Source organism: Micromys minutus (genome assembly GCF_963924665.1).
Source record: "Micromys minutus genome assembly, chromosome: 3".
In the NCBI taxonomy this organism is placed as follows: Eukaryota; Metazoa; Chordata; class Mammalia; order Rodentia; family Muridae; genus Micromys; species Micromys minutus.
The window spans coordinates 54,100,908-54,243,762 of record NC_137972.1 but is presented as its reverse complement, the minus strand read 5'-3'; the positions used below and the strand labels follow the sequence as shown (position 1 = coordinate 54,243,762).

The 142,855-nt window shown below is 49.7% G+C and overlaps 1 protein-coding gene across 2 annotated transcripts; it reads left to right on the top strand.

Annotated features, from left to right (window-relative positions):
- Positions 1-28,091: 28,091 nt before the first annotated feature.
- Positions 28,092-89,952, top strand: FBLN2 (fibulin 2). Of its 2 annotated transcripts, XM_080914990.1 has the most exons (18): positions 28,092-28,175; positions 46,399-47,687; positions 68,055-68,166; positions 69,620-69,749; positions 72,218-72,398; positions 74,413-74,622; positions 75,107-75,220; positions 75,741-75,842; positions 77,688-77,828; positions 81,346-81,480; positions 82,318-82,455; positions 83,318-83,461; positions 83,575-83,703; positions 83,942-84,067; positions 85,809-85,925; positions 86,332-86,460; positions 87,470-87,593; positions 89,046-89,952. In XM_080914990.1, exons 2-18 carry the CDS (start codon positions 46,412-46,414, stop codon positions 89,401-89,403), a joined length of 3,666 nt encoding a protein of 1,221 aa, XP_080771116.1. In that variant the 5' UTR covers positions 28,092-28,175; positions 46,399-46,411; the 3' UTR covers positions 89,404-89,952. The 2 variants fall into 2 exon arrangements, with proteins under 2 accessions (XP_080771116.1, XP_080771117.1); XM_080914991.1 differs by lacking the exon at positions 77,688-77,828.
- The last annotated feature ends 52,903 nt before the right edge of the window (positions 89,953-142,855 follow it).

The following is a 142,855-nucleotide window of genomic DNA, read 5'->3' as shown; positions in this document are numbered from 1 at the left end:
CTATTTCTCTGGCATTAACCATACTTGAGGGACCCTAGGAGGATCAGGTTGGCAAGGAAACAGTCTGGTGCACTGCAGTACTTAACAAGACCATTTGTCACCAGCATGACCCCTAAGAGCCCAGAGCTTGCTGAGATGCTGAATGCCAGGGTTTGACTCTGTGTACCTTGCTGAGCTCCCGTGGAGGCTGAAGCTCCCTGAGACTTGGCTTCATCTGTCCAGAGCAGATTTCTGGGGTGTTGGAAACAAGCACATTTCAATTACTACTGGCTTCACTGTTTCTTCCTGCCAGATGTAAACAGCAGGCCCAGAGTCATTGACATGGTTCTAGAACAAAGCAGCAGGCACTCGGCAGGTGCTTAGTAAACACCCTGTTATCCATTTGTTGGGAAAGAAATTAGCTGGTGCATTTTGGAGCTCCCTACCTTCTTGACTGTGGGGCTAGAGGCCAGCAGCAGCCAGAGCCAGAAACCTGCTCAAGTCTCACCCTGCTTCTGGGGGAGGTGTCTTCTCAAGATCCATGTGGCCACTCATACAGGCCTCCCACCCTTCTCTTCCCTCCCAGGATTATCAGCCAGGCCTGGCACTGCAGGACATGGAGAAAAAGACCCAGGTCTTCCAGCCATTCCAGCCCAGCCAACACCACAATTGTTTTTCCACCTGCAGTGTCCAAGGAACCATTGGCAGGCAGGAGAGAGCTCAGCCTGAGACGCCAGTGGGTGCAGAAGGAATGTGACTCTCCTCCTATGTAGTGGCACTTGGACTGGGGTGACTGACCTAGTGGCTGGTTGTAACCCTTGTCCTTTGATCTTGAACTAGGGATTTAATCTCCCCTAGTCTCAAAGTTCCATCTTTAAGAATAGTGGCTATTTCTCCATCAGCTGCTCCACAAGTGACACTGGAATATGCCTCACACAGTGGATTTTTCAGGGACCAGAGGTCCTCATGATTGGTGCCTTGTAATCCCAGCATGGGAGCTGGTTTTGACCCCTAAGGATGGCAGGTAAGTGATACTGGGTCTGATCAGGGCCCTTCGTACTCCGTGAACATGCACAGATGTCATGCCCCACTCAGAAGGAGTCTAGAAGCGAGGGATGTTTCTTCCTGTTCTGTAGCCTGGGAGAGTCCCAGAGTGGCGGTCAGGACTAAATAGTGGCAAGAACTGCCTTGTTCCGTCTCCATTACACAGGAGAAAAACAGCTGGGCCAGAGTGGCCGAGTCACTGATGCAGCTGGATAGTGTAGCTAAGGTGTGGCCAGGCCAGGCTCCCTGGGGTCCTGTGGTGGGAACAAGCTGTCCTGACTTCTGCAACAGCAGCCCTCGCTGTTGTTTGTCTGAGCACTCATTTGTTCCTCAGCTCCTGCCTCGCCCTCTGAGGCGACCTGGGTGAGCCCTGAGACTCTCCAGCTGCTACCTTTTACCTCCACCTAAAAAGTTGGAGCTCTGGTTCCTTTCTTCTCAAGGTCGGCAAGAGAACAGTGGTCCAGTGTGGGGATGGAATGCTGACATAGGCTTAGAACCCACTAAACCCGCCCCCCCCCCGGGATTTTTGTGATGACCTGGGAGGGATAAATGGTTGTCATGGTTGGGTAGACACAGATACTGTAGTAGCTGGTGTGGTGCCTGGGCTGGGGGTCCTGGGTTCTATAAGCAGGTTGAGCAAAGCCATGTAAAGCAAGCTAGTAAGCAGCACCCCTCCAAGGCTTCTGCATCATCTCCTGCCTGCAGATTCCTGCCCTGATTGAGTTCCTGTCTTGGTGCCTTCAGTGATGGACTACAATTCGGAAGTTTAAACCCAATAAGCCCTTTCCTCTCCAAGTTGCCTTTTGGTCATGGTATTTCATTGCAGCAATAGTAACCCTAACTACAATGCCCTGACCATGTGACTCACCTGACAGTAGGGTGTCTCCCCCAAATTGGTGCACAGCCCACCTGCTCCATTCCAGTTTCATGCTCACCCAGAGTGGGCTGGTGGGGAAGGGGCAGAGTTAATTTGCTCCCTAGGCTGACAGAGGGCTGTGGTCTTTGGAAAGAGAGGCAGAAAGCAGAGGGCCTTGAGAAAGGAAACAGGTTTTCTAGGTTGGCTTGGCTGAAGTGGAGCCTGGCAACAGGGCGGAGGCAGGAGACCATGACAACTGTCCTCTGGAGCCTGGAGGAGCAGCAAGATTCAAGCTTCTATGCAGCAAAGGAAACCAATGTAGGAGCAACATATGTAGGACTCAAAGAGTACTGGCCATTGTGTGGACAGTGGCCCCTCCACCCCTGCATCTACCTCCAGCTCCCCCTAATGGCAGGCAGGAGGTCTGCTCACATGAGACAGTCCCTGGGTAGGGAGGGCTTAGGGATGTTGAGTCTGGGTCCTAGTTTTGTAGTCTGCCTAAGACACTTCCTGACCACAAGACTGTGAACAAGATGATTCTCCTCTCTTTCTCCACTTTCTTTCTCAAGTGGGAACTAACAATCTCAGCAGAATGCCAGAGATATGAATAATTTCAGATGCAGGACTGAAGGCTCAAATGCAGTCAGGGTTCTCACAGAGGACCTCGGAAGAGGTCCTGGGAAGTCAGACAATGCAATGACTCCCTGTCCTTAGAAGCCTCCTCCAGGCTGCTCCTGGATACCTCTGGAAAACAGTACCAGCTCAGGGGTTGACTGCATATGGGAACTTGGATCTGTTCCCAGGGATGCAGGCCAGAGGCTCAGTTAGTGCTCTCTCAAAGGGTCAGCATGAGATGGCAAGTGGGCAGAGGTCAGTGCCAGGGTGGGTGCTACACACAAAGGACTAGTTGTGGGAGGCTGGGAGCCTATTTTCCCAAAGGATGTCATGAACTAAATGAACTTAGCCAGATCCCTGTGGTGGCTGAACATGGGATGTGCTAGAGGTGGATGAGAGTGTTTAGTGGCACCTGCTTAGTGCTGGGGGATATGCAGTGGGCTGAGAGTCAGAGCTGAGAACCAGGGAGCTGAGCCCAGGTATCTGACTATAGGGCTAAATCTCCTTCCTTGGGAGAGCTGGCAAGACTCAGGCAAGCCCTGCCTGGGGTCTCCCAGCCCAGGGCTCTGGGTTTATCTCATGAGATATCCTGAACCATCACCAAAAGCTGATCTTGGAGCAGTGGCCTCTTGGGTTGGGAAGTAGTTCCCTGCCTGAAGTGTCTCTGTCCCCACTCCCTCAACAGTGACTTCTGTGCCACCCAGGGTTGATTCTTCGGAAAGTTTGTGAAGACCCAGGGGAAGAAAACAGGAGGGCAGGAGAGAGAGGAAGAAAGGAGTGCTACTGTTCCTGCACTGTAGGGAACAGCCTTCTGCCTCCCCCTCTACCACCTCTGCTGCCTCTGAGCATCACACCTCGCTTCTCTCCAGGTGCCACCTGTCATACTTCTTTGTAGCTCTCCCAACACTCTGGATGTCCCACATTTGCCTCCTCCTCCCCTCCCACTCCTGGCATTGCTCAGTGGAGACAGAGTTCTCCTCTCTTTGATACCCCCAGGAACCAGGCTGAGGTCTCCATGTCTCTGCCCACTTCTTGGCAGCTCTGGAAACATGACGGGAGAGGCAGGGGCCTGGAACTTGGCTCAGCTGCTAAGCCCCATGGGACTGCAGTCCTCTTGGCTGCAGGAATATTGGAACCAAGTCAAATCTGGGAAGAGCACACTCCCACAGGAATCCTCTGAGGCAGCCCCAGTGGGGCCAGAGCCAGAGGCTTCCCTTCTCCAAGAAAGGGCCCCCAACTAAAGAAACTCAAGCCTCACCCCACTGCTCAGCATAATCGACACGTCCACGGGACGCTATAGAAGACCCTTCTAGTCCAGGAGGGCTTCCTGAAGGAAGAGACACATGAGCCAAGCCTGGAAGGGTAAATAAAGTATTCCTGTGTTAGGAACATTGATTCTGGTAGAAGAAGCAGCATATGTAAAGTTCCACAGGTATAAAGAAGCTGGGTAGATACCTATAGCTAAGCACCGGGAATTCTGAGGACAGGAGGAAAGCTGGGGTTTTTCTAAAGTCTTTTTTCTTACTTCAGTCCCTTCTAATGGTGGCCTTTCTGTTCCTACTGTCTCAAAACTACCTTCTCTCAGGCAGCAGGTGTGGTGTGGTGTGGTGTGGTGTGGTGTGGTGTGGTGTGGGGGTCAGTAGGTCCTTCCCTAGTTCGGCTGGTCACTAGTTACTTAGCTGTAAACCAGTTAACTTTTCTGAGTCTTTGTTTTCTTAGCTTGAGACTCCTTCGTCTCATAGCTGTTGTGAGGTAAGAATAGTATGTGCTCAGTGAAACCCCTCTCTGGGCCTGACATGAAAGGTCTGAAAATGGACAATCTAGAAAAGCAATATTGTGAGCTTCCTTTTGGGGTGGCTTTGTCCCCCAGCAATTCCAGTCCTAATCAGAGTCAGGGCACAACACTTCAGGAATCTGATAGCTTTTCTATTGTAGCCTCCTTGTGTGATCTGAAAGGGATTCCACTTTCTTTTTAAACCTCAGTTTACCCATCTGTGAAATAGACATTACTGAGAAGAGTCATAAAGAAAGGGTCACACCCTCTCAAAGCCAGGCTGCTTTCAGCTGGCACCTCTAGCTGGCTGTTGTCCTGTGCCCACATAGGGATCAAATGGGGATGTTCCTCATCACTGCTATCCCAGTAAGCATGGGAGGCCCAGGGCTGGACTTGGACCTGCATCCCAGGTGGAGATTTGTATCTCAAACTCCAAGAGCCCTGTGGCTCCAGGCTGTAGAAGACAGAGGTGTATAGCTGCAGGTGCTCAGACTGGAGGCTTGTTGCCTTGGGCTTTATCTAGCCACTGGGTCAAGGCAACTGTTGTAATCCACAGCTTCTAGAGGTGGGAATTACTTGCTAGTTCCTGGTTGGGCCTTGGATGTGGGGACTCTCAGTATCTGCAAATGTTTCTGCTTTGGGGCTTTGAGTGTCTGGATGCTGGGTTCTTAAGGCTCAGAAGCACCCTGGAACTCCAAAGCCTGTCTCACATCTGGCTTCCCACGCCATCTTTCTTTAGCTTCTGCTCTTGGTGTTATCACTGGTTTCTGCAGGCCTTTGTCAGTGCCTCAAGACTCAAAACAGTCACAGGGAGCAGGGCATGACTCACATTTGTGATCTCAGCCCTCAGGAGGCAGAGGCAGGCCCATCTCTATGAGTTCTAGGTCAGCCAGGGTTACACAGCAAAACTCTAAGAACAAACAAACCAAACAAAGATTCCCAAAGCCAACATTTGCTCTTTTTATCTTGCTGACATTTGCAACGATGATAGAACGACAGGAAAAAATGTGAATCAGGCAATGTACAGTTGTACTTTTGCACGTGTGTGTGTCTCTGGGTGTGAATGTGTGCTTGTGTATGTGTGAGTCCTTCTGTCTCACACTCTGCCTATTTGAGACATGGTCCTTTTGAAACCTTTTCTTAGCGAGGCGAAAAACCAGCAAGCTCCCGTGATCTTTCTGTCTCTGGTGCCCTTGGACCTGGGGTTCCAATGATAAGATAACCAGTGTTTGAGTGAAATTAAAATATTGGAAAATCTGTGCCGGCGCAGGAGGTGATTGGTAGAGACCAGTCTGTTGGTGAAGCCAGAGGCACCATCACATTGAGGGCAAAGTGGATACTGGAGTGAGTGAGTCACCATTTGAATGATGAGCAAATGAGGATTTTCCAGATGTGACAGTCCTGTGTGGGTGAGAGCCATTTGGAGAGCAAGATCAATCTACCAGTTTTCAGTAATCGTACATGAAAATGTCTCCCCAGCTGACTGACAGAGAGGACAGGTTGGGGAAACTGCTACTCGCTGATTTGGTGACAGCAAAGGAAAGCATTCAGGATCATCCGAAAAGGCAGTGAAGGAACTCTGCCCTTTTATCACCCCACATTTGTGAAGCACCAGATTTTCTTCACATAGGTCAGCAAAAAATCAGATCTCATGATAGACTGAAGAAGCAGCTGTAAGAACCCAGCTGTTTTTAATGAAGCTAGATACTAAAGAGATTTGTAAAAATGCAAAATAACCATGCTTCTCTTTGACCTTCCTTCCTTCCTTCCTTCCTTCCTTCCTTCCTTCCTTCCTTTCTCCTTTGCGACAGGGTTTCCTGTAACCCAGGCTGGCCTCAGCCCTAATAAGTAGCCAAGGATGACCTTGAACTCTTGATTCTAATGCCTCCAACCCCCAAGTGCTAGAATTACAAGCACCAGCAACCCAGTTTTTATGCACAGCTGGAATCTAACCCAGTACTTTGTGTACACCAGACAAGCACATTACTAGCTGAGCTATATTCCCTAGCCTATCACTAAATTAAAAAAAAAAAAAAAGCACTGTGTTGGGGACTGGAGAGATGGCTAAGCAGTTACAAGCACTGGCTGCTCTTCCAGAGGACCTGGATTTGATTTCCAACATACCCATGATGGCTCATAACATCTGTACTTCCAGTTCTGGGGGATCCAACACCATTCTCTGACCTCCATAGGCACCAGACACTATTCCCAGCTAGCTCCCTCTCTGCCTTGTGCTTGTAGATCAGATGTGAGCTCTCAGCTATTGCTCCAGTTCCGTGCTTGCCTTCCGACATTTCTCTACCATGGTGGTCATGGACTCTAACCCTCTGGAATGGTAAGACCCCAATTACCCAAGTGAAATGCTTTCTTTTATAAGTTGCCTTGGTTGTGGTGCCACAGGAGTAGAATAGTAACTAAGTCAGTTTAGGAATGAAAGAGATTCATGTCTGCCCAGGGCTACAGCAATAACCTAGCGAGTCACATGGGCAGGAGTCAGGCTTGGGGGTAGATAAAGCATAAGACCTTGAGTTTGCAATGGGTTTGTGCTATTGAAGACTGTTAAGAATGACCTATCATACTAAAATCTGTTCCGGAAAGGAAATCCTCTGGAGGTTCAAGGAGTGGGCTTGGAACAGTGCAGGAATGAGCCCAGGGCTCTGCACTGGGACATGACAACAGGAGGGAGCCCACATCTGGACCTTCTAGTCTCTTCTTGTAGGACAGGACTGCTGACCTGAGGTCTGCATCAGGAGATGCTCTGCAGGAAGCTTCCTTCCTGGCAGTAAACAAGGAAAAATGGGAAAGTGGGCTGAAACCAACCAGACAAGGGCCTCTTGTGAGAGCAAGGCTTTGGGACTGGCCCTGTCTGCACATAGGATTAGGGTCACCAGTGTGGTGAGAGGCACTGCTGATCCCGGGTCCCTGCTGGGCCCAGTGGCTGGGGAGAAGAGAGCTGCTAAGCAGGCTGTGCTGTGGGAGTGGTGAACTCACAGCCCTCTGAGCCGGGAAAATGAGATAGAAGATATGGTCTTCCTGGGATGACAGGGCATACCCAAAGATGTTGGTCCTGGGAGACTTCTAACCTTCACTACCACTCAGACTCACTGGGTTTGTGTCCCAGATTGTATACAGGCAGCGTAAAGATTTGGAGTCTCTGGCTCCTGTCGGGGTAGCAGAAAAGACTACTCTTTGAGAGGCCAAAGCAACTAGTGCACTGAATGGGAGTGGACAGACATCTTCCCCAGGAGAGCCAATGAGGGTGGCTAGAGGAACCAGAGCTGAGTGGAGAACAAGAGGGCTAAACCAGGCTAAGATAAGGATCCAGCCAATCCCAAGAAATGAGTTTGCCAAAACTATCTACTACTCCCATTTTCCATAGACAAGATCTCTGTTAAAGTGACACCTACTGCTGCTGCCCCACTGCCCTGCTGCCCCACTGCCCCACTGCCCCACTGCCCTGCTTCCCTGCTGCTGCCCCACTGCCCCACTGCCCTGCTGCCCCGCTTCCCTGCTGCTGCCCCACTGCCCCACTGCCCCAGTGCCCCAGTGCCCCGCTTCCCTGCTGCTGCCCCACTGCCCCAGTGCCCCAGTGCCCCACTGCCCTGCTTCCCTGCTGCTGCCCCACTGCCCCAGTGCCCCAGTGCCCCGCTTCCCTGCTGCTGTCCTACTGCCCCACTGCCCTGCTGCTGCCCCACTGCCCCACTGCCCTGTTGCTGCCTTACTGCCCTGCTGCTGCCCCACTGCCCTGCTGCTGTCCCACTGCCCTGCTGCTGCCCCACTGCCCCACTGCCCCACTGCCCTGCTGCCCTGCTGCTGCCCCACTGCCCCACTGCCCCAGTGCCCTGCTGCTGCCCCACTGCCCCAGTGCCCTGCTGCTGCCCCACTGCCCCAGTGCCCTGCTGCTGCCCCACTGCCCTGCTGCTGCACGTGGTAACTGACTGGCCCAGCTGTACTCCATTCATACTTTTTCTGCCCTCCTCTGTCTGAACTTGAAGGCAGGGCACTATGACCTGTACCTCAGGGAAGTATAACATTGGCTGTACACCCTCTGTGACCCTCTGGTGCCTTGCTCCCTGCTCTCCCAACCGGTTTGCACCCGCTGCCTCTTTTCTAGGCCAGTCCATCCTGCCTTATGATCCTCCTTTTCCTGCCAAGACCCATGTGAATCTCAGTCTCATAGGGGCACTTCTCTTGTTCGACTCCCCAGCAGGTTCCAGCATTGCCCCTGTTAGACAGTCCTCCTGCAGCCAACCTTGAGTCTCTCTACTGGATTCTCCTCTTCCTCACTACTCTGGTTCCCCCAAGGGTGCTGCTTCTACCACCACCGCCAGTGTATCTGCTTCTCCCCAGAGCCCAGCCAGCAGCAGTGGCCCATCCTCAGTCCCCCATCCCCCATGCTACTTCAGTGTCTCTCTCCTGAGCTGGGTTTTGCAGGAAGAGTAGAAGTTTTCAGAAAGAGTGATAGGAAACGGCCTCAAGGCAGAGGAAGGAGTATGGTGTGGGTATGGGAAACCACAGAGCCAGCTCTCAAGCCTGGAAGGCCAGGCTGAGTCACCCAGACTCTGGCCTGATGACATACAGGGCATCAGGGCTTCCAGGCAGGGTGTGGCATGGCCATCTGTATGCTTGTGGGAGAGCTTTCCCTGTAGCCAGAACCAGAACCAGGCTGAACGTCAAGTTGACTGTCAAGGATAAGGACTGTGTGCTGGGTCAGCACAGCACGGTCTTGGTATACAGAACTTAGTCAACACGGAGCTTGCAGTCAGCATCTGGTTTTAAGGCTGTGGTCTCCCAAAGCTCAGCTAAAGTCAAACAGCATGTTAACATCACTCAGTGGGGGATGTGTCTTAAGACACGGAGCCTCAGGCTCTCAGCTCAGCATAGGAAACTCAGGGAACAAGGTCAGAGAGCAGTCAGGCCAGATTAGGGTCACAGCTTGGTTCTGGCTGTTGGCATCCCGCTCAGATATGCCCACTAGATTTCAAGAGAAGCCAGAATATAGACTCTCTGGGTGGCTTGACTTTAAAACTATCCTGGATAAGCACAGGCACTTGTGGCCCAGCTCTGGATTGCCGTGAGGATGATAGGCCAGCACCGGTTTCTCCTCTACATTCCTACCTCACCACACTCCCCTCCAACAAACAGCAGGTCTGCTTCTTTTGAAACTGGGGTTCTGAGGCCCCTGGATAGAGCTGAGAGTCTGTGTAGGAGAAAGCAGAGTTGTGTGCCCCCAAAGACATGATGTGGGGATGCAAAGAGCAGCTTGCACACCCATACCTGTCACATGGTAACTATCACAGCCCTATGTGTCCACAACAAACTAATGAACGCAGTATGTCTGTCAGACAGTATGAAGGGCATCCATGTCTAAAAGGAAGGGGACTGGACGCCAGCTGGAATCATGGGTGAACTCTGGTTATTTAAGTGAATAAACTGCTCATAAAAAGGCAAACTTTGGATAATTCTTTTTGTATGGCATCCCTACAACAGTTCAATTCAAGTCAGAAGGTAGCAGCATAGTGTGTGCTGGGGGCTGGGGAGTTAGCTTTTTAAAGGGGAGAGAGTTGCCACTTGGGAGATGGAAAGTTCTGGAGCATTGGCCACAAGGCTCTGTGGCCCTGCCTCCTTCTATTGAGCTGCAGTGATAGGTTACATAAACATCACAGCATGGAGCTGTTCTTAAATACTGAGGGATGTTTATGGAGGAAGCGAGAGGGAGGCGCAAAAAGTTGTTCAGGGTTTTGGCACCTATGGATCTGAGCATCCCAGAGGTTCTAGATCAAGTGGAGCCAGAGAAGTGACTGCTTGTCTAGGTAGGTCAGTTTCCAGTTCTTTCCATACCTCTTTTGTAAGAGGAGCCTGGCTTTGTGGAGCTCACTTCCCTGTCTGCATTAAGATGGCTGTGGCTTCTGCTCCTCCTCCTATTTAATATTCTGTTATTTTATGTGTATAGATGTTGCCTGCATGCAGGTCTGTGTATCACATGCATGAAGTACTCATGGAGGCTAGAAGGGGGTGCCAGGTCTCCTAGGACTGGAGTTATGGATGATTGTAAGCTGCCATGTGGGTGCTGGGAATCTGTCTTGGTTACTTTTCTATTTCTCTGACTAACGTGAGTGTATTTAGGGCTAACAGTTTAAGAGGCTTAAAGTTTGTTGTATTAACCTTTCCAACCTGAATAAGCCCGTTCAATGAAAACACAACTCAGTAAATATGAATACAAGCTGCGTGTGCTAGATTGGGCAGATCTACCACTACACTACTCTATTCCCTAGCTATGAGAGCCTTTATAACTTGCGGTTTCTCCAGGCCATGTGTTCCAGCTTCATCTTCTTCCATCTTCTCCTCCTCCTCCCTCTCTCTCCACTTTCCCTGCCCAATCACCAGTTTTTGCCTTTATTTTACAAATTAAAATGGAAAGATGGTTCTGAGTACGTACAGGGCTAAGCAGTCCTTCTTGGGGAAGTTGAATTAGCATCAAAATATAAACAGCTGCGGGACAATCCACAACAAAAGTTTATGGCCATCATGACCGAGGATGTGATGGCAGACAGGTAGGCATAGAGAGGAACAGTAGCTGAGGGCTTACATCGTAAAACAACCATGAGGCAAGAAAGCTAACTGGGAATGGTGTAAGCTTTTGAAACCTCTAATCCTAACCCCCTAGTGATACATTTTTTTCTTTCAACAAATTCACAACTCCCAATCCTTCCCAAATAGTTCCATCAACTAGGGACCTTGAAACATTCAAATACAAAAGCCTATGGGAAATACATGAGCCTATGGAGACCATTCTCATTCAGACCACTACAGAATCTTGTTTTCTGCAAAAACAGCCAATGCTCTTAACTGTAGAGCCATCTTTCTACACACACTCCCTTAAGGTTTATTTTATTTTATTTTATTTAACTGGACATGATGGTGCTTTTAATCTTATCACTAAGGAGGAAGAGGCAAAACCAGATGGATCTGAGTTTGAGGCTAGCCTGGTGTACATAATGAATTCCAGGCTAGCCAGAATTATATAGTGATCTGTCTAAAAAGGGGCGGGGGGGGGGGAGCTGGACACACCTTTAGTCCCAGCCTTGGGAAGAGGAGGCAGGCATATCTACAGAGTGAGTTACAGGACAACCAGGAATACACAGAAAAACTGTTTTAGAAAACAAAAATTTTTAATAAGTGTGTGTGTGTTGCATTGTATGTGCAGATGCCAAAGAAGCCAGAAGAGGGTATTGAATCTCTTAAGAGCTGAAGTAACAGGCAGTTGTGTGATGGGAACAGAACTGGGTTCTTTCTAAGAATAGTCTCTATTCCTAACTGCTGAGCCAGATACCTTAAGCCCTTCTGGGCTGCCTGGCTTAGAAGAAGCACTGTCTACCTGCCTGCCCTTGCTGTTTTTTACGAAGTGGCTTGATTAGTGTGTTGGTATTTGTTTAGAAGTTTTCCCATCTGTCTGGTGAAGGTGGCCTATCTTTTGCTTTTGCTAGGAGCATTCGTTGCTCAGGGGCTTCCCACACCCCTGACTGGGTTCCATTTCTCAGCCACCTGGGTTATCTCAGCTGGATGTGTCCCCAAGCCTGAGTGCCTGCCCATAAGCCAGGACAGAGCTTCGTGGGCACAAATGGGCCTGCAAGGGTTGGGCAGCCGTTCATGGTGGGTGGGGGCTGGGCCACAGCCTGACTTCTTTTCACCCCATGTCCCCAAATATCCTTTCCTGCTTTCTCTAGGCAGCAGAGGTGAAGCACATACATCATAAGCATACTGAGTGCCTGGGCTTTGCAGAGCAGAGGGGAAATCTTTCCTTTTCCATCCTGTGTTGCTTGGTGACCCATGTTTTTATCTACATCTCTGGGAATTCGCAGTGCTCAGACATAAAAAGCCCTGTATAGAGACACTGTTAATTGAGACACTCCTGCCCCTCCCCACCTGAGACCATGTGTCTTGTGAAAGGGAGAAGGAGAAGACATAGCCAGTAGGAGATTGCCACCACAGGCCAGCCGGACTCTCCTGGCCTTCCTGTGCCTCCCTGGCTGCAGTGGCTGGCTATCAGTGATGCAAATACCCTTGAATAGGCATTTCTCTAGTACATTCTTTCAGAAGGGCTTGTTGTTGGGGGAGGCCTTCTCTCACCCCTAGCATAACCCTGCAGTTTCCCCATGTTCAGGAATAGACAAAGCAGCACATGCCAGACTCCCCATAGTGCAGCCATTTGACCCAAGGAAACTTTTGCCTGACAGCCTTCCCATCCGTCCTGTAGTCTATAGGCCAGGACACAGAGCTGTGATCTCAGGACTGGATGGCACCCCAGAGAGAGGGGAGGCTGTTGCTAAATTCCTTCCTAGGGGGAAGACAGACTTCCCCCAAGGGCACTATTTTGCAAATTTGGCACTTACTCTAGGGAAGCAAGTGTTTATTGTCCTTCCATACAGAGCATAGGTAAGGGGTCACCTGTAAGAATGTGAGCATTTCTCGCTTGTATCTGGAAAGCTTTACCAACAGGGACGAAGGTTTCCCTATAGCCAGCTCCCCCCCACCTCCCCCAGCCCCACCAGTGTTTCTGCCTGTAAATACTCTAGCCCTTCCATGAGACCATATGCCACCTGTAGTGCACCAGGTCGTAAGGAGCAATTGGCCATTCAGACTCTCCTGCCTTACTCCACCGCTCTATGTGGGGACCTAGACAGTTGACAAAATCCAGCTGGGATGATCTTTTGTTAAGGGGACTGGCTAAACTCCATGGTAGAGTTTGCATAGCTTGGAAGATACTCACTTATGACAGAGGCTCATCTTCCCTCTTTTCAGGGACTTAACCTTCAAGGCCCACAGGCTGTGTCTGGTTCCTATGTGGCTCTGGCTCCCTTTAGAAAGGCCCACGGGGCAGAATGAACTGTCTGTCCCACAACATCTTGATCTGAGTGAGACCTCGTGAAGGCTGGGGACTTGCTCACAGCGCATAGTGCACCCTGTTAAGACCCAGCACTGACATCCTCCTTCTGATACCTGCATGCACGTACAAACCATGCTTCATTTCTTCCTGCCCCAACTCTGGGGGCACAGAAGCTGGGGACAGAGTTGGATGGAAACAGTTTAATGGAGAAATGATGGCAGAGAGCAGGGTGAAGCTGACACAGGATAAGGGAGATGTCATCGCTGCTAGGAGCAAAGCGCTCAATGCTGCTGGGTACAGAATGGCATTAGAATGGTAGCAGTGTGCAGAAGTATACAACAGTGTGCAACAGAGTGCAACAGTGTGCAGCAGTGTCCAGCAGTGTATTGCACTCTACAGCAATATAATACAGTGTGCAGTGGTTTACTGCAGTGTGCAGCAGTGTACTGCAGCAATGCAGTAGAATGCAGCAGTGTGCAGCAGTGTATAGCAATGTGCAGCAGTGTATAGCTGTATGCATCAGTATGCAGCAGTGTACTTAGTGTGCAGCAGTGCACAACAGTGTGTAGCAGTACACTTAGTGTGCAGCAGCGTGCAGCAGTGTGCAACAGTGTGCAGCAGTGTGCAGCAGTGTACAACAGTGTGTAGCAGTACACTTAGTGTGCAGCAGCGTGCAGCAGTTTGCAACAGTGTGCAGCAGTGTGCAGCAGTATACAGCGGTATGCATCAGTATGCGGCAGTGTACTTAGTGTGCAGCAGTGTACAGCAGTGTACAACAGTGTGTAGCAGTACACTTAGTGTGCAGCAGTGTGCAGCACCCTGGAACTTGCTAACTCTCTAGGCCCATGTCTGTAATGTGTTGCTTGCTTATGATCCAAACACCCTCCTCTACCTGACATCCTGCTGCCCACCCAAGTGCCTCTGGTGATACCCACACCAGACTGTGGAACGCAGGCCTCAAACATGCAGTCAAGGCTCCACACTGACTCCTAACAGCTCGGAACATTTTCCTGTTGCAGGATTTTACAGAATACACCCGTGTACAGTGTCATCATTCACATCTGGCTCCTTGGGGCCCGGTCCTGGTGCTGCTTTCTTTCCACGTGTGTCTCTGGGATGGAACTCAGGTTGTCAGGCTTGGTGGCAATGCCCTCACCCACTGAGCTATTTTCCCCAGCGACTGTCCCCTTTAAGCCCCCACAGTGGTGGGAGGGAACCCTCACTGCTTCCATTTAATGCCCATTTTTATCTCACCCCTGTGGCGCCAGCAGGCATGGCCTCAGCTTACATACGCACACACATGATGTGTTCCATGCCCCCTGCTGCCCCCATCTGCTTTGTGGAATTAAACCCAGAGGGTCCCTCATTGCTTTTACATGGCTGGCGGGTGGCAGTTCTGCCCCAGAGCTGGACTCTGCGGGAGGTCTTCTGCCAGCTGCCTTGCTGTAGGCCAAGGGAGCCACAGCTGGCCACTTCCTTAGCTGATCCCTGGGGACTGAGAGATGGGAGCTCAGACTCACCTCTCCCTTGAAGATGTCCCACAACTGTCAAGTGACATCTTTCCCTGTGAGACAAATCAGAGGCACTACCCCTCCTTTAGTTGTTAATCATTACGTTTTTCTTTTGTAGGTGAAGCTGGGCCGTGGTAGCACACAGCTCTAATCCCAGCACTCAGGAGGCAGAGGCAAGTGGCCTAGCCCACATCTTAGCTTATTTAAAGGAAAAATACACACTAAAATGGGGTGCTTAGAGCAGTGGCCTGCTATCTGCATTAGCAGCAGCACCCGCTATGGCTTTTTGTTTGGTTGGTTTTTTAGTTGGTTGGTTGGTTGGTTGGTTGCTTGCTTGCTTGCTTGGTTTTGTTTTTCCAGACAGTTTGTGTAGCCCTGATTGACCTGGAGCTCATTTTAGACTAGGGTAGCCACAAACTCCTAGAGATCCACTTGCTTAGTACTCGGAGGCTGCACTGTCTGTCCTCTTGGTGTCCTGGGTTGGGGGAAGAAGTAACACTTCTCCTGGTATCCAGCAAGAAGTCTGTGATTGGTGAAGAACACAGTCCTTCGTTTGCATAAAGGACTGTACTTTGAAAGGTGTAGACAATCTGACCACGCCCCTTTTTAGCTTTGTACGCTCACCTGGGCCTCAGGCAAGGGACATGAAGGGCTGAGAACAGTATAAAGCGTGTCAGAAAGTGCTGTGTACAATCAGCCAGGAAGAAAGGCGAGAGAGATAGAGATAGATAGATAGATAGATAGATAGATAGATAGATGGAGAGAGAGAGAGAGAAAGAGAGAGAGAGAGAGAGAGAGAGAGAGAGAGAGAGAGAGAGAGAGAGAGAGAGAGAGAGAGAGAGAAACAGGTCTCAGATACTCAGGACCAGAGCCTATGACATGGTGCAAACAAAGGCAGTGGGTTCCAGTGTGCAGGCCTATCTGTTTAGGAGCTGAGGGATACCACAGTCGCCCAGTGCTGGGCTGCAAGGCTTCGAGCTCAGGAAATGATCATTGCACCCTAGCAGCTAGAGCACCAAGTCCCTGGCTTCTCTGACTGGAGCAACAGGGTTCTGGCTGTCAGGGTTTGAGCTGCAGCCCCTGTGTCAACTCAGTCTCTGGGCCTTCAACAGTGACTGCCAACAAGGGATTGTCTCCTTCCTCCCCAGATCTGTATCGATGGTGTGGGTCAGAAGGAGTCCAACCAGCTGACCTTCTGGGATACGGGGCTCATGTGTGCTATCATCAGAGGAAGTCAAGGGTGAGTCTGGTGTGGGCAATAAGGTGGCACCATCTGAATGCCTCGTCAATTGGAGCTGAGCTTGTGGGCTGGTGACCGTGACCTCTAAGGTTCCCAGCTTCTCATCTGTAAAAGGGCCAGCTAGTATCACCTTCCTGGAGGCTTGGGCATGCCTTGCATAAGCCCAGAGGGAGCAGGGTTTGACAGGCTCCCCTGGCCTAGGGAAGACAGACAGAGATTCAGACAAGGGCCTGGTGCCACTGGGGCTGTGGGGAAGGGGAACTCTAGAGTCCATGGCATCTGGAGTTTCTGGCAGGGGCCCAGACCTTGAGAGGGGTCCTGGGATGCTGCCCGCCCTCTGCCTCCTCCCACATGTTGGCATCTGGTTTTGTTCAGCTGGAGCCAAGCTGGGAGGCAGGCGGGAGGGCTTGGGGGTGGGGGAGGTTCCAGCAAAGAGCTGGGGAAACAAGGCCCCTTTGTCTGCTCCAGGGTCTGCCTGTTCTCTCTGCCTAGAATTGTGGGTTGGACCTCAAGCAGGCCATTAGAGGCACTGTCTGTGATAGGAAAGAGGCCAAAAGTTCCTGAGTCAGAGGAGACACTGAGGCAGGAAGGATAAAATACCTGCCCAGAAGGATAAGTGTGTTACCAGCAGAGGAGACAGAACCAGCACTAGCCTATTGAGTCCAAACCTAGAGCTCTCCCCTTCTGTAATCTCCTCTGGGCTCCTGGTGGCTTCCAAGTCCTTCCTGAGGCCTTTGGGAACAGCTATCCCTCTCGTCAAGCCCCATGCTTTCCTGTTCCTCCCTCTGTCATGCCCATCTTTGGAGGGCTTTGGAAGGTGTAGAGGTATCCCTGTGCAGACACACATGTCCTCCAAACAGGCATGACCTTGGCTTGCAGGAAGTTTGCTGCTTATGGGGAAAGTCCGAGGAGCCTGTTGGTAGTACAACCTGCTTGGGTGTGTTGGAGAAGTGAGGACGAGAAAGCTGAGTAGAAGGCTCCCCCAAAATAAGGGACGTTCCAGCTGAGACCTAAAAACTGAGGGAGTAGCCACACGGGGTTGTGGGGTGGCTGTTCCTGGCCAGTGGCATAGTTTCATCCCCAGCATGGAGAGTGGCGGAGAGCAGGCTATGCCAGGCACATGGAGGAACCAAAAAAACCTGGAAAGGGGAGGGGAAAGGGAGAAGAAAGAGTCAGAAAGCATCTTTTACTAGGAATGGAGTCACAATGGAGCCAAACCACCACAAGGCCTTGCTGGCCAGGCTGCTGGGCGTGGGCTCTGCTTCTGGACTCAGGGGAACCATGGGAGGGCTTCAGGGCAAGGAGCCACATGGCTAGGTTGAGCTTAGGAAAGAGCAATCACAGAAAAGAAAACAGCGTTGTAAGGCAAAGGACAAAGGCATAAACTTCCACAGAGAGGAAAAGCAGACGACTGAGCTCATCTGAGAGAGTCATGTGAATGAAAACCACACAGAGACACCAGTTAACACCTACTGCATGGCCACACGTCAGCAGGGGCGGGAAGGGAGGCAGCAGCTATCGAGGCCACACTTGGGTAGGGGTATTCGGAAACAGCAGTCTGGCCTGGGTTAGTGAATTCCATCGAGTGTAAACTCCATGACTCAGCCCCTGATGTCCTGGATGGCTGCCCAAGAGGACTCCTACGGATGTCATGGGGAGATAGCAACAGAAAGTGAGGCAGGATTGCAATGGGGACCAAAAACCAAAACAACCTCATTGCTTTCAGTAAGAAACTCCTTCAGCGTGTTATAACTGGGCTGCGGAGTATTACTAGGTATTGAAAAGAGACAATACACACAGGTGTTCACATGGACACACCCTGTTTCCAGTACTGTGAGGGACATTTACATCCAATGCCTTCATATCATGAACACCCTGAAATCACATTATGAATTTGTTCACAGAGGAACTAAACAGAAGGCCACCCTAATGGCCCAGAAGAGGAGGGCTGGGTGGGACATGCCTGCCTGCCACAGGACCCCCTTCCTTTATGATCATGTAGCTTCAGTCAGCTTCCAAAGCCCAAGTCATTCTCCATCCTGCTGGCTACATTTTTTGGATGGGTGTAACATGATTGTCTATGAGTCATCAACCACAGGCAACTGGCTTTGCTACCAGACCCATCAAGTCCTGCTCTGGTCCAACCTAAGGTAGTCAATGGATGACCATGGGGAGAGTTGATCCCTGGATTTTGATTGGCTGGTTTGCTAATGAGTAAAACTCCCCTGATGGGAACCAGTCACTGAGAAGCTGGCAAAGTCCTTTTGCTTGTCGGGAATTCTAAAATGTGTGTTAAGTAATTAATAGAGAGAGTGCGGACTTCAAAGCCAGAACCTTCAGGGCCATTCATGGATTCCCGCAAAACATCTAGCATTAGGAGGCTCATTCCCACTCAGCCTCCCTCCCTGCCTTGGGTCTTTGGAAGAGCAATAATCTTGGACTGAGCTAATCAACACAGCCCATTCCCACTGCAGTAACTGGCTCAGGCCTGGGTACCTACCTTAAGCCTAGGACTATGCTTTGGTGCCACAGGCTGATTTTTGTCACCAGAAGGAATGGCCTTGGAGGAGGTGGAGTAAAGATTCAATATGAGAGATGAGAATAAAGAACGTCACCCTGGTGACACATCTGAGCACCTGGATCCAGCTGCACTTAAAGCCCAGCCCTCTATTTTCAGTACCGAAGCTCTGTGTTCCATTTTGGCATAAGTGTGTTTGAGTCAAGTACTCTGTGATATGAAGTAGGAAGTTTTAACCAGCTGTTGGGGGATGGTTTTGTGAACTGTGTGTTCAGATGCTGGTTACTGAACCCAGTGATCTGGTTGCAGTCAAGCATCTCCTGCCTCAGTGTTGTGTAACAAAAAGTATTCCATCACCTCTAATTGGTTAATAAAGAGCTGCTCATCCAATAGCCGGCTGGGAGAGAATAAGGCAGGACTTCTGATCCCAGCAAGAAGGTCTCTGGTAGAGACTCAAGGGGAGCGAGGGAGGAAAGAAGGAGGAGGAGGAGGAGGGAGGGAGGGAGAAAGGGAGGGAGGGAGAAAGGGAGGGAGGGGAGTATTTGCCACGAGGATTCGCCATGAGGTTGCGATGAGAGAGTTGCTATGAGGAGAGGAAAGATGGATTAGGAGCAGCCAGAGCAAGACTAAAAATGGCTCAGTATCTGCCCAGCTATAGTGCAAGAAACTCATAATAAATATACCAGTCCCATGTCATTATTTAAGAGCAAAGGAGGGCATAGAAAAGCTGCACACATTTACAACCAATCCCCTCCCTACTCATCAATGATGGCTCCGTTCCTGAACTGAGAGCTCTACCCCTGCTCATCCAGTTTCCAGCTCCCAACATCATCCCGCTGTGTACCACTTCTCTCATCAACATCTTCCCCATCCTTCTTCCCAGAAGCTGCCGTGGTCTGAAGTTCATAGATCAACCCTACCTGTTCCTTTGAACCAACTTCTTGCCACAGTTCCCATGATTCTCAGAAGAAACACAAACTCTACCTTCATTCTCTCATCTCGATCCTCCCTCCAATGCTTTCATCTCCCTTGCCCTGGACCTAGATACTGCTTAGGGTACTTTCCGAAGCTCTTCTATCTGACTTATGCATTCATTGTCTCAACATGGGAGGACGTGGGATCATTGCTCCTACTTCCTAGAGGGGACAAGGGGACCTGGAGAGGACAGACCTGCCTAAAGAGAGTCATTTTGTCCTCTGGGTTGCCCTACCTTGAGGCTTCCGAGTGCTTCTTATGATCTGTGTCTTCCTATTGCAGATTGAGCTCCATGAGGACAGGGATGAGTCCTGGTTATTGCTGGTACCTACAGGGCTGCACAGAGCCTGACACAGAATGGCCAAACATTGCTTGATATTGAACATTCATGAGCATTCACTATGTACAAGCTGTGTTCTTAGCAACACACACACACACACACACATACACACACACACACACACATACATACACACACAAACACACACATACATACACACACAAACTCTCTCTCTCTCTCTCTCTCTCTCTCTCTCACACACACACACACACACTCACACACACACACACACACACACACACACTCATGCACACACATAGTCTTCTGGATACAGTGTTTTCCATGGAGGATTCCCGTAGCTCTAGCAGTTCCTCCCAAAGCTCACTGAAGGAGAGACGATGTCTCCAAGGTTACAGGATGTTGAGTGCAGAGCGTGGGCTTGGACCTGCAGCCAGGCAGCCTGGCCGTGGCCTGGACTGTTTTTTCCATGCTCTCCCACCCCTATGGGGATGGATGGTGGACAGATGCTGAGGCTGTGCTGCTTTGGGGGGGTCTGGAGCAGACTGATCGAAGCCCAAGCATGCAGGAGCCTACACTGGGCTGAGGGTGATGACAGACTGAAGAACCTCACTAGGGGTCCTTGACTTTCAGGAACTGGAGCCATCTGGTCAGTGTGATGCTCTGGGTATGGGTCCTTGCCTGGTGCATAATTTGAGCTTTAGTAAGAGGCAAGGAGGAAGAAGAGGCTGAAGCAGCTTCCAGGAGGAAGCTAGTGGGAATAGACCAGAAGAAAACTTAGTACAAACAGCCAGAACAGATACGTGGACCCATATGAGTTGCCAAGCTCCTTATTGTAAGGTGAAGGAGGCCAGCATGTCTAGTGCTTTAACATGGTCTCCACAAATAACTACTACCAGTGTGGGTCCTATTACCTACATGCTAAAGTTTGCAGTGTGGAGGGACTTTATGGCTGTGTAGGCTGTACCAGAGACCTGTTCTGCTCAGTCCATGCCACAGCCCTGGGTCAGGCAGGCTAAACAGGGGTCATTGTGGCCCATCCAGGAGGAAAGAATCAGAAGAGCCCAGGCTGAGAAGGAGCAGGCAGAGGACCAGAGCACAGGTCTGACTCCTTCTGCTGGGCTTAGTTGAGTAGGGAGTCCAGCTGCCTCACCCCCACCCAGGGATGGGGTTTTGTATCTATCATGCATTCCGATATTCCCCTGATGCCAGGGTTGTCAGAGTTGAGGAGATAAATGTCACTGGGTTGACCTAAGACCAAGGAGCCTGAGATGTCAGAGGGTCCTGGGGCATAGAGCCTCAGTTTGTCATCTGTGAAGTGGGGGCATGGTGCTTAAGCTTCAGTGTGGTAAAATGAGATGTGAGATGCCTATGCAACAACATGGATTCTGTAAACTTCTGGTCCTATCACTGAGTGAGTTTGACTTGTTGTGCAGCTCGAAGAGATATGGCCATGTGAATCAGATTGCTCAGAGCATGTGAGCCTCGGGGAACCAGAGAGGTGCTGCTAGCTGCACAGCTCTAACACATGCACAGCTCTGACACATGCACCGTAGCCATGACCTACACACTGCCCTGACACATGCACTACTCTGACACATGCACTACTCTGACACACACAGCTCTGACCCATGCACTGCTCTGACACATGCACTGCTCTGACCCACATACTGCTCTGACACACCCACTGCTCTGACACACATGCAGCTCTGACACACCCACTGCTCTGACACACATGCAGCTCTGACACATGCACTGCTCTGACACATGCACTGCTCTGACACACACACACAGCTCTGACCCATGCACTGCTCTGACACACCCACTGCTCTGACACACATGCAGCTCTGACACACCCACTGCTCTGACACACATGCAGCTCTGACACACCCACTGCTCTGACACACATGCAGCTCTGACACACGTGCAGCTCTGACACACATGCAACTCTGACACATGTGCAGCTCTGACACATGCACTGATCTGACACATGTTGGGATTGGAGACAGAGGCTCAGGGAGGAAGGCTGGGAATGGAGCTCAGTTCCAAAAGCTCTGGCCAGACTACCCTGGCCCAAGGAACTTTCCTGTCATTTGCTGGTGTCCCTGTGTTTGTGCTGCTGTGCTGTAATTAGCTGGCAGCTGCTTGCAGAAGCTTTAGCACAGCTGCAAGTGTGGTGGTGGACGTGGTCTGTCACCTCCGAGGAGATGTGCTCCTGTGGCTACTACAAACCTTAGATGCTTATAACCCCAAACTCATGAATTCCCTAAGGTAGACGGGGTAGCCTGTCAGGCAGACAGAGGTTATTTGCAGAAGGATTTCTTTTCTCATATTCCTGGAGACTCCCTCCCCTCATCCTCAGACAACATGGTAAAGAACAAACACCAGCATATAGAATGGTTCTGGCAGGGCTGGGCCAGGTTTAAGGGCAACTGATGGATGAATGAATAAGGGAGGAAGCCATTCCTTTTTTTTTTTTATGTTTTTCTTGTTTTCTTTTTTAAAAAGATTTATTTATTTATTATATATAAGTACACTGTAGCTATCTTCAGACACACCAGAAGAGGGCCTCAGATCCCATTACAGATGGTTGTGAGTCACCATGTGGTTGCTGAGATTTGAACTCAGGACCTCTGGAAGAGCAGTCAGTGCTTTTAACCACTGAGCCATCTCTCCAGCCCCTGAGAAAGCCATTCTAAGCAGAACTCAGGGCCCGAAGCCTGAGAGCAGTACATAGAAAGTCCTTCCGGAGGTCAAATGACCCTCTCACAAGGGTAGTTTATCAGATACTTATGTTATGATTCTTATCAGTAGCAAAATTATAGTTATGAAGTAGCAACAAAAATAACTTTTTAAAGTTTAATTTGGGGGTGACCACAACTGGAGGAGCTGCACTAAGGGCCACAGCATTGGGAAGTTTGTTCAGAAGAAATTCTGTGCAAAGAATTTTGGAAAGACACTTTGTTGCAGATGCTGAGGCACCGTCCCCTGAGTAAAGGCAGCCTGGAGGCTGGGCATCCCATAGGAGCTCCTGGTGGAGTGGAGGAACAACCTTTAGGGGGCTGTCCACACAAGCGTGAGAGGCCTATCAACACAAGCGTCAAAAGCATCCAGAGATGCACGTGCCCTGTGCCACCGAAACTTCTTGGAGCTGGACAGGTGCCCAAATCTAAATCCAAAGTTCTCTTCAAATTATTTTTTAAATGATAAAAACATTTAGAAGTGGTTAGGGTTGGATAAATTTGCATAAAACAAAAGTGACTGGAGCAGATTCTTCTGAGAAGACGTCATCTGCTGGTTCAGTAAAAAATCTCTAATGTATTTATTAAAATCAGAGCTAACCTTTTAACATTTCACAGGTGAAAAAACTAAGGCTTGGAATAGCCAGAAGCCTGCCTGTCAGCCCCTGGGGGTTGTGTTATTTGGTCTTTGGCAGGTCTCTTCCCTCTCTGGGCTTTTCTGGAAGGTGTGTGGGGTTCTTGTATGGCTCTGGATACCCCCAGCTTGCTTTCTAACCTATGGTGAGACCTTCACTCTGAGTTCAGCATCCTACACGCTCACCCACTCCTTTCCCCAAGCCAGGAAAGCTGGCCTGAATGGCCAGGCTGGGCTAAGCCTTGTCCTGGGTGACCAGAACTTCTGAGAAGTGCCAGAAATTTCATCACACCAGACGGAGGGAAGGGTCAGATGAATCAGTAATGAGTTGGGCCACAGAGGTGGAAGCCTACCATTCCCAGACAGAGTCGTCAGGCCTTGCTGGAACATTCAGGGGGACTCATGGAAGAGTAATGGCTCCCCACCTCCCCAGGGGTTCAATGTACTTCAGACCCTCTGAGCAACTTGCCAAGGGGAACTTGGTCCCTGTTGGAAATGTGGGACCGTAGAGTGGGGGAAAGACTGAACTGTTGCATAGTTCTCTGCCACACTGCGGGGCCTCAGCCTCTTCAGCTGTAAAGCAGGAACAGAAATGAAAATCTGCACATTGGGAAGTATGGAGCGGGGCCTGGGACATGCATGGGGCGGGGAATGGGGGTTGTACATGGTAGGCCATTTTGTCTCGCTGAATCGAGTTTATCAGCCAATTCGTGTAGGAGAATTTGTGAATTAGAAACTCCTGATCAAACTGGTCAAAGTCTTAAATGAAACAATTAGTTTAAAACTGCAACTCAGGTCAGCAGAAGCTTCCAGAAGCAAGTAGGTGCCAGTCCCTATAGTGGAAGCCTGAGACTGGATGGCTCTAGGCTGAGCTTTAGCATCTGCCATCAATCAGGAGGCACTCCTGAGTTCCTGTGCTGCTCGGAGCTGCTCTCTGCTCATTCCTGGCCCATCACATGTAAGGCAGTGGCTCAGGCTCCAAAAAGCACCAGGCACAAGTGTCCTCTTTGGGATCCTTGCCAGAGTCCTTCTTAGTTACCTCCCTTCCCTGATTCAGCCATTGAAGCTGGGGATAGACTCCTCTAGCAGGCCACACCTAGAACAGGTACCCAGCCAGGAAGTGGGGGATTATCCCAGTCCAAATGTACCCTGTGGACCCAGGATAGACAGTAAGGTTCTGCAGAGGCCCTAGTACTTGGGGATGTACCTGGGCAGAAAACCGAAATGCAGTCTGCATAGGTCTTGTAGTATACACAAGCCCCACCCCTAACTCCCCCTAACCCCATGGGAGATTCCTGTGTACAGCATGGTACAACTAGGCTTCTAAGCAGAGGTACAGTTAGGTACAGGCCAGGCTGCTATAACAAAGGGGCTCATGCTTTGGTGCATTTCCAAGTGAAGGGCCAGGGAGGGTAACCACCTGTGATACCCAGCAGGGCATGACTTATGTCAAGCTACATGGAAGTGAAAGGAAAGGGCAAGCTTGTCCTTTCTTGGAGCTGGCCATATCATTCCTGCTCCTCCCCAATGGTCCAGAGTGTTTGTGGCAGTGGCAGCAGGAAATGCAGACCTTAGCCAGGTTCCAGTGCCCATCTGAGCTTCCTGTGGGTGGATTTTCACCAAACAGTAGGGAGGAGCTCTAATTCCTGCCACAGGTGGAAAGGGTTGGTTAGGTGGAACAGATCCATGGTGAGCTGGAAGGCAGAGAGGTGGGAATGTTTCCAGGAGGGCAAAAACATCATCTCACTGTTGAAGACCACAGTCCAAGCCTGGAGGATGGGTTAGAGGGCCTGGGCCTGGCCCTAACCGTTGACTGTGTTTCTCTGTATCCAGGCCTTGCTCATGTCAAACGCTAGTTCCTGCCCAGGTAACCCTGAGACCTGAGATGTGTAGGCTGGTAGTGAAGCCACTCTGGGGAAGAGGCGGGGCATGGGAAGAACATGTACAGGCAGGAAATCCAAGTGCTGGCGAACCATCATGTAGAAGGCTGGAGGAGGGAGAGGAGAGCCTTGACTATCCTCTCTTCAGGAAGGGACAGAGCTGGGAAAGCCTTTTGACCAGCACTGCTTGTACCTATCAGGTGTCTGGGATTACTAAGAATTCAGATGCTCCACTCTGCACACTGGAGAATTGGGCTTAGGCAGAATAAACATTTGTATTTCAGATAAAGATGTAAAGTACTGGAGTATTTAGTTCATTGTCATACACTGCTGTCTGGGTGTAGTGATGCCAAGCATCTTTGTGGGACAACAGGATTGGGGAGGGTCATACTACTCCTCGGTGTGTGGACTGGCCTTTAAAAGTCTCTGGACATCATCTTTGAAAGTTATTTTCATCCAGCGTCTGCTGCTGTATGAAGAAATGTCTTCCATAGCTCAAAGTCTAGGCGGGCCGAGATTACTGGGCCAGTATCCTGGGGAGGGCCCAGGACTGTACCACATCATGGTGGAAACTCTGTGAGAGGGACAGATCATATGTCGAGACAGGAAGTCAGAGAGGGTAGGGGGCAGGCAGACTGGGTCTTTACAACAACGTCTCACTGAGCATGGCCTGAGAGAGACTCATTAATCCCATCTGAGGGTGGGGCCCCCACAACCTAACCATGCTCCACCAGGCCCACTTCCTGGAGATTCTATCAGTGCACTGTTTTAACTCTCTAGATCACCCCTCCCCAGGAACCTCGGGGACACTCAGGACTCACAAGCCTGAGGGCTTTCAAAGGGTATTTAAACCCCTGCAGCCTTTTCTGGGGCACGGTGGGGGGCAGCAGGCGGGTGTTCCTGTGTGCACTGTGGCTGCAATGTTAAGGGGGTGCAGGAAAGGCACAGGCAGAGTGGGAGGGAGTGTCAAAGAGCCTACTGGGGGTTGGGAGTCACATCAGCCTCCAGAGGCAGGAGGACAGCTCTCAACAGGAGTCCTGGCTCCTGTTGCCTGCCCCAGTAAGGCAGCAAGATTTGGTCCCTGTGGTTGCTCTTTTGTCTTTAAGTTTGAGTCCTGGGGGCATTTATGACACCTCTTCTCCCGCAGATGATACAGGGTGAAGGTTTGCAACCTATATAATAACAGCAAACATGAAAGCAAGGGCTCAGTGTGTCCAGCACCTCTTCCAGCGTTGTCTGCGCAGCTCCGGTGTCTCCATGGGGACACTGGAGCTGAGACTGAAGCCACTCAGAAAGACTGTCTAGCCTCAGAGCCTGCCTTCCCAAGCCCTTAGGCGGAGAGGCTTGTGCTATTACAGTGGTCTTCCTGAAGCCACCAGGTATAGATACAATTCCCTTCCCCAAAGACTGTGAGCCTTTTTCCCCAGTCCAGTTGGCCAGGTGGTGTAAGTGAGCCCCACGCCGGCTGACTCTGGCGCCTCGGTGCCCAGGGAGACCATGAGATCGGCACTGGTGTGAATAGCACCTCTGCCCCCTATGGTACTCTGTCTGGACCTTATCAGCCTACAACTTCCTTCAACTCTATGTCAGCCAAGCCCCGGCCCCAAATTCCTGGTGGGTGATGCATACCCTGTCTTGATAAGAGTCCTGGCAGGCTCCAGGCGAGCCACAGCTCTGGCTCACATGACAGAGGTGGGAAACAGCCTCTGTGTTATCTGGTGGAAAGACAGCCAGGCCTGGGCTCCTCTCTGCAGCATAAGCCTGGAGTTTGGCTGCTTGCCTCCCTTCTCTCCCTCAACCAGGGCCTTGCCGTGGTAAAAAGGCCCAGGCTTTGCTGCAGTTCTGCTCTTGGCCACTGTGGGAAGGTTCATCTCTTCATTCTCATGTGTCACTCACTGGGCTCACCCCTCTGGGACTCTGGGACTTCTGCTCAGCCCCTGATGTAGGCTTTGATGGCCTATTGTTTAGTTTGCAGCTGAGGAAGTAAGCCAAAACTCAGAGGAAAGTGACTTGTCCAAGAACACACAGATGCATGGGGTAGAAGTCTTAGCTGCTGAGTAATTTTACAAATGATCATTTATAAACAAATCTCAAAAAGGCAGCCAGGGAGAGAACACAGCCAAGTGGCAGGATGTGGTCTCAGAGAGGGGATATTTTAGCTGTATCTCAAAGTAAGGATGAGCCAGCCCCAAGCTCATGGGAGAGAGGTGTTCAGGTAGAGGTTAACAGCACACACAAAGGACCCATGGAGGCAGGCTGGGTCAGACGTTTCCATTCAGCTCTGGTCTCCGCACCCTACCCCAGTTCCTCTATGATTTCCTGGCTCTTTCTGGCTTCAGCTATGTAACCCTAGGCAGATAGCCTCTCTTCTCTGCAGTTTGTCTGCTCTTGGCTGCCTCACACCTGTTCTGGGCCTTGGGATCTTACTCTTGGACACAGCTGCTCCTAGGATGACAGGCAGTGGCTGTAGGGCTCCCTTCTCTGGCAGGAATGGGAGGTGGTTTGTAGTCTTGGATCTCAGTGAGTGATGCTTTTTACTATGCATAGGTGCCAGGTCTGCTGAGAGCAGAGAATGGTGATCAGACACTAGGATACCTGCCTCACTGGGGAGGGGGGCAGGGAGCCAAGGGCCCAGTAATGATATGCTTTGAGTGTATATCTTACAGTGCTGAACACCCCTTTGGCACTGACTGTGGATGACAGGGCTCTCCACAACTCCCTTCCCACATGGTACAGGCAACAGAAATAGGCCAGGGGAAAAAGGAAAAAAGGACAGGGTGATCTAGACTGTGGAGAACTGAGGTGGGAGTACGCCCATGCAATTTCTGCAGGCCTGGCCCCAGGCAGCATTGAGCACCTCTGCCCATCACAGGGTACTGGGTCCAGGAGGAGAAGCTAAAGGGTGGCTCAGTACTGAGACATCTGGGTCTCAAGTGTAGCCAGAGCATAGAGAGGGGGAGTGGAAAGGGGGCTCAGAGACCAAGACAGAAGAGCCAGCCCTGCTCCTGGGCTCCTATATGGGCGGGCTGAGCCTTGGGTTGGGCGAAATCTTAGCAAAATCAGAGGCCCCGCCCCGAGGCGGGACCTGTGGGGCGGGGCCTCAAGGCCTGGCTTGTCCCCCTCTTCTCCACCCTGCGCCGCGCGGGCTCTGGATTCACCGACGGCGACCGGCGGGTGCACAGACAGACTGACGGAGGCAGAGCAGCTCAACACAGAACACCGGGTAAGTACCGAGCCCCTGGGTCTCCACGCCGCGCTCCCTCCAGGTCAGTCATTTTGTCTTGAGCTGGCTGCGTCTCTGTGGCCCTCCATATCCCAGCCCTGTCCTTCAGGGTCTCCCAGGGTCACCCCCTCCCCGCCCCGCAAGCAGGGGAGACTGGGCCTCTCGGTCTGGCACCACCCCACCCGTAGTCACAAACTGCCACACATGCACTCAAACTAGCAACAGTTACTGCAAACTCTGCAGAGAAACAGGCCACCCCAACTCCCAGTCCAGAATCTCCCATGCAGGGCTGTGTACGTTCACCTTTCCCACATCCGTCTGCACGTGCATCCTTTCACACATACTTGCCCGTTTTAGGCATCTTTCAGACATGCAAATGTGTCTGTGTTAAGCACGTGTGCATTCGAAATCCATAGAAAGTTTGGTTCAACGCCGGTTGGTTCAACCCCACGCTTATCTTCATCCGCTATTTCACACACATCCCACAGGTCCGTGTTGGACTAAGACCTGAAGACACAGAGAGTGCACAGTGTCATGGTCCCTAGCATCTGTGGTTCTCCTGCTGAGTGGGAGCTTCAGGGAGAAGGAGGTGGCTGCTGGTGTTAGTCTTGGCTCACTCCTGCAGTGGCCTGGGGGGCCCAGGAGGGGCTCAGTCTTCAGGGGTGGGCTTGGCTCCTCACTACCTCTTTCTTGTTTCTCCCTCCCCTCACCCCAGTCTCCTAGGCAAGGGTCCATCCAGTCTTCCTCAGCTGTCCTGCGATCTTGCCCATCTGTTTGTGGTGATGGGCACTTGGGCCAGTCAGAAGTTGGTCTGAGCCAGCAGGTGTTCTATGACAGGCCAAAGAAACAAAAAGAAATGTATGGTGTGGGTGCTTGTTGCTCAGAGGGTGCTGAACCCCGACATCCTCAGGAGAGCCTTGGTGATGTGGGTGGCAGCAGAGAGCTCCCTGGGCTCAGCACTGAGTTGAGCTAATGCAGATTTGTCATGGAATGACCGGAACTCTGGCCTCACCTTGCAGAGGTGCCAAGTGGTGTGTGTGTGTGTGTGTGTGTGTGTGTGTGTGTGTGTGTGCGCGTGTGTAGAAACCCCAAGAGAAAAGGCAGGATGGGAGCTGTTGCCAAGGTAGGTACCCCTTGTCTTCCTGCCCACCCCCATTCTAGTATGTAGAAAGCGTCTGACTGGAAGCACAGACCCGCCAGCCCTGGCTGTGACTAGCTCTGCATGTTTTGCTTGGCTCTTGGCGTGCTATTATTGTTTTTAAAAATTTAATTAGCTGCCAGCATTTACTAACTGGCAGCTTTCATAGAAAAGTCCGGATTTCCGTCTTTTCTTGAAAAACGCAAGCTCCGGCTGCTCAGGATTCACATGCTTTTGTGGCATTCTTCAACCAGTGCTGCTGGCCTGCCTCCCTTAGGGATGGGCTAGGGGCACCTTTGGTTGCAGTCTCTACCAGGCTTTCCTTCTGGGCTCCTGTCTGGCCTTTGGAGACCTGTTCTGGTTATGGCCCTTTACATGCTGGGCTATCTCAAGCGGGAGCCCGGGCTAACCTCTGCTATTCCTTAAGTAAGCCTTCTACTATTGAGGACCTTGGTCACTACAAAGGTGGGAATGTCCAGGATTCAGGTTTACAGGGGATCTTAGTAACAGGACAGACTTTTTGTGCTGGTTTGTGGGGGTGATGGCCTGATGTCTCCATAGGAGGAAGGTCAGAGCTCCTGGTGGACCTGAGATAGGCCTCACATAGCATTCTTCTTGTTATTCTGAGAGCCACTCTGTGAAGCTGTACTGGTTCTCCTGACTGACAGGGAGAAGGGAGGCTTGGGGAGATGTCAGCAAGCAAAGGAACATTTTCCACACCCTGGAACAAGGCTCTCTGCCCATCCAGCATTGAATCCTGAGAAAGGGAGGCCTGGATGTCAGTGACTCTAGAGTTTCCTGAGTCTTATCCACATCTGACACACAGTAGGTGCTCAATGCCATGACTAAGACATGGTGACTGCTAACCCAGAGTCCAGGAGTAAGATTACACACAGCCTGGCCCACAAGGACTTTGAAGTCGGATGAGAGTGATAGCCCCCTTTCCCATGACTCCTGTGCCCCTCAAGTAGAGATCACAAAGTCTGGGCAAATCCATGGCACCACTCGGTGTGACCTCTTGGACATCTGCTGGCCTTGTGCCTTAAGCTTAGAAACTAGGCTGTGAATAATGTTTTTTCTGTTTCCCTAGCTGGCCTTGGCAAAGGAGATGCCACACAGAAAGGGACTCAGGATACCACTTAGCCAAGCCCATGCTGCTGCAGGCAGCTAGCTGCTAGTGGCTTAAGTATGGTGGTCACTGTGTTCTTCTAAGCTGGAATTTCTGAGGTCTTCCATGCTCACTGCATATGGCTGATCATAGGTATGCTAAGCACCCCTGTGACATGTGGCTGCCTGTCCACGGCTCAGGGGACATGAGGAGGGGGCAGCAACTCACTGGCCTCTCCTTGGGGCTTCTTGGAGATGTTCTGGTAGGGAGGCAGTCTAGAGGCAGCACACTGCTCTGCTCCCAACCCCATTCCCTGGGCCTCAGTCTTTTCCTTTGCAGAGTAGAGATTTCTGGCATTTTCCAGTGTTCATGAGCTTGCAGCAAGAAGGCAGAGATGGAGATGACTGTCTAGCATTTTGACCTGGCCAGGTACAGATGCAGAGTTCATGGGAGCTGGGGGTGGGTGAAGCAGATGCTGTGCATGTTGCAAGGCAGCTGATTTTCTGACTGGAGGAGGCAGGGTGTGGTGAGATTCAGATGGGAACATATTGTGGAAAGAGGGAAAGACAGCCAGACATATGCCCAGGTGGACTTGGAGGGTGTGAATGTGTGCACATGTGCATTTTTGGTTGAAACAGAGTCTTGCTATGAAAAGGGCTGGTCTAGACCTGATCTTGTGGCTTAGGCTTAGGGATGGGGTTAAGAGGCTCCTTGAGGAGGATTTCTAAATTGAGATGTGAGCAATAGGGACAGCTAGTGCAAGGGGCCCAGGATGAGACTCTCTTTAGTGCTTGTGTGGGAGAAAAAGGGAGGAGGTGGAGCTTTTGTGGGAAGGAGGCGGTAGGAACAGAGAAGCTGTGGGGTATACAGCAGAGTGTTTGAAATTTCCTGTAAGGTTTTCATTTGCTTTATTTTATTTCTTGAGACAGAATCTTGCTATGTAGCTCTGGCTGGCCTCAGCTCACTATATAGAACAGGTTGACCTCAGACTCCCAGAGATCTCCCTTCCTCTGCCATCTTAGTGTTTCAAAGAAAGGAGTATGCCAGCATGCCCCAGAAGTTCCAAAGCATGCCAGCATGCCCCAGAAGTTCCTGGAAGTTTGGAACCAGGAAGCCTCAACATACAGGACCATATAAAGATGCCCTGGACATGTCCAGGTTCCAGAGGCTTCATGCCTCTACAGAACCATGTGGCCACTAAGCCCTTGTTAGAGCCAGGCCTGTGGTCAGGGCAGGCTTCATCTTGAAATAATACACGCAAATGGGGAGTCAGGCCTGGCAGGGGTCACTAAACTTCCTGTGACATGATCTGGTCAAAGAGAGGCCAGCATAATCTTTTGTGGCATATTATGTAGCTGTAAAAATTAAAAGGTAGCCTGTGTGGAAAGACCCAGAAGGTCTGATGGGAGAAGAAAAGGAGGAGCTTCCACTTGTGCAGCCATGATGCCTTTTGTCAGATCAGATCAGGATACACATTCCCATGGGCCTGCCCGGCAGCAGCCACTACCCCAGAGGAAAGGTGTGACGTGGGCAGGGGCAGTGCAAGGGAGGTAAGACTTCCCACTGTATGCCTTGTCATATTTGGGATCCGGGGCTCAGAACATACAGGAGAAGCTGGTTGGTATTATCAGTAGCAGAGCCTATGGGTAGAGTGTATAAGGCCCAGAGAGCCACCCCTAGTGACACAGAAAATAAACCTCCAAACATTACACAAAGCCGAAAGCCATTAGCGAGCGGGTGTTCGCTTGTGAAGTGTTGGGTGACAAGAGAGAGTTGTTATTCACATCCCTGTGTGCGTGACCTCAATGAACAGACAGACTTCTCCCTGGCACAACCTGTGAAACTTTCCATGGTGATTACATTGTATGGTGCCAAAGTCACGTTTTGCAAAGTCTAGCCAGTGAGCAAAAGGAAATCCCCCCTCTTTCCCTCCCCCTTTTCTCTTGCTTCCTTTCCTGGGGTGTGCACTCCTGTTTAATCCCTGAGGACTGTCTGGAATGGGCATTTGGCATTTGGTTGGAAGCCCATGTCCTCAATTGGTCCTAGGCATACAGCCTAGCCCAGGGGGCAACTCAGACCCCACTTTTGCATGGGGAGAAGCTGATGCAGAAAAAGTTCCCACTTGGCTTCCTGTGAGGCCCACAGCTCTGCTGACCAAATATGCTTCGTCAGGCTCGTTGCCTCACTCAGCTTCTGAGCCTCGGTTTCCTAACTGTAAACTGGTCAGTACAGTCCTTTTCCAGTTTTGTTAGAGAAGACGTGCTGCCTTCACACAGCACCCACTCTGTGTGGAATGCTTCTGAGTGCTGAGGACAGCCCAGTGAGCCAAGCCACTTCTTCCACACCACAGAGCTAGATCTGGTGGGAGACACAGATGGGAGGCAGATTAGTGCACATGTCCCTGTGAACAGATGGGTAGGGAGGATGCCAGGACAGGGACTGACTGTGGTCTCGGCATTAGGAGCCCCACCCTAGGTACTGCTGCCAGGAGACAGAAAGCCTGTCAAAACTACAGACCAGCTACAGGATGAGACCTCTGCCCACCCCATGACTGAGAAAAGTGGATAGTTATGGAGGTGGGTGGGGCTGGCCACTGGAGGTAGCACACTGTTAGGGAACTCTGATGGGTCAGGGAGAGGTCTGGTTGAAACACAAGATCCCCATGACTGTGATGGGGATAGCAGGCTGGAGGTGACATCTGGGTTATCTCCTCCCCCCTTGGCTGGGTAGCTCTGCGTACTGATGGGATAAATGGAGAGTGTCGAATGAAGACTTCAATGGGAGCAGTGAAAACTGATTGGCCACCCTTAGGGATGGCTGAGTCTAGTGGGCATTTTGTGTGAATATCCAGGGAGGTGCTTGCTGGAGTTGGGGATCATGTGTTAGCTCCCCAAGTCTCCTTGGCAAGTTCAGAGGTCTCGAAGGCCAACCCATGCAACAGCCACATGCAGATGAGCCTCAGGGAGCTGGGGAGCTTCCTGGACAGGCTGTGACCACCACTCTGATGGAAAGAAAGAAGGGAAGACTAGGGCTGAGAGAGTCTGGCTTCTCTTGGTGAGTAGTTTGGTCATGAGAAGGGAGGTAGATAGAAACCTGGGCATAGAGAACACTCAATGTTGGGCAAAGGGACACTGACAAGCTTTTGAGACATTGATCCTGGAGGCCAGAACTCTGAGGTGACAGGGTAGGCAGACCAAGGCTCTGAGACGACATAGCGGTTGGCAGTCAGAGAGAAAGAATGGGCTGGAGCCAGTTCTCCTCCATGTCCTCCGTGGTGGGTGCTATGGGCCTCCATTTGGCTTGTCTTTTCCCTGGGTCCCTTGAGGGTCAGGCTGTGCGTCATTTACAGCCATTGTCTTCAAAGTTACTGTAATCTGGAACGGGTACAGAAATGCCTCTGCATGTGGACGATTGCTGCAGAGAAAGTGCAGGTCTAGGGGAACGTTGCTTCCTTCCTCGGGGTGGAGACCGATTGTATTGTCCCTGGCCAGGGTCCCCACCCACGCCTTCCAGCTGGTAAGGAAATGATGCCACCCACCAGTACTGGGCAGAGGCCAAGGGGATGCCGGGAGCCTCAGGAGGTGGGGGGCTGTGGCACTGTCACCATTTGCTCCATCCACAGGAAGACACTGCTTGAGGCAGGCCTGATCTCGCAAGGTCTCTCATCCCATTGGGCCTCAGCCGGCTCATCTCTGAGGTGAGAATAATACTCTTGGCTCTACTGACTTTTGGGCTCAAGGATGGCTTGCATGTAGAAAGAGGCTCTGAAGTGTGAGGAGGGCTGGGCAGTGTGTGGGATGTGTGGGAAAGGTTGGCTACTAGCCTTTGGCCTTACTCACAGTGTATCTTTCCCAGCCTCAGAGTCTCCACCTAGGGAATGAGTTGAATGACAGCTTCCTTCCAGAGGATGGAAGGATGGTTATAATCTCCAAACACTCGGCAGGTGGGCAGTGCCGACTGGTGGCTTTTCTCTTGTTAGTTCACTCCTCTGGTTGCTGAGGTGTCATTGTCAAGTTGATATTTGGCTTCATGGTCCTTGGTGCCCCGGAGTCCATTGTCCCCTAACTGTGACCCCCAGCCTAAATGCCCAGCCCTGACTTTTATCCAAGGGAGCATTCAGGAAATCTAGAAAGTTCTGGCTTAAGGGCCACCTCAACCTAAAAACACATCAGAAAAATATTGCAGTACTTAATCCCTGGGACCCTTGAGCACCCTCCCTGCTATTTCCCTTGAGTCTGAGCCATTTTATGAGAACTGATCCTAAGGTCAGTAAGATGAACCAGGGAGTCTGGGAGGCAGGGTAGGGAAGGGAAGAGGGAGAAGAAGAGTGAGGAGAGGGAGAGGGGAGGGGGAGGGAGAAGGAAAGAGAGAGAGGTAGGGAAAGGAAAGGGGAGAGGGAGGAACAGGGAGGGAGAGAGAACACAGTGTGAAGCATGTGGAAAGGTAGGTAGCCAAAGGGGAAGTCCTCCTGAGACCCAAGGATCAGGGCATCAAGACAGGTTGTCTCAAGACATAGAATGTCTTGTAAACACAACCTGCCAATACACTCCAGTCCTTGACATGCATACACACATATGCATACAAGAAAACACACAGGAACACACACCCATAGTCATGAGTACCCATAGACAAACACTCTCGTCTTTTAATTATATTTACGTGTGTCCCTGTATGCATGCATGTGAGTGCGATTGCCCATGGAGTGAGTCACTGGGTTCTTCAGCCTCCACACTGCCTCCTAATCCTCACAGAGCCACAGAGACGTTTCAGGGGAGAGTATTTCTGGGGCCCTGGGCCACCTGCTTTCAGTTGCCTTGTAACCATGTGTTTGATTTTGAGCCCCATCTTCAGTAACACCCAGTTTAGTCCTGCTCCCTTGTCTCTACCTCAGCAGTGGTGGCCCTTCGGCAGGGTGGGAAGTAGGGTATGGTTTCTCAGACCCTCAGTACCAGGGCTAGGTCCAGATCTTGCTGGGGTTTGCACACCACCTGCTTCTCTGGCAATCTTGAGAAATACCCAAATTCCAGGTCTGTGCCAATAATTATTACTTGGCAAAGGCCCTGGGGAGTTTAGAAAAACCAGCTGCCCTCTCTCCTTTGGCTGTGTTGGCAGCTGCCCTCTCTATCTGGCTGTGTTGGCAGCTGAAGAAGATAGGTGCAGAAAGCCAGTCAGTCACAGAAGGACCTAGAAAGCTGTATGGTCTGGGGAGAGGAGAGTGGCTGTGCTCAGTATCCAGGGCTGGCTCTTACTCAGAAACGGTGGGAACCAAGTGAATGGGAGCCCATCACATGTGTGCCTACACATGCATATATGACCATAGAATTAAACTTCATATTGTCCTCTCAAAAGGTCTTGAGAAAGAAGGAAAGACAAAAACTCAGAGAGAGCCAGGGCAGGTGAAAGCCCAACCCAGCCCCTAAGGGGTTATCTCACCCCCACAAATGTGTGAGTAGCTTGTTACACAGGGGCTCTTGCTGGACCTACAATTTGTGGGTAGGGGAGGCGTCTGGCTCTGCAGCCCCCTATGGGCTTCGAGAGTCTGTGTCATTGGCAGCCATGCTGTCTCCAAACCCATCCTTGAAAAGCCGTCTCATTCTCCTGGGCTGGCCCTTCTCAGAGGCTTGGATTCCACAGAGTTGGATTTTATTGCTCTTATTTCAGCATCAAGGGATGTTTGTGTTGAATTTCCTTTCAGCTCTTGCCTGGGAGTATGGAGAGCCATGCTGATTTCCAGCATTGTGTGGCTTCTGGCGTCTGGTGCCTTAGGGAGAGTGGGCAGTGAGGTCTTCTCTTGTACTGTCTGTGTCTGCTTTAGATTTCAGGATTTTCCTGGTTTTATAATGGGAGGAGGGGAGGCACATTCCATTTTCAAGGCCTGGAGCAATTTTTAAAACAGTCTTTTAATAGGATGGAAATTTTGAGGGGCCCTGTCTGTGCAGTCTCATGCTGGCCTCTGTCAAAAGGCTTCCCACCCAGTCTCCCGTGAGGACAGTGGTGTTCTCCTGCACCGGGCTGGGAGCTGAGCTCAGAGAGCCACAGCCTCTCACCTGTGGACCCACAGCAGGGGAGCTCAGTGTGCTGGGACCTCAACAAGGCCAGTCTGACCCCAGGGCCTGAGCTCTGGTGCTGGTCCCTGGGGTAGGGAGCTGTCTGAGGTGCTGGCCAGTGGTGGAGCCTCAGGCTGTGTTCCCTTGGTCTGTAACATCAGTGAGCAAGCCTGGCTCTTTACCCCCATGCACACAGCCAGTGCCCACTGGTCTGTGAGTCCATTCATCCCTTGCTGATGTACCTGGCCATCACCTATCTCCATCCTCCATCTCCTCATCCACCCCACTGCCACACACACTTACTGAGCCACCCATGAGTCTACCTTCTCATCCACATGTCCTCCACTCGCCATCAGCCCACCTACTCAGATCCCCATACTTACTAGTATCTATTTTCTTATCTACTTTTTCTGGGGATAAGTTTATGTGTCCATTAACTCACCCTTTTACCCATCTATCCTTCTGATCCTCTCATCTAGGAGCCACTCACTTATCCACACACATACTCAATTCTCCACCAAACCCTCTGTCGACACACCCACTCACTATTGACCTGTACACTCATGCTCTTATCCATTTATCCACCCACCCAAACAGTAGCCCTCCCATATATCCATATACCCCCACACACTCAATTTACCCACCTATTATATATATATTTCCCATTCATCCACCTATCCAACCATCCATCTGTCCATCCACCCATCAGCCATCCACTTACCAATCCACCCACCCGTCCATCCATCTATCCATCCATCCATCCATCCATCCATCCATTCACCCACCCACCCACCCATCCATCCATCCATCCGTCCATCCATTCACCCACCCACCCACCCATCCATCCATCCACCATCCATCCACCATCCATCCATCCACCATCCATCCACCATCCATCCATCCACCCATCCATCCATCCACCATCCATCCATCCATCTATCCATCCATCCATCCATCCATCCATTTATTCATCCATCCATTTATCCACCTACTTACTACTATCTACTAACTCCCCCTTTAGCCTCTTCCTAACCCTTTGGGATTGGCTTTAAGCATGGGATGGGCCTACAACTTCAGAAGAAAAGCACCTCAGACTGGGGTAAAAGGAGGGCTTGGGAACCATGGAGAATCTTCTGGTTTGGTAGGAATTGGTCCTTTGGAGGTCTCCAAAGGGAGGCAGCTGGGGAGAGATAGGTGGTTTGCAATAAGGAAGACGGGCTGACTTCAGGGATTCTTGATGCCTCATACAGGGCGATAGACACCAGTTGTTTGCCGCTGTCTCCCCTGAGCTGGGTGCTGTAGACTCTGATTTGGTGTTCACCACTAAGCCCTGTTGCGTGAGAAGTGAGAAGTGCTAAGTTGCATGCAGTGGGCCCCAGAGGTAATATGGGGTTGTTCTTACAAAGGGGTGTGCTGTATAGTCAAAACCATTCCTTGTGCCCCACTGGGCTTCAGTGTTTACAGAGCACACTGAGTGGGAGCAGTGGAGGCAGCCCAGGCAGGCAGGACATGGAGCTACAGGAGGTCAGGGGTGCGCAGTTGTAGGCTGGATGGAGCCCCAGGTAGGGATGATGAGATCAGTCTTGGCCCAGGCAAGCTCTTCTCACTGCTCCACCCTGGGACTGCTTCCGCTTTTCTTTGTAGGCTTTAGTAACAGGGGAAGGCATGGATGGAGCACTCCTGAGCCAAAAGCAACATTTTCTTTTCTGGAAGGTTAATGAAGAATGCTGGGCGTTAAGCTGTGTAATTTTTCACCTGCTTGTCTTGGTTATGAGATTAGCGGTTCATACCTATGAATCCAAGGGTCAGCCCTCACCCGACACTTGGCAGAATTTCATTCTTTTCTTTCTTAGGGAGGAGTGGGAAGGGAGGGTGAGGCCTGGCTGTCCCATTGAGAATTTGTTTTTCCAGCATTCTCATGAGCTCACCCCTTTGAAGGAAAGCCCAGGGGCTGGAGAGTAAATGAGGAGCTGCCTGGCACCCTAAATCTCACATGGGGCCAAGCAAGCTTACCCAGCTTTTGGTCTCTTTTTAAAGACTTAATTTATTATTATGTAGCCCAGGCTGGCCCCAAATACCTGAACTCCGGTATTTCTGCCTTAGCCTCTCAAGTAGCTTGAACCATATGCATGTGCCACCAAGTCTGACTCTGGGGCATCACATAATCCACGACTTGTATCTGGACTTAGCATTTCCCTTCTTCTCTTCCCAAGGTATTGGGGTTTGTGTGTCCCATAACCTTTCATACTCCATCTCTAGCTTCCACAATACTTCCTGGCCCATTCCTTTGCTCAAGCTCTGTGCCCCAGAAGACCCCAGACCCTCCCTTGAGTTCCTGCTGACTTCTTCCAAGCACAGCCAGACTTGGTCTGTGACCAATCACACCATCCTATGTTGTGACTTGAGTCACAGGAAAGGCAGGAAGTAGAGCCTCAGATAGAAGGCAGACTCGATGGCAGTTGGAGTGTATGCCTCGTGTTCCTTCCCATCTGTCCATTCCCAGCTCCCTGCCCTCTTTTCTTGCCTTTTTCTGAACAACTTGTTTTTTGTTTTGTCTTCTTTTGTAAAGCATCTTACGGAGGAAAAACACATGTACAGAATGTGCTTTGGTGTTGGGTTAAGCAGGAGAGCAGACCCTTGGGTGGCACCACCTTCATGAATCGAGAGGCTGTTCCTGGAAGGCACTATGGCTCTGTGGGCCCTTCTTCCAGAAGACTTGGCAAGGGTAGGCATGAAATCCTATAAAAGGGGTGTCCAGCCTTTTACCATTGTTGCCTACAGTTGTGTGGACTACATTCACAGATCTGCTGGAACCATATGGCCTGCAGGCTGTAGGTTGGACATGCCCACTTGGAAGACTTGGTTTTTCTAGATTTCCTGCTTTCTAAGACTGGGGTTGTCCTCAGACCTTAGGAGGGGATGCTCTTTGAATTCCGAGGATGCTGTTACCCATAACCTTATGTAGAAGAATGTGTGTCCTGTGCTCTGTCGAGCTCCTCGTATACTAGACCTGTGTGACTAAGGCCATCCATGCCGCTTCTCCCTTATTCCTGATCACCTACTTTATTGTTGCCCATTTTCCATCTCCTGCTGTTTCTCTTGCAGCCACCACAGTGAGTCAGACTGATTCACGCCCTGGGGCCTCTGAACATGCATTTCTTCTGCCCATTGCCATCCCCAGATCTTTGGATGGCTGCACATTTTGGGGGAGGGGAGGGCTGGGTCTCAGTTGAAATGTCACCTCCTCAGCCTCTTCTGTCCTCTTTTTACCAAGGGTGTGCCTAGTTCTCTGTCACAATGCCCCAATTGTCTTAGTGATTTTTTTCCTGTTTTTTTTTTTTTTTCTACATTAGGTTATTAGTTTTATAAAAGTCAGTCTCCTCTCCCTCTTTCTCTCTCACTGTCTGTCTGTCTATCTGTCTGTCTGTCTGTCTGTCTATCTATCTAATGCACATTCTTTCTATGTTGGTTTACTTTCTGGTTGTTATTGTTGGTAGTAGTTCAACTATGTAGCCCAGGCTGGCCTTGAACTCATGATCTTGTATCACAGGTTCCAAATTGCTAGGATGACAGTTATGCCCTAGAGGGAGGACTTCTGTTGTTTTTGTCCACTGTCCCATGTTGGCATCTGGCCCAGGACTGATGAGAGTGAGGTGGAGAGATGCTTGCTGAACTGAAGGACTTGGGCTCCTGTTGCCATTCAGGTCTGAGCTCATACCCCTTAATCACCCTTTCTGACTGTGGATCTCATCAGCAAATATAGTTAAATAAAACAAACATGCCCGGCCCTCGAAGCCTGGTGTCCGGCATTGTGAGATGAACCTTACTAACCTCGAAGCTCCTGATTAAGGGCTTGTGCCAAGAACGAGCTTATTTTCTCAGTGAACTAATGACTTCCTCTTATCAGGCGAGGAGTGCCGGGTCACCCTCTAATTTCCCTTTTGGCACTGGCAGCCAGGAAGCTTACTACTAAAGTCAGGCTTCAGGAGCAGTGGGGGGCGGTGCATGTACATGTTAGGTTCTTTGGGTTTTTTCCTTTTGGTAAAATATACACAGAATTTTGATCATTTTGAGTGTGCCGCAAGCAGCTACAGTGTTAGGCAGCTGTCAGCATTCTGTCTTTAGACTCTTTACTCCTGAACAGAAACTCTGGGCGTTCAATACCAGCTCCCTTCGTGTGCCCTGGGCCCAGCATTCTGAGTCCAATTGCTCTATGTAGTTTTGTAAATGGACTCTTTAGTGAGTGTCCATTTTGACCAGCTTGTCACTGGACATCATGTCCTCAAGGGGCATCTACCTGGGGCCTGTGCCAGAATGTCCTTGCTGAGGTTGGTGCTATTCCATTTTCAAGATAAGTGTGTTGTCTTTACTGGCCTCTACCAGTGGGCAGCATGCAGTGGTGAGGGTGGGATTTAGGATTTAAAAGACATGGTCTTATCCTTCTGGGCCTTGGTGAACTAATCTGTGCATTTAAATTAGTTCTGGACAGTTTTAGAAGCAAGCCCTTGCCAGTGCTTTTGCTGTGTGTGTGTGTGTGTGTGTGTGTGTGTGTGTGTGTGTGTGTTTGTCTTTTTGTGGGTGCATTTGTATGTCTGTGTGTGTTCATATTTCTCTCTGTGTATACGTGTGTGTGTTCTGTGTGTCTTTGTTATGTTGGTCTGTGCAGGGCATGTGTTTGCTTTTTTCTCTTATGTGTCTCTGTGTGTGCTAGACACATGTCTGCATGGCTCCAGTTGTCTTCACCTGTTGTCTCCCCAGCTGTCAGGTGTTGGTCACTGATGACTCACACCCACCTGTTGTCTCCCCAGCTGTCAGGTGTTGGTCACTGATGACTCACATCTGTATCTTCTCCACCCCCTTGCTCTTGGCTGGCAGGCATCTCCTCATCTTGGCATAGCTCTTCCTGGTCTTTGGCAGAGTGAGGGCTGAACTCTGGGGCCCTTACCTGCAGGACCCATTGATAGCATGGTGCTGCACTGAGGCTGGGACCCTTGTTCCCCAGGAGCTATGGCTTGCTGAGGCATGCAGTGCATACACATCCATATTCCAGACTCGAGGCCAATGGGGACGTGGGACACATTTCCCACCATTGAGGGTCTTGAGGAACTGCAGTTTGTTGGTTGGATATTAAAAGACTGACACATTGAGGGTGACTAGCGGCTGGACACAGTGACTACTGAATAGAGGGTACAGAAGGCAGAGTAGAGGAAGAATGACCCGGACGTTTAAGGCCATTATGGTCTTTACATAGTGAGTTTCAGGCTATCTGGAGCTACATGGTAGACTGTATCGTAAACAAAGGAGAAGCCCAAGTCTTTGTGGAGTAAAGACTGGGAGCTCTCAGACCTCACAGAGAGCTAATGGGGCTAAGTCAGGGCCAGAGCAGTGGTGACAGTGTGGACATAATACAAGCCCCCCTGGGTGGAACTGTGCACAAATGGGCTGGCTGCTGGCTTGCTGTCCTCTGGCTGGATGCGGGGATGGGTCTGGCGGCCTTGGGGGTGGCCCTCTGGCCAGGTCAAGCTGATTCCTCTTTTCTGACCAGCCAACGAAAAGGACTTGCATGTTTGTTTTCCAGCTGTCAGCCCAGCTGTTTGCAAGCCCCAGGGTTTTCTGTAGCTGCCTGTCATTTAAGGGAGATTCCCTCCAAATGCTTGAGAAGTTTTCAGGCATACAGCACCAGACTGAGCTTCCCATCCAGTGCAGGCTACCAGTTAAAACAGGGTTTCAGATACACAGCAATGAATATGTCCTACATATCTCAGGGGTGTACTTACCCTAACCTAGTGTTCATCACTGTTCTGAAATCCCAGCGGGACTGCATGCCCTGAGCTTTTATTTCCCAGTTCTAACAGGGCTCTTCTTGTCAGAATCAGAAGTCAGAAATGAAGAAGCAAAGGAATCGCCTTACTGTGGAACCCAAGTCACAGGCAGAAATGCTCGCTTGTTGACAGCTTCACCTTTCAGTTAATTATCTGCAGCCAACCATGGTTCAAAACATCAAGTAGAAAATCTAAGCAATGAACACTACAGGTTTGTATGGTGTGAATTCTGGGGCAAGAGATGACATCTAGTGCTCTCCTGCCTGGGACCTGAGCTACTCTGCCCAGTGGCTCCACACTGTGTTTGCTACCTTCCCCACAGTCACTGCATAGGCTGTGCATTGTTATGGAGCTTGTCTTTGCGTGGTCCCATGCCACTCAATCATAGCCCCAAAGCACAGACGTGCTGACACAGAGCTGACAGTGGTAATCGATATGCCAGAGAGAGAGACCGAGTGCTTGTTGAAGGGACAGGAGTAAGGTTTGCTCCTTCCTTTGACTGGACAGAAAGCTGGAGAACCAAGATGGGTTGCGGCAGAGTGCAGCTTCCCTGGTATAGAGCAGCACAGCTTGGGGTAGACAGCCAGACTCGGCTCACACAGTGGTGCCATCATCCCACAGACCAGCCCAGTGCTCCCCGGATGTGAAGTATGTGCCAGCTTCACATGATGCCATGCAGCGTGGTGGCTTCAGGGCACACTGGATGGAGTTCTCTTCATATGATGCTGTTCTAGCATATGTCCTATCTGTACTTCACCTCTGGATGGTGGGGCTCACAGGGGAAACTCTGGGACACCTCATCTATGTGTGGTTGAGACCTTACTCTGGGGCACTTTATCCATGCACGGTAAGAGCCAACTGAGAAGGCTTGTGAAGGCCCCTGGAGGCTTGTGGAGGCTGGAGGCTGCTTGGATCTCACTTCCCCTTCCTCTTCTGACACCTTGTGGGGGGAGGTGAGGACTTAGTCAGTTGGGGTGAACCCTCAGGGTACCAAAGATTGTGTACATGGCATGGTGCAGGCTCGTCCCTCCAGTGTTATCTTTATTGTGTGTCTGCTTCCTGACTTCCCAAATGCTGCCTGGCCCATCCTTCACATCCCCCAGTACAGCCATAGACCTCCATCTGTTGCTCCTTTCCCTGCCTGACCAAATCCTGCCTGTCCACAAACTCTAGTGGACTTGATCTTCACAGTAGCATCCCTCCGCCCCACCACGTACCTCCCATGCCCTCCCCTCCATCTTCGTTGTTCTCTGCCATTCTGTCTGGATCTGTGCTGCACTCAACACAGAGCATCCTCAGTCATTGTCAGGACCCTGGGCTGCCAGCGACCCACGTGTCCCTGGCCTGCTTTTGCCATTCTTTCCCAACCTGCCTGTTTCTGCGCCACCCCAAGGCACCCCCTCCCATCTAAGTTCCTCTTCTGCCTCCTACTGCTCCTGCCTCTAGCCTGTGCATTTGTAGTCTAGAGCCTGAAGCACTTTGCCTCCAGCAAGCTGTCCTACCTCAGTCGGACGGACGCCACCTCCTGAAACCCTGAGACAGCAGGCTTCACAACCCAATCCTTTCCAATTTCTCTATTTACTGTTTTAAAGTAGCCAGGCTGCCTTGCCGATAGGGGTGCTCCAAACTGCAGAGTCTGAATTGGTCACTGTGGTTTGCAGTCTCCTGTGTGCCCAGAAAATGTTGGGGTACTGCTGGGAGTTGGGAATGGGAGTGGGGGGGTGTCTCTGGTCTGTGTTTCTCCTCAGGGGTCTATTTGCCAGGCAAAAAGGCTATGAATGAGCCTGGGATGGGGTGGAATCTGTTTTGGTTCTGAGTGGTAGAAGAGAAAGAGAGGCCTTTTCCAGGAGATTTAGACGTGGCTCTTTACAACGAAAGCCCCCCTCCCCACCCTCCTGGTTGCTTCAATCCTTGGTGAAGGAGATGGTTCTTGCTCATCCAAACTGTTTTCTTTGATGGAGGATGTAAATGCATTCACCTTACTAAGGGTAAACCAGGGATTAAATATCTTTTGTGGGGAGGAATGCCCAGGAAGGAAGCTTAGGGCCTATTTAGATACCTCATCATCATAGAGAACTCCAGGTTTTTATGCTACATTACTGGTTGCCATGGTCTTCTCAGTGGGGTGTCATGGTTACGTGTTCCAAATCAGGTCTTTTGGCTGGGAGCTGGCTCCACGCCTGCCATTCTCAATTCTGAGTTTCCCCAGGGTTTGCTCCTGCTCAATCTTACTGGTTCTTCTGTCTGGTGGCGCTGCCCACTCACCCCACAGGAGGTCAGCCAAGTGGCCCATCTTACTAGCTGACAACCCCCAGTTCATGGACGTGCCTAGTACAGACTCCTGGTGCCTGCAGCTGGTGCCGCCAGCTAGTGGAGACCAGCTTGGCATTATTCCATTGCTGCCTTCAGGGCTCCTGCCATGCTGACAGAACATATTCACCCTGGCTGGTCTCAGAGGGAGGGGGAAACTCAAGCACACCCATTCTTTGGAAAGCTCAGAGCTCTCTTTGCTCCTCTTTCTTCCCTCAGACCTTCAAGAAGTTAGCATCTTTTTAGTGTTTGACATGAGAGTAGGGTGTGGGGGTGCGGACCTGTTACTCACTACTCCAGTACTTGGGAGGCTGAGGAAGGAAGAGTTGCTTGGGTTCAAGGACATCTGTGAATACAATGTGAGATCTGTCTCTAAATAAAAATGACATCTTCCCTTATAAAAAATAATAAATATTGAGGTTCAGGGAGTATACTTTGTTGTATTTTCTGAAAGATAAAAAACAGGGCTGGGCTTGCTCATTTAGTAAGGCAGGCACCAGGACCTGGGCTCAGTGCCATATCCCTGTAACTGCAGCTCTGCTAGGACAGATGGGAGGACCCTAGGGCTCAGTGGCCAGCTAGGCTGACTTAAGGGTCAAGTTCTTGGCCAGTGAGGGACCCTGTCTCAGAGGAGGTAGTTTTGAGGATAAAATCTGAGGTTGTCCCTTGTAATCACACACATGTTTAACAGGCATGCTTATACACATACATGTATGCATACCTGGGTGTTGTCACCAGACATGCACACAAGCACACACACACACACACACACACACACACACACACCAGGTACCATCAGAAAGAACCGATGGTGTGAGAGCCCCCACTTGTGATTTCGGGGGACTGTGCTGTCCAGGGGCTGTCCTGATGCTGAGTCACTCACTGCCTGTGGGAACCTGTAACTTTTGCAGGAGGGAGGATTGGTGGGCAGAATGCATTTGAATGGTTGGGGAGGACTCTGAGGAGAGCGTGGAGTGAGAGGCTCCTGGAAGCCAGACAGGCCTTATGTATGGAAGTAGCTCCTAGACCACTGTGTCCCAGGGAGGCAGAGGTGCCATGGGAAGATGGATAAGCTGGGCACCAGGCAGGGCAGGTGGGAGATGTTGTGTGGAGCAGCAGGGCTGTGTGAACTGGTCTTGGTAATGGACAGGACAGAGACATTAAGATGATACAAGGAGCTGGCAGGAGCATCCCAGGTTGACCTTGAAGTCCCGGGTCTCATGGGATAAATGATACTGAGCTCTGGAGTCTGAGGGCTGGGGGTGCAGTATACGTGAGGTTGGATGTCTGTGCCATTCTGCTTCAGGGGATCTGTTCCTACCCAGCACCCTCCGCTTCACCCCCTGACTAGTAGTCAAGCATCTGGAGGAGGAAAACTGTTCTGGCAACTGTGTGCAGACATGGACTTGTGAGCGTGCGTGTGTGCGTGCATGTGTGCGTGCCTACAAGATGACCCATAAGCATGTCTGGGTGACTGCTCAGAAAGAGGCCACAGCCATAGACTGAGTGAGCAAGCACTCATGGGTGCTTGCTTAGCTTTACCTGTGTGTGAGACTGTGGGCTAGATGCTCAGAAGGCTCATGTTACCCTGGCAACACAGATGTGAAGCCACATTGCTTCAGCACCTGAGTTACATGCCCTCCTGCTCCCGAATCTTCCCTGTATGTGTCTGTGTGTGTGAGCAGGGCTGAGGGATGCCTGAGTGTGGAGATGGCTGCATGATGTGTGTAGACATGGTGGGGCATGTGCGCATTCTCATCTCTGGTGTGACAGGTTTCCTTCTTCTCTATCCTTCTAGGGTCTCTTGGGACATGATGCTGCTCCAGGGATCTGCAGGAGCATGGCTGGCATTGGCTCTGGTCATAGCTCTGACTCTGAGCCCAAGCATGGGTGTCCCGTGGCAGGACTGCACAGGTGCTGAGTGTCCACCCCTGGAGAACTGCATCGAGGAGGCGCTGGAGCCAGGCGCCTGCTGTGCTACCTGTGTGCAGCAGGGCTGCGCCTGCGAAGGCTACCAGTACTATGACTGTGTACAGGGCGGTTTCGTGGATGGCCGAGTTCCAGCTGGCCAGTCCTACTTTGTGGACTTTGGCAGCACCGAGTGTTCCTGCCCACCGGGTGGTGGCAAGATCAGCTGCCAGTTTATGCTGTGCCCTGAGCTGCCACCCAACTGCATTGAGGCTGTGGTAGTAGCTGACAGCTGCCCGCAGTGTGGCCAGGTGGGCTGTGTCCACAGTGGCCGTAAGTACGCTGCGGGCCACACTGTCCACCTCTCTTCCTGCCGGGCCTGCCACTGTCCTGACGCTGGTGGTGAGCTCATTTGCTACCAGCTTCCTGGTTGCCATGGGAACTTCTCAGATGCCGAGGAGGGTGACTCGGAGAGGCAGTATGAAGACCCCTACAGCTATGACCAGGAGGTGGCCGAGGCAGAATCGACTGTGGCCATTGTGAACGAGGTCCAGGCAGGTGCAGAGGGCCCCCCAGCTGCTCTGGGAGGTGGGAATCTGCCACCGTCCTCCATCCGAGTAACCCCCTGGCCAGTTGCCCTTCCCAGACCCACGGTAGCTGCTGCCCTGGGTCCCCCAGCACCTGTGCAGGCCAAAGCCAGGAGAGTGACATTGGACATTGATGAGGAAGAGGAGGAAGAAGTGGAGGAGATACAAGCTACTCAGCCACCAATAGCAGGCAGTCCTGGAAGGTTGGACAGTCTGCCCACAAGATCCCCAGCCAGACCTGGTCTCCCTGCCCAGGAGAAGGAGGCTGAAGCCAAGGCAGGGCCTGAGGAAAACCTTATTCCTGATGCCCAAGCCACTCCTCCAAGTGTTGTGCAGGGGGGTGCTGCACCTTTGCCTAGGTCAGTCCTGGCTGGTCTCAGTCCATCTCTGGCCACTGACAACTCTTCAGAGGACCCGTTGAAGTCCACCAGTCACCCCACTCTATCTACACTGCCACCTGACCAAGCCCAAGTCTCACCCTCCCCAGAAACGCCTGAAGAAATACCCCAGCATCCGCAGTTGTTACCTCGATCCCGAGCAGAAGACACAGACCCCAACTCAGTACATTCTGTCCCCAGAGGTGATCCGGATGGTAAGCCCTTTCCTGTGTTCCTTCAGGGCCATTGGACTGGAAGGAACTGTCACCAACTATCCAATGGGCTCCTTGCAGCTGCCATCTCTCAGGCCTGAGACAAAGTGGTATGAGTTGGTAGAGGGTCCCATGGCTGCTCTCTTTTGCAGGCCTAAAACAGAGTGGCATGGGCCAGGGGAGGTCTCAGCAGCTACCCTCTCATAAGTCTGAGACACAGGAGTGCAGAGAGGTCCTTGTTCTAGGAGGTACAGGGCCCCTGGTGGGCTCTTACTGAAGGCACAAAAGGTTCTTCATCAGAATAGAGCACAACCCTGCCTATTGGAGTTCACGTGTGTCTTAGCAGCTATCACAGGGCCCTGCAGATCGTAATGGTCAACTGCCTATGAAGGCCCTCCTACAGAGGCCCAGCTGTGGGCTGGTGGCCGAGGGGACACGTTCTGTTGTGGCTCTAACTCTGCTGCTCCTTCTAGCAGGAGTCTTGCTAATACATGAGCCCTCTCTTCTCAGTGCTGCTTCAGTGGCTTGCTCTATATACAAAGTAGAAGCTAAGGTCCTTGTGGTGACCACAAGTCCTTCTCATCTGCCCAGTGGCCTCTTCACCTCCTCTCCCGACCCCTCATGCTCCCAGTCAGCCCAGGCACGGGTTCTGGCCCAGGAGCCTTTGCATTTGCCACAGTTTTTACCTGAGATGCTCTTGGAGGTGTCTGGGTGGCTTGGCGCTTTGCTCTGTGCCAGGTCACCCCGAGGCCTTCCTTTCTTCTTGCAGCTTTGATCTCTCTCAGTCACAGCTTATGTTAGACTGAATTACTTGGCTCCTTCGTTATTGTTTTCTGGTGTTTAGCATCACACATGCCAGATTTTGTGCCGAGCCCAAGGGCTCCAGCATTACTCGCACACAGTTGGTGCTCTATAAATGTTGGATGGTGGATGATGGAACTTGTGGGAGACCCCATCCACCTCCTCTTCCTTAATCTTCTTCACACCAGTTGGCTCTTATGGTCCTCACACATCCTTACCTCTGCTTCCAGGCTGCATCCTGTGACTCCCTGCCCACTGCTGGTGAGTGTGGCTATAGGGGGGCCTGCAACTGACTGGGGCCGGGGCTCTAGTTGTTCTTCAGTAGCCTCTGGTTTTCCAGAATAGAAACAGCCCTGGGCTCCCCAGGAGCTTGCTGCCAGTGGATCTGTGGGACCTGGGACCAGTCTTGCTCACCTGGGAGATCTTTGTGCCTGGCTTTCTCAGCTGTGCTTGGGCTATGTTGATGGTGGAAGCTAGGCCTGGAGTACCTTTATTAACTGCAGGGCCAGGCTAGCAGGGACCCAGCTTGTGCAAAGGCCAGAAAGACTAGTGAGCAGGGCCAGGCAGCATTGCAACCTCTGCTGGAGAGGGTTCTCAGCCACTGTCCTCTCGCTTAGCATTTGGTTGAGCTCATCATGTGCTGATTCCATGACCATGGGCAATGGCTTGGCCCTTTATACCTCAGTTTCTCCACCTGCAGACAGCAAAGATGCCCTGCTTTGAGGTTGTTTTGAGGCTGCAGTGAGCTCATTTGTGGCTGAGGTTGGCATGAGCTGAGTGCTCACCGAGGATTACGAGATATGGCACTGATTTGATTTCCATCTGTTCTTCAGCCACAGCTCTCCTGAATCAGGCGTTTGTGGGGCCCTGGCTATGCCAGGGACTGAGCTAGAGAACAAGGCCACCTCAGATAGGATAAAGGTGCAGCCAGCAGGGCCTGCAGCTGGTACGGGTGGGTGACAGCAGGCTTTATGCTGGTGGGCTTCTTGATGGCCTGCCAAGCCTTTGAGCAAAGTGGAGTCTGGAACTTAGGGTCTTAAGGCTGCTCTCAGAGAGGAGCTTGGGGGCCATGGGTGGGGGAGGGGCTGGAGAGACAGTTTTGCCCTACAGGACTCTCTGGGTTTACTGAGAGGCAGTCCGGAAATGACCCCAGCCCAGTTGCCATGGCAGCCCTGGGGCCTGAAGGTGGTTTCCACCCATCATCCAGGCCCAACTGGGGCGGGGACCCTGCCTGGGAGTCAGAATTGTACCAGGGATCCCCACTGCCTCAGCTGGGCTGTCCCTGCCTCTGAGCATGTCCAGATGTGGCCTAAATGGAAGCCATATGCTTGCCTCTCTGGGCCATGGAAAAGTGCTCTGACGTCTGTTTCTGCTGTCGTTCAAGAGACTTTGGGAGGGTCCTGTCTCTGCTATGCTGGTATAGCAGAGGGAGTCATGGAAACAGCAGGAAGCAGCCCTGACTGTTGAGGATGCTATCAGAAAGCCAAGCAGGAAGGATCCCCTTCCTTGGGGTCCTCACTCTGCAGGGCAGGTATCTATAAACACTGGTGCTTGAGATCAGGTGCCAGCTTCTCTCTGCCATAGGCACCATCTTCCGGGCACTTTCATCCCCATCAAAGCCAAGAGGGTTCCTGAGAACTCTGCCTTCTGGCCTGTGCAACATGGTGACAGGAAATGGCAGAATCAGGGTCATCTTGAAGTCTGTATTGCTCTGTCCTGTGACCCAGCTTCTGAGATGCTGAATAAAATGTGCTGAGCAAAATCTACATCTGTTCCCTGGGAGAGCCCTGGGAGGTCTGATTGCTGTCCCAGGCTCAGTAATCATTGGTGTAAAGACTTCAGTGAGGAGAGGCTGGGGATGAGGCTGCAGTGCCTTGTGCCCATCTGGGGGGCTCTGACTTCTCTTGTGGACAGGGAGTCTTTCTAGAGAAGAGAGTGGCCCCTGTTAGTGTTGTGGCTGTGGAGGGAGGGGTGGGGCTGTGGGAGGAGGGGCTGCAGGCATGGGCAGTGTCTCTATAAAACCCCTGCAGCCAGTTGAAATGAAATTTGGTTAAGAGGAGATCCTGTGGCTGATATGAGGAAGAATTGTTGGGGGAGGGGTAGGAGCTGAACCCAGGGCACACGCCTACCCTAGAATGCAGATCTGGGTCCAGATCCAGGTCCAGTGGTGCAAAGCTAAAATCTGCTAAGTGGGAGGATGGGACAGTGGGACTGCAAGACCAGGGCCAACCAGTGCAGTGTATTAAGACCCTGACTCAAAAGCAGAAGCTGACAATAAAAGAATACAGTGTGCAGCTTAGCAGCAGAGCCCTGTCTGGGGTGTGCAAGACCCTGTCCAATCCTCAACCTTCTGCTTACCAAAAAGGTTTGAGGGTCTTAGCTCATAGGGGTGAAAACCTGTGAAGTGTCATCTCAGGTCACAAGGGTAAGGCTGTGTACAAGTTGTCCCCTGCAGGAACTTGGGGGCACTGATCATTTCTGCCCTTTCTACTGCCAGCTCACAGGGCCTGGGCATTGGAAGTACCAGGGCTGCTGGTGTGTGTGTATGTGTGTATGTATGTATGTATGTATGTATGTATGTGTGCATGTGTGTGTGTATGTATGTGTATGTATGTGTATGTATGTATGTATGTGTATGTATGTGTACATGTATATATATGTGTGTGTATGTGTGTATGTGTGTATGTATGTATGTGTGCATGTGTGTATGTATGTGTGTATGTGTGTGTATGTATGTGTGTATGTGTATGTATGTGTGTATGTGTATATGTGTGTGTATGTGTATGTATATGTATGTGTGTGTATATATATGTATGTGTATGCATGTGTATATGTGTATGTGTGTGTGTGCTGTAAGCAGTCTGGGGCTTCTTCAGCTTCTGTTGCCTCTCCTGTTCTCAGCAAGCCCGGACTGGAGCTTACCAGCTGCAGTGAGGGTGCTGAGCTTCCTGTCCAAGCCCTGGAGACACGGAGAACCTCATGGTCTGTAGTTCCACTGATTTTGGATACAAGACATTTGAGAAAAGAATTGGAACTGTATGGATCATATAGTTATGTCCTAAACAACAGTGTGACATGTTCACCCCACATAGTTGTATGTAACTGTGGTCTAGAGATGATTTAGAGCATACAATGGCTGTGTAGAGGCCAGGTGGGCCCACGTTTGGGACTGGAGCATCTGCTATGTGTGGGCGTTGCTGGGGCTTCCTGGATTGAGTGCCCTTAGGATCCCGAGGGACAACTGTGCAGTAGGATCTTGGTGCTCCAGCCCTGTTTTGCCGACCTGCTATCTTGCCCTCATTGGTCTACCTGTCAGCTTCTCTACCAAACTTTGCCATTCTTCTGCCTCAGTTTCCCAAGTTCAGAGATTATAGGTATTATCCTATTTGCTCTCTGTGGTAAACACCAAGATCAAGAACACCTTGGGGAGTGAAGAGTTGATTTGGCTTATACTTCTGATCACAATACCTCATTGTAGGAAATCATGGCAGGAACATATGTAAAAACCGCAAAGGAGCACTGTCTGTTGTCAAACTTGGACACGTGCTCAGGTAGCTTTCTTATGTAGTCCAGACCCACCTGCCTAGGGATGGTGTTGCCCACAGTGGGCTAAGCCCTTCCACATCAATCACCAATCAAGACAATCTCTCTGAGACATGGCCTCAGGCCAATCTGATCAGCTGAAATTCCCTCTTCCCAGGTGACTCTAGGTTATGTCAGGTTGCTGCGCTCCACCATGCCCCAGAGAGCAAGGCCATGGGAATCAAAGGGTCTCTAAATTTTCTGTCACTTCTATAAGTGGGATGTCCCCATGGTGTCTCCCAGGGCTGTCACTCCACCAGGACCAGGTTTCTCTAAATTCTCTTTTTCTTTAATGTCTTTCTTTAAAAGAAAATTTATTGAGATCATATTTACAACCATAAAGTCCCCTGCATTTGAAGGCATAGTACAGTGGCTTTTAATATTTTCCCAGTTTTGTAAAAAAAAAAAAAAAATTAATCTAATTCCAAGATATTTCCATCATGGTAGATGCCATGTCCCAGTGTTCACAGTTTCTGGCGGCTACTCAGCTCCCTTCAGCCCATCAGAAGTGTGGATTCCAGATGGTCTAGAATACTCAGAAACCTCTCTACCAGGGTTTCCAGGTCATGTGCCACCCCCAGGGCTGTGGGGTTGCCTCACTGCCACTCTCCCAAGCCATAGCACTGCTGGTTCTTTTGGTGTTCTTCACAGATGCCCTCTCTGCCTGCCCCACCCGGTGTTGGCTCCAATCTATATGGTCTTGTCTCTGCTCTGCTTCCATCTCTGCTCTATTGTCCTGTCCTTGGTCCCTGTTGCCTTGTCTTTGACCCACATTGACTCATCTGTGTTCTGAGGTTTCTCATGCTTGATTGGTTTGCTCCAGGCTATCCTAACCCACCTCTGTCCTTTTGTGAAGACTCAGCACCAGCAACTTTTGTTGCTTTTGATGCTCTCCAGTAGCCAGCCCTGTCAGGAGGCTGAGACGTGCTTCAGCGTCCTCACAGACCCTGAGGGCTGAGCAGTGGTGAGAGATTGGGTGGACTCTCCCTAGACCTGTCAGCCCTCAGCCCTGTGCAGGGGCTTCAGGGGCCCCCATCATATTTTCTCCCCACAACAAAAGCGTTTTCCTCATGAGCCCCACAAGGGCAGAGTATGTGCTGAGCTCTTGCACTCTGGTCCTACTGAGAGTCTCCCCAGCTTGGAGACTGTATAACCTTCAGGTAAATCACTTGGCTGCTCTGTAAAAGAGGTTTATAGTGGCTTCACTGCCTCCTTCATCTGCCTTGGGAAGGCAGCATTGATTAACTCTGCAGGGGGGCCCTCACCCCCTGACCACACAATGCTTCCCAGTTTGATGCTGCATTACATTGGGAAAGAGCCCAGTTTGACTCTCAGAGCATGGACCCTGCTCCTACTGGCTGTAAGACCTCAGGCAAGGGATTCACTCTCTTTGATCCTCAGTTCTGTATCTGGAAGATGTAGGAAGTCCTGTTCGGACTACTAATACAATGACCGGCTCAGAATGGCTGCCCAGAGCTCTGTGGTGTGTTCCCTGCAGTGGGGTTGCTATACTCTGGGAGTACAAGGAGGATGGATTTGTGCTTTTGTTTGAATGGATCTGTGTCTGTTTCTGCTGGTCAGAAGCCCGTTTCTCTGGCTACAGACCTAAGGGCTGGGCCTGCTGGGGTTGTGCCTTGTGTTTATCTGAACACTTCCTGCCCTACCCATGTGTTTGTCATTCCAGCTGTTTCCAGATGTGCAGCTGAGTGCTCCTCCCTGCCTGACCCTCTTATTCTGTGCTCCATCTTTAGATTAGTGCTCCTCCCTGCCTGTTCTATATTCCCCTTCCAGCTGAGTGTTCTTCCCTGCCTGTCTTTCACTGTACTCCCCTGACATCACTTTGGCAACTGTGTGCAGATGCCCAGCCTCCAGTGTTGCCTGGCTGCGAGGTGACATTCCATTAGCAAGGGCAGGTGGGTAGATTTGTCTCCATTACTGGATTCAACAGTGGCTATTTAGAGACCCATTCATTTTAGGAGGCATTCTCCTAAAGGCTTACTGTCTTTATACCCATTATATAAATGGGTGACTGAGACCTAGTGAGCTTAAGTGAACTGGCTAAGGTCCCAAGGCCAACGAAGCAGAGAAATGTGCTAACTACCCACTTGACCTTTTGCCCCCGCACTTCCTCACTCTGTACGCCATCTTTCTGGGTGCTCAGATACACTGTGCAAGCAAATGTGTCCAAATAGAGGCGCTGGAACTATTACAGGGTACTGGCAGCATCGGGCAGAGCAGGGCTGGGTCATAGCTGGCAGGCTGTGGCCTCTTCTCTAACCCCTGGCCTGGGCAACTTTACAGTAAGCAGTGTAAGAGTGTCCAGATTCTCTGGGATGTTTGTGTACGAGTGTGGAAAGCCGAGCACTGAGTTCGACTCTCTGCTCATGTCTAGAGAGCCGCTGAGCTGCACGTGTGTCTCTGGTTTGCTTTCCCCTCGTCTTCTCCACTCACTCACATCATGTGGCGTGCCCGGGGGTCAGTAGGGAGCAGAGGTGGAGGCTTGCTCTGCTTGGATGGTATCAGCTGTGGCTCAGGGCTGGAGCCTGCAGACTTTAGGGAGGCTCCTGACCAGGAGGCAGTAGAGATACTGCGCTGTGGGAGTCAGGTCTCATCGTATGGAAGCTGCAGGCTCTGTAGCTTCTTGGGCTAGAAAAGCTGAGCATGATTGCTCTGGGTTTTCCTCAGGAGCCTGGGATCTGGGATTTCATTTGGAAGCTCCCAACAAGTAAACATTGGCAGTTCATTCAAACAGTTTAAAGCACCAAGAAAGTGTGTAATGGGCCCAGGCTTGCTGCTGTGAGTGTTGACTTCCTTACTCCTTCCCATCCCCAGTCACACAACCAGGACTCTGAAGAGGCCAGGGATAAGTAAGGAACTTGCCAGCAAGCTCTGAGGTGGAACCAGTAGTCCTGACTCTTGTCCAGTGCTCCCTTCCCTGTGAGGACCCTTTCCAGCTAAGCAAAAAAGCCCTTGGGTAGCAGTTTCATGAAGGGGCCTGATTGATCTGAGGGGACCCATAGGATCCTGTAGTTCAGGGACTGGTGGCAGTTCACTAGAGTATCAGCTCTGGCTTGAAGAACAGAAGCAGTCAGGTCAGCATGCCACGGACATTCCAGGCTTGGTCCCTCCAGGCCACCTCCCTGCTGAGCAGTGAACAGGAATGAACAGGGTCAAAGGCTTGGAAGAAAGGGGAGAGGGCAGCAGGCTTTGGGGAGGATGGTCAAGTAGGCACAGTTGGCAAGGGATAAGGGACCCACTTGTGACACTTCCCAGGTATGGGCATAGCAGCACACTTCCCAATCTACATAGCCTTTGGTTGTGTGCTGTCTGCTCACAGTATGAGGTGTGGGTGCCTAGAGAGAGGCCATGTGACCAGTGTGAGTTTGAATCTGGGGCACGCGACAGTTTGGATCTAGACTGATGCAGAGCCTCACATGGAGAGGCATGGTCTCAGTTCAGTGCTGTGAGAGGTGGAACATTTAGGAAGTGGAGCCTAGAGGGGTGTCTTTAGGTCACTGGCCATGTGCTCTTGACTATGGGATGAAGCTTTCTCTTACGTAACACATGGTGGGCAGCTAGAGCTGTTACCATCCGGGGCAGACTCATTTGATACTCATGGAGACACATGGGTACACATATACTTACATTTGTGTTAACATTTCCTGGTGGGGAGGGATGAACAAATAAATGTTCATGCCAAGTTAAGACCACAACAGACCAAATGATTCCATCCAAGTCAACTTTGAGTTTAGATGGGGTTACAAGAACTTAATAGAGTGTGTGTCCCAGCAGCAAATGTTAACTGCTGGTACATCCTTGGGGAATGGGCAAGGCTCATGCCTTACTTCCATAAAGGAATGTTAGGAGGCCCACCCTTCAGAGTGCATTGCATGTAAAATCACTGCAGCTTTGATTTCAAGGTAGTAATAGTGTTGTCATACATAGAAGATAGCATCACCCACCACACACACACACACACACACACACACACACAGACACACACACACACACAGATAGAGAGAGAGATAGAGATAGAGAGAGAGAGAGAGAGAGAAGACAGAGAGAGAGAGAGAGAGAGAGAGAGAGCAGACAGAGACAGAGAGACAGAAAGAGACAGAGTCACCATTCTGGCTAAGTTTGTGTCAACTTGACACAAGCTAGAGTCATTAGAGAGGAGGGAGTCTCAGTTGGGAAAAATTATTCCATAAGATCCAGCTGTTGGGTGTTTTCTTTGTCAGTATTGTTGGGGGAAGGCCCTGCCCATTGTGGGTGGTACCATTCCTAGGCTGGTGGTCTTAGGTTCTATAAGAAAGCAGGCTGAGCAAACCATGGGGAATAAGCAGCGTTCTTCCATGACCTCTGCATCAGCTGCTGCTTCCAGGTTCCGGCCATGATCCGTGATGTGGAAGTATAAGCTAAACAAATCCTTTCCTTCCCAACTTGCTTTTGGTCTCAGTGTTCACTGCAGCAATAGAAACCCTGACGAAGACACACACTTACAGAGACTCACCACTCAGTATCTTCAGGAGTTGATTCCAAGAACATCCCCCAACAAAGCTGGAGGATGCTTATGTCTCTTATGTAAAACCCGTGCACAGAACCATCGTGAATCCTACTTCAAACACCTGCAGATCACTGGTCATTATGAGACAGGGTGAATACAATGTGTTAATTAGCTACTCTTCTGTACTCCGTCTGAGGGAACAACCACAAGGGTGTTTGTGTGCCTTTGCTCAACACAGACACAGGTCCTTTAAAAATGTTTTCCTATATTGAGCTGGTTGAGTCCCTAGCTGCAGAGTCAGTGGATAGGAAGACCAGCCTATGGTATGCGCATGCTGGAAACATCACCAGTCTTGGCCCTGTATCTTAAAACTCTAAAAAACATACTCTGTCTAACCCAGGTAATTCCCTAGTGCTTTCTCTAATTGTTCCCCAGGTGGGCTGTAAAGCTTGTTTTATAAAGGTGATATCTAATCAAGGTGATTAGCCAGTGTTTGGTTTCCCTTGGTGGTTACAACCCTTGGGTTTGTTCTGAAACTCCCCTGAACACACACACACTACTCTCAGATTTAGAAGGGCCTCAGCAAATGTCCCATGGAACTAGATTTGCAGACAGCAGGTCTTGGTGGACAGCTCAGGGAGATCCAGCTGTACTCTGCCCGGCAGCTAGAAACCAGTGTCCCAGGTGTGGCCTCTACCTTGCCAGTTCTTACTCTGTCCTGGCCCCACTAAAGTCATTGTTCTGACCTGCCAATGCCCTTGCCTATTCTTGAGTTTATTTTGTAGAGTGGGAATGATTTACGCTCTACTCTTTTGGAGGAAGGAAACACTGTGGGTGCTATCCGTGTTCCTGTATGGAGCAGTTAATTGCAGCCCCTGTTGCGATGGCAATGGGAAAGTCTCAGTAGCATTCTGCTGTAGGGGCGAGTCATAGCTTGCTGATCTGCTCTGATGCCGATGGATAGTTGGGGACTATGCTGCTGGCAGCATGCCGCTGATTCTTTGGGAAGCAAGAGGAGTCCCTACGTATTAATTACATACTTAGGTGGAGGGTTTGTGACATTGATTGATGTTTCCCATCACCCCAAAGTTTACATGCACCAAGTTTACGTGTGTGTGCATGGCAGCTGGGTTCCCCTCCATTACTGACACCTTTCAGCCTTGGCTCCAGTGTACAGCAACATCTCTTTTTGGTCTTAAGTCACATTTCTGAGAACAGTGTCAGCAAGTACCTTTCTTTGTAGCTGACCCTTTTGGTTCTCATTTGCCTGTGAGTGTGTATGGTATACAATAGGCCAGGCAGTGTCAGAACTCTCTACTGCGAGACCTGGGGATGGGGCCATAAGTGCAGGCTGCAGTTCAGCTGTTACTGCTGGACTCAGGCTCAGCTCAGCACATAGTAGGACTGACTAGGTTTAAGTGAGCCTGATGGAAGGCAGGTTCACAGCATGTGTGTGCTAACCTGTCTGGAAAGAACACGTGTTTGGAGACCTACACATAGAGAAGCAAGATGGGCTCAGGTGGATCCCCATCCAGGCAGCTCATCTGTTCCCTCCCATGGACCCGGGGCAGAAGGCAGAGTGGGGGCCAGGACCCTTGCTGGTTTGCCTATCTCACAGGCCTCAGAAAGATGCTCAAGGCTCCTGGGTGGCCCGGAAGGGATCGCCCTGGACTCTGCTGTAAATGCCTTCATGTCCCTCAAGTCTGGTGGAACCCACAATGCCTTGTCATCCTCTGGGCTTTGTGCTGAGGTCACAAAGCAAACATTTTGTTCAGCAGAGACCCCCTACTGCTGCCCCCCTGCCAGGAAAGAAAATGCCCTGTAGCATTTTCAAAGCCAGAATTCATCTGGGCTTTCACTTCAGGGAAAGGGGCAGTCCAGGGGTCTTGGTGACTGTCTGGATTGTTAGGGACATTCTTTGTTCTGTGATCAAAGGAGACTACAGTCTCCGGATCTCTGAGTCTATTTACAAGGGAAGGGCTCTGGAATGGTTAATACCTGCCTGCTGTATACAGAAGGCTGGGTTCCTACCCAAGACACCATCTGTTGCTGGGTCTTGGGTCTCTGCTATTAAAAAAAAAAAAAAAAAAAACCAAAAAAAACAAAAAAAAAAAAACAAACCTGGTCTATATCCATGTAATCCTTTAAAAGAGAAATGTCAGTTTATATAGCTCCTGAACCCTGACTGAAATACCTTCAGGAATGATTTCATTTCAAGCACACATCCGCCCCTGGCTCCTTAACACCTGTGTGCGATTGGCTGGGGGCAGCTCCACTAGCTCATAATGGATCGTTAAGTATTTCTGGAATTTTTGCTGTCACAAATACATCAGGCTTCTGGGACCCTCCTGTCTAGTTCATGGGGGTGTGTGTCAGTATATTAGATTCCTGGCGGGGAATTGTCAGCTCACAGTTTTTTATATTGTACTGCAATACATTTTTTTTTACAAAACAACGTGAACTTTACAGCTATTGCTTCTGCAGCTCGACAGCATTAAATGCAGTCCCAGTGGAGCTAGACTTCCCATCTTCCCAAGCTAAAACTGTCCCTGTTGAGCACTAAGCCCCAACCCCTCATGTCTGCCACACTTTCTGTCTCAGAATCACAGTGGAAACTCGTGCTATCTGCAGTCTGTGTTGGGTTCACTGCTTTATCATTTCTAAGTCTCCAGCCTCCTCCTGTGGCCAGTGTCTTTTCTCATGTCACGATTGTGGGATATGAGCATGTCACACAGTGGATATGACCATCATTGGCAAGACTTGTTGAATGATAGGGACCATGCCTAGTAAGACATTTCTAGCATGGGCCTTTTGGTGGCCCTGGGGCTTCTATTTCTGTTTTTTGCTTTTGCTTTTTTTTTTTTTTTCTGGTAACAAAATTTCTGCAAAAATAAATTTGCACAGCTTCCCTTTCAGCGGGTGGCAGGGCAAGTTTTTCACACTATCATCTCTCTGGTACCCAGGGGTGTGAGAGGTGCAAGTTTGACTGAGTAGGTCAAGGATCTCCCATACTGTCTGGCTGGCAGGACCCTGAAGAGCAGAGCAGAGTCGTTCAGAGCTGGGACAATGCCAGGCCATGTTACTGCTCAGCATCCTTGGGAGGACAGAGAGGCCCAGTCAACCCAGAGGAAGAAGGGTGGGATGAGCATCACTCCATGGACAGTGGCCCAGTGTTCCACTCCGTGACTGATTCTGTTCCTATGATGGTTTAGTTCATTCAGAAAGGTGAATGCACCACAGCATGTGTGCTGAAGGACAAGGACGGCCCCTTTACTGCACACACAGGCATCATGGGCTAGTGTGAACTTTGAACTATGATGGATGTTGAGATCCTGAACACTCCTCCTAGAAGCAGAATCTGTGATGTTCTAGTCAGCTCTGGGCCCTGTGCTTTCCACTAGAGACCATGTTTGAACATAGGACCTTCCAAGGATGGTGTTGGCATAAGTGTCACATGGCAGGTATATCACTGGTGTGTATGTGTGTGTGTGTGTGTGTGTGTGTGTGTGTGTGTGTGTGTGTGTGTGGTGTAACTAGAAGCAAGTGCTGACTGTCCTGCCCAGAGGCAGGTGGGTGCTGGCTAGATGGAGGGGCAGGGAAGCCATATTGGTTGGGCTTTTTCAGGCCTGGTAGATGGACATTCCACAGGTAGACAGGGAAGAGGAGGATGCTTCTAACACAGACCAACATCAACAAAGGCAGCAGTAAGCAGAGGCCCAAGTGACTAGGAAGAGAGGCAAGAACTGCTTTGTAGACCTTGACTATCACACCAGGGAGTGAAACGTTGTCCTCTAATGGCTTCTTATGCAACTCCAAGGCTTCCCAAATGACTCAGAGCTACCCAGGGCTGGTGTGGTGTGACAAAGGCTAAATGAGGTGGTATGGTAGAGTTAGAGTACACAGAAGTTGGGGAGACCCTCTCTGAGTAAGTGATCCCTGAGAAGGGGAAAGGAGTTGGGCTTGGTGAGAGCAGAGGTGGGGACAGGAAGGGGGAGAGGTGGAAGATTGAGAGAGAGAGAGAGAGAGAGAGAGAGGGAGGGAGGGAGGGAGGGAGGGAGGGAGATAGAGAGAGAGAGAAGTGGGGAGGAGAAACATGTGGGGAAGGAGGAGGGAGGAGCATTTCACTGCACTGTGGAGTCCTTATCTGATTTCTGAAAGTGACTGGAGGGGAGGTGGAGGTGAGGAGACAGGTGGGTTGACTGAGTGTGCTTCAGAGGTGGCCCTGGGACGTATGTCCTCAGAACAGCCAGGGAGGGACTTCACTGGCACAAGAAGCAACTTAGGGATCAGTAGAGGCAAATGTCCCAGCTTTGGGAAGCCAGGGGCAGCCTGAAGCAAGTCTGCTGCTGGTAGATTGCAAATTCCTGTGAGCAGGTTAGGTAGGACTGTAGGAGTGACCAAGGCAAGGTGACACAGGATGCCCAGAGACTGGAGCATATCAGTAAGTCATAGTGTGAAGACGATGAAAGGCTTTGGGGTTCACTCCACAGGCCAGAAGTCAGAGGTCAAGATATCACCAGAGAGAGGGGCTGGGGTGTCTGGGGTCAGGGAGGGATGCAGACAGTGCAGGAGATGCCTCAGGAGCACCTTGGGAGTTGTGGGATGCCTCATTGTGACCTTGCCTCCCATATCTTGGATGTTGGGTCCACATTAGACCCAGTCCCCCTCAAGCTCCAAGTTGGTTGACCTTTCAGCCTCAGGTCACAGACCCAGATGCCTTTAAAGTGAGAGAGCTAGGGTGGGAGAAGCCAGGGAATAGTGGAAATCTACCAAGTGCAGGCTGGAATCTGTCCTGAGATCAAGAGACTAGAAGAGAAAACCACTGAGTCCACAGGAAGGCGGTACCTTGGCCTGCTGGATGCTGGGTTCCAGTGAGCTCTCTCAGACTGGCCTGATCAAGTTGCCTGTGCCTGGAGAGGGGAAGGGATGAGGCAAAAGTGAGGCTGGGCTTTTAATCCTCCACTTCCTCCTGGGCAGAGGGAATTACAACAGTCTGTTTGGCCTTGTGCCTGGGTTGTTACTGGTGCTCAGCACATTGGAGCTGTCATTGTTATCTCTTAGGGCATCTATCATATATTGCCTGGCCAGGACCCCAGAATCTGGCGCAATCTGGTAATCCCAGAAGGCTCTCTTAGAAAAATCCTAAGGAGGGAAGATTCCAGCCTGTAGAAAGAAGACCAAGTGTTAGGGTTTAGATATAAAATGTCCCACCAAAGGCTCATTACATCTTAAAGCCCGGGTTCTCAACCAGCCGAGCATCTCTTCATCTCGGCCACAGGCCACATCCACGTTACACCTCCTCCTCCTCCTTTTGGTGACAGGATCTCTTTGTGAAGCCCATACTCACATTTGTAATCTTCTTTCCTCAGCTTCCAGAGTGCTTGTTTCACACGTATAGACCGGTATGCCTGGATTGTATACTTTTAGATAGTCATTTTTGTAAATAGAGGCTGAGTGGGTGACGTGATAGGATTGGGGTATACAGGTAGCAGGGAGATCTTCTATGAGGAGATTTGATCCCTGAAAAGGGACGAAGAACCCAGCCTGTTGGAGAACCATAATTCTGCTCCTCTTTGTTTTTAAGTCTTCATTTTGAGATAGAATCTCACGAGGTTTCCCATTCTGGTCCTGAACTACAATCCTGCTGCATGGCCCTCTGAGTACTGTATTACAGGCTGTTTCTACCAGGCCTGGCTACTTTTTTTAATTGGATATTTTCTGTATTTACATTTCCAATGTTATCCCCTTTCTCCCCACTCCCATTCCCCTCCCTTCAGAAAAGCCTTGCAGAAGCTTTGTAATTTTATGAGGTCCCATTTGTGGGTTCTTGATCTTAGAGCATAAGCCATGTGTTCTGTTCAGGAAGTGTTCCCCTGTGCCTATGTGTTCTAAGTTCTTTCCCACTTTCTGTTCTTTTAGTTTCAGTGTATCTGGTGTTATGTGGAGGTCTTTGATCCACTTATACTTGAGCTTTGTACAAGGAGATAAGACTGAATCAATTTGCATTCTTCTGCATGCTGACGGCCAGTTGAAGAGGCTTTTTTTTTTTTCCACTGACTGTTTTTAGCTCCTTTGTCAAAGATCAAGTGACCATAGGTGTGTGGATTCATTTCTGGATCTTCAGTTCTATTCCATTCCTGCCTGTCTCTGTACCAATACCATGCAGGTTTTATTGCAATTGATTTGTAATACAGGTTGAGGTCAGGAATGGTGATTCCTACAGAAGTTCTTTTATTGTTGAGAATACGTTTTGCTATCCCGGGTTTTTTGTTATTCCAAATGAATTTGCAAGTTGCTCTTTCTAAGCCTATAAAGAATTGAGTTGGAATTTTGATGGGGATTGCACTGAATCTGTACATTGCTTTTGGTAAGATGGCCATTTTTACTATATTAATCCTGTCAATCCATGAGCATGGGAGATCTTTTTATCTTCTGAGATCTTCGTCAATTTCTTTCTTCAGAGACTTGAAGTTCTTGTCATATAGATCTTTCACTTGCTTGGTTAGAGTCACACCAAGTATTTTATAGTATTTGGGACCAACGTGAAAGGTGTCATTTCCCTAATTTCTTTTTCAGCCTGTTTATCTTTTGAGTAGAGGAAGGCTACTGATTTGTTTGACTTATTTCTATATCCAGCTCACTTTGCTGAAGTTGTTTATCAGCTCTAGGAGTTTTCTGGTGAAATTTTTGGGGTCACTTAAATATACTATCATATCATCTGCAAATAGTGATATTTTGACTTCTTTGTTTCCAGTTTGTATCCCTTTGGATTCCTTTTGCTGTCTAATTGCTCTGGCCAGGACTTCCAGTACTATATTGAATGAGTAGGGAGAAAGTGGGCAGCCTTGTCTAGTCCCTGATTTTAGTAGAATTGCTTCAAGTTTCTCTCCATTTAGTTTGATGTTGGCTACTTGTTTGCTGTATATTGCTTTTACTATGTTTAGGTATGGGCCTTGCATTCCTAATCTTTCCAAGACTTTTAGCATGAAAAGATCTTAAATTTTGTCAAATGCTTTCCCAGCGTCTAATAAGATGATCATGTGTTTTTTTTCCCTTTGAGTTTGTTCATATAGTGGATTACGTTGATGAATTTCTGTATATTGAAACATCCCTGCATCTCTACTTGATCATGGTGAATGATCATTTTGATGTGCTTACAGAATCAGTTTGCAATAATTTTATTGAGTAGCTTTGCATTGATGTTCATGAGAGAAATTGGTCTGAAGTTCTTTTTCTTTGTAGGGTCTTTGTGTGGTTTATGTGTGAGCGTAATTATAATCTGAAAGAATAAATTGAGTAGTGTTCCTCATGTTTCTATTTTGTGAAATAGTTTAGAGAATATTGATATTAGGTCTTCTATGAAGGTCTGAAAAAATCCTACACTAAACCCATCTGGTCCTGGGCATTTTTTGGTTGGGAGACTTTTGATGACTGCTTCTATTTCTTTATGGGTTATAGGACTGTTTAGATGATTTATCTGGTTCTGATTTAACTTTAGTACCCAGTATTTATCTAGAAAATGGTCCATTTTATCCAGATTTTCCAGTTTTGTTGAGTATAGGCTTTTGTAGTAGGATCTTATGATTTTTAAAATTTTCTCTGTTTCTGTTGTTATATCTCCCTTTTCATTTTTTATTTTGTTAATTTGAATACTGTCTCTGTGCCCTCTCGTTAGTCTACCTAAGGATTTATCTATCTTGTTGATTTTCTCAAAGAACCAACTCCTGGTTTTGTTGATTCTTTGTATAGTTATTTTTGATTTCAGCTTTGAGTTTGATTATTTCCTGCCATCTACTCTTCTTGGGTGTATTTGTTTCTTTTGGTTCTAGACCTTTCAAGTGTGCTCTCAATCTGCTAGTATATGCTTTCTCCAGTTTCTTTTTGGAGGCACTCAGAGCTTTGAATTTTCCTTTTATGACTGCTTTCATTGTATTCCATACATTTGGGTATGTTGTGCTTTTATTTTCATTAAATTCTGAGAAGTCTTTTATTTTTTTCTTTATTTCTTCCTTGACCAAGTTATCATTGAGTAGAACATTGTTCAGCTTCCATGTGTATGTGGGGTTTTTGTTGTTTTTGAAGACCAGTCTTAGTCCATGGTGATCTGATAGGCTGCATGGGATTATTTCATTCTTCTTGTATCTTTTGAGGCCCGTTTTGTGACCGATTATAGGGTCAGTTTTGGAGAAGGTACAGTGAGGTGCTGAGAAGAAGGTATACTTTTTTGTTTTGTTTTAGGATGAAATGTTTTATAGAAGTCCGTTAATTCCATTTGGTTCATAACTTCTGTTAGTTTCATTGTGTCTCTGTTCAGATTCTGCTTTCGTGATCTGATCCATTGATGAGAATGTGGTGTTGAAGTCTCCCACTATTATTGAGTCTTGTGCAATATATACTTTGAGGTTTAGTAGAGTTTCTTTTATGAATGTGGGTGCCCTTGCATTTGGAGAATAAATGTTCAGGATTGAGAGTTCATCTTGATAGATTTTTTTTTCCTTTGATGAATTAAAAAGTGTCCTTCCTTATGTTTTTTGATAACTTTTGGTTGAAAATCTATTTTATTCCATATTAGAATGCCCACACCAGCTTGTTTCTGGGGATCATTGTCTGGAAATAAATATTGCCAGCCTTTTACTCTGAGATAGTGTCTGTCTTTGTCACTGAGATGAGTTTTCTGTATGCAGCAAAATGCCGGGTCCTGTTTTCTGATAGTCTATGTTTTTTTATTGGGGAACTGAGTCCATTTATGTTAAGATATGTTAAAGAATAGTGAGTATTGTTTCCTGTTATTTTTGTTGTTAGAGGTAGAATCATTTTTGTTTGCTTATCTTCATTTGGGTTTGTTGCAGGAAGATTAACTTCTTGCTTTTCCTAAGGTGTAGTTTCCCTCCTTTCATTTGAGTTTTTTATCTATTATCCTTTGTAGGCCTGGATTTGTGGACAAATATTGTATAAATTTGATTTTTTCATGGAATATCTTCTTTTCTCCATGTATGGTAATTGACAGTTTTGCTAGATATAGTAACCTGGGCTGACATTTGTTTACTCTTAGGGTCTGTATGACATCTGTCCAGGATCTTCTAGCTTTCATAGTCTCTGTTGAGAAGTCTGGTGCAATTCTTATGTCTGACTTTATATATTACTTGGCTCTTTTCCTTTACTGTTTTTAATATTCTTTCTTTGTTTTGTACATTTGGCCTTTTGACTATTATGTGATGGGAGAAATTTATTTTCTAGTCAAATCTATTTGGAGTTCTGCAAGCTTCTTGTATGTTCATGGTCATCTCCTTCCTTAGGTTAGGGAAGTTTTCTTCTATGATTTTGTTGAAGATATTTACTGGGCCTTTTAGTTGGAACTCTTTTCTACACCTACTATTCTTAGGTTTGGCCTTCTAATTGTGTCCTGGATTTCTTGGATGTTTTTTTCTTAGGAACGTTTTTGCTTTTTGCATTTTCTCTGGCTGTTGTGTCAATGTTTTCTATGTTATCTTCTGCCCCTGAGATTTTTTTCTTCCATCTCTTGTATTATATTGGTGATGCTTGCATCTATGACTCCTGATCTCTTTCCTAGGTTTTCTATCCCCAGAGTTGTCTCCTTTGTGATTTTTTTTATTGTTTCTATTTCCATTTTTAGATCCTGGATGGTTTTGTTATTCACCTGTTTGGTTGTGTGTTTCTTCAAGTGATTTTTGTGTTTCTTCTTTAAGGGCTTCTACTTGTTTACCTGTATTTTTTTTAAAGGGAGTTAGTTATTCATGTACTTCATCAACATGAGGTATGCTTTTGAGTCCAAATCTTGTTTTTCTGGTGTGTTTGGATATTCACTATTTGTGGTGGTGGGAGAACTGGGTTCTGATGTTGCCAGGTTGTCTTGGTTTCTGTTGCTTTAGGTCCTTCCACTTGCCTCTTGCCATCTTTTTATCTGTGATGCTAGCTGATCTTGTTGTCTCTGAATGAAGCTTGTCTCTCCTGTGGGCCTGTGGGCTTGTGGGCCTGTGGGTTTAGGAGTGAGAGTGCTCCTGGGTGATCAACTCTCTGTGGGCATGCTGTGGATCGTGATGGCAGTGGGATGACCCTAGCTCTGGGCGCAGATGGAGACCAGAAGTGTCTGGTCCCAGGTAGCACCTCAATATCTGTGCCCAGAGAGTTCCTAGCGGTCTCTCTCTGGATAGTCAGTGGAGAGAAAGTGAGGTCTCACTCATGGGCTCAGGAGTAAGAGTGCTCCTGGGTGCTCAGCTCTCTGCGGGCAGGCTGTGTGTCCCTCAGGCCTAGCTATTTATGTGAATTTGAGAATCACCTAGACAAATCCTATAAACTGATTGGGTTTTTGATTAAAGTTGTATCTCACATATAGGAGAGTTCACATCTTGAGTACATTGACCCTCTTCTCAAGTATGCATATACGGTGTGTGTTTCAAATAAAGTGGTTAAAAGCACTTGCTGCTCTAGCAGAGAACCCAAGTTCATTCCCAAGCGTCTACAAAGTAGCTCACAATTACCAGTAACTACAGTTCCAAGGTATTTGATGCCACCTTGTGGGCTTTTTGAGTTCTGTACTCATGTAGTGTGTATATATGCATGTAAACAAAGCAACACACAAATTTAAAAGAAGGAGGAGGAGAAGAAGGAGGAAGAGATTTCCTTTTTGTTGGTCAACATGCTTTACTGTTGAGTTATTTATTTCTGGCTTTCTTTTTTTTTAAATTTATTTTTTATGTATATGAGTACACCATACAGTCTTCAGACACACCAGAAGAGGGCATCAGATCCCATTACAGATGGTTGTGAGCCACCATGTGGTTGCTGGGAATTGAACCCAGGACCTCTGGCAGGAAAATTAGTGCTCTTAACTGCTGAGCCATCTCTCTAGTGCCTGGCTTTTTCTTTTAAATGTCATATTTTTCTATTACTATGTTAAAAAGAACCACTGTTTGAATATATCAATCTTGGTTTTGGTCATTGTGTTATCATAATTGTTAATTAGTATTAATTTTTATTTATTATAGACCTCATTATTACAACCAAATATCTGAGAAAAGCAACTTAAGATGGCTGTAAATGGAATCCCACAAGACCCCAGAGGCTCTTTTCTGTCTCCTGCCCATCTGGCTACTGAGATCAGAAGTACCCAACTCAGGGCTTCTTGTGTCTGCAACGGTTCATTTAGGAACATGTCTCGGCAGAAACAGTCTAGGGGTTGGGGAAGGGTCTAAACAAATCACATATTAGCTGTTGCCTGCGCAGTCTGGGCCTGTGGGCTCTGGAGTGAACACAACATACACACGCACACACTCACACACTCACACGAATTGCTTCACCCACCCTGCTGGAGGACCTCAATGCTTCCTTATAAGGGAAGAAAGGGCTGAGGGCAGTTCAGGGATGAGTGGGAATCGGGGTAAGAGGTTCCTGCACTAAGCCTGCCTATGTACTGTGCTTGGTGGCCCTGGAACCGAGCCACGGCTTCTCATTGCAACCCACAGTCTCCACCAAGGACCTGGTTGAGTCGTGTTGTGCAGCAGGCCAGCAGTGGGCCGTTGACAACGATGAGTGTCAGGACATCCCCGAGAATGGCGCCCAGAGCGATGCCTGCAGGTAAGTGGTCTGCGGTGGGCAGAACTGCTCTTGCCTTTCCTGGGCCCCTGTGTGTGTGAGTGACCAAAACTGAATTCAGTGAGCCAGGCAGATGTGGGGAGACCGACCGGTTTTGAGGGTCACATGGATCTGTAGCCAGCTTGGTGAGTAAATGATGTGCCATTTAGAGCAAGTTCAAAGGACCGTCATCACCTTGGGGTTGCTCGGGCTCCCAGCTCCCAGCAGCCACCTCCCTCAGCTCAGCCACCCGAACGCCCCCGCACTGTTCCTACGCTCCTCTGCTGCTTCTGCTGTGGCACAGACACCTGTGTTCTGCTTCTCTTGCTAGGACTGGTCCTCTGTTATTCCCCTTTCTCAACTTTCTTAGCCTACTCATAAAGTTCAGAGAAGCAGTGTGATTTACCTAGAGCTGCACAGCTCACCAGTATGGCCAGAATTAGAACCCATGTTTTCTAATGTCTATTATGCTTGTCCCTGCTTTCTCCTCCTCCTTTCTCCTTCCCCTTGTTCTTCTTTCTCCCCTTTCTCCTCCTTTCTTCTTCCTTCTTTTCTTCTCTTCCCCCTCCTCCTCTTTCTTTTCCTCCTCCTTCATTTTCTTTTTCTCCTTTTTCTTCTTTCTCTTCTTTTCTCCTTTTTCCTTTTTCCTCTTCTTCCCTCCTTCTCCTTTTCTCCTGCCCCTCCCCCTTCTCCTTCTTTTACTCTTATAGTTCTGAGATAGGGTATCACTACAGAGCCCTGGTGATCTAAGACTCTGTGTAGAGCAGGCTTGCCTCAAACTCACAGAGGTCTGCTTGCCTTTGCCTCCGATGTGCTGGTTCTAAGGGCATGCACTAACGTGCACCTTGTCCCTTCTGTTTCCTTTTTGCCACTTCTGTGTGGGGTTACTGAGTGACTAGACCATGCACACTATTCAAACCCCTTAAGTTCTGAGCTTTACAGACATTTTAAATACTAACATCCCTCTTGAGATGGCGCTCCCTACCACATGGAGCACAACTCTATCACTGGACAGCTGACTGTTGTACATGTCCCTCACAAGTAGTGCTGAGTCCTGCCTCCCATGGCCAATGTCTTGCTGGCTCACCAGCCACTTCTTTGACAGATTATTCAGATGGAGAGGGGCGGCTGGTGACCAGGGACCCAGGAGCTGCTCTCCCCAGCAAATCTACCCCATCCTTCCTGAGGTTGGGTCTCTATAACTTTCTGAGGATTGGTAGTTGGATGCTGAATGCCAGCACCCTCCAGAGGTCAGAGCTACAGCTCTGGGGCCAGTGGGTTCCAGGTCCAAATCAAACCTTTGTGGCTTGGTGGGGGTTGCACCTGCTTTGCTGCCAATCCTGGCCCTATTTGCTGTCGACCTCAGGTGACTCCATTTCCCTCCTGTGAAGTGGGGACTGTCACCTTCCTTGAGAAGGACCCACCAATTAGGTACTGAGGTATTCCCCTGTTACAGGATAGCCCAGAGGCACTGCTGCATCTCCTACTTGAAAGAGAAGAGCTGTGTGGCCGGGGTCATGGGGGCCAAGGAGGGTGAAACCTGTGGAGCCGAGGACAATGATACCTGTGGTGTCTCCCTGTACAAGGCAAGTCCCACCTGCCACAATCATGGCCAAGATGTGTGACACCACGTCCTGGAGTAGGGTTGGGGGTAGACTCACCACTTGCCCAGAAAATGTTAACAGTCATGGCATTGGTCAACAATCCACAAAGTATGTACTGAACACCATTAATGAGCCAGGTGACATCTTGCTCTCTTTGAGGCAGAGTAGGTTGACTGTGGCAGCTGTGGTGTGCCCGAGGGAGTGGCTGAAGAGGTCTGTGGGTAGAGGCTGTACTAGAGCACACAATGGTTTTAGGAGCAGTGAGGTGGCCAGCAGTGGAAAGTCCTAGGATGCTGGCTTTCTCTTCATGTGTGCTGGAGGCTGGAGGCCCAAGATGCATCAAGGGCAGGGGACGTAGCAGAAGGAAGAGGCAAAGACCTGGCAGTAGGAGAGGCCCTTTCTGCAGATGGTGTGGTGTTGCAGTAAATATTAAAAATAGAAAGGCTTATCTATCAGCCCACGGTCTCACTTCGAGGGCGCCACTTCTAGTATGGAGCCTCATGCACAGACTTTGTCGCTCAGTCCTAGCTGCCTTCATGGTCTCACTCTGTCTGCATGACTCCCTTCCCTGGAGGTTTTACTCCACCTGCCCTACTGCCTCCATAATGGGGTGTTTCTTTACCCCAAATCCCAACAAACACAACTCTAAGGCCCGATAGCCTTTCATATATGTTTATATATCAAACTCTCAATCCACAAACTCTCTACACAATAAGATTACATCAAATAGACAAAGATACAAACTGCTCTTCTATCTGAGAAATAAGACCTAAAAAATCCTTAAATGTTCATAGCTACTTAATGCCATTTAAGCCCACCTGGGTCTAATTCATCCTTCCTGAGGTCCATCTTGGAGCTTTTCTCTTGGTCCTCCTCTGCCCTATGCCCTCTGACCCTCTCTCCCCACTTCCCTTACCCTGCCCAATTACTGGCTCTCACCTTTGTTTTACTAATTAAAATGGGAAGGTTCAGATAAAGTCACCTACGTGAGTATATGACTAGGCAGCCCTTCTTGGGGAAGTGGAATTAATATTAAAATATGAATGATTGTAGGACCACCTACAGCATAGAGTCTAGCTTGTGTGGTTTCCTTCACCCCAAGTCCAGACCTCTTTTCTCAGCTTCAGTTTCTCCATGCATAAAGCACAGACAAAGAATCCCCATCCTGGCCCAGTGCCAGCACCTAGAGCTTGTGTTCATGTGGTTTGGGCAGTAGGTATTGAAGCATCAGGCAAAGGACTTGGACATCACTTACTGTAGCTGTGCCTGTGATTGGCTTGTTCAGCTAGGCCTGTGTAGCTGTCACTGGCTGGTGGCTGCTCTGGAGTCAGATGGCCCAGCTGAATTGTCTCTGTTCCCTGCCGTCTCCCCTATAATGGCTGGCTGAGCCTGGATCGGATAGGGCCTAGCAAAGAGACTGAAAGCATTCTAGCTGCTCAGCTTTCCTCACTCTGAAAACATGCCTGAGACAAATCCTTGCTCTCACTTGAACCTGCTGCCTTTGGATTCTGGTGAGGTGGCATGACATGGTGTGCATAGGAGAGCCAGTTTCTCATGTAAAAGGAGTGACCATTGTCCCAAAGTCCCCCTCATGTCGGTGCTCTAGGATCTGCCATTAGACCTACCATGAGCCCTGGAGTAGCCATATGCTAAACTCAAACTATAGTAGCATACAAGACTTTTAGAAGCCTAGGTTCAAATGGGCATATGATCACTTCTGTCTCACCCTAGTGACCAAATCAAGTCGTTGAACACCTCAAGCTGAAGCCCCATGCTCACTCTCTGAGTCCTGGAGCTGTTCAGCTCCAGACTGTGGATACTGGGGAGGTTGGTCAGCTGGGCTTTTGCTGCACCAGTCCACTGCCATAGTTTGACAATGCAAACCATATTTCCCCATGGCAGTTAGCGGTCTGGACCGGGCAGGTCTGCATATCCTTAGAAACCCAACCTTGTTGAATGGTCAGTGTGTAGTGTTAGCTTCAGGTCGCTTCATTACCTGATGTGACACCAGGAGCTCCACCACACACACTTTAAGGAGGAGAACCAGGGAGAGTGAGATAGGTACACTTCCAAGTAGATCCTGTCCTGAACACTGAAGTCACCCGAACTGGAAGGGCCCTTAGGAAATGCTGTCTTTGCTAAACTGCTTCTGAGGGAGGGGCATGGTGATCATGCCTGGGCTTCATTTGTAGTTTTTTCCAAGGGGGCATTTATTCATTCATTAAAGAAAATTAACATTAGCCCTACCCTCCTCTAGATTTGGGATGTAGGGGTGGGCCACCTTCTGCTCTGGGAGAGTGCACAGGCAGACAGAGGACCCAGACAACATTAATTCACCACAAAGCCTGCCCCAGGCTTTGCCCACAGACCCTGAATGAGTCACAGGCACACAGAGCGTGGGAAGCCAGGCATTCTCTGAGGGCCTGTTGGTGATGGTCTGTTTCCCTTAGCAATGCTGTGAATGCTGTGGCCTGGGACTCCGAGTGAGGGCGGAGGGCCAGTCGTGTGAGTCCAACTTCAACCTGGGCTATCCCTGCAACCATGTCATGCTCTCCTGCTGTGAAGGCGAAGAGCCCCTCATAGTGCCTGAGGTCCGCCGGCCGCCAGAGCCTGAGGCCACTCCTCGTAGAGGTGGGTGCTGTTCTCCCAGGTGGAGGCAGTTGAAGGAGGACAAATGGGCTCCTGGGGTGGTTGGACTGGGTGGCCTTGGGCCACAGTGGGGACCCTGGTCCAATACTGCATGTGGTTTGAGGTTTGAGCTCTGCTCTATAGAGTTCTACAGCTGCTGACTGGACTCTAACCTTGTTTGTGCTGGCCTGGCAGTCCCACAGTTCTCTGTACCACTTACCAATCACCATGATCACCTGTCCTTCTACCCTCCCTTCACCACCTGGGTTGCTCTGGCCCTCTCCACACCCTTCCACTGTTTTCCCACATGGTCACCATGTTCTTCTTATGTCATTCTCCATCTATCCATCCACCCATCTGTCTGTCCACCCATCTATCCATCCATCCATCTGTCCATCCATCCGTCCACCCATCTATCCTTCCACCTATCCAGTCATTCTTTCATCTATCTATCCACCTATCCATCCATCCACCCATCTGTCTGTCCACCCATCTATCCATCCATCCATCTGTCCATCCATCCGTCCACCCATCTATCCTTCCACCTATCCAGTCATTCTTTCATCTATCTATCCACCTATCCATCCATCCACCCATCTAGCCATCCAGACCTCCATACATCCATCTGTTCATCCATCCATCCATCCATCTATCCATCCATTCATCCATTCATTCATCCATCCATCTGTCCACCCATCTACCCACCCATCCACTCATCCATCTACCCACCCATCCACCCATTCATCTACCCACCTATCTATGCTTCCATCATTTGTTCTTTCATTTATCTGTTCACTCATCCATCCATTCACCCACCCTTCCATCTGTCCGTCCGTCCATCCATCCATTCATCCAAACAGCTCCATTCATCCACGTGCCCATCTGTCATCACTCATTGTTCCAATTCTTGACTCACCTCCCAGTCCTTTTGTCACTCACTTCCACTCATTCATCATTCATTCACTTCCCCTACTCAGTCACCTATTTTTTCCCACCCACACACCCATCCACCAGCTCATCCAAGATGCTAATTGAAGACAATTTATGAAGAACAAGTTATTACCCAGAGAGTGGTTTAAGGTAGAGTTTAGGAAGAAACCGAGCATCAGAGGTTAGAAGAAGGCATGGGGGACCAGGTGGACCACAGGGCTGGGCAGGGTCCATCCATCCCCACACTTAACCACCCACAATAACATCATGTCTCTTCATGCATAGAGCTTCTGAGTAGCTTGGGTATGGGAGATGCAGGTGCTGGGAGCGGATTGTTCTGCTTCAAGACCTGTTTGAAACGGCCTCAGGCATATCCTCTTTTCTGCTGGGAAGATGGTCAGAAGGGCATGAAGATGACAGTAATCTGGGCTTGGCCCATGGAGGTGCATGCTAGTGGGCTCAGGGATCAGTTGTCTTTGGCCCTGAGTTTTACCTCTGTCTGCTCACAGTTCCAGGTCCTCAGGACAGAGCTGTGATCACCAGGCTAAGGCTCTTTAGAATGGAGCTCAATGCACATGCCTTCCCTATGACATGGGAAGCTCTTGGATGCAGCTTCATGCCAACATTCTGTTCTCTTGTTGAATCTGGCCAGTGCAGAGCAGCCCCGTATTCCACTCACCTCCTGCCTTCTGGGGAGTAGGCAGTGCATCCCAGGGCCAGGAGACCCAAAGAGACCTAGTGCTGACACAGCTAAGGATGCTGCAATCAGATGTCACACCCTCATCTGTCCCAACCCAGGCTAGCACTTTCTATGGCTCTAGTTTAGCACTTTAGTAAGACCCCTCCCCCATAGGGTCCTGCCCTATTGAAGGAGACCCAGGAGATGATGACTCAGATTCATTCATTCATCTACCCCATCCCTTCCACCTCCCCACCCATCTGGCCATCCATACATTCGTCCCTTTCTTCCTCTTTTACTTCTCCAACCTTATCATCTATTGAGCTCCCATTGCTTTCCTGGATCTTGTGGTCTCAGCCACTCATTGGCCATGTTGGCAATGTTTCAAGTACTGACCAACCACCCCAGTTTCAGAGACAGAGATTGGAAGCCGGGAGGCCCTGTCACTGGGCACAGAGGCGGAATTGCCCAATAGCCTGCCGGGAGATGACCAGGATGAGTGCCTGTTGCTCCCTGGGGAGCTTTGCCAGCATCTCTGCATCAACACTGTCGGCTCCTACCGCTGTGCCTGCTTCCCTGGGTTCGAGCTGCAGGGTGATGGCCGTACCTGCCGCCCAGGTAAGCTGTAGGCAGCCCAGGGACAGGCTTGTCCTGCCAGTGGAGGGTAGCCTTCCTAAGCTACCTCTCCTCCTGCTGCCCCTGTGTTGATGCTGGCAGAAGCCAGAGGAGGCTTCTAGCTCTGGGAACTACTTGGAGTTCCCTTTGAAGATAGTCCTGGAACAGGCTCAGGCTTCAGAGATCCTCCGCAGGTCTAGCTGTAGCCCTAGCACCAGGGCTTTTTCCATGCCAGCTTGTATAGGGAGAGCTGTTTTCTAGTCTAGACACCCCCTAGTTCTTTCATTCTTTTGCATTTTCCTAGTAGCTGTGAGATAGCTCTTGCTCAAGGTGTGTCCGTACCCTGAGCCTCAGTATTCGCCCTTGTGAATGAGCAAAGGGAGTGCCAGTGAGGGTATCAGTCAGTGCCTGGTGTGTTTGCCTGTGAGTGTCCAAGCCCTGGCTGAAGATGTGAGCCTGCCCCTGCCGTATGCTCTGCCTACAATAGATGGAGGTGCCCCACAGCTGGACACTGCCCGAGAGTCTGCACCAAGATCTGGGTCTGCACAGGTGTCTCCCAACACCATCCCGTTGCCAGTGCCGCAGCCCAACACCTGCAAAGGTGAGTGGAAAGATGGGCCTTCTGCAGGGTCGGAGCTGCAGGGCTCTGGGCTGTGTGGTGTGGTAGGCTCTGGGGCTGGGTGTGCACAGGAAGGTTCAGGCTATCTGGTGCCTCTGCTTGTGAAAAGACTTATCTGGTGATGACTGAGGAGGAGGTGACATCAGGGAACTCTGGGTCTCTAGGTGACCCTGGTCTCATTTCTGTAAAACCATCTTTATTCAGGAATGCTGGGAAGTCTTCTCTTTCTGCTTCTGCTTTTGTCCCTTACTGTCCTTGCTGGTACTTGAGGGATGGATAGACATCTGAGCGGTATGTGGAAGGAACCCAAAATATTGTCCCCTGTGCCAGCTGGGGCTGGAGCCATTTACTGGGGACCCTGTGAAAAGGCACAGGCTTGTGGCTCTCATCTTTTTACACCCCTGCCTCGCTGAGCCTGCAGTGGAAACCCCAACCCATACCTCAGAGCTGGGGATGAGCAGTGTGGTGCCTATGTATTCTGACTCCGAGAATTTTTCCTCAGACAACGGGCCCTGCCGTCAGGTGTGCCGTGTTATTGGGGACACAGCCATGTGTTCCTGCTTTCCTGGCTATGCCATCATGGCAGATGGTGTGTCCTGTGAAGGTGAGTACTTTGGGGTTACCCTCTAAGCTTTGCAGATCTGGTTGGCCTGTGGTAAGAACTTAGGGTAGGGGAGACCAGGATTTCAAACTCACCCTGATCATGAGGTTCAGCTACTGTGACAGAGAACCCCAGCAGGACAGTATAGGTGACTGCCTGTGGTGTCACTGAGCCCTTGGTATTGGCCCTCCATGCTGCTCCAGAGCTCTGACTCCTGTCTGGGTGCTCTGGTGCTTTCTAAGAACTGAATGCTTCTCAGAACTGAACTTGAACCCACGTCACCTGAAGGTCCATTGGTCACAGATTCCTGGGAATTCTGCTGCTGCCCACCCCCAGATAACCTGATTAGGGGTCTGGATAAGATTTGAACTTGTGTTCTAACCAGGACCCATGCCAGATATGGGCCATTCTCAACTCACTGCTCCCTGAGGGCTGGTGTGGTCTGCAAGGCTGAGCTTGCTTTGTGATCTGTGAGTTCATTCATGCTCCAGCCAAAGGTGAAGAAAGAGAGAAAGGATTGACGTGTCACTGTGTTGGGGGCAGCATCCAGAAATGACCTTACCTCCCCCACTCTTACCCCACATACCTGCAGTGGGGAGAAGGGCCTTGGTCAAGGAGGGAAAGTTCACATTGGTGACAGTGAGCTTCTCTGCCATTCACAAACACACGAAGAGTGATGGTCACAAAGTCCAATCCCTTTACCCCGGTGGCCAGCATATGTCTCAGTGGGGCCACCATGGATTAGGACCTCTCAGAACACAGTATACAACAGGAACAGTGGTTCTGACACCTACTGGTTGGCGTCCTTGGTGAGTTTTGTTTGAACCAGCTGAGGGGTCCCAGGACCTTATCCCTCCTGTCTTGGCAGAAGGATAGAGAACTCAGAAGACATGGTCTGAATATCTTCATATAATGATCAAGTCTGTCCAAAAGGATGCCCACATTCTTCTCTGAAGCTCAGATCCCAAGTTTAATCACTCTAGAGACTCAGTTGTATGTAAGTGACAACCTCCAGTGAGTCCAGAGAAGGCAGCTAAAGCACATGGATGGTGACAGCTAACTGACTTTTCTCTCTGATGGCACAAACAATAGGCCCAGGGGACAATGTGTTCTCTGGGCTCTGATTCTCCCCAGGCCTCTGGGAACTGAGAAAACTGTCTTGGTTCAGATCAAACCCTTCTCAGAGACCTGCTGCTGGAGGTCCAGTATACTGCCTCTGGTGGTTACCCCGGAGCACTCCAGCTGGAAGAGAAGGGGTGGCTGGGTGGGGGTACAAGCCAGAGGTGGCAAAAGCACACCTGTGAGGGAGTGTACAGCTCCCACTCAGGAGGAGGCCTGCCTCCCATTGTTCCAGGAATGTTCCCCTTCCCAGCCAGGACAGCTGAGGATTTAAAAAATATTTCCAAATTTGAGTTTCTGGAGAAATTTCATACAGCTTCTCCTGGAGGCCCTTCTGCATAGTTCTCAGCCTGGTGGCCTCTGGAGCCCCCCATCCCTTTCTGTGAATGCTTCTAGCCTGGATCCCAGAGCCTTTGAAATAAAGTTTTAGGCTCTTCAGTTGCTATTTCCTTGGTTGCTGCAGACTTGGGCATTATGGAGATAGGTTGGGGCAGTTTGCTGCCCATGGCACGATTGTGGGCTGGCTGCCTGCCCTCTCTGAGTCTCTCTCCTTTGCCCGTACTGGGCAGCAGGGGCATCTCTAACATCTTTGAGTTTTACAAACTCAACTTGGGTCCAAGGTTCAGTCGTCCCGACAGGTGCACACAAGTTCTTTATCTATCCGAGGATGCCCCTGGCAGCCACATCTTTCTAACAGCCTTCTGTTTTTCCTTCCGTGGCTGTCATTAGACCAAGACGAGTGTTTGATGGGCACTCACGATTGTAGCTGGAAACAGTTCTGTGTGAACACCCTGGGATCCTTCTACTGTGTCAACCACACAGTGCTGTGTGCAGAGGGCTATATCCTCAACGCACATAGGAAGTGTGTGGGTAAGCTGGAGCCCCTGCCTGCTGCCGCCCACGTCCTGACTGTCTGCTCTGCTCCACACCAACCCACCACATAGTGCCACATGCTAAAGGGCCCGCCCTTTGCATGTGAGCTCCCACACAGCAGCCTGCTGAGCTCCGTGTCACAGCCTCGTGTCCTGGTGTCTTGTCCTGCTTGTTCTCCGTGGCTGTGTTCCCAGATATGCCCATGACTCAGACTCAGAAAGCTAATGGTATATCTCAGTGATCGGTCAGAGACAGGGAGGCCAGATGTGGACAGCAGGGCTGTGTAGCAGTGTGGAAGCCAGGAGGCTTGCACAGGAAGCAGGGCCCCAGTGGCTCTGGACCTTGTCTTTTCTCGGCTATTGGAACCTGTTGACAGCTATGAGGGTTGTGGTGCATGTGCAGTGTGCACAGAATCTGGGTCATGCAGCCTGTCACCCCGGCCACTAAGATTGCCTGTAGATTTATCTGGAGAGGCAGGTAGATCGTACTGATCCAGCTGACCCAGTTCAGCATCCATTTGCTGTGTGACCCCGAACAAATGGCACTTTTCCCTCTGAGTCTTCCTTCAGTGGACAGGGAAGATGTGAGCTCTGTGTTAACCTGCACATGGCTGGGCCTCTTGTCTAGCTAAGCCTATATAGGCTGGGGCTGGGATTCTGGAGTTCTGAGGACAAGGAAGGACTCCATACTGTCTTGTGTCTGGGTTACCTGGTATTTTGAAGAAAAAAAAATAAGCCCTGACTTCCCGCATCTCAGAGATAACACTGAGAAGTCAGGCAGCCTGGCGGATGCAGTGATGGGGATGGAGGCAAAGGGAGATTTCACTCTTGCCAATGGCACCCAGGGGAGGAAGAATATCTCCACCTTTCCCCAAGGATGGGCAGGACTTGGAGGTGGGGAAAGGCACAAAACTGGAAGGAGACAGCAGGGACGAAGGTATGGAGATGGGAACAGGGCACACAGTGCTCAGGGCTTGTAGCCAGAGTCCTGTCTGTCTTGCCTGTGCTTGGGGACCATGTCCAGCCCGGACATGTCCTCTTTCTCCCCTGCACTGCTGGGCAGCAGCACTGGCTGACATGTTTGCCTAGCTGCACCCATGGTACAACATGGCCCTCCTGATGTGCTTGTCGGTGGTGGCAGCTCTTCCTGGGTGGGCTGGGTGTGTGTGTGTGTGTGTGTGTGTGTGTGTGTGTGTGTGTGTGTGTGTGTGTTGGGAGGTATGTGTGCCCCTTCTTAGGATGTCCCCCCACTTGTCACTCCCTGGCTTGACAGCTAAGACCTGTGCTGCAGGGTTCTTAGCAGCTGAAGGAGGAGCCCGAGGATAAGAAAGCCAAGACACATTCCATTCAGCAAGATTTATGAGCATGCTCTGTGTTTTCTCCCCTCTTTGTTCTCACAAGCTCTCAGCCACTCTCCTTCTGCTTCAGGCAAACATCACTTGGGGCTTGGGGGGTTCCCCACTTGTTCCAGTCAGGTGTAGTGACTCAGACAGAGGAGGATCAGGATTATGCTGGATGAAGTTTGGCTTCACTGAAGTCTATAACCCCTCTGAGCCTTAGTTTCTCCTCCATGAAAGGAGGATGATGACATTTGCCCCGGAAGGTCATCACGGAGGTCAGGTGCATTAGTCCCTGCAAGGAACTCTGGCAGGGTTCCCTGAGCTACTGAGGCCTAGAAGCTGAGGACAGCGCTGTCAGGGCCTCTGCTAGGGCCCTGTGTGCTTTACTCTTAAAGTTCTCCATCTGAGCTGGACTGCAGGGAGTGGGTAAGGCACAGCCTCAGCTCTGGAGCCTCTTTGCAATGAAGTAGGCAGTGAGAAAAGACTGTAGCTAAGAGCAAGCGCCCTGGATTCCATCTTTCCTGGCTGCGTAACTCTGTCCAGTGACATCCCTCTGGGGGGAGAGGGCGCTCCTCATCTGTGAAATGGCCACCCCTGTGTTACATGACAGTGAGTCTAATTAGTTCTTGTAGCTTCCTGACCCCCAAGGATCCTCTTTGAGTGGTGAGTCTTGTTATTCAATACTCTGAGGCCTCTTAGCTGTGGGAAACTCCTGCTGCCCTGGGTGCCTACCTCCCTGTGCCTATCCAGATGTGCATCAGAGGTCTTTGTGGTGCCTGATCACACCTCCATGGCAAGCTTGACTCAAAACTGTCCCTTCCTTATCCCCATTCCTGTCTCTGCCATCTCTGCCTGAGAGGGTCTCTTCCCCTCCCTCACTTTCCTTCCTGATCGCCTAGTCATCCTCAGAGATTACACTCAAATGTTACTACCCTTGAGAAGTAGCTGGCATTGCAGCCCCAGGAACTCCTCTTCATTTATTTCTCTACCTGCCTGGCTTGGCCAGCCACCTTGGTCAGAGGCTATGCCGCCCCTCTTTGTGGCACAGGAACATGGCGGAGAATTAGCATTGGCTAATGTAGCACCAAACAAATAGGCTGTGCCTAGTGTCATTACCTGCCAGGTACGGGAAGGTGAGGCACGGCTGGGTGGGGCCTCAAAGGGTCCTTTGCCCTGGAGGCAATGATAGGTTGTGACCTTTGCTTTCTTTTGCCTCATCTCCCCACTCCCAGCTGCTTATCCCTAGAGTGTCCCAATGTCTGTCCTTGGCCTCTTTTCCATGTGTGAACTCCCTCAAGCCACCTGACTACTCTCCTTGGCTCCTTCAATGAGCCCAGTGGAGGTCGTTAGCTGCCTCCTAGCCAGAGAGCTCTGGGACCTTCCTCCACACACCTGCTCACGCAGGCTACCCATCCCTGGTGCTGGCATCTCTAGCTTAATTGCTCTCCTGGCATTCTCACCTCCCTCTCTGCCATCTGTGGGTCTGGCTGCTCTGCTCTCTCCCAGTGTACCAGCCACCGTCCCTCTATGGATAAACTACATTTCCTCCTAGTCTGTCCACCAGCTCTAAGCAGGGTGCCCTCACTCCTGTACCAGGAACCATCTATGGCTCCCATCCTCTCCTTGATGTAACCTCATCTGTTCATATTTTCTTTTCTCCCCTACAGCCACACCTGCCTCTGGGTTGGTCCTGAACCTGCCTGAGCTGTCATATAACTGTTCCCTCTGCCTGGACTGTCAAAGAGGCTCCTGCTGTCACCTCTTCACCTTCCTACTCAGATGTCCGTCTTCTGACAGTGCTCCTCGTCCCTGCCTTAAGCTTGCTTGTCCTGTCTCCGCCTTAGCCCACCTTCCTCCTGTCCCCATAGTCCCTTTTGAGCAACCTCATTGCATATGCAAGCATCTCCAAGCATCTGCTCCAAGGGCAGGCATTTCTGACTTGTTCACTCACCCATCCCTCTTGCCAAGAGCCCTGCTTGGCACATAGAGGGTGTGATAAATCTTGGTTGAATGAAGGGATACTTGGATAAGGGGACATCAGCTTCGTGCTTCTCCCTGCATGGTGAGTACCTGAGGTCAGAGCCTGGTGCTTCCTGTCTCCTGGTGCCTGGTTGTGCTAGACCTATGTGCCTGGAGCCCCTGCAGGCCCTTACAACTGCCTCAATCTCCACACAGACATCAATGAGTGTGTGACAGACCTGCACACATGCACCCGGGCCGAGCACTGTGTGAACACACCAGGCTCCTTCCAATGCTACAAGACTCTCACCTGTGAGCCAGGCTACGTCCTCACAGATGGCGAGTGCACAGGTAAGAAAGTGCTGAACCCCACATCTACTCCCTAGGCTAACTGCACTTTAGTCTCTACCCCTGCCCTGACTTCTCTCCACATTCCTGCACTGGAATTTCCTCTGGGTGGGGGTATTTGGAGTAGGGGGGTCTGAGGCTAGGGGTGGGAGTGGGGACAAGGGCAGCATCTGCCCCCCACCCCAGCTTTCCTGCCACCTGCTGGTCAGTGATATGCTAATTATTCTCATGCCTCAGTTTCCTCATTTGCACACTGAAGTGGAGCCCCACAGAGGACATGGACAGTGGGGGGCTACCTGAGAGGGTGTTGTGGACACAGGGAGCAGCAAGCATAGAGGCCGATGACATGGAGGAAAGACTGGCAAGGGCCCCAGGTGTGAGCCTCTGTGCTCCAGTGACACTCGTGGTTTGACTTTGGGATACAGTTTCTCACACGTTTCTGTCTGCTCCTTACCAGCGTGGTGTGATGGGTGGTAGAGAGTCAGACCGCCTGGCATTCTGTAACAATGGAAGCTTGCCTGTGCCTCAGTTTCCTCCTCTGTAAAATGGGCCAGTCACGGGATGTACTTCTTGTGCTGCTGTGAGGATGGGGTAAAACTAACCACTTCGCACACTTTAGGTAGTGGCAGGGACCATGGAGAAGTTTGGGGCGTGTGTTATGTCATTTTCACTCCTGGGACATGGGCCTCCACAGTGACTCCACACTGCCACCTTACTGGGATGCAGACCTTTGTGGTAGCTGAGGTCGCAGAGGTGTGAAGCTGGGAGCTGTGGCAGGGCCGTTGGCTGTGAGGGTGGGGCCTCCTGTTTCCTGACCCTAATGCCCAGCTTCCGTGGCAGATGTGGACGAGTGCGTGACGGGCACACACAACTGCCAGGCAGGCTTCTCATGCCAGAACACCAAGGGCTCCTTCTACTGCCAGGCCCGGCAGCGCTGCATGGATGGCTTCTTGCAGGACCCCGAGGGCAATTGCGTGGGTAAGCAGGCTGCAGGCTGTGGCTCCTCGGGCCCTGCGAGCTTTAGAGCCCTGGTGGGTCCAGGTGCTTGCTCCCTTCCCCCAGAGTCAACGACTCTACCCTCTGAGTGGGTCTGTGGGGCATGCAGAATGACAGCTGCTCTGCTAGCCTTGGAGCCGTTTCTCTCAGGGACTCAGTTTATCTGCCTGTGGGACCAACCTGGAAGAATGCAGATCGTGTGTTTTGACCCAGCTGACAGGAAGACCTGTCTGGGATACTGTGTCTCAGGGTTCCCTACTGAAGTGAACCCACAGAAGCCTTCAGTGTCCAAGAGCATTGTGGGATTCTCTAGATTAATCCATGAGACACGCAGTGTGACGGATGCTGGCCTCATTGTTCTGAGACGGTCTGAGGTGTCACTTATCTTTCAAATAGCTAGGGCATGCCAGGTCCCCAGAACTTCTGACTTGTCTTCTGCCAGAACACAGGTGGCAGAGGGGACAGTGGCACAGAGAAACAAAGGGCTGGTAGCATTTCCTGAGTACCTACTATACTCCAGGATTCTAGATGGGGCAGCCATAGCGTCTGCTGAACTGTTTAGTGGGGGAGGATATGAAATAGGTAGCCATGTTCATAAAAACACGAGGAATTTATTTATACTTTGATAAATAATAATAAAAAAAAATCCATGACCAGCCTTGCCTTCCCCTTGCTTTAGCTGTTCCATTGGACAGATGTATAGAGACTGTAGTCAGCCCAGTGGCTGTGGTTTCTGGAGGTGGGACTCTCAAGTGCCAGGGTTCAGGGGTGCTATAGTCCAGAGCTGACCAGATGAGTGGAGGAGGGGCAAGCCTGGCTTCCCATCACCTTGTCACTTCTGCAGACATCAACGAATGTACGTCGCTGCTGCAGCCTTGCCGCTCCGGATTCAGCTGCATCAACACAGTTGGCTCCTACACGTGTCAGAGGAACCCACTGGTCTGCAGGCACGGCTACCATGCTAATGAGGAGGGCTCTGAGTGTGTGGGTAAGGTTGGAGCCTCTCTGCATCTGCAGAGCCTCCCCATTTCCCTCTCTGCTCAAGAGGCCCTGTAGAGGGGCCGTCTGGACCTCAGGGTGTCCTGCTTACCTGCCCCACAGATGTGAATGAGTGTGAGACAGGTGTGCACCGCTGTGGTGAGGGCCAACTGTGCCACAACCTTCCTGGGTCCTACCGCTGTGACTGCAAGCCTGGCTTCCAGAGGGATGCGTTCGGCAGGACCTGCATTGGTAAGAGATCCTGGGGTCTGGGATTCCCCTGAGAACAAAGAGTCTACCCCTCTGTACCCCTCCACCTCTCTGGTTTGGGCCTCCCCAGATGGCTGTCTTCGAGCTGCCCCCTCTCCTGTTGGCTCAGGTTCTATGCTGTAACCCTCTTACTGCCGCATCCTTCTGAGCCTCTGTGTTCTCTGGTACAGTCCCTTCTGGCTGTCCACTCTGTGCCTGCTGCTCACTGTCTCCTCTGCAGACGTGAATGAATGCTGGGTCTCACCGGGCCGCCTGTGTCAGCACACATGTGAGAACACGCCAGGCTCCTACCGCTGCTCCTGTGCTGCTGGCTTCCTTTTGGCCGCAGATGGCAAGCATTGTGAAGGTACTGCCCACCCTGACTTCTGACCCCTGGCTTCTGACCCCATGCACCTAGCTCCCACTTGGACAGACAGCCTCTGATTCCTGCTGTAGTCATGGGGAGTTTGTTGCCAAGATGGCACAGGGCAACCATGAGAGCTCAAGAGCCTGAGGAAGCAAGGGTCACATGGTTCCCATGGATGATGCCACCAAGCAGTAAGGCCCAGGGCAGTATAATTTATCTGGCTTTTGAGAAACAAGGAATTTCACTATGTATGTAAAATCAGCTGCTGTGTATACATGGCTGATTTATAAGCCTTGAAGTACACACTGAGATAAACCAAGTGTGGGCACAGGCTGTGGTTCAAGTCTGTGATGAGCTTGTAGCTGGGGAAGTGACATCACAGTGTCCCCACAGATGCTAGCTCCTTAGTGCAGGCAGCTGGCTCAGGTCCACTGGAGGAGAAAGCCATGAAGTGGCTCAGTGAGAAGCTGGGCGTCCACTGAGAGACTGTGGCATATCTGACCCCGTTTTCTTAGCACATTCTGCCTTACTCTCCTCCATGTGGGACCAGTCTGCCGAGACCACTGTGGGATTCCCATCCATTGGCCCTGGGATGTGTGTGGGAATTGGCTATAGTGTGGAATCAATCTGCTGAGATAACCTGTGGGGCCCACCCAGTCCTTTGGCTCTAGTGTGTGTGTGTGTGGTGGGGGGGTTGGCTACAGCAAGACACTGGGATCGTCACTCATACCCAGTGGTGTCATACTGTGGGCGTGCCTCATAGCCAGGTTGGGTAACGTGGAGCAGACAGGGTTTCTACCTCCCAGCCTTCTGCCTAGGCATGATTCTTATGTTCGCCTCTGTGCTCCCACTGGAGACCTGGGGGTAAACTGAGCATGGATTCTGCCAGCCAGAAGCACAGGACGGCAGAGTGGACAAGCCACACGGTGACACATGGCTTGTCTTTTGTGACTGACATTAAGTTCAAGAGTTAGACACAGTTGGCTGTGGCTGGCCTCCTTTTGCATGCCCCTCGGTTCCTCTTCCTCAGCCACCTTTGCCTCATTGGTGTTCCTTAAAAACACTCAGCAAGCTCCAGACCTTAGCATATGCCCACCACCTGCAGAGCTCCTTTCCTAGATGGCCCTGTCCCTCAGATCACACCCTCCCTGACCACTTTGCCTAAGGCTTCAGCCCACATGAAACCTCTGTGAGACACCCCTTCCCATTGTTCTGATGTGCTTTCCCCACGCTTCTTGACATACTTGGGTATGCTGACCATCTTGTTTGCCAGTCCCTCTCCTCGCCCTCTTCTCTCCACATGTGAGCTAGCTCTTCCAGATGCAGACATTGTCTTCTTCATGGCCATTTCCCCAAGTCCAGCGTAGGCCTTCCTGACACAGTCTAACTGGAAATGGTTCAGTGGGCAGATGCTCTGAGGAAGTCATGAACATGTCTTTTTCACCATACCCAGCTCCTGACCCTCCCCCACCTCAGCACCGTGTTCGCTCTTGGTGGTTCATTTTGTACCCAGGTAACTCAAGAGTTCCAGTAGTTGCGTATTCCCAGAAGGGCAGCACCAGGCATTGTCTTGGTTTGTCCTGGGGCCAGAAAACTTGCCCGAGCTGAGTGTCCTGCTTGGCCCCACCTTCCTCAAAGGGTGGCCAAAAGGAAATTCTCTCCAAGCAAAGATACTGGTGAGCCAGCCCAGTCCGGTATATAGTCTGGGAGGACTCACTGTGATGAAGACCTGTCCCCACAGATGTGAATGAGTGTGAGACGCAGCGCTGCAGCCAGGAGTGTGCCAACATCTATGGCTCCTATCAATGCTATTGTCGCCAGGGCTACCAGTTGGCAGAGGATGGACACACCTGCACAGGTGAGCTCCACTCAGGACCCACCCCTTCCCCATATATGGGATCCCAGGGGATTTAGTGTGGGGTCTGAGTTTATATCCCAGCCCACAGTTTTCCTGCTATAAGACCTTGGGTCTCTCTACTCTGACCTCAAGTTCCTTCTCTATAAAGTGAGATGATAACCCCAATCTCAACAGGAGCACATTACCCAAGTAGGGCTAGCACCCAAATAGCCCTTGGATGGTGCTGCCATTATTAGTGGTGCATGGTCCTGTGAGGCACATTCCAATTCTGCTCCCATCTTCTATGTGGCTTTGAGCCATTTGCTCCCACCTCCGGAGCCTTCTTGTCTTCCCATGTTACTGGCTCCTGGGCTTCCTGGCTGTGTCTATGGGTGGGTGAGGCTCACCAGCTGATCCTTTCTGACAGACATCGATGAGTGTGCACAGGGCGCCGGCATTCTCTGTACCTTCCGCTGTGTCAATGTGCCTGGGAGCTACCAGTGTGCATGCCCAGAGCAGGGATACACTATGATGGCCAACGGGAGGTCCTGCAAGGGTGAGTGACAGCGTCCATTCCTCCAGATGCAGCCAGACAGCTCAGTGTATGCCTCAGACTTGAAGCTTTAGCACAGAACAACCGTGCTCAGGGCAATGGTCCCTGTGTCCAGGCCTGGGATGAGTAAGGTTCTGGACATCCTGCCACTCGGGCCAGCAAAGAATCTTCCAGGCATGGCTTTGAACTGTCTGTGAACATACTGGAAGGAGAGCCTCAGAGATCTGAGCCGTTGTCTTCAAATGTCTGCCAAACTGTTCAGGGGCCTATTGGGACAGAAAAGTGCAGTTCAGAGGCCATGGTATAGGGAAGGAGTCCTAAGGAGGCCAACACTAGTCTTTGGCAGGCTGGTATTCCCCTGCCACAGCTGTGTAGGTCAGGAAGTAGGGGAGGTAACTCCTGGCACTGGGGACACAAGCCCTAGCTTCAGTAGCTTGTCAGATTTGCTAGAGAGGAGGCAGTCCCAGGATGGACCAGACCTGCGGCTTGGACTGTTCCTATGAACTAGATTCTGTGCTATGGTTCTAAGGGACCTGGTCAGCCAGCAAGGCAAGGTGGGTGTGGGGGGGCTGGATGCCCCCTCAGGAGAGGCTTGGGACTGGGAGCCTGGGTGGCTTTGCGCAGTGAGCAGATCTGTGTGTCTTGGTAGCTAGCTCTCCCTGCCCCTGTGTGTCTGGAAGAAAAAGTGCTTTGGGCCTGGATAGGGCAGGTAGGCAGCTCTGCATTCAGGTTGGTGGCTGTGGCTGATGGCAGTTAGCTTAGCACCCCAGACTGTGGTAGAGTTTGATATGCAGCAGATGGTCTTGAAGTTTATTCCGAGAAGCCAGCAGAGCCAGGACCCCTGCTGCTGTGTGCCATGCCAAGATGGAACAGATGGCTCTGTACAGTAGTGAGCTGAGCTCTTAGGCCACACAGCTGCCCAGGATGCAGGCTTCCAGTGTTGGTGGGAATGGTTCAGACTGGATTCCTAAGCCATGCAGATTCTATTAACAGTCGTAATCTCCCCTCCCAGACCTGGATGAGTGTGCACTGGGCACCCACAACTGCTCTGAGGCTGAAACCTGCCACAACATCCAGGGTAGTTTCCGCTGCCTGCGCTTTGATTGTCCACCAAACTACGTCCGTGTCTCAGAAACGTGAGTGCCTTTGGCCCTGGTGTAATCTGGGGCCCTTTACTGCCTCTTTGCTGTGGGCTAAGAGAAAGGTGGTCCCTGCCATGACCACCTCCTACGCTTTCACAGAAAGCCCTACGGAAAGTAACAGAGAACCAACTGTCCAATGCTAAGAAGAGGGCTGTCACCTCAGAGGGAGAAAGTTTGATCTACAACCAGATATGAATAACCACAACTCAGGAATATGGATTCAGGCTGACTCAAATAGCAAGTTTATGAAAACAGTTTTATGAAGTTTCCGGGGTAACAAAACAAAGATTTATAAATGAATACACTTTAAAAAACACTGCAGGTCACATGCAGTTTACACAAACTGGGGACATCTCTTGGGGATTGTTTGGTAACATTCTTAAACTTCTGGTTAGTGGAAGCTAGGAGTCTAATTGTTCATTACCAGAGGATTTACCTAATGACACATGCAGGTCACACACAGAGATGGGCAGGGGAGGCTGTTAAGGGAGCTGAAGATAGCTCAAGATAATCTGACTACAGGACCCTTAGCATTCCAACTCTCCAAAGTAATAACCAGTTAATCAGTCTCGTAGAATCTTTAACACAGACATAGTATTTGCTAGGAACTCCCTACACACACACAAACACACACACACACACACACACACACACACGCGCGCACACACACACACACACACACACACACACACACACACACGCACACACACCACATGCATTACTTACTGTGTAACAAACTCCCAGTATTTGGCTCCTAACACATGTGCTCCTTACCTCCTGGGGGGTTTCTGAGGACCAGCAGCCAGAGCAGCCTCAGCAGTGCAGCTTCATGGGACAGCTGCCATGTCTGGGCCTCCTGAACCCACCATGAGACTACTCCTGTACCTGCTGGATTATCTGGCTGCTGGCCTGCATTTGCAAGGCCATCAGGTTGTGGACTGAAGCCTTAGTGTCTCACCCCTTGGCCAGATCACTCCTCAGCCTCTCCAAGGGCTGCCTGGGCCGTGGCCTCCCTAGTGCAGGACACCAGATGTGTGAGCTGAAGTATTAAAGGGATATAACTCGGATGTGAGAGTGCCCAGCATTGCAACAGGAGACAGGTGGGGTGTGGCAGCCAGCAGGCAGCAGTAAGACTATTGGGCGGGGGCAGTGATGGAAGAGGAAAGGGGATGGAAGGAGCAAATGTGGATAAAAGGGGCTGCTAATAGGCCTGCCAGGACCTTGTGCCAGGCATGTCAACCACAACCTCACAGGAGGTTATTTCACAGCTGTGGAAACTGAGGCCCAGAGGGGTAAAGTAACTTACTTGTGACTGCTGGATTCCTCTGGGTAGAGCTCACATTTGCCCCCTGGTCCTCTGTGCCTGAGCCAGCTGCTGAGGTCTGTCCCACATCTGGGGTGGGAGTGAGGGTCTCCATCCACTGACCAAGCATCCTTTCCTCACAGGAAGTGCGAGCGCACCACGTGCCAGGACATCACGGAATGCCAAACCTCTCCAGCTCGCATCACACACTACCGGCTCAATTTCCAGACAGGCCTGCTGGTACCTGCCCATATCTTCCGCATCGGCCCTGCTCCCGCCTTTGCTGGGGACACCATCTCCCTGACCATCACCAAGGGCAACGAAGAGGGCTACTTCGTCACACGCAGACTCAATGCCTACACTGGGGTGGTGTCCCTGCAGCGCTCTGTCCTGGAGCCGCGGGACTTTGCCCTGGACGTAGAGATGAAGCTATGGCGCCAGGGCTCTGTCACCACCTTCCTGGCCAAGATGTACATCTTCTTTACCACGTTCGCCCCATGAGGTGATACGTCAGGCGATCCCTCCAGGTGGTGCCTGGGCCGTGGGCAGCTGTGCCACTCCTACGTGGCTTTTTGCTGTGACTCTGTAACTTAACTTAATCATGTTGACCTGGTTGGTCTTGAGTCTCTCTCTACCTTGGAGGGAGGGAGATGCGTTCCAACGGGCACCGAGTATAGGACAAGGTCACCCGAGGCTGGATGATGGCCTACAAACTGGAAACAGCCACAGGGGGCTTCTGAACTCCACCCTTCAACTATGGCTCAGACTCCAGTCCTGATTCCACTGTGTTCTTCAATTAAAAAAATATCAGCTGTATATGGTAGCACAGACCTCTAATCCCAGCACTGGGGAGGCAGAGGTAATCAGAGCTCTGTGAGTTCTGGGCCAGCCTAGTCTACACTGGGAGTTCAAACCAGCCAGAGCTACACAGAGAGACCCTGTCTCAAAAAGGAAAAAAAAATGAAGAAAAAAATTATCTTAAAAGTGTTTTTTTTTTGCTGTTGTTGTTTAATGATAAGAATAGTACATATACATTATTAAAAATGATCAAATTGCACGAAAGGTCACTCAGCCTCATTGTCTCCTTTCTTTCACAAAACACTGAAGATTGACATCTGTCCTGGAATGTCACAGGGTCCCCAGACTAACAGATGAGCTTGTAGTGAGAGCCACAGGTCAGCCAGCTGGCCTTTTCAATTTTAGTCCCTGCTTCTTCTCCTGCTCACACTTGCTGCCCCTACTGCCTCCTCCCAAATGTGGACTTGCGCTGCTTGTGATATTGGAGATTGAACCTCGAACCTCACACATAACAACCAAACCCTCTACCACTAAGCTACAGACTCAGTCCCTAACCCCCTTTCTAGTCACCTAACCTAACCTTGGGTGCTGATGGCAGTCTGAGTGGATATGGGCAGAACCTAAGGAGACACATTTTCTTTGAGCCTGTATGAGTTTCAGCTCTGTTGGGTTTCAGCTAAGGAGGTAGCTTCGAGAAAGTGGGAAACTGAGGCCTAGAGAACAGAGGAGGTATACCTAAGGTTACTGTGAGGGTCAGAGTGGGCATGCCCACATGGCTGCCTTGAGTGTTCTCTGAGACAGATTCCTGTGAGCAGTCTGGAACAGTTACTGTGGTGGGTAGCAGCCAGTATATTACTGTGCTAGGAAGATGGGCTGGATCAAGCAGGTCTGTAAACCCAGATACTTGGGGCACTAAGGCAGGAGGATTGTCCCAAAGAGTTACAAAAGAAAGGGGGTTAGAGACTGAGTCTGTAGCTTAGTGGTAGAGGGTTTGGTTGTTATGCGTGAGGTTCGAGGTTCAATCCCCAATATCACACCAAGAAAACCAAAAAGTAGACACAGCTGAATGCTTCCCACATGGTAACAGCATTGTAGGTGTCTGTGCACACGTGTGTCTGTGCCACCAGCTCTGGCTAGGGATAGAATATTCTTACTGTGAGTATGAGCAGAACCCAAGGAGTGGCCTGCACTGGTGCCCATAGCCCTCAGTGGTGGGCATTCTTCAAGACATGTTTGCAAACCACATTTGGGCATAATTTCCCCTGGTTTTAAGCTGTGACTGAAACTTTAAAAACAAGCAAGCAAGCAAACAAACAAAAATCAGGCATAAGGGCCAGCAAGATGGCTCAGTGGGTAAAGGGGCCTGCTACTAAGTCTGATAGCCTAAGTTCAGTTCCCAGAGCTCACATGGTGGAAGGAGAGAACGGAAAACCATGGGTTGCTCTCTGGCATTCCTCTGCAACACATGTGCTCTGTTACACAAACACAGAAGTGCATGCAAACATGTATGTGCATATGTGTGGGCACACACCTGCTCACATGTGCATGCTCAAACACACACACACACACACACACAGACACACAAACAGACACACATGCACACACAAAGACACACATGCACACACAGAGACACATGCGCACACACACTTTCTGAACAATTTTTTAAAGAAAACCAGGCATGGGAGCTGGAGAAGTGACTCTGGCTAAGGGCACTGACTATTCTTACAGAGGACACAGGTTTGGTTTCCAGCACCCACATTGCAGCTCACAACCATCTGTAACTCCAGTCCCAGGGGATCTGATACCCTCTTGTGGTCCCTGTGGGCACCAGACACACATGTGGTGCACATGCACACATGCAAGTAGAGGACATACACATGCCAGAAAGAATAAATAAATCTTAAGGAAACAAATCAAAACAGGAACATGCCTACCAAACCCTGCTGTCATAGCTCTCTCTTATAGAGGGTCATCACCAGAGGCCCTTCGGATTCCTAGAGCTGGCAGTTCTGTTGTGACAGCCATCTGCAGGGCTAGATGGAGCTCCACTGACAACCTCCCTGGCTGGCAGCAGCTGCCTCTGGGGTATCCTGCCAGATCATGGTTACTCCCCTCGCATCTTCTGCATTAAGCCCCTGGGATTCCTTTGGAGCTTTGTCTCGGCTGCTTCCCGCAGCATTTCCCATGGGGAACATGTCCGAGGAGTACTTGACTGCAAGCTGGTCAGCAGTTGATCTTACATCATGCTTCCAGACAGTCTCTGTGGATCCCCTTCCACAGCTCTGGTCGCTGAAGCCTCCCCATCTTACTGGATCCCTCCCCAAGCCACACTCCCAGAGAAGCAAGATTCTCACCCTCATAATGGTTCAAGCTCTTTAGCCACCACTGAATTGCTCCCCTGACTCCCATCTGCCAGGTGTGAGTGAGTCCCTTGGTCCAGTAAAGGCCCATGAAGACATCTTAGGTTGTCTGAAGAGAGTCTTTTCCAGCCTCTGGTCATATCCTTATATACACGTGGCTTTCTTTCAGGTATATCTTTATGAGACTTTGTCACCATGGCTTCAGGGAACTCAGGTCAGACTTCCCATGGTCATCATAAAGCCTCTAGCTTGGAAAATGTCTATATGTATGTATGTATGTATGTATGCATGTATGTATACAATATGTGCATATATACACAGTTTTCATTTTATTTATGTAAATAGAAGTGGTATTGAATCTAGGGTTTTGTGCATGTAAGGCATGTATTACACCATTAAGCTATTTCCTTTTTTCTTTTTAAGCCTCAGATCAGGCCTCTCTGAGTTGCCTATATGGGCTGTAAGCCTGACATCCTTCTGACTCAGACTCCTGAGTAGCTAGAATTAGATGCCTGTATTACCAGGCCTGATGTAACAATAATTTTTCATTGACATGTAATATTTGTCATGCACATGAGATATTCTTTTCAGTGCTGGGAATGGAGAGACTTGTAGGTGCTGGCCAGCTCTCCACCTCTGAGCCTCTGAGCTCCACCCCCAAATAATCATTTGGTTAGTGTGTCCATTGGGTTGTGTAATTGTTACTTTTCTGTTCCTGTGATAAAACCTGAGAAAGGCAACTTATAAAAGGAAGGTTTCTTTGGGATTCCAGTTCCAGAGAGACAGTTTTTCATCATGGTGGGAAGCATGGCAGCAAACAGCAAGCAAAGTGGCTTGAGCAGCAAGCTGGGAGCTCACATTTTCAAAGCAGAGAGAGAGAGAACCAGAGAACAGCACCTTGTCTTTAAACTCCTGGTGATACTCCTCCAGCAAGGCCACACCTTCTAAGCCTGCCTAAACAGTGCCACCAGTTGGGGACCTAGTGTTCAGATGTTGAGACTGGGTGGTATCTCTACACTGGAGAGCAGCTGGAACTCCATTCACTGGTTTCAGAGAATGCTGTACTGTGTTGTCCAGTTCATCTCTGCACTGATTTAGAAATGTCCCCTTTTGTACTGTGACCCCTTTGCCCTTCTCTCTCACACCTATAGATTTGTCCACTCTGATAGTGACCTTCACTGTGCTAATGGCAGCAGGCCTTCACTACCCAATCCGCAGGGGAGGAGGCTCCAGGGGCAGGAGCTGTTCTCCCTTAGTGGAAGCACTTGGAGGCTGGGGACTTGGCCCACACTGACCCAGCCCCTGTCAGAAGATTTTGATTCATTTTAACTGCTTCCTGGTTTTTTTTTCCTACTCCATGGAGCCAACCCCTTGAGAACTGTACTAGTCTCTGACTCCACTGGGAATGGTGGTTGGGTGATTCACACAATAACCTTAGTACTTGGGAGATGAAGGCAAAAGAAATAGGATCATAGTCATTGTCAGCTAGAGTGAGCTCAAGGCTAGCTTGGCTCTCTATTGCTAAGGAACATTGATGAAAACCATATGCCTGTTTCAGAACACAACAGACCTCTCCCAGGTATCACAGCCTATCCTGCATAATCTTGGCTGGATCTCAGCAGCTTTGAGGACTGGGGATAAACCGTAGGATTTGGGTTTGCAAGGGCTCACCCTAGGGATTGGACTAAATCTGTGGGGTCCTGGGCAGAATGACCATGGGCGTAGACTTGTGTGAAGATTCTTCTTAAAGGACACAGGTGTTGGAGTGAATGTTGTCTGCAGGTGTCTAAGCTCTGACATGTCCTTGCATAGGGCTTCCCTGAAAAAAAGTGATACCTAGCAGCTTGCAAATGAGGGGTACAGAGACCTGTGTTGGACAGAGGGGTGGTGTCCTTAGCATGGATCCCTGGGGTGTTTTACTTAAGCCACTAGGATATGCTATTATCCAGGGTTCATCCTATGGCAGACGTAGTATGTGGCCCCTGGATTCTTGACATGGCATTTAGAGAAGTTTGGAGCAACATGTAAGCAATGAGAAACTCTACATATGTTTCTAGACCTTGAACTTCTCTGGAAGCCTCAGGCCTCTTCTGAGTTTTCTAAGTCAAGCTGTTCTCTTGAGAGTTTCTGATTTGGTGGCCTCTTAAGGTTTCTGCAGGATAGCCTGGAGCCATTACAAAGCTCTTTGTGCATGTATAGAACTGTCCCGACGTGGGGCAGGGCAGCCCCTCCCCTGGGGGTGGTGAGTGGGGCTCACAGGAGGTCTGGGGCATGAAATCAAGGAGGCTTCTTCTATCCTGTAGAGTTCTGGTGCACATGAAGCAAGGGCGCCCTCTTGTGGTTGAATCTCAGTTCAGCCACTCCTCCGATGATTTAATAGTCAAGACCATTTTTTGGCAGGTAGGTTTGGGGAAAGGTGTTTTCAGTGGCACGTGAGGCTTTGAAACCTCACATTATGGCCTGGAGGGGCTTGGGGACAGGTTTAGTGTGAGCTGAGGACAGAGGTCTGTGAGGACAGTGGAGGTTAAGTGGGATGCTCGGTGGGGAGGGGAGTGGTTGGTCCTTGAGGGAACCCACAGTGCTGCATTGGAGCAAACAAACAGTCCTTACTTAAACCATGTGTCTGAACCCATAGTCACCTTAAGACCAACGTTCTCTACATGTGCCAGTTTTCCTGGTATTCAACCCCTTGTGAAGACATGGGGTGTTCCTGGTCTGTGAGCAAGATGTAGATTCACCAAGGGCTCCCAGCAGCCCCATGCTTCAAGCTCTTGCTGAGAGCTCAAATCTCATGTCATCCACCCCAACCTCATGGAGGTTTTGGTCCCTATTTCCCAGAGATGGGTAGAGAGGGTACTGGTTTACCAAGGGTCATATAAGGATCCAAGTTCTATGAGGGTGGCCAAAGCCAAGAGAACAAGAAACATTGTAGACTGGCAGAAAATAACTGCAAATGACATAGCTGATAAAGGACTATTGTCTAACGTATACAAGGGACTCTTATAATGTAACAGTAGGAAATAACACAATTACAACACCTGCAAAAAGCTGAGCAGACATCTCAGCAAGCTCCTGCAGATGGCTGATATGCGTATGAAAAGCTTTCCTGTTTCTGTCATCAGAAACTGCCAGCGATCCAGCTGCCTCAGTCCCCACGTGAGATCTTGCCTTCCCTTTCAGTTATCCTTGATCAACAGCCTCCCAAATACATTGAAGAGAAAGTTCCAGAAACAAATAATTCAGGAAATGATGGGATGGCTCAGTGGGTAAGGGTACTGGGAAGAAGGAGGCAACTGGCTTTATCAGGTTAATCTTTGACCTACATAGGTGGCACACATTTACCTGTAGCACGCATGTGCTTACATGTGCACACACAGGCTCAGTGGGTAAGGTTGCTTGCTGCACTTGCAAAGACCTTTTATGTGGAGAGAATCTGGTAGTGCTCCCCTCATTTGAAGAGGAGCTTGGAGTGCTCCCCTCAAGTGAAGATGTTCCCAGTACCCACACAGTAGCTCACAGCTCTGGTTCCAGAGGGTTTTCTGACTTCCATGGATACCAGGTACACATGTAGTGTACAGACATACATGCAAGCAAAAGAACCATACCCAGCAGATAAAAATTAATTAAAAAAATAAGAAAATAAAAGAGGCAATTCATAATTTTCTGGCTTTGATTAGCCCTTCTAAATAGTGACGTAATGCCATTCTGAATGTGAGTTGCGGTAACATCCTAGGCAGGCATTATTGGCATTTTAGTTATGGAAGAATCTACTATTTTATCCCAGTCCTGGCGTCTAAATCAATCTTCTTCTTGTTGTTGTTGTTTTAGGATTATATATATACATATATGTGTGTGTGTGTGTGTGTGTGTGTGTGTGTGTGTGTGTGTATGTGTGTGTGTATATATATATATATATATATATATATATATATATATATATATATACTGTAACTGTTTTCAGACACACCAGAAGAGGGCATCATATCTAATTACAGATGGTTGTGAGCCACCATGTGGTGGCTGGGATTCGAACTCAGGATCACTGGAAGAGCAGTCAGTGCTCTTAATCACTGAGCCATCTCTCCAGCCCCCCTTTTTGTCCTTGTTGCTTAATTTTAATTTTTTGTTGTTGTTTTGAGATAGGGTCTCACATGGCTTAGGCTGACCTTGAACTCACTGGATACCTGAGACTGTCTCAATCCTCCTGCCTCTACTTACTTCTCTAGCACTAGGGTTACAGGCATGGCCGCCGTACCCAGCCAAGTGGCCCTTGTTCTTCTTAGATGGCTCCAGAGGGCAAGGGTAGTGATGCTGGGAGCCCAGATAAGCTGATGAGAAGCAAGGAGTGCTCCCCTCAGTGTTAGGAATGCTACGCTGTGGTGGTTTGGTAGGAAATGCCCCCATAGGTTCAAACATTTAAACACTTGGTCCCTAGCTGGTGACTGTGATTGGGGAGGTTTAGATAGTATGGCCTTGTGGGAGGAGCTACACTGCAGAGGAGTTTGAGGGCACAAGGCCTTTCCCTGCTTCTCCCCTCTCTCTGCTTTGCACTTGTGCTTGAAAATAAGCTCACTCAGCTTCTTGCTCCTCTCACCATGTCTGCTGCGTGCTGCCATACTTACCCTAATGGACTCTCATCGCCTGAAACCATAAGCTCAACCCTCCTTCCTTCCATGAGTTGCCTTGGTCACGGTGCTTTATCACAGTGACTGATACAACTCTTCATGGGAAGAGGACCTGGGAGTGCTCTCCTCAAGGGAAGAAGAGCCAAATGTGCTCCCTTTAGGCAAAAATAATCCTAAGTGCTCCCCTCAGATGAAGAGTTGCAAGTGCTCCCTCATGTAAGGAAGAAGTGCCTTATTCTAGTGACCGGGAAGTAGGGTGGGGAGGGGAGGGGAGAGAGAAGTCACATCGCTTTTATTACAGCGCACCATAGCAATTGCTCCACAGTATTGCTACTGCCTCGTCCTGCTTCTGTCATAATATCTTACTATGCTCCATTAATAAGATGAATGCCCATAGGACGTGCATATAAAACAAAGACACAAGACCCATGGGACTCAGGGTCATCCGCAGTTTTAGGTGCCTAGTGGGGATCTTGGAGTGAGGTCTGAGTGAATTCACCAAGGGGAGACTGTCACTTCCTAAGGAGTATGACCATACAGGTCGTTGAGGAGTTCAAAGAATGGCTGGGGTTAAAGCCACAAGGGACGAGGCAGAGTGGAAAGAAAAGGAGGGAGAAGGCAGAGACCCCAGGTAGAGGCAGAACCTGTGGCCTCCATCACAGGGAGAGTCTAGCGTACCACTGAGCCTCCAGGGCCAAGGGTCTTAGACACCCTTAGACTTGCCATTACTGAGGTTATCACAGGGCTGTCCAGTGCCCAAGAGCTAGAACATTAATCACCATAGGAGCTGAGGAGCCCAGTAACTCAGACCCACCCAGGAGCCACACCACTAAAAGGAAGTGCTTCCTGCCCCAGTTAGCTCAGGCTTACAGCACAAATACAGTTCTGAGCTTCTAGTTTCTATGTCTAGGAGCAATGGGGTCCTGGATTCCATGGCTTTAGCTGCAGCCTCTGGCTCTGACATCTGACAGTTCAGCTCCCAGAGCCTCCGCACTCAAGGCTGGGACTACTCAAACTGGAAGGCTTCTCTCTGTCTTCTCTGACTCATATCTAGGTAAAGAAGGAACCTATTGGCTGACCAGTAACAGCAAGGTTCAACAATCTCACTCATCTAGCCTGGAACCCTGGATGCCACCTCTCCGGGCCATAGGCAGTATGTGGTGACACCTGGCGGCCAAGAGAGGGATTGCTAGCAGTTAGCAGATAGGGTGTCATTCTAGCCAGTGTAGGGCTGGGAAGTACCCCGGGACCACATAAGAAGGGTGTGTGGAGCCCAGATGACACATTTTCACCTGTTTCCAAACTGTAGTGGACATGCTACTCTTCCTGTCACCCCTGCCACAGGCAAGGAGTCACTGTTGCTTTTGCTGTGGTTGGCTTCCATGTCCTGTGTAACTTTTGCCATAACTCCCCATTGCTTGCAATACAAATCTCAAGTTTCACAGTCCATCATCCTGGCCCCACCCTCTTTAGTCTTAAGACCATCACTCCCTGCTGAACCCTGCGTACTTGTCACCCTGGCCACTCTTCTTTACCAGCTCCCTGTAGCCTTCTCTTTTCATTCTGGACCTTTTTCTTGGAGAGCCTGAAAACTCTTATACATCCTGCAATGCCCATCTCTGACCATCCTCCACCGAGTTGGTGCTTCCCCAACTGCCTTACAGTCGCTGGCCTGTAAGTAGCAAGTCTCGGGGTACGTGCAGATGAGCTTCCCTCTGAGTCCCCAGCACCCAGAACCAGGCACAGAGCAAAGCAGGCCCCAATAGATGCTGAGTGAATCAACAACACAGGCGTGCTCTTGCTGGAATACAAACCAGCCGGGGGAGGAAGGTGGTGGCTCTTTCTCACTATTCAGAGTTTGCCAAAAGATCCAGAGTGGGCCAGGTGGGGAAAGGGGCAGGTTGGTGAAGCAGTTGGAATAGGAGTTGCCCAGGTATCCTCTCCATACCCCCAAGCACATGCTCCGGGCTTCTCCTTGGCAGGGGGCTGCTGATAACTCATCTTTGGCCTCAGGTACAGGGCCCAGCCTCTGAGACAGTCTGTGCACTGGTAGGTTAGTCAGGGACAACCTCATCCTCCTTTCTGTCCATTTTATCAGATCGGAAGCTCAAGGCCAATTCTGCTTGGCTGACGCTAAGGTTTCTGTCCTCCCTGTTCTAGGACTTTGACCCTTTGCAGCTCAGGAAGGGTGGGAACAGGAAGGGACAGTAGTGCTTCTGTCCTGGCTCCCAGCTTTGGCATCAGGGTCAGGGTTTATGTCTGAAGTTCCCACCCATAGCCGAGACATCAGGCCAACGCCCTTGGGCCAACTGAGCCATCCCTGTGGGAGGTTGGCAGAGCCCGAGGGATGGTAGCTGGGTTTGAGGCTTTCTGAGCACCATCCCGCCTCCAAAGGTCAGGCAGGACCAAAGAGAATAAGGGTCATCTTGTAACCATGGAGGAACAAGAATTCCTGGGGAAAGCCCACCAGCACCAAGAAGACAAAGTATGCCAAGACCCAGGTTTGGGCCATTGTTTTTGTGGGTCAGGCTGGGAGGCCTCAGTTTCTCCACTGTGAACAGCACAGTGTTAGTAGCCATACCCTGGCCTACTCACCATACGCCACCTGTTCAATGTAATTTGTCCCCCCCATCCCGACTAGCCTGTCCTCTTGGGGAGTCCCCTGCAGACCACATGGGGTTTGCATAATATCCCACTTGTGGCTCCAGGCTAGAGATGAGGGGTCTAAACAGGTAGGAGTAAGGTGGGCTCTCCATTGAAAAGAGATGGGGGAGGGGTGCACCAGGTGTGGCGTAAAGCAAATGAATGTAGAGAATTGAAACAACCTTGCACACTGAGCTCAGGGAAAAGGCAGGTCTTTTCCAGCTAGTCAGACTGTTGTGTTTGTCAAAATGTTCAGGTTAGGGCCAGAGAAAAATGCAGGGGTGGGGTGGGTGGCCATGAGGGGGATGGGTTGGTGACAGCTCTGTTGCCATGGGCTAGAAATATGTCTCCTCTTTCATTCTCCCATAGTCTATTTATTGGATCCCAGAACACTCTAGAACCTGACCTCCCCTCCCTCTGTGTTCCCAACATTCACACCATTGGTGAGTCCTGCAGAATGAACTCTTGGACCTTCCAGAACTTGGTGCCCTCCCTCTGTAGGCTTCTCTGTTCCAGACCACCCAGCTAGGTCATCCTGTGTGCAGTCCTGGCTGCTCTGGCCTGACCGCTGACCTGCTTCTCTTGTTGCTGGTCTTCAGTGCCCCAGCACTTGTACTGTGTCTGCAGGACACTTGCTTCTGTGGACGCAGCCCTTCCTCTGCAGAGTGCCTGACCACTTGGGCTGACCTACCCCTGTCCACCTTGGAGCCGACCTCTCAGACTCACTTCGCTCCACATTACCCTGATGCTCTGTAGGCTGAAGTTGCTGCCTGGTCTAGGACCACTTCCTCTACCCCAGATGTTGCTTCCTGCTGATCAGAAGGCCTCTTTCCTTTCTTTTCCTTTCCTTCTTTCCTTTCTTTTCCTTTCCTTTCTTTTCCTTTCCTTTTCTCTCCTCTCCCCTCCTCTCCCCTCCCCTTCCCTCTTTTCCAGAAGGCCCCCACTTCCCCATGTGTTTTCTCAGGTGTGCCCTCGCCAGCCACCAGTTCTCTCCATGATGGCTCTCCTTCCCACCTTGTACTTCGTCTTAGAGAAGTGTAGTTTCCTCTGAGCTTGTTCATTTATGGATATCATTCCTGTCCTCAGAGTGACCAGGGGCTCTAGGAAACATGATGGGCTTTCGGTGGAAAACTTGCGTGTCTGAGTTGGTAGGGAAACTTGCAACACATCCCTATCCTTCTCCAAAACTCAGTTTCCCCATCTGTGCTCTAAGGCTCAGCTCCCTTTGTCTCACAGCAAGTAGCATTATGTTGGGGAACCAAGCCTTTACTTTCTCCTTGAAGAGGGTTACCATGGAAACAGTCTTGGCTCTGGCTATGGGAGCATCCAGTCTTTTGTTAGACCTGGGCCTGCCTTCAGCTACCCCCGCCCCCTACGCCCCCCCCCCCTTGCCTGAAGTCTGGCTGTGAAGAGACCAGTGGCTAAGGCGGCGCCATGCAGGGAGGGGCATCATTTTAGCTGAACCCCCTTGCCCTCCCCAAATTGTTGTTTGCGTCACCAGCATGTGAAGCTCTCGAGGACAGGGCAGAGTAGCCGGAAGATCAGGTCTCTGGGCACTTGACCCAGAACATATTCCAAACCCACGTGGCTTTAGGGTTCAGCTCTCCGCCCTTTTCCATGCCCCCGGCCCTGGCATTTCCCGCGCTCCGTTCTGCGATAAGTAGGGTGGGCGCCGCTGCCTGTTCGCGCCCACAGCTGCAGGATGTGGGCCTGGCGTATGCGTGTCGCAGTAAGCGTGGCCACAGGTGGACATCACGGGGTCCCTCCTCAGGGCCCATATATCCAGGACTGGACGGCTGCTCTCGGCGAGTTGGGAGGCCGAGGTGCAGTCGCGCCGGTTACCCCCGGCTCTGACTTTCAGCCTGGCTCGGAGCCACGGGGCGGGCATGCAGGGATTCTCAGGAAGAGCCCGGCCTCCAACGGCAGGTAGCGAAGCTCAGCTGGTGAGCACCGGTCCCTAGCGTGGCCAGCCGCCTTTGGCCAGCGCAGCTAGGGTCCGCCAGGTGCGGGATGCCACCAGGAGGCGCTGCGAGCGTCGTGGTCCGTCAGTGTGCGTGGCTCTGGCAAAAAGACACCCAGATGCAGGGGCGCTCTGCGCTGGTCGGCAGAGAGCGGAGGCGCAGACCCTAGAACTTTCTACCTGGAGGTCACACACTCTGAGCCCTGCTGACTGTAGGTCTTCGCTCCAGAACGCAGGGCTGGTGCGCTAAGGGTTTCAGTACTGAGCAGGGCGTAGACACTGCAGCCCACCGCCCTGTCCTACCCCTCAGGGGTCGGATCTCGGTCTCCCCTTTCCCAGCTGTGAGACCTAGGCAAGCCCCTGGACTTCTCCGTGTCTGGGTTTCCTGCCTTGTGAGCTTACTACAAATGGCGGGTTCACCGGGTTGGGGCAGTGAAACCTGGATGACTTCCAGATGTACACATGTCCATAAATGGCGCGGCTGACTAGTGGGTAGATTGGGTGATGCAGGGCCTCAGCAGTGGAGACTCAGAGAAACAGGTAGCTGAGCAGGTGGCCCCGTGTCCTGGCAGGTGCTCATGAGGCCCGGAAGGCATTTAGACTAAAGTTTTCTCCTTGTGGGAAGACAAGACCAATGAGAGGCTCCACCAGGTTGATTTGGGAGGCAGATTCGGTGTCAGATGATCCTCTTCGTCCCAGCAGAGACAGTCACCCTCGGTCCTTGTGCACCTGGTTGTCCTCCTGAGTCATACAGTCCATGACCCTCGGAGGCTGCCCACCGGAATGCAGACGTAGTTGCGGGCAGCATCTTGCAGCGGGAGAGTGCGACACCCTGCGAAAGAGGGCCTGAAGCTGAATCAGCTCAAGTTTGCAGGCCAGAGGTGTGTAGGATGATGAAGAGAGCCCAGTTCAAGCCTCTATCGCAAGGGACCTAGGCCGGGTTCATTTCTGCACATGAACAATCAATACATCCACCTCGTGGCTTTAGACGGGGACAGCTATGAAAATGGGTAGGGCAGGGGGACCCTGTTGGAAAGAGGTAAAGCCAGGAAAAAGTGTCCTAGACAGATTTGCTAGGACAAAGGTTAGGAAGTGGCTTCTCTGTAGAGCGTCGATGGTAACTGAGAAACATTCCAGGGCGGGGCTGTGCTCCCACTCTTTACCCACACACCTGACCATGTCAGCACTCCACCAACACTCCTGCCAACAGATCCTCAGAGGTGTCAAGCCCGGTTAACCTTCCTGACCGCACGGGGGCAGCAGAGGGCAGCTGTGAGGAGGGACAGGTGGCACGCCCAGTAGGGGGCTCTTCCCGAAGCCAGGCTGAACTCCTCAGGGCTCCCTTCTAGTTCATCTGTGCTCGAGCTTGGTTCTCTACTTCCTCCAACTTGAGGTACATCTCTCCGAACCTCGGTGCCTCCGCCCCAGAAGGGAAACGGGAGCAATCAGATTTTCATCTTCGGGAACAGAATATTGAGTGCTTTAGCAGATTGGCTGTGAGGCTCACCCCGAGTCTGCTTACCCAAGTGAAAAGGACTGAGAACGGACCAATAGACTGGGATTTGAGGGCAACATAAATGACCCAATGAGCAATGCCTATGAGGTACCCACCATGATAAACTAGTTCTTGACAATTACTATAGCGAAGCCGTTTGTGACTTGGGGCTGAGAGTAGGAAGAGTATTTAGGTGTTCACACCGAAAGCTTTCCAGGAGGAATGACTGATTCGTCTGGTTCTCATTAGAAAAGAGGTAGTTGAGATCCACTGGGGACACTGGGGACTAGACCCAGGATGCCCACCTGATTTCTGAAGGTCAATTATTCTGCCCTGTTGCAGGACCTTTCCTTGGTGGAGGGTTCTGGATACTGAAGGCCCTGAGTTAGGTTGTGAGGGAGGAAAGAGCTTTGAGTGCCCAGTCCTTGAAGGGGCATCCTCCTGGGGAGTCATGAGAACTTCTCATGGGAGCACTGACGTCTGTGGTGGGTGGGGGAGGGGAGGGGAGGTGGGGAAGGAGTGCCTGCCTGTCCCTGAGGGTGATCCCCAGCTGAGCTTTTTGTGGAAGTATGTTCCTCTCTCCTCTGCCCTTGAGCAGTGCCCACAGCTGGATTGGAGTAATCACCCCGAGGCTTGGGCACTCCCTATGTCTCCAGGGTTGTTCTCCTTGTGGTGAAGGTGCTATTTACAGTGAAAACAGCCATTCAAGCAAATCGCAAAAATAATGTCAGTTTCCACTTTTGACAAAAATGGGAAGGCAGGTGGCTTCTTGTCTGCGATAAGCGCATCTGCTTCTGCAGTAATTACTATCTGAGATAATTATGAAAAAGAATTTAAATACTCAGGGCATGCGCGGGGCCAGGACGGCGTTTTTTCTCCTTAGTCTAATCTCTTCTGCAAGTCAGAGTCTTGTCCGGACCGGGACAGCACTGGGCGGGCCGAGGGATGGGATGGAGGAAGAGCCAGGCTGGGCAGATGCCCCTCTCTCTGCTTTCCCAGGCCTCACTGTCCTTGTCTGTAAACCAGGTTGGCTCCCTGAGAGCCTGCGGAGGGAATGAAAGCAGGTGAATGGTGGAAGGCTGGCGAGCTGTGCGTGGGCATAGCCAGGTCTCAGTGACTTGGAGCCTCTGAAACCCTTCCTCAGCTTTAGAGCCCCTCAAATGGAGATGGAGCTCACATCAGGGATGCAGACGTCATAGCAGCAGGTGTCCAGCCTTAGGGAATCCTGGTCTTGGTCTGGGATGGTGATGGATTGTGGCCAGAGCTGGACCCAGACCAGCTTCCTCGCCCCAGCTCAGGAGCACTGGCTGGACCACAGCAAATAACTGTTCCTCTTGGTGTCCAAGCGGCAAGAAGAGGGCACCCTGACAGTCTTGGCTCTGAAATTGTATTGGAGGGTGGATCAGGAGCCAGGAGTGCCCAGTCTTGGTAGAATCTGAATCAGTGGCTCAGCCAATGAGACACAGCTTACAAGGTGGGGGTGGGTGGGTAGGGCAGGCAGAGCCTTGCTCAGACTTACCATTCTCTTGGCTGACCCTAGGCCTTGTGATGGCCACAGGGACATGGCGAGCAGGAAGGAGGAGGGGTCTGGACAATGAAGCCTTTAGGAACAGATCCTGTGACTTGACAGAACAGGATAAGGTAGGTGCTCCAGCTGTGCCTGACTCTACCCCGAGTCATTGTCTAACACACAATAATTTGGACCTCACGAAACCCTCCCTGCAGTGGAGGGCTAGGCTGTGAGAGGAAACCCCACTGGCTTAGACAGAGAAGTCTGCCCTTTTCATATGTAAATCCTCTAGTTGATGGCCAGACAAAGGGACCAACTTCCTTCTAGCTCCTGCTTCTACCAAACCAGGAGGGACACCCAATATAGCCGCCAGGTTTCTGGCCGTCATATCTTAATTCTATATAGCAGGTCAAAGGAGGACAGAAGGAAAAGGAGCCAAGTGGAGGTTTCAGTTATATCCTTAGAAAGGCTCCTGAAGCACAGACCACTCCAGGAGGCAAGACTGAAGGTCTAATGCTCTCTGAAGGAGAGGTCGGGGTTGGAGGCTGCAGCTGACTGTATGGAGTCTAGTCTTAACGCCTGAGGAACAGACATTGCAGCTGCCATGTCCCAGGTTTTCTCAGACAGAAAATAAACTGTCCAGCCTGAGAAACAGCGCTGTGCACCCCTGAGACTCCACTGTGGGGATGGCAATGCCCTTGGATGGCAACCTCCCTCTGCTCATGGAATCCACTTGCCTGCACACGTGCCTGGCGTGCAGTCGCCAGGGGCCCGGGAATGCCTGCTCTTTGGATGGAGCCCGGCTGTTGGGAAGCAGCTGCCATGGGGCCACCAGGGAGAATGGGGAGGGATATCTATCTGCACGGAAGCTCAGCTCCCATCCTAATGTTCAGGTTCCGGGTAAGACACTGGTGTGGGTTCTAGGCTCAAACCCAAGCAGGAAGTCGAGTAGGGTGATGGGTGGCAGCGGATGCGTGTCAGTGACTCGCTGGTGCCGCGGCCATAGAACGTCTGGGAAAGCACCACCTGAGCAGAAACCTGTGAGATGAGACGGGGCAACCAGGCCTCTGATCAAAGTGTTTCAGAGCCTAGCCAGTGCAAAGGCCCTGTGGCAGCTGTACCTGGTGTGTCAAAGTTGTAGGCAGGCCAGAGAAGATGGAGCACATTGGGAGAGGTGTTGGGACCTGAGGCCATGGAAGTGACACTATGGACCCCTAGGCCAGCCATCTCTCTCCTGAGGCTCACTGGCTTGCCCACAGCCACACCTCCTATTCAGTCTCATCTTCTCCCAGCTGATTTTGTTCTTGCCTCAAAGACCCTTTATTGGCTTAGATTATAGAGATTCAGTACTGCGCTATGACATCCAGAAATCATTGCAGATAACGGCTATAGTGTAGACACCATTCCTATAACGTAGGTACTTTGTACAGCAACATACACTCAAAGCTCTGGGGCATAGATGCCAAGTCTTGGAAAATAGACACCAAATCCTGCATTGTCGATAGATGCCAAGCTTTTGTCCCTGAGTGAGGTTAGACGGGGAGTTAGGAGACTTGTGGCTTTGTGGTTTTGTAGCTGAGAGGGCCCGGAGCTCATGGTTGCTGGCCCATTGCTCTAGTCACGTGGTCCTGAAGTTAGTCCCCAATGGTCTCCTGGACTGATGAGGTACCCACACTCCTGAAGATGGGGACCACATTGCTCCAATTTTACAGAGCAAGGGATGCTCGCAGCAGTGAAGAGAATAGTGCTCTTGTGTGCCACACCAACCTCCCTCCAGGTTCCCAGCAATACTGTCCCTACTTGAAAGTTAGATAAGGAAATGGAACCTTAAAACTTGGGTCTAGAAGAACAAATTGGAGCCCATAGGACACAGGACAGGATGATATCCCAGTGTAATCAGACACCCACTCTTGTCTCTCAGGTTCTGCCCAATGTCAGGTCCTGTGCAGAGAAGTTCTGTACCAACCTTGTGGTGGGAAGCCAGGCACAGGACAGAAAGACAACTTACCTCATACCTCACAGCTCCTCTGTGGCACAGCCAGGCTCTAAGCTGCCACTTCCTACTACACCATCCACACAGAGACAGTCTAGGTGGGGATGGAAAGAAGGCTTCCCCCCTCTGTTCCTAAGTTACAAGGTGGGAAAACTGAGGTAGCTATGTGTGGTAGTTGGGTACTGTCAATAACCATAAGTGGCAACTGCTCAAAATCAATACTGGAGGTATTTCTGGAGCTGTGAGGTACCCCTAGAAACCCAAAGAGGTAATGAACCCCTAGGGTCATACCATGCATTGGAAGGCAGATCAGACCCAACGGGCCCCCTCCCATGCTGGCATGAGGAGGCTGCCAAGGAGAAGGAAGGAGAGAGGCTCTGTCTTCCAGGCAGACTCCTTGTGGCTGGCAATCACGTCATCGGCTGGGACACCACCGCCCCCGGAGTCACCGTCCTGTCCTTCATGACCTCATCTCTTGGCTGGGTCCCAGCGCAGTGCCTAGTGCCTGGAATCAATACCTCTTGGCAGCAACCAAGTCCCTGTGTCTTCCTGCCCCACATCCCAGCTCATCGACCCACAGGCCGGCTCCTGCTCAGCAAGGAGCCCATGGAAATCACTCTGATTTGCTGCCCTGAGCCCTTTAGGCAAAACACAGCACCACGACCCAAATCTAGCTCTCTACCCTTCCCTCTAAGCTGGGCAACTTGGTTCTTTCAGTGTAGTCATCCCAGGTGACCAAGCTTTGGAGTCCCTGTCCTGCCCCCAGCTCTCACCATGCTGCTGATAGTCATCATGGCATGGTGCCATTGAGAATCAGAGTAGGCATTGCTTGCAGTCAGCAGTGGTCTCGTGCAGAGAAAGCAGGGGAACCCACCCCACTATGGCTTCCTGCAGGCAGGATTGGTTCCTGGGAAAGACGATGGGGATGTTTGGACTTCGGAGTAGGTCAGCAGGTGGGCACTCTTACTCAGCAGAATTAATATGTCAGTTTGAGGGCAGGAGACCAGGATGTCTCTCTCTGAGCCTCAGTTTTTCCAGCTGTATAAAGGAAAGAAATTTAAAGTGTGTGAAGAGAGGGAGGAGGATGTGGAGGCAGGTGCACAGTAGAGGTTGGGGTGCTGTTATCGTTTGAGTCCCACATGGGTGACCTCATTTCATGATACTTGCTTTTCTGTTTATGTTTAGGAAAACTCAGCCCTCCTGAGAGGCCACAGATAGAGGCCACATGACTTGTGGGTTAGGGTGGAGAGTCCTCACATAGAAGCTGTGTTCTGCCTAGGAACACAGGGGTGTACTCATGGCTGTGATTAGTCTTCTCTTGGAGTTCTGGGAGAGCCTGGGGCAAGCCCATCTCTACAGACCTCACTCTCACAGTAAAGTACACTGCACATGTGATTCTCCGCCTCTGTCAGTAAGTCACTGGGGCTGAAGGGTGGAACATAGGACTGAGTCTTTGGAAACTTCTGGTAGTTGGGGACTGAAGCCCAGGCCTAGGGGAGAAGTAGAGGCTGGTAAGGAATCTTGAGGAAGAGATCTGGGGGCTCCACTCTGGCTCCGAGGCTGTCACTGGACTGTCCTCCATCCCAGAGAAGGTGAACCACCTCTCTATTGGAGACTAGGAGATACCAACTAGGCTAAGATGGAGGTGATCTGAAGACATGGGATGGTCTTGTCACACAGGTAGGAAGCCTGTGAAGGGAAAGGCACTGGACATAAAGTAATAACATGAGGAGTTGCACGTGGTTAGAGGGAGGACATCACTGGGTACTGGGTACTCAGGAGCTCAGACCTCGTATTACAAAGACACAAACATGTCCTTAGGTTCTGTTACCCAAGGTGTAGAGCCCACTAGGAGAGGAGAGACTCTTACCTTCAGACCCCATAAATGCTGCAGCTAAGACCCTTGAGACAATACAGGTACAGTCAGGGGTGCTTTAGAGGGGTCAGCCAGGTGAGAGATACAGGTACAGTCAGGGGTGCTTTAGAGGGGCCAGCCAGGTGAGAGATACAGGTACAGTCAGGGGTGCTTTAGAGGGGTCAGTCAGGTGAGAGATACAGGTACAGTCAGGGGTGCTTTAGAGGGGTCAGCCAGGTGAGAGATACAGGTACAGTCAGGGGTGCTTTAGAGGGGCCAGCCAGGTGAGAGATACAGGTACAGTCAGGGGTGCTTTAGAGGGGTCAGCCAGGTGAGAGACACTTCTCCAAATGGGGCGCAATGGGAGGAATCAGGCTCCTTGGCTTCAGAGGCCCAGGCATTACTTTTCACAGACATTTGCAGGGCTACACCAAAATACTTGTGGCTGGGAGAGAGACAAGTTTGTGGATTGAGACCCTCTCTGCATACAGCCTGACTAGAGGAGGGAGGTAGCCCTGGCTGAGTAAGGGCTTTTCCCAACCTCTAGTTTTTGGGAGTGGGGTAGGCTGCCTTGGAGTGTTTTCTATCTCTATATTCATGTACCCATCTCTACTTCTTTCTCTCACACTTTTCCACCCAGCCATCTACCTATGGGTGGAGAATCTACTGCATGCATCTACTGGTGAATCCACCCACACATCCCAGCTACCCACTCACACCCCCCACACACCCATGCTTTCATGCATGCATCCATACCTCTATCCTGTCCATGCTTGTCATGCCTCCATATGTCCATTCATCTGCTCATATATGTATGCACATATGCATCCAGACGTTTAAATGTAGGCAGACAACTGTGGTAGAAGCAGGCACCAGTGTTACTGCATGAGTCATCCACCAAGTGGGAGCTTGCATAACATAAAAATTCAGGGGGATGAAGAGCAAGGTGGACATCCTTCCTTCCGGCTATTGGTGGTTGCATAGACTCCAGTCCCTAGTCTTGGAAGCTAGGGACTAGAGTAACCCATCCGTGGGTTCAGATTGGTTTAACATCTTCTTAGCATTGTGGGTAGCAAAGTTAGACAGGAGTCCAGGGTAAAGAGCCCGCATGCTGCTGTAAGAGGGTGGAAAGGCAGCAGGTGAATAAGGCTGGTCCACCCTAGTCTCTCTCATCAGGTGCAGGCACGTGTACGCTAACGTGTTGAAAGCCCTGGGCCTCTAGCAAATTTTACCAGCACCTACTTTTCCTCCCTCTTCTTCCTGTCTTCTCTCTCCTTCTTTCCTCTTCTTCCTCTTCCTTCGTCTCTCTTCTTCTCTCTCCCCTTTCCTCCACCCCTTCCTTCTCTTCCTCCCTCTCTTTTGTTTTTCTGCACAACATAAAGGTCTCACTCTCTAGCCCAGGCAAGCCTGGAAGTCATACACCCCTCCCTTGCACCCCTACCCCCACATTGGGATCCTATGGCTTACCATGACCTCCCACTTTATCGTCAGAAGGGGAGGGGAAGACAAGAGAAGTATCACTTTGTGCTTCAGGGCACATGGAGTCAATACGATCAATTAGAGCAGAGCATGCTTGGGCTTAGCAATGAGATACTTGGGGGTGATTACATGACTAAAATGGACCAGTGAGGGGCCTCCTGAGAGTGTTGTACCTCGTGGCCATCTTTCTTTCCACAGGCTGAGAAGACCGAGGAGACTCAGAGGCAGCACATGCAAAAGGTGCAGGCTGCTGGGAAGCCATGTGGTCTGCATACTTCCATTTTTCAAGCTGGAGCTCTTTGCCACACAAATCTCTTGCTTAGCTTGGTCAGTATTCACATTCTGTGGGGGACATCCAGAGAGCAGAGAGGTGGCCATAATCCCATAGTTCTTGTAAGGCCTCAATGTAGCCCAGAGCCTCAGTTTACCTCCTAAGCTTAGAATTTCCCTGCTGAAGCTCCCTAAACCCATTCTGGCCTCAAGAAGTTTCTGACATCTCAAGTTGTCTCCTGTCATCACTAGACCAGGATGAAGTACACAAGGGCTTGGGCATCAGAAGAAGTGGGCGGACACTGTGTTCTTGATGCAGCTCTCTTCAAAGGGGGACACTGAAGCCAAAGGCTTCTGGGAGGGGACTCAGCCCAGGCTGACTGCTAGGTAGTGACAGGTACCCTGTCCTGCCATGCCTCTGTGAAAGAAGGTGGTCTCCTGGAACTGTCCAGCTGCCCCTGGGTGCTCTGTCCCCTAGCTACTTCCTGTGAGGAAGTCGTGCGTGTCTTCATGAAAGGGCCATAGAAGCAGAGAGCAACTTGAGGAAGACACTAACGCAGTCCCCATTAGTCTTTGTGCTTGAATGAAATTCCTCTTCCCTACATGCCTTTTGGGGGAATAAAAACACAGAAACCATGCATGAGGGGTAAAGGAACGCGGGAGATGGATTGACCGTGATAATATCAAAGCGTTCATTTCTGAGCTCATTCCAGAGCTGTCAGGGGTCTGGAGGACTTGCCGTAAGCCATAAATAACCCATTTTAATAACGGGGACTTTGATTCCACTCTAGGGGCTGGAACACTTCTTGGGATTCGGGTGGCAACTTGTCAGGGCGCCAGCGCCGGGTTTCTTGGGCACTTATTAAGGGATTACATATTTTGGGCATGTGCAGGTCTTCATGGTCTACTGGAAAGCCTCGCCGCTGACAATGCTGTGACCCACAGAGACGGACTGTTAGGGGAAAACAAACACCTCCCACCTGAAGTTCATTGTTTGCTAGTTTCGCCCTGAATCTGATTGAAAGCTATTAATTATTTTCTTCATCTACTCAGCTTTCCAGCCGCACCGTGACTCACGGCCAAGTCCATGGTCAGTGGTGAGATTTCAGTGTCTCGAGAAACCGTGGCCCCACCGGAGACAACTTTGGACCCCATCATATTTTCCCTGAAGTGTACTTCTAAACATCCATCTTGGCCATGATCTTCCATATGACCTTGGCAGGTCCTTTTTCTGCTCTGTGAGGGACCATGATAAGCGTGGTGGCTCTGTGGGTAATTGTCTTTCCTCACACAAATAGGGATGACGACACCCATTCCATTCAAGAGGAACATTGGTCCTTTTGAGCCAATCAATTTTTATCGAGGCAGCTCTGTGCCCAGCCCTGCTCTGGAACCTGAAGACCAAGCAGCACAGGTCAAATGGACACTCCCCTTACAGCAGGGCCTTGTAGCCTTTGTCAGCACCTTGAAATCTTCGTTCCTTGCAGAGGCATAAGAAGAAAGGTTGGGGAACATGGCCATCCCTGCCTATTTCCTGCATCTCAGGGCTGGTACTCAGATTTGGGCCTGAGCTGCCACGTACTCAGGTAAAGGATTGCATTTCTCAGCCTTTCTTGTGGTTGTGATTGACCAGTGCTGCCCAGTGAGTTCTAGGCAGAAGTTGCTAGAAAGGCTTCTCATAGACCCCCTTTGTTACCTGCTTTCCTATTTGCTCTTCCTTCTAGCTTGGATGCAGATATGATGACTGGAATTCTGCAGCTTTCTTGGAACATGGGACATCTGGAAGAGGCAGAGTCCAAGGGAGTGGAATCCAAGGCCCCGACCATGTGCTGGAGCAACAGAGGCCAACTTATGTGGAACCTGGCTTTTTGTTGTGAGAAAGAAAAACCATCCTCTTCTTTTAAGTCACTGTTGTTTAGGTATTCTGTGCAGCCTGCTAGTCCCATGAAGAACCATAGAAACAAACAAAAACTGGGCACAGCAGAGTTTAAAAACAAAACAAAAAGATGCTCATGCACGGCTACAGAACCCTGTAGAGCACAGCATTGGAAATCATCTTCAGTTTGGGTTTTGACCTTCATAGCATCCACAGATTATAAAAGAGAGGGGGGGAGGGAGGGAGAAAGAGAGGGAGGGAGGGAGAGAGAAAGAGAGAGAGTGAGAGTGAGAGAGAGAGAGAGAGAGAGAGAGAGAGAGAGAGAGGGAGGGAGGGAGGGAGGGAGGGAAGGAGGGAGGGAGAGAGACCAAAGCTGGCATAATTGTCATTATTCCCAGAGACAGCCATGGGTTTATGGCACCAACTTTTGACTATGACACAAGTGGAATTTCCCCCAGTTCATGTTGGTGGACAGCAGTATTGTTGCTCCTGTTCCTGAAAACAATGGCCCCTTAGTCCTCTCAGAATGACCCACATCTGCATGCAATTACTTTGCCCTTGTGCCTGGGTGTGTCACCTATGGCAGGGCCACCTTTTGTAAATTCTTCAATCTACCCCAACTTCAAGGGTTGGACCCTTTTCTCCATTCAACTCTTCTGGACCATTCTATCAGTTCCTTATCCTGGGTCTTGAACCTCAAACGTGCTTAGGTGACTTGTACCCGAGAGCAAAGCTTAAACTCCCTCCTGTTTCTTTTCGCTATTTGTTGACAAACTTCTTGAAAACATAGACATACACAGCTATCTCTGCCTTTGCATCTTCCATGGTCTGGATTCATTGTGAGACCGGGAAGGACTGTCAACAGTTATATATAGCCCTCTGCTTATAATGTGTACATGTATTCAAGCATGCATTCATCTTTAGGCACTAGTCACTTACTTTAGGCTACTGGACTCACTGGTGTCCAGGCAGAGTCCTACCTTTATGGCGTAGCTGGGTACATTCAAAAGATGCACTTACATGGTACACTTCTTGTCTGAACTGTGGAGAAACAATGGGGCAGGAGATGCAGATGGTAGAGTGAGAAACTGTGTCCTGGAAAGTAGTCAAAAAGATCTCATCAACAGGGGTGAGAAATTAAACTTGGGGGCTCTTGAAGGGATGTATTTCCAACAGTGGAAACAGCAGGTGGAAAGGCACTCAGGTGGGCTTGGCCTGGGAGGACCAAATGGCTGAGTCTTAGCAGGGTCTGGCCAGGGAAGGAGGTGGTGGATATGGGGAGCTGACAGATAGTCAGGGCACCAAAGATAGCTTGAAGGTTTGTTACTTGCTCAGAGAGTGATGGGGGAGTGGTGGGATCTAGCTGAAGTTTCTCTGACCTCCTAGAGAATAGATTGCAGAAATGGGGGTGGAGGCTAGGCAGACACAGAAGGCTGGGATAATGGCTCTTCTCTGCTCCATCAGTCTTTCAGCACCTCAGTTCATCTTCCTCTGTGGTTCCACATCTCTGTGCTCCTCAGCTCTTCTTCCCATCTGGCCTCAGAGACTCTCCTTTTAGTCTCTTTGGCCTCTTCACCTCCAGTCTCTCCTAACCTGTCTATCACTCAAATTGACCCTCCGTTCCAGCCATTCCTCAGCATCCAGACACTGGCCAGGTGGTTCCTACTCCACCTTCTTTTGCACCCACAGCCTTGAATGCTCCTGTCCTGTGTCAGGGTACACCGCCACCCTTACCCCCATTACTGGCACACTGGTTTCTTTGCTCAGGAGGCATTTTTGTGTCCTGCCGACCTGGTAAGTGCTGGTGTGTCCTTAAGGAGCTTAGAATGCTATGGGAACCCACTCACTAAGGGCATTGACTTTTACCCTACACGGCCAGGAGGTGAGCGGGCTATGAGGACTTAGGGGCTCAATGAGGACATCAGGGACTGGTTCCTTCCATCCTCCTGAGAGGTTTCTGCAGTGTGTGCACTGATTCTCTTTAGGGCTGTGCTTTTTGCTCTCAAGAAGACTTCCAAGCAGCATCCACCTCATAGACTCAAACTAGGAAGTGCAAGAATCGGGGTACAAAGGAGCTTTCTCAGCATGCACTTCTGTTATCAAGGTAGACACCTGTTCCCAGAAGCCTCTAGCAGAATCCCTCATGGTCATTCCTTGGCCAGTTACAGACAGATGGTTATGAAAGGAGCATCATTATTTGTGTGTGCCTGGTGTCTGGCACCCCTGGGACTATGTGCTGAATATGAGAGTCCTGTTAGCAGTGATATGCATGTCTGTTGCATGGACACTAGCCACATTACTAGTGTGATATCTCTAGAACACCCTCTCCCCAAAGGGGCTAGAGCCTGACCCCAGACCATGTTGTAGCCACCATGATGCCTGGATCAGCATTTCTCAGCCACCATCACCGTCCATCTGAAGGTAGGACTATCATTTCCATTTACAGAGTAAGAAATAGGCTCAGGGCAGGGATGCACAAATGGAGAGAGACTGCCCCACAGGGCTCCCACTGGATCTCCACAGAGTGGCCACTGAGCAGTTGATATCTGCTGAGTGCCCTAAGGAGTGCTTTTGATTTAGACGCCTCCTGGCTGTGCAGAGCTGGGAGGGGCCTCAGGTTGCAGGCAGCAAGCAGGTTGATGGTTCGAAACCTGAGTTTGTCCCATCCGGGCCTGAGAGGCCATTTGAGAATCTACCACCAAAGATACAACTAATGCCTTGGGAAGGGATTGGCTGGGCAGGGCAGAAAAAACATTCACCTGCCCATTATCTCTTGGGAACTGCTTGGCTGAGAATGAAGAACAATGCTCTAGTGACCTGTCCGGAGCCATTTGCCTATGGAACCCATGCCACCCGGTTCAATCCAGGGCTTACTGGGCCACTAGGGTCTGGGCTCTGGGCATTGGGGTAGAGGTCTAGAGACAGCGCCTAGACAGTTGCCCCATTCAGACAAAAACGCTAGACACTGGTAATGCTGCTGACCCATCCTCACCAAGTTCTCCTGTATTCTTTGGCAACTCTTGCCACACACATGTGTATGTGCTCTCATACCCTGACACAAAATGGCCTTTCAGCCAAGGTCTCAATAAATCTCCTGCCTCACACAGCTCCTGCACACACGACCTCACACACTGTCATACTATCTTACAGCTCTTGACACACCTACACCCTCTCACACAACTCTTGTTTCATTTCATGTTCTCTCTGTGTGTCCTGTTAGGATGTATACATGCAACATATGTGTGTCTGTGTGTTTGTGCGTGGAGACCAAGAGTGGATGTCCCATATCTTTTTTTTATCGATTTTTTTCTGACCTTCCTATTTTTTGAGGAAAAGAGCTTGTCAGTTGACCAGACTGGTGGACAGTAACCTCTGGAGACCCATCCCCCCATCATAGAACCAGGGTCACAGGTGTGCACATCATGCCTGAGGTAGATGTTGGGGATCTGAACTCAGGTCCTACTGTTTGTATAGCAAGTGCTTTGATGATCTCCCCACCTCTCACTCTCTCTGACATTTCTACCTCCCTGCTGTAGTCTGAGCCATCATAGTCTCCAGCCCCCCACACACTGACACCGTCCACACGGGTGTGACCCTCAGTTGCTTCCTTCCTTCCACTACCTCACAAGCTGCTTCATGTGTGCACACTCTTGTTCCAGACCTGCTCACTGTTCCTAGGTACAAACCACACGTGTGCGTCCACACCAGCAAACCCTTCCATCCCAGTAGCAAGGTGCCCTTTACCTTTTTAGGTAGCTCTAAGACACAGAGAGCTGCCCAGAGGTCACAAGTGCTGCCCTCTCTCCATCTCTGCACAGAAATCTTGGGATGGAGAGCCTATGACCCAGAGGGAAATGAGAAAGCTATGTGAAATCTGTTGTGGGTCCCTATTGCAGAACTAGCTGGGAGTAGGAGAGCCCCAACACCAGTGGTGTGTAAGCAAGTGCTCGCTTACTCCTTGATAGAGAATAAAGAGGCCTGCCACCCCTCCTGTAAAAGATGGGGTCAGAGGAAATGCCCTGTGGGGCCTTTAGTCGGGTGCTCTGGGTTCCTGGGGCTGGCAGGAGATGGAGAAGCTGGTCAGGTCCAGAAAAGGGGCAGTAGGGGCAGGTGAGGGTGGAGCTGCCCGGCCTAGAGGGTGAGGGCTGTCTCGCCGCAGCTGCCATAACTCAGTCGGGATGGACAGGTTCCTTTCTCTTGTCTGATTTACTGCCTGCTTTGGAGGGGTGAGGCCCATTCTTTGAACTTCAAAGGGGCAGGGAGTGAGCTTTGCTGTGGTGACAGCCCAGAGACTTGGGGGCTGGCAGTGTACAGTCTGAGATGCCAGTGGCCCTGGGTCTCTGGCCACTGGTGAAGCCTTGTTCAGCTCTACCCTCTCACCTGCAGCAAGTGGTCCCAGTGCCAGCCACTGAGAGGATCACACAGAATCACCCTGTGGCACATTTAAAGGCTGTGACATGGGGTCCCTTCCAGCTTTGCAGCTTAGGCAGCTCTGTTCAGTAAGGAGGAGATCCTCTTACATTTTTAGAGATGTTTCTTTCCTTACACCCATCGTCCTCCATTGCTTCCACATGGAACCCTTCTCATTCTTGTCCTACTGGAGACACTGAGACATTAGTATGTCTCAGTCACCCTGCGAGGTCTGCAGCCTCAGCCTTTGCTCTTGCTCTGAGGCTGCCTTGCAGCCTATGCACCTGGGCTAGGGACAATGACGTGGGCATTTGCTGTTTGCATGTGTTTTTGCTGAGGGATCAGCTGGCCCCAGGCTCTGCCAGGAGTGGATAAACACTACTGCCTCCCCTCCAGGCCTGCTCATCTGGGGAGGGGGCTGCACACTCACCTCTCACACTGGAGAGTCCCAAGCCACATGTAGCAGACAGCCTTGGTGCTCAGTCAACCTGATGACTTGGTTTTTTCTTTCCTGTATGTAGCTTTCCACACAGAGGTCTAGCTTTATACCTTCTCTTTGAACCAGGAACTTCCTGGATACTGGAAGCACTCCATCACAGAGCCACACCCCAGTTTCTCTACCTTCTTTTGAAGAATCAGAAAGCTCCATCAACCCAGTGTCTCCATCTGCACACTTGAATGAGGAGTGGTCCTCTTACATAGAAGACATGTTCTGTGCACCCCTTTGCCCAGCCATAGCCCTCCACTGGCCTCTGAGTTGCCTAGATTGTGACCTCTAATTCACCTGAACTCACCAACATCTGAATCCTTTCCTTACCTACTGTGTGGCCTCAGGCAAGTTATGTAGCATCTCTGAGCCTTAGAGTAGATTAGAGAGCGTGGAGAGGGCTTTGCACAGGCCTTGGCATCCTGTCTGTTGGGGAATGCCACGGTTATCTACATCTGAGCCTGCTAAGCTCAGGGGCTACCCTCATGCTGGACAGATGGAGGCAGAGGACATGGGGGTGGGGTGGGATAGAGTGGGGTGGTGGTGGTAAGTCAGACAGAGCCAGGGAAAAGCCCTAATGCTGTCACTTTGCCATTGGGCTGTGTGGCCTCTCTGGCTCTGTTTTTGTTGGGTGTTAACTACTTTAAGCCTTGTGACAGGTGATTGTGGCATCTCAGGAGCTCCTGCAGGGAACTGCCTGGTGTGTAGCTATTACTTTGGAAACTATGGAAGAAGGACACGACCCTAAGAAGGCCTGCTGGGACCAGAAATGGGCAGTGTGGCAATCGTCCTTTCCAAAGGGAGACAGAGAAGCACCGTCAGCCCACTGCTGATCTGGGAGGAGGATGAGGTTGGGGTACAGGGACAGAGGGTAGGAAAACTGGGCCGACTTACAATCTGTCTCTGAAGCTACTGTGGCACAAAAGGACACACTTGCAGTAAATAGCTTTGTGTTGACAGAAATGTCATCTCAAATATGGTCCTGGGGAAGTCCGGTGCTAGAGGAGGTGGACCTGGATCTGTAGGTTCAGATTTTTATTTGCCTATCAGCTTGCCTTACCTTGCCTGCTGTGTGAGAGCCAAGGCTCTGGATTCCCAAAGACTGGGGGACCATCTCAGCTCCGCTCCTGTGTGGGCCAAGGGGTTTCCCTATACCTCCACCCCCACTTGCTTTCCACATCCCCAAAGCTCAGAATCCACATGCCTTAGACATTCAGCCCATGTGTGTCCTGATTCATCATCTTCAAAACCAGTTTTCAGACGAGGGTGTGGGGGCAGTCACCTCAGCTCCCCACTGGAAGGTGGGGAGCTATAGGGCTTGAAGCTAGAACTGAGAGTCTCAGTTTCTTTGAGGGTGGAGGTGACTGCCATTTCTAGGGGCCGGAAGAGGATCTTCCAGGATGTTGTAGTGCTGTTTCTAGGCAGATGCACACAGACAAAGTGTTCCTGGCCCCACAGAACAGATGCCTCAGGCAGCTTGAATGTGTCTGACGTGGCAGCTGTGGCCCTGTTGGCTCAGTTAGAGAGGAGTTGATTGTACCAGAAGGTGGCCTTCGTTGGGGAATGTGCACAGTCTTTTAGGAATGATTTGGGAGTCATAAATTTTCGGTGGCATAGCAGTCCTCCGAGTTTTCATAACGCTGAAGCGTTTGGACTTGTCTCAGAAGGGAGGGCTCCACTCCACGGTGCACCAGCTCTAGAGATTTGTTATTGCAAGGGGGAATTTTTTTCCCCTTAAGGTGAAATCTTCAAATTTCATGTTCTGCTTTAACTTGTTTTATTTCACCCAGAACACAAATAAAAATAGCCCACCATGCTATATGGGTTGAGTTGGGAGAGGAGTTCTTCCTCAGGAAGTGCAGAATGGTGAGAATTTATTCTGCATTGGCTTTAACCTGGGCTCTGTGGAGTTTCTTGGATCACCATCCAGGAATGGGTGGGACAGTCAGTGCCTTCAGGCTGAATCCCTGTGATGGTGCCCCTGAAATTTAGACATTCTACAGACTGGAAAGGATGCAACCTAGGGCTCCCGCTGTGCTCTCTTGAGCGCACAAGTCCACTCTCAAGGCTCAGGGCTGAAGCTTATCTTCAGTGTCCAGAGCGGTCTCCAGCTCAAGTGGGGACTCAAGTGTGAGCAGGATTGCTGAGGGGGATGCTTAACATAGTTGGTTCTGGGGTTGACTGAAGTCTCCTAGGCACCTTGGCAGTCCTGTTTCCATGCCTACCATTGCCTTGCCACTCACAGGCATTTCCCCCTATTCACTAGCACAGCTCTCAAAGGGCGTCAAGGGAACAGCTCTCTGCTTCACACTGGCTCATTTGCATTAATTTGCATATTCATTAAGTTTCTCTGGATTCTCCCAGAATAGGCCTGCTGACACAGAGCACTTTGTCTCTTAATCTGGAGGACAGGATAAAAAGCCACACTGGTGAGGTATGGGCAGCACAGCTGTTGCTGAGCACAGGTCTTTACAGGCTGGCCTGGGATGTCTCTGAGGAGCCCCACATAGGTCTGGATAAGTGGGGCTGGACAGCCAGGGAGGGTGGGTTCCAGTTTCACTCATCAGTCACACTGTTCTTAGGGATGTGGGGTAACAGGATGGATTCCTTTATTTTTGACCCATTGTGGGCTCTGTTATCTCAGCTTCTCCTGTGAAGAAGTGTGGCACTTTTCATCTGTGGAGAAAGGTGGGAACTTGCTCCACAGCTGGTACCCAGGGTGGGGGTGGTGAGAGGTGAGCTTCTGAGCATGGCAGGACCTGCATGCCTGGCCCAGAGGTAGGGTCAAAACAAGTATAATATTTCCTCAAGCCATCATGACACCACAGCACAGAGATCCACAGAGTAGGAGTCGAAAAATCAAGATGCCTTCAAAGATGGGTTTTCTGAAGCCTCTCCCTGTGGCTTGAAGCTGCTGACTTCCTGTCTTTAGACACCATCCGAATGGCATGGGAGTCTGTGCTATGACCTTGTTTTATTTTAGCCATTCCTCTGGGTCCCTGTCTCCAAATAAGTCCAATAAAGTCTCAGTCTCAGTCTTAGCTAGGGCGTTGACAGCTAGAATGTCACAGCCGATCATAGCATAACTTGTCTTCGAGTGTTGATGGGGTCACTGTGGGGAGAAGGAAGTAGAGACTGAGCTGGGATCCTGAGCTTTGAGTAATGAGGCTGTGGTAGTCACATATGACAGTTCCCAGTGCCAGTGGCTTCAGGATAAGAACATATCAAACCACAGCCCTAGATCAAGTTGGGGTGGAGCAAGTCATGGGCTTTGTAGACCCTCAGCCCCATGATCTTTGCAGTAATGCTTGGCTTGCACATGAGTCCTCCTGAGCAGGTCCAATTCAGGAGACATCCAAGGCTTCAGTGTCACCCGCAGCAAGTGCTTACACCTGTCTATATGTTTGAGGTTCAATCCTAGGGACCAGAAGTAGAAGATAAGGGTAAGATGGGGCTGGGGAAGAGGCTCATTCAAGAGAGTACTCCTGAGTCAGTCACTACCTTGTGGAGTGGGGGACTTGTACCTGCTGGGGCCCCTCAGAGAAGTGTGATGAATGCCTTAGGATTGTTTCCCAAGAACAGAAAGGAGTCCGTTTCTCCTGGAGTAAGTGTTCCTGGACTGAACATTCTTTTTAGGCCTTTCAGATTTGCCCCCACCCTAGTCAGCGCGGCTCAGGACTGCTCTGCTACACCTGAGTGGCCACATTGGAGTGGCGTGTGATACTCCAGCTTCTGCTATTATAGAGCTGGTTGTGAGAGCCATACTGAGGAGACAAGAGGATCCTGGGACATCCTCCAAGCAGGTAAGAAGTGTAAAACACTAGCTTCAGGGACTCCAGGTTCTGGCCAGTGCACACTCTGAACAGACTCCTGTCAAAGCCTCTTCCATGCTTTGCCCTGAGGTGTGTGAGGCTGGACACATGGGCATGGGTCTGATGTGCTTGGTCCCAGGTGAGGAATGTTGGGAAGAGGCAGAACCAGGCACAGGCCAGGTGCCTTTGGCTGAAGAAATCTGAAACATGGACTAGAGAGCCTTGGAGAATGGTTTTACCTGGACTCTCATTCTCTGTGTGTAGGGTTTATAACAGAGACAGATAGGACAGAGGTTAGACTCAAACCTGAAATCTGAACTCTTCCCTGCAGAGACACATCCCTTGGGATCATGCATGTTAGTGACAGTGCTCTGGGCACATGACCATGGACAACAGTGCTGTTACTCCTGGGTTCATCCTGGAAAGGTGTCCTCCCACACATCTGTGGCCTGACACCATTCCTGACTGGATGTTGCCAAGATGACATAAACGAGAGGAACTCAGGCCCAGGGTAATTGCATAAAGCTGACAACTATGTATTTCTTGGTCAACCCTCTGCCAACTGACAAGATTAAAAAATAGACCTGTGTGATGAGGAGTGAAAGGTGTGGAGCTGTCTGTTGCCTTTTGATTATAAGAAGCAAGAGTCTCTCTGTAAGGTAGCTTCGGTATGGAGTGGCAGTGTGGAAACTGAGTCTTTGAAATGCTGGGCCTGTGTTAGGAGGTGGTGACAAGTCTGGAATGAGTGTGGCCTGGGAGGCTGGAAGCAGAGCACAGGGCACTGAGCCTGCATGGTAGGGAAGACTGATGGAGAGTGAGTTGTGTGGTCAGTGTTGGGAAGAATAGAGTTGGGGAATGGCAACAGCCAGTCTGAATCAAAATGGGCAGAGAAGGGGCTCCCGGGGATGGACAAACTTACTGCGTCTGAACCTAAGATAAGAAGTGACATCTCTCTCCACAGTGTGGCCTTATGACTGTCACGAAGATGTTGAGAGGAAGGGGTAAGGAGGCAAGGACATGGGAAAGAAACATGCAGGGCTTGACAATCAAGGAAAGACTAGTAAGTACATTTGTGTTTTACAGAATGGACCAGAGGCAAATAGATGAGAAACTTAGGTGAGCTGTGAGTTATACCAGAAAAGAAATAGTAATTTTGCTTTAAAGAGAATCTTTGACCTAAGTTTAAACTATTCCATTGCCCCTCAGTTTTCGAAGATAGGCACTGGGAAGTCCACAGCATCCCACAAGAGCAGCATGCCCTACTCCAATGTCCATGAGATGACAGATAAGAAAGAAAACCCTAAAGACAGAGCCATGGATGCAGGCTCAAAGGCACTGTAGGTTTTCAAGAAAGCAGAGCCTGGGGGTAGCCTTTGCTGCCAGGATGCACCCATGAGGTCACCCTGCTGTGGACCACTTGCTGCTGCTGGATGGCTGCCATTGTCTTCTTTTCCTGAAGAGGTGTTTCTCTGAGCTTCTTGTTCCTGCCCCTCTGCCACCCTCTGTGTTTGTGTGTGTGTGTGTGTGTGTGTGTGTGTGTGTGTGAGTGTGCAAGTGTATGTGTGTGTGTATGTGTGTGTGTGTGAGTGTGCAAGTGTATGTGTATGCATGCATGTGTGTTAGGGTGTGTGTGCTTCTTCTGTATGTGCATGTGAGTGTGCAAGTGTGTGTGTGTGTGAGTGTGCATGTGTGTGTATGTCTGTGTGTGAGGGAGGGAGAAAAAGGGAGAGTGCATGTGTATAAGGGACAACAAACACATGGTGTCTATAGCATAGGGGCATCAGACAATACCACCTGTACATGAGACTTTGGGTTCTCTCTGAATCGGTCTGTCGGTCTGTGTCTCTCTCAGAGAGAGAGGCTTGGTTTTGTTGATCTGTATCTGGATGGATGACACTTGTGGATATTTGGTGCCCGAGGGTGGATAGTGGAGACCCTAGTGTATGGTGATGTCTCTGTCACCATTGTTTTTTATCGGCACCACATGAATCATGGCCACAGGAGTGTGGGCAGAGTGCTCCACACTGGCTCCAGGCTTGGCCTGGGTTCTTGTATTCTCCTCTCCATATTCTCCTGCCGGATGTTGGCAAGGCAGCCTTGGTGGAGGGCTGACGAGCTGCATGTGGCCGCCTTTACAAGCTTCGCCGTGCAGTGACAAGAGTGAGAAGACCCTTAGCTCCTTTAACCTTGGGGTGCTTAAACTTCTCTGCTTGGCAGTCCTTTTTGTCCAAGAAAGCTTTGGTATGCAGTGGCACAGCATGGAAACCGAGCCACCACACACTGTATCCATGGCCTCAGGTGACACAGCATGGGAACTGGGCCACCACACACTGTATCCATGGCCTCAGGTGACACAGCATGGGAACTGGGCCATCACACACTGTATCCATGGCCTCAGGTGACACAGCATGGGAACTGGGCCACCACACACTGTATCCATGACCTCAGGTGACACAGCATGGGAACTGGGCCACCACACACTGTATCCATGACCTCAGGTGACACAGCATGGGAACTGGGCCACCACACACTGTATCCATGACCTCAGGTGACACAGCATGGGAACTGGGCCACCACACACTGTATCCATGACCTCAGGTGACACAGCATGGGAACTGGGCCACCACACACTGCTCCCATGGCCTCAGTTATATAGGGATATAAAACAGTTCTGCAAGCTGGGAGGTGGTGGCACACGCCATTTTAATCCCAGCACCCAGGAGGTCGAGGCAGGCAGATCTCTGAGTCTGAAGACAACCGGGTCTACATAGTGAGTTCTAGGACAGCCAGATTTGAAACCCTGTCTCAAAATAAAATAGTTACACAGATTAAGTATTTACTGATAGTAAATCATAAAGAATTTAAATGCTTCTTTGGGATACATATAATTTTACGATATATTTTTAAAAAACAGATTTGGTCACTAATGAGATGCTGTGATTTTAATTATTGAATCAAGATTAAATATTGACTGAATGATTTATACTGGAAAATGTAGAACTTCTTCAGTGTCTTCAGAGTTGATCAATATTTTGATTTTATGGTCACCAAGGCTTAGAACACCACTTTACATTAATATGTAGCACAACAGAAATGTGTTTAAGGTCATTTTAAAAGTTGTTGGTAATTCTGCTCTAATTCCAAGCCAGAAGAGTCATTTAAGGGGACTCAAGTCAGCCACTCCAACAATTTTAAAAGTAAAATAGCACACGACACAGTCCAAACTCGTTTGTCACTTGTACTCTGAGGGAATGGCAGTAGGGAATACAGAGCCTTTGTTTTCCATAATTCAGACGTCATGCTTCTGTCAGAGCAGACAGCTTCTGTGTGCAGGGAAGCCATGATGTCCCTGGTTCCAGGTAGTGCTGGCAGCATTGTTCGGCATAACAGATGCCCAGGTCAGTGTGTGCACGTGTGCTGAGAACCAAGGCTGCATGCGGGGATACTGTGCAGTGCTTCCAGTGAGTACTTCAGAAGCATTTGGCTTCATTAAGCGTTGAGTTTTGGATTGAAGCTTGGCAGTTGTGTGTTCAGAACAATTTTACTGTTGTTGCTGATTTCTTTTGGGCACTCATGTTCAGCTACACAAGCCTGTGTGGGTGAGACCCACAGTTGACAAAGCTCTGCTGGGTTCTCTGCCATAGCATCAAGAGATCATAGCATTTGAAAGCTTGTTAGCCTTCTGAGGAAAACTTGTGGTTAATCCCATCTCTTGAAACATTGTCCTAAACCCTTTTATTAGGACTGACATGGCAGCCTTCTGTATGCTAGCCTCTGGTCCTTTCTCTTGTCTTCCGTCCCTGTTTTACATCGCACTGGCTTGCTTTCTGTCCTTGAGCTATCCCATCCTGTTTTCTCCCCTAATTCTGTTCCTTCTTCTGGAAAACTCTCCTATACTATCCACCTATCATCTATCACAATAACAAAATACCCGCGTTGGATGCTTTATAAAGAAAGGAGATTTATCTAGCTCATACTTCTGAAGGCTAAGTTCAAACAGCCTGGTTCCAGCTGTTGAAGGAACCACTTGCTGGGTCACATTACTGCACATGGTTCATGGAAATGTGTGCAAAATAGAGCTATCATGTGGCAGGCAGCCAGCAGCAAGAGAGAGACCAGGGGCAGCATAGGCCACCAGGTATGAGCACGGGAGTCTGGGAATCAGGGAAAGATGTCCTCTGATGTATCTAAACGATGCTTTTTCTCTGCTGAGTGGCTGAGACTAGAAATAGAGTTTGGTGCGATTTGAGAACAAGAGATGCGAGACAGCAGGGTAATCTCCTAGGATGGGCCTGGAGCCTGTGTGGCTAGTGCCATGCACTGGGATGGGAGTCCTGCAGTAGAAGGAAGTTATGTGCAGACTGAGGTGCGGTCTGAGCATTCATTGTTGCTGCAGGAAGAATCACAGGGGCACTGGGATGAAGAGATCTGGGCAGCCTGCTTTGCTGTGTGCCTTCCCACCCTCCTCTGCCATGTCTTAGGTGCTCCAAGTGCTTGTGCCTGGGCACAGATGTGTTCCTTAGAGGCCTGTTCATCTCCTTGCTTTTATCACACAGAACCTTGGCTTGGCTGCCACAATGAAGAACCCTCCAGACACAGAAGCTTAAACAAGATGGGATGAGTGCACTTGGGAGTGTTGGCAGTTTTTCCAGCTTATGGTCCGATAAAGTGTTTTAGGATGTGGAGGTGAGTCTGGTGTCCTCAGAAATGTCCCGTGAGTTCAGGCTCATCTTCCCCCAGCCAGCTGTTAATGAAGATTGGGAAGAGGGGAAAATGCCCATTTCTTCATGAAATGCAAGTGGTACTCATCTTTGGTTCCCTTTCCATTAGCTCTCCCTGCCTTCCTGGAGCAAATTAATTAGCTGCAAGGGATGCTGGGAAATGTAGTCTCTGGAGCCAGCCATATAGCAGTGTTCTCAGATAACACTTGTTGGAGTGTGAGGGGAGATGTGAGGGCTTGTAGTCAAGCTATGGTCTATGCCTGGCAGCTTAGCCTCAAGGTACTTGGGGAAAGGTTTTCATATGTCCACCTGGCAGATAAAAATATGTAATTCGAAATATTAAATGATATGACTCTACAACCCTGAAGGCAAGATGAAATTGGTGTGTGTATGTGTGTGTGTGTGTGTGTGTGTGTGTGTGTGTGCACATGTGCATGCACTTGAATTTCATGATCATGTACATCTCTGTATATTGTGGTCTATACCTATACTGTGTGTATCTGCATAGGGCCTAGCCTCATTAGATTACATCCCAGCATACTCTGTTTTACTCTTTCATGCTCAAAAGCCAGCTGAATCATCCACACTGGCCTTGGGTGGGCTCAGTGCCTCATTGGAATTGGTGAGGGTTTAGTATTCAGCAACCATGGTCATTCCTGAGAAAATCCCAGGAACCTGACCTTCCCATCTGCCTGAGGGGCTTGTCTCAGCCCAGCTCCAACCACCCCACATCGCTCATTCAATCCTAGAACACAGAACTCCATAAATAAGAAGCAACATCTACTTTTTGGAAGCCAGCTGTGTGCCTCAGACCCAGTGCTGAGCCATGCTAATATTTTACCTCCTCTTAGCTCCATTTTGTGGATGAAGAAACTGAGACAGAGGACAGTGCCCATGGGTAGATGACCAACGGGAAGGATTTGACCACAGTTCCTGAGCCTGTGATGGTTTTTTCCCAGCTGCTGAGTTGTCTGTTGTTTGCTGTCATACAGTCTGTCTGGTGGGGGTCAGGATAGAACTCCTTGGTATCATAGGAACCCTCCCAGTCTCTGGTTAGCCCACTCATGACAGGTTGTACCTCCTTCCTCTGGGCTGCCTTTCCATCATATCTTTTGCCTTGCTCCTGGCCTTAGACTCTGTGTCCTGGTGCTGTTCTGGCCCCTCAGGCCTGACTTCCTTGTCTCTTCACATAGCTGTGGGCTCCCTTTCTGAAACTGGGCCCTTCCTTAGCTTATGCGTCCACGTTTTCTCATTGTTTTCTGATGAAGCCCTGGTTTCTCCTGGTGTTCCAGTCCCACTAGAGATTTTCCTCATTACAGCCTGGGTCAAGAATGTCCTGAGCCAAGTGAAGTGAGCAGAGGACACATTTGAGCCAGAACTGAACTCTCCAGTGGGTGAGACAAGCAAGCGAGGGTACTGGGTGCTGCTGACGGGCTTGTGCGGGACTGTCGTGGCTACCAGCCCTGTACTTCCTAGAGGTCTTTCTGCCCACAGCTGCGTCTGCCCTACCCCTGCCTGCAGAGAAGAGGAAAAGAGGTGTGATTCTGAGGTGTGTTCTGGGGATGCACAGAAGGAACCAGAGATCCATGGATGGAGGAGCTGGTTAGCATCTCGTCGCCATAGTGAGGGAGAGACAGATGAGGTGAGTAGAGTTTCAGAGCCTGTTTCTGGTGCCAACTTCTTCCGACGAGGCCCTGGGTCCTACAGAATCTACCACCTCCCACTAAATAACTCATCAAGTTATGAGCCCATCAGGGGGATTAATCAGTTGGTAGGTTAGAGAAATGATCTCTTTCCTACATTTCCACCTCGGAGCATTGTTGCTTTGGGGACAAAGTCTCTTCAGCACTGGATCTCGGAGTAGACATTCCAGATCCAAACCATAATAGTCTCTAGTAGCCCCTATCCCTATCTTCTAGAGAGAGAAGCAGATCTTCAACAGAAGAATGTGTATGTTCTGGGTGAAATCGGAAGCATGTAAGGCCTTGTGGTTGGGGAAGAGGTCGTGGCTAGGGCTGGGTAGATAACCAGCAGGAAACATGCCAAGATGGCAGGTAGTTCTTCTCTGAGGAGCCCATCACCTGGAACTCTCATGGGAATTCATACAGCTCTTGTCTAGGCTTCAGGACTGAGGCCTAAGGCCTCTGGGAGCCCTGGATGTGCAGAAAGAAATTCTGCCTTCTGTACTGTGGGTCCCGGAGTCATCTCACATGTGTCACCGACCTCTGGGTGCACTCACCCAGGAAGCAGACTGGGAGGTGAAGCAGTCAACCCCTCGCTAGGCTGATGTGCAGACGGAGCTGCTACGGTACAGAGGTCTGTGGCTGTGAAGGCGGGGGAGGATGGTAGGTGCTCACCATTCTTTCTCGGGGTAACTATGAGAAAGTGCACTCCCAGGGAGAGGCAGCCTTCAGTGGGGTATGTATGTCACATACCGACTGTAGGCAGTTCTATATCTCTAGGCCTAAGGTTTTTTTTAAAAAACTTTTTATTGATTATTATTGATTCTTTTGTGTTCCTCATCATACACACAAGTCCTTTTCAGCTCATCTCTTTGTCCCCTCATATCTGCCTCTTGCTCTTACAACCTTCCCCCCCAAATAAAACACACACATGCATATGTACACACACATACACAAAGACAAAGCATAGAAAACGTCTCACCGTGGAAACTGCAGTGTGTCGCAGTGTGTCCTACAGTATGTCCCTCTGTGCATACATCTTCACTTGCAAAGGTTCACTAAGACAATGAGTTAGTGGTCTGGTTCGAGGACTGACTTCTGTGACAACACCAATATCAGATCCTCACTGGGACTCCTCTCTGTCATCCAGTTGTTGCCCTGTGTCATGGAGATCCTGTAGTTTTGGAAAAACACAATGAGTCCCAATCATTGATGGATAATGTAGATTTGGGGGTAGGTCTAGGCATGGTGGTATCTGAGCCGGTCAGTTCCCCTATTCTTCCTTAGAATTACAGCACCAGAGTGAGCTCTCCAGCACTGCTCCAGCTAGCAGGCCTAAGTCTTAGTCTAAACCTGTGGTCAACTAGCAGATATCGACCCTGGGGTTTGGGAGGTGTATCTGACAGTGGGCAGACATAAACTTGGCTGGGCCCTGGGGACAGGCAAGGAAATTGTGCATTGGTAGAAACCCTGTGGGCTAAGTGAGTCGTCCCTGGCACCTGCTGGGAACAGGCTGATGGTAGAGGGTGGGAAGTGGGCTGAGTGCCCAGGAATCCAGTCCATTGCCACAGCAGTGCGTCAGGCCGGTGGCCGGCCAGTGTCTGCTCAGCCTCCATGAGTCAGGCGCCACAACTGAGACTTCTACTGGAGGAGTGGGCACTGCTCTAATTTATTTCATGCTTGTCTTAATCTTCAATTTATTTTTTCATTTAATTTTTTTTTTTTTTTTTGCATCTGAGCCATGATCACATGGTTCAGAAATCAAAAGTTTAATAGGTGTGGGTAAAGTCAGCTTCCAGCTGGTGTCCTGCCACCTGGCTGCTCTCTGGAGCCATGACCACTTACTGTTCAGCAGCAACAAACAACAGCCCTATGTGTGGGATATCTTTTTCCAGGTAAAGGCCCTTGACAGTGGCAAACCCACATAGCAGGATTCTATCACTTAACCTTGTTGTTAGATTTCTATTTAAGTGTAACTGAGAACAATATACCACCACTTCCTTTCAATAGTGTGGGGACGGCGAGGGTGACGATGGCGAGGGTGACGGCACCCAGGATGAGGAACTGCTGTTGCTTTCAGCTTCCCTGGTGTCTTTTGGCCCTGAGCTCAAGGCTTGCCATGCCCCATTTGGGGATCTTCCGGGTGTTAGGTGGAGCTATGCACCATAGAAGCAGTGTTGGGAGACCACAGGGACTGAGAAGACTTGGAGAGAGAAGGGTGTCCTGTCCTCACAGCACAGCCACCAGCACACCCAACCATCAGCCAGTCATTCTGGCAGTTAAAGGGGGTACCTGAGGCTCAAAGGGGGGTCTTAAAATCATCAGTCTGTGGCAGGTCCTGGATAAGACCTTGTTCCCCAGGCCCTTGTCTGTATCCAGAGGACAGTAGGACATCCTCTGTTTGAGGATACTTCTCAAACATGCTCTTCTCTAATCCTGATCAACTGTGTCCCTGGCCTAAATTCTCACTTAGACCTGTCCCCAGCTTGTCTACTTTGATGCTACACAGCTGCTTATATTAACTCCACCCTTTTCTGCTTTCTGAGAATAACAAGTTGTATTTTTTTTTTAAATTCTTCTGAATCCCAGAAGTTTGGGGACATGACATCTCTGTTTCTACTCATTCAAAATATTGTCCAATTTCCTCTCTGATTCTCTCAACAAGCACTGTTTAACAGCCACGCATCCGTGACTTTCCAAAGCGCCTATCACTGAAAGGTAAGCATATTCTGTGGCACCTGGAGAACAACCCATTTTTCCTCTGTGTTCAAATGTCTTGAGTAGGCCTCGTGGCTTGCCACAAACAGCCTTTCATAGAAGAGTGTCCCTGTGCATTCCACCAACGGGTGGGGCTCTGTAGAGTTATGGGGTCTACGTGATTTACAGTCCTCTCCACCTCATTGGTTTCCTTTTGATCCTCTGCCTGGTTGCTGTAGACATTACTGAAAGCAGGAAGTTGTAATTTACAGTTGTTTTCGTTCAATTGCACACTCTCCTCTTCAAGTCTGTCCACTTTTCTGTCATGTACTTGGGGCTCAGTTAAGTGCACACATGTATATAGTTTTTATACTGTTCAGATGAATTGACCGCTTCCCCACCTCTTATTTTTAGCCTCCACATATATTTTTTGTTTTTAATTTTTGTATTGTATTTTGTAGCTATGTGTATGTGTGGTTTTTGTGTCTGGGTATGTATACATGAATCCCGGTGCCCATGGAGGCCAGGGGCATGGGATTCCCCTGTAGTTGGAGTCATGAGCAGTTGTAAGCTGTCTCATGTGGGCACTTGGAATTGAACTCAGGTCCATAGGAAGAACAGCAAATGCTCTTAGTGCTCTTAACCACTGGGCCATCTCTCCAGCATTATCTCCTCCATCCACCCACATGCTTCTTAAACCCTACTGTTATGACTTGGGTGTCAAATGTTCACAACAGTCTCAAGTGTTTGAACACTTGGCCCCCAGCTGGTTGGCACTGTTATCAGACATGGAACCCTTAGGAGGCAGGGCCTTGCTGGAGGAAGTAGTTTCCTAGAACAGAACTATAAGTTCCAGTCAGGCCTGGCTTGTTGCCTGAGTCTTACTCTGTTTTTTGATCTGCCACGGGTGGTTTGTTTGCTCCCTCTGGTTTGTGAGCCTTTTCTCACTGCCCTGGGCAGATCTGTAGCACTCTACAGAAGAACAAGGCAAGTCCACTCTGCTCTTGTTCCTGATATGGGAAGAAACAGTTGCATATTTTCCTCACAATGATGTCAGGGGGTCTGTCTTGCTTTGGGCTTGCTATACTGAGGCTCCTCATAATGACCTCAGTGGGTTTGTCTTATACCCCTTGCTATGCTGAGGTCTGTTCCACCTACATCTACTTGGCTCGGGGCTTCTGTCACTGAAGGATGTTGAATGCGCCAGTTGCTTTTCCTAAACTTTCTGAGATGATCAAGTAATTTTTGTCATTTCTCCTGTTAAGATGACATGCAATGTTGAAACACTGTTTCATCCCTGAGAAGAAACCCACTATATCATTGGTGATCCTCTGGGTGAGCCACTGAGTTTAACCCATTTGAATTTTGTTGGGGATTTCTGTGTTCTTTGTTCACAAGGGATATTGGTCTATAGCTTTGTTTTTTTAATTAATTTTTTGTGCCCTCCGGTTTGGGTAACTGCCCTCTTGAAGGGGTTTTGTCCCTTTCTATTCTGTAGAATATTCTGAGAAGCATTGTGTTAGTTCTTTAAGGATTTGTTGAGAGTCTGGATTATGGTTCTGACAATAAAGTAGTACAAGGCCCTAGCACTCACATAAGAAACTGGGTGTGATTATACACATCTGTAATCCAGACAGGAGATTCTCTGGAGCTCACTGGGCACATGGTTTAGCTGAACAATGATCTCCATGTTCAGTGAGAGACCCTGTCTCAAAGAGTAAGGTGAAGGGTGACTGATGTTTGCAAGAATTCATCAGAGAAGCTATCCAGCTCCTGGCCTCTGTGTACTGGGAGACATTCCAATTGTCAAATCTCACTGTTAATCATCTGCTCAGGTTTTAAAAAATATATACCTCATTTCAATTTTAGGAGATCATTTTGTGTCAATAAATTTGTGCATTTATTCTTGGTTATCTAATTTATTACTATATAGTTTTCAAAGATAATCTTTAATGAGTCCTTTGATTCTTGAATATCTATTGTAACATCTCCTTTTTCATCTCTTTTTAACTTTATTTTCTCTTTTCAGGTTAGTCTAGATAAAGTTTGTTTATCTTTACAAAGAACTGTTTGTTTTATTATCCTATTTGATTTTTAGATTTTCACTTTATTCTGCTCTATGCTAATTATGGGTTTTATTTGTTCCTGATTTTCTAAGTGCTGGGGATACAACTTTAAGTTACTTATTTGATTTTTTAAAAATTCAGGCACTATTGCTGTAAACCTAGGGACTTTACAATAGTCAGAACTTTCCTATTAAGCTGTACCTGAAGCCTCTTTGCATTGAATTTTGTATAAGATTGGTAATTAGCTCTAGTTGTCATGTCTAGCATTTAGTTGGGAGGGTGATGTTTCTGCATTTTCCTCAAAGATTGGTTATTCATAATCAGGTCTCTTTTGGAGTTCTCTGCTCTGTTCATTCCCTTTTTCTGCATGCTGTGTGTCACCAAGGCACTACAATCTCGATTGGCAGAGCTTTGTACTAAGTCTTTACCTTATACTTTCTTTTCATCAGTGTTTGTGTACTAAACTTTTTTATTTTCCTACATTAAGCCAACCTGTGCTCTTACTGTTGAAGTGAATTTCTTGTAGAAAGCATACAGTTTGCTGTGTTTGCAACTATTGTGGGAATCTGTCTTTTAATTTACATCTAATGCAATGCTTTAAAGTTAATTTATTACTGATAGATAATGGCTCAATTGCTATATCATTTTCTGTCTATTTCATTCTTTTTGTTTGCTTTTTATTTCTTTAAACCTATATTCCTTTGAGTCGATTGAACAATTATTAGAATTAAATTTTTATTTCTTTGCAGTGTGTTTTTCTGAATCTAATATGTATTTTATGCATATATATAAACTTTGTATATGTGTGGTTGTCCTAGGACATGAAGTACTAGTAAATACACACAACTTAACAGTCTGCTAGCATTCATGCTTCCCATTTTGAGTAGTGTAGAAACCTTTTCTCTTCATATTCTTTTAAATTTTTATTTATTATTTATTTATTTACTCATTTTTATGTGTGTGAATGTTTTGCCTATGTGTATTGTATTCTGTGCATCACCTATGTGCCTGATGACTGAGAAAGTAAAAAGAGCATATCAGAATCCCCTGTGCCTGGAATTGCAGACAGTTGTGACCATCATGTGAGTACTGGGAACTGAACCAAGGTTCTCTGCAAGAGCATCAAGTGTTCTTAACTGCTAAGACAACTCTCTAATCCGTCTTAAAATTCTTCTAGTCTCCATCTTTTATCTAACAATTGTATTTATCTAATAATCATCTTAAATATCCCTATTCACAGAGAACTGTAATCTTACAATATTATAGTTTTTTTTTCTATATCTTACCTCTAAAGTAAGACTGACCGATGCTAGAGGGCCCAGTCCACTATGGGCAGCACATTGATAAGCATGTGGTCCTTAAGCATATAAGAAAGCTAGCTGAATGAACCAAAGAATGAACCAGCAAGTGGGGTTCTTCTGTGTGTCTGCTTTAGGCTATGGCACTGAGTTCTTGCAGTGGCTCTCCTCTATGATAAACTGTAAACTTTAAGCTGAAATGAACTGTTTCCTCCCCAAGTTGCTTTTTGTCAGAATGTTTTAAAATAGCAATGGAAATCAGAATGACTACTCAGTCTGAGATTAGTGAAGCAATAAGAAAACCCACAAAGCACAAGGATCTTGGATTTTATGGTTTGTAGCTGGGCTGTTTTCTCTCACCTTTCACTGTTTTAATGATGTTTTATATGTAAAGCAGCAGTTCACCTGTGCTTTGAGAGTAGAACGAGCCATGGTTTTTCTCCATTTTGTCCTGTATGAATAGTTTTACTCTTCCTTAGGTCCTTTGCTTGCAGTTCATTTCTTCCTGGTATGCTGGGACTTTGCTGGTGGAGGTCCGTTGAGGGTGGAGCCTTGCAGAGGGTGGAGTCTCGCAGAGGGTGGAGCCTTGCAGTGGGTGGAGCCTTGCAGTGGGTGGAGCCTCGCTGAGAGTGGAGCCCAGTTGAGGGTGGAGCCTTGCAGAGGGTGGAGGCCTGTTGAGGGTGGAGCCTTGCAGGGGTGGAGCCTGGCTGAGGTGGAACCTTGCAGAAGGTGGAGCCCAGCTGAAGGTAGAGCCTGGTTGAGAGATGCATTCAACTTCCTTATGCAGACATAATAATGGGTGTTTATGCAAACCAAGGACAGCCACAGCTTCTACCAACCCTAAATAAAGAAGTGTGTTGGTAATTTCCAAGTGGCTGGAGATCCCTCAAATTCAATTCTCTGTTGCTAATTTCCAATTTAATTTCTTCACAGCTAGAGAAGAAAAGTTGTAAGATTTCAGTTTTCAGAATGCTTTGAGATTTGCTTTACAGCCTGGTTTCTGTCCTAAGGGAGGTTCCCTCTGAGCTTGAGTTGAGTCTTCCATAGCTGTTCAGATGAGTCTTCTGCCACTGTATGTCTATCTGTTTATAGTGTTATTCTCTCATCCCCCGTGCCATTAGTGAGTGTCCTTCTCTCTTTGTGTCCATTTCGTATTTGGGGCTCTTAGAAGCAATTATGTGTAAAATTGTTATGTCTTCTTGATAACTTGACTCATCTGTCTCTACAAAATGTTCTTATTGGCTTCTAAAGCTAAGTTCTCATCTCCAACTATTAGAGCACAGTTGTCTATTGTTCTTCTAACTATAATTTTCACTTCGTGTATCTTGAAGTATCTTGAAGCACTTGCTTAGTGTCTATACATTTGTAATTATTGTATTTTTTTGTAGTTGAGCACCGTATTATCCTGATACATCTACTGTTGGCTCTGGCAATATATATATTTATCTCGGATACAATGATGGAACGTCTCTGCTCTGAAGCTCCAGTTCTTAGAGTGTGGGGTTGCCCTGTTCCCCAAAGCCTGTTTGTCTTTTGTTGGTGTTCTCCCTTTCTGTCAGTCTGACAGTCTTTCAACTGGGTGTTCAGATCACTCATTCTATGTAATGACCAATGTATTGGGATTAAGTTTGCCACACACACAGTGGCTGCAGAGGCCAGAAGAGGGCATTGGAGCCCCTGGAAGTGGAGTTGACCAGTGGTTGTGAGTCACTTCATGAGTGCTAAGAGTCCAAGCCACAAGCCCCTCTCTGCAAGAGGAACACATGCTCTTCACCCCGGGTTGTCTCTCCAGGCCCATATGTCTCCTTTGCTTTCTCTTGACTGCTTTAATCTGTGTTAGGCAGTTTAGTTTATTTTGTTTTGTTAGCTCACCGTTTTAACTTCTCTATTGAGTTTTTCTATTTTAAGCTTTTTTTCCCTTTCTTGCGTGTGTGGGGGGTGGTGGTGTGCATATCTGTATGTTCATATGGATATAGGAGCACATGACTGTGGAGGCCTGAAATTGATGTCAGGTGTCTTACTTCATTGCTTTTCACTGAACCAGGGTCTCTCCCTGACTCCACAGACAGCCAGTTCCAGCTACTCTAGATAACCAGCATGGGGGTTACAGGTAGCTAATGTGCCTGCCTGGTTTTTATGTGGGTACTGGGGAACTAAACTCCAGTCATTATCCATGCATTGTTATTTTCCTAATTGTTGCTCAATATATTTCAGTATGCCTCTTAAACAACTACAATTCATTTTAATGTAATTGATCGACTTAAAACAAATAAGACATAAACTTTGTTCTGGTAGGGGCTTGTTTCTTCCTCTCTCCTTAGTATTATTATTTCCATATAATTTGCGTAAATTTTTCTCTATATTTTACATTTTATACTCACAATGTGGTATATCCTCTAAACCAAATAATACAGTGCTATGCAATAGTAATAATTATTATTATCATCATCACCATCATCAGTGTGTGTTTGTGTGTGTGTGTGTGTGTGTGTGTGTGTGTATGTATGTGTGTGTTTCACTCGTGTGAGCATAAGCACGTGTGTGGAAGTCAAAGAACAACAACTTTGTAAAAAAGGTTCTTTTCTTCCACTATTCTAGGCCTTCAGGCTTGTGTGATAAGTAGGCCAAAGAACTGTCTCACTGGCCCTAATGTTGCTTTATACAGTCCTATGTGCTTTGACAGTGGTTAAAGAGATTAGAGCACTTGTCTAGTATGCAGAAACCCAGGTTCTACCCTCAGCACTGAAAAAAATAATAATAATAATAAAAAGAAATGAGAAATACAATTTTATACTTGATCTTAGCCAAAAGGCAGAAAAGGGATGAAATACAATTTTAGAGGAAGTCATTTGTTTACCATTTTTGCTGTTTTCTTATTGCTTTCTGGGAGTTTTAGTAAGTTCTAGAGTCACTTCCTTTTAGCTGGAAATTCTCCTTACAGAACTTCTTTTAAGGCAGAACAGTCAGCAATATGCTCTCGGAGGTTTTGTTTACCTGGGAATGTTTCTATTTTGACTTGAAATTTGGAAGGTAGTTTCGCTGGATATAAAACTCTTGGCTTGAAAGATTCTGCATTTATCACTTGGCTGTTGCTCCTCCTCTCATAGCCTCCTGTTTCTGAGAAGAAGCCACCTATTGTGATTTTCTCCTCCCCTCTGCTTGTATTAAGGTTTTCTCTATGTCACAAGAGTTTTATGGTCTTTCTCTCTTTGTTGCTTTGGATGTTTCCATGGGATACTGAGCGTTTTGCAAATGCAATGTATCCGTTATTTGGGGTGTTTGCGCCATCCCTTCTCTTTTTCTCGGTTCTTTTGTCTGTGCTGTTTAAAACTCTTGTTACACACTCGCTGGCCTTTGAGGTGCTGCTCATTTCTCCTCAATGTACCGTCTTGGCTGAAGTGCTCAGCTGGCTTCTCTCTATGTTTGCTGATTCTTTTACCTGTGGTCTCAAATCAACTGTTGAGGTCATCTGTTAACTTTTGTTTTATTTCAGTAATTGATATTCTCTGACTTAAGAACTTTATGTTTCTTTTTAAAAGTAACTTGTATCTCCTAATCAATACCCATTTCTATTGATCCATTATTGTCATACCCCTTTTAGTTCTTTAAATATACTTTATTTGAATGTTTTTCTGTTATTTTCTTTGAAGATTTTTTTAAGCTAAGTGAATTCAAGGGACACCTAGCAATTTTTATTGAATTGGTCTTTTTGTTTTTCTTTCTGAATATGGACTATAACTTATTATTTTTATGTCCTATAGTTTTCTAAACATTTTAGATAATATAGTAACTCTGTGTAGCCATTTGTGTCTTTTATCTGGGAACCAAATGATGTAGGGAGAAGAAGAAACCCCTGATTAAGGTTAAATAATTAGTACAACAAACTATACATCCTATATACACCTGTTGGATTACTTAGGATATTCAATTATATTCTACAGTAGATCTGATAAAATATAATTGAATATCTTATATAATCTAACAGCTTCTTCCATGCAGGGACAGCATAGGGGCAGGCTAAAAGCTCTGTACACAGCAGCAGCTGCTACTTAAAATAATAGTGTGTCTCTTAAGGCAATAATGTATAAATGCAACTAGACTATAGCATGGTGTACATCATTCATTCATTCCTTATGATACTATAGAAATAACAGCATGCTTTATTCAAAAATTATTCTAAAGGTTTTAAAAATATGTATGAATATTTTGCCTGCATGTGTGTAAGTATGCCACATGCACCTGTGCCTGGTACCTGCAGAGGTCAGAAGAGGGTGTCAGAGTTCCTAGAATTGGAACTATAGACAGGTAAAAGCCACCACATAGATGCTAGGAACTGAAGCTGGGACCTCTGTAGAGAACAGCAAGTGATTTTATCTGCTGAGCCACTTCTCTCTCTCTCTCTCTCTCTCTCTCTCTCTCTCTCTCTCTCTCTCTCTGTGTGTGTGTGTGTGTGTGTGTGTGTGTGTGTGTTTGTGTGTGCATGTATGTGGGTACCCTCAGAGGCCAGAAAAGAGCATCTGATCCCCGGGAGCTAGAGTTACAGGCAGTTGTGAACTATCCAATAAGGAACTAATCTCAGGTCCTCCAGAAGAACAGCATGTGCTGCTGAACACCCTCTCCAGCTCCCCTTCTACAATTTTTATGACATATTATTTCCTCCCTATCTGTAAGGTGTTGGTTTCAGGATCCTCCATGAATTCCAAACCCCACAGCTGCTCACGCCCCTCATCTAACATAAGGTATTTGCACAGAGACCCCAAATGTTCTCCCACACACTTGTAAGCAACCATGGTTGGCTTGGAGCACACAATGTGAAATAAAGGGTTTGCAGATTGTGATTCTGCTGTATTGTTCAGGGAGTGCTGACAAGAAGTTCATATGCTCAAAGCTGATACCAGTTTTCAAAACAGTGTTTTATTTGCAGTTGGGTATGTTGCCATATGTAACAAAACCAGGGTTACATAGCATCATACAACTTAACATGCATGTAGTGTGCTTGATGTGCCATTAAGCACCTATAAGTCTAGCCTATGATTACAAACAGTGTGAAGGGGGATGATAGCTACCTGTAGCAAGCTACCTGCATCCTGTTGTGGCATATGCCCAGTCTCCCACTCCTATAAACTTCTAACCTTCAGTAGGCAGGGCAAGTGCCAGCTTCCTGTGGGATATAGAACTTGTCTCTGGCCGCTGAGAGTAAGATGAAATGTATCTCTGGCTCTGGTCCCAAGACCATCACTGTGCCTCTAGGACTCAGCTCCTCATCTGCACAGAGGAGAGGTAGGCTGTGGGGGTGACCACATGCAAAGGGCTGAGAAAGAGACAGTTAATGAGCACCTTTTGGGTGCCACTGGATTTTTACCACCACACCATGAAGCCCTGTTACCACCTTGCAGCTTCTGTGAAATAGTGTGGCTTGTGCTTGTAACCCATGCACCCCTTTGTTTATGCACATGCCAGATTTCTCACAATGCCATGGCAGTATGCATGCTCCAGTAAATCCTGCTCCCTGCATTGTGTAGCGATAATGATGCGAAGAAATGCTGCTAAATAGCTGTTATGCTGCATTGTGTAGATAATGACACAGAGAAAGGTCCGCACATGCTCAGTGCAGGCTTATAACCCACATGCAGTGCATGCTCTCTCAGGCTCCTTTCCATCCATGGCTGCTCAGGAAACCCTGGAGTGTGTCGGGGTAGCCTATGCTCAAAGTTTTATAGCCAGGGCTGGTGCAGCCACTCCGGACCATGATGCTCCACACCTCTCTCTCTCTCTCTCTCTCTCTCTCTCTCTCCTAGTCGTGGCAGTGGGCACTCATGCTTCGGGGTGTGTGTGGAGCAGAGGAGAGGCTGGAATCTTGCCAGTGTAATTCTGGACTTTATAGATGAGGACATTCAAAATGGGACAGAAATGCCAGTCCTTGGTCCATGATGTGCTCAGGTGAGCCTGTGTAACAAGGGTGGCTCTCCCTGAGGCCGAATGCTGTCCTGACCCAGGTATAGAGCCCACACTTGCTCTTTCTCAAACACACACCTCTCCGGTCTTGTTTTCATGATGTGGTTTTCTTGAACAAACAGGATCATTTGTTCCAGGAATCAATGTATGCTCAAGGAATGAAGAAGCTAGTGTGTGGTAGCCCGTATGTGGTCATTCTGAGAGTGTGAGCACAGCAGGTCAGAGGTCATTCTCAGAATGTGAGCACAGAGGGTCAGAGACTACTGAAGACCACTGTGGGCCCAGCCCAGGCGGCATGAATTCACTTAGGGCTTGTTTTCGGGAAATCGTTACTTCCTGCAGCTCATCTCAGGCTGACCTCTGTCAGGAAATGTAGAAATGCCTTGAGCATGTCCTGTGAGCATCCGCACCTCCCTGGATCAGTAGGACTTCTCCGGGAGGCTGCTGTTATTTATGGAGCAGTCCTGGTGACAGGGGAGCAGTCTGCCCAGGAAGCATAGGTGGTATCTCGTCCCTAACTCGACCTACATCACAATGCCCTGGGGAGCATTTCTCTAGGAGGGGATGAGGTCAGGAGCCCCCACAGAGACTTTTCAAAGCCATAATAAAGATATCAGGAGGGAGATCTGTCAGGTGGACCCTGCTAGGCCATCGAGGGGGCGGGCAGATGGTGCGGGGAAGGTTGGGCTAAGAACCAGATGTTATACTTCCTGAGAATAGACATGTTAGGTCTGCAGGGCTGTCAGGTGCCCCCTCATTAGCCCATCAGCCTCTCAGAAGCCACAGCACACTGACATCTCACTCAGCATGACACCTGGCAGGGACTGGGGTCCACAGCCATCCACTTACGGACAGTGCTTCCCTCTTTGAAAAGGAGGGGGTCCCCCAGGGAACATGATGAGCCTCAGTGGCAGAGACTAGAGCAGGGGAAAACCATCAGGCTATGAGCTGTGGAGATTGCCAGGTGTCACCACCCATGTGTCCTTAGCCTACACTGACCCTTCCTTGTCTTGGAATTAGCCTTCTAAGCACATCCATGTCTCAGCAAATGGAAATTTGATAAACTACTATCTTAAAACACACCCAAAAAAAAAAAAAAAAAACTGCACGAAAACACCCATCAACCTGAACGTTGAGTGAGAGGTAACACTAGCAGATCTCAGTCCCTCTTTCTCTGGGCCTCACCTCTGTCTTCTTAGTGGGTGACGGGCCCAGTATGGAGAGCGCCATAGAAAGACAAGTACTAAAGGGTGATTTTCTCTGTAATGATCAGGGCAGAAGAGAGGATTATCTGCTGTGTCAAAATTATTTAAAATCCAAGCCCTGTTCCATGAGTACCTGGGTCCAAAGACACCACCTGTTCAACACTCACACAATTGACTCTATTAGCAGCAGTCCACACACACACACACACACACACACACACACATGCATGCGCAGGCACATACACGCATTTGCACACATGGACAAACACTGCTCTCTTTCCCAGGTGGGTTATAAGACGATATTCATGTATCTATCATGAATGAAACACACAGTAGGCACTCAGCTCATAAATTCTCTTTCAATTCTAAAGAGGGCCTCTGAAGTGTAAAAAGAAGCCACACATTAGTGTTTTCTCAGCACCAACACACAGTAGGTGGGCAGGTGCTTCATTTTGCCTGCCTGGAAAATACCTGTTTAGCTCAGGAAATGGACGCCAAATATAGGTCATCCACATAAGCACCAATAAGCTTGGGATAGCCAATAAACTAGTGGCTTTTCACTGGCCCTATGTGTCACTGAGACTCAGACTTGGCTTAGAACAGGAGACAGAGGTCTAACAATGACAACCAGAGACACCCAGCTTGCACATGGTGCCAGTGCAGAGCAGGAGCTGAATCCAGGCCTGAAGAAAGCTAAGGCCACCTTGGAGCCCTAGAAAGAGTCTCAGTACAGACTCCAGGCCATTGGCTACTTCTGCCTCTGCGGAAGGGCAGGAGGGAGGACATGAGCACTCACTACACAGGCCACGGCTGTTCCTCTTGCAGGGTGCTCCTCAGCCCAGACGCTATAATTATGCTGGGTAATAACAGGTCCTGTATCTCCTATGCCTGTCAGGGGGAAGAATCCATTTTATCACTAATTGCAGGGTTGGCCAGCTCTGAATGTCTCTTTCCGCTAGCCTGGGCCTTTCCTGGGGGGAGCTGGCAGGGCTTTCTGAGTTAGCGCTGCCTGGGCCCGGGTGCAGGGAAGGCTGGAGAAGACTGAGGGAAGCTACAGGAGCCGCGTAAGAGGTGATGCAGAAGCCTCCCTTGTCCTGGTCCGAGCCTGCAACTTCTTTGTCCATCTTCCCAGTTCTGTCCCTTACAGTCAGAAAACATGCAGCTAGACTAGAATCATGTCCCCTCCTTTGCTTTTCATCCCCACTGCTCCCATTTTTGTAAGAGACAAGATAAAGCACTCAGGATGGACTGTGGGCCAGCATCATCAATTCTCAACCTTCTAAGTGTCCTCCAGACTGCTGACCTCCCTGTTTCCAGAGTACCTGACCCCCTATTCTCACCCAGGGCCTTTGCACTAATGCTGCTCCCCCTGCCTGGGACTCTGCCCGACTCTCCACCACTTCCTGGCCTCCTAAGTCCTGTCGTGGACGCTCCCTTCTCGGGAATGTGCTCCAAAGCCCCCAGCACTGGCTGCCCACCTGTCCTGCTTTATCTTGTTTTTCTTGTTAGCTCATCATCTTCTCAACTACCATATATTTTACTAATTACTGTCTCCCCCACCCTATGAGGCTTTCAGCTTCATGAATCCAGAGGCTGTCTTCTGGCTGGGTCACAGCTGTATCCCTACTACTTCAAACAGCGTTCATCACACAGTAGGTGCACACTGCTGACCCAGTTGGCTTGCCTCGCTGCTTGCTGGTTCCCTGCTTCAACTGAAGTTGTTGCTGTCAAGACGGCTCTTGCCAGGCCCTCTCCTCCAGGAAGCCACCCAGAACTCCGTTCAGTACACCTGACAGACTCTGTTAGAGACAGTTCCTTTCTCTAGAGACTATCTGACTCTGTCACCATGGACTCCTCTGGGGCTGGGTGGTCCTCCTCTGGGTCTCTAAGAACTGCCTGAGTTTGGAGTCCCAGTAGGAATGAGGGGGAGGTGAAGGGCTATGTGTGTTGAGGAGCAATGCAGTCAGACAATGAATAGTAGGCCCTGAATTTAATCCAGAAAGCCCGGTGGCCAGGACACGTACTGTTCCCCTACCCATCTGCCTATCGGCAAATGAACCGGAGGCACTGCTCTCAATTCCCCATTGTATCCCACACAGTGGTTCCTTTAACCAGTGAGGTCCCAAATCTGGTAGTGCACTCTGGTTTTAATATGATCTGTCCCTTTGAAGTCACGCAGGCTGGTTGAGAATCGGCGGGACTTTGAGAGATTAATGATGTTCTCATGGAACTGGGTTAGTAGTACCTGCAATCATGGATTGTGTTAAAAGGAGGCTGCCCATCGGGCTCTGTCCCTTTCTGGGTTTTTGTTTGTTTTTCTGCTTTTTGCTGTGTTGTAACACAGCACAGGGTCACCACCTGCTGTAGCTATGCACTCTTGGACTTGCAGCCTTCAGAACTGTGAGCTCCTTATAAATTAACCAGTTTCTAGTGCTTTGTCATAGCAACAGATGATGGGCTAAAGATGTCATTGCCCTTGGCAAAAGAGTTCTAGATCTCACTTCGTGAAATATATTCATTTTAAAGCATCTACTAGGTTTAGTTTATATTTGTTTGTATTTACTTTCTAAGAGAAGGTCTATCTTTATAGGGTACACCGAATATACAGAGAGGAGAAATGCAGGGGAATACCTGTTGGTCCTTCACACAGCGATGTCCCTGCACAGACTCTGGGACTGACATTCCTTCCCTTCCTGAGGCCCGGTGCCCATCGAGCTGATGTTCCAAGTGCTAAAATGGCGTCAGGAGCTGTGTGG

Coding starts and splice junctions, on each gene's coding strand:
- FBLN2 (XM_080914990.1), top strand. CDS start 46,412: ATGATGCTGCTCCAGGGATCTGCAGGAGCATGGCTGGCATTGGCTCTG. Junction 75,221..75,740: donor GCAGCCCAACACCTGCAAAG/GTGAGTGGAAAG, acceptor ATTTTTCCTCAG/ACAACGGGCCCTGCCGTCAG. Junction 84,068..85,808: donor AGATGGCAAGCATTGTGAAG/GTACTGCCCACC, acceptor CTGTCCCCACAG/ATGTGAATGAGTGTGAGACG.